This window comes from Hemiscyllium ocellatum, chromosome 18 (assembly GCF_020745735.1).
Source record: "Hemiscyllium ocellatum isolate sHemOce1 chromosome 18, sHemOce1.pat.X.cur, whole genome shotgun sequence".
Classification (NCBI taxonomy): Eukaryota; Metazoa; Chordata; class Chondrichthyes; order Orectolobiformes; family Hemiscylliidae; genus Hemiscyllium; species Hemiscyllium ocellatum.
The window spans coordinates 62,206,655-62,350,833 of NC_083418.1; the positions used below are offsets into that span (position 1 = coordinate 62,206,655).

Consider the following 144,179-nt stretch of genomic DNA (forward strand, 5'->3'; position numbering starts at 1 on the left):
AGGACAGTCAAAGCAACAACTGGGAAGCAGATCTTCCAGCCGTTGCATGCTCTTCGAAATGCAGAAAAAATACTGTTGCCAGGTTATTATTCATTTGAGTGGCAGCCCCCTCTAGCAAATGTCTCGACAAACACTGAAGTGGGAATTATAGATGGTCTGAGTGGATGGACACAGTGTATCGATGATTATCCAATGGAAACCATTTCAAGACGGTTTAGGTATGATGTGGCACTTGCTGCAGCTGTGAAGGAGCTCGAGGATGATATTCTAGAAGGTTTAAAACGCCATAGCGTAGACGAGTTTGTGAGTGGACCGTTTACTGTTGTAATCAAGGAGTCTTGTGATGGAATGGGCGATGTCAGCGAGAAACACGGATGCGGTCCTCCTGTTCCAGAAAAGGCAGTGAGGTTTTCCATTACAATCATGAGCATAAGTGTGATGAATAACAACGATGAGAAAGTGGTCATTTTTGAGGAGTTGAAGCCTAATTCTGAGCTGTGCTGCCGACCACTTTCCCTGATGTTGGCGGACGAATCTGACCACGAAACGTTGACAGCGATCCTGGGCCCAGTAATCGCTGAGCGAGAAGCTATGAAGACTAGCGATTTGATCCTTGAGATTGGGGATTTGCACAGATCCTTCCGGTTTATCTTCAGGGGCACAGGGTATGATGAGAAGCTTGTTCGGGAAATGGAAGGCCTCGAAGCCTCGGGCTCAATGTTCGTCTGTACGCTGTGCGATTCCACACGATATGAGGCTTCCCAGAACCTGGTTTTTCATTCCATAACAAGGAGCCACGAAGAGAACTTGATGCGCTATGAGATTTGGCGCTCCAACCCGTACTGCGAAACCGCGGAGGAGTTGCGTGACCGGGTGAAGGGGGTTTCAGCAAAGCCCTTCATCGAAACTCAGCCGTCCATTGATGCCTTGCACTGCGACATTGGAAATGCCACTGAGTTCTACAAGCTCTTCCAGGACGAGATCGGGGAGCTGTACAAAAATCCAAATACCTCCAAGGAGGAGAGGAAGCGCTGGCAAGCGATGCTTGACAAGCACTTAAGGAAGAAGATGAACCTGAAGCCTGTCATGAGGCTGAATGGAAATTTTGCACGGAAGCTAATGACTAAAGAGACGGTCGACGCTGTGTGTGAACTGATTCCGTCTGAAGAAAGGCGACAAATCCTCAGGGAGCTCATGCATCTTTATCTTCAGATGAAACCAGTGTGGCGTTCCACGTTTCCAGCCAGGGAGTGTCCTGACCTTCTTTGTCAGTACAGCTACAATTCCCAGAGATTTGCAGAACTGCTTCATACAGAGTTCAAGCACAGATACGAAGGGAAAATCACCAACTACCTGCACAAAACACTGGCTCACGTCCCCGAGATCATTGAAAGAGATGGCTCTATAGGTGCTTGGGCGAGTGAAGGCAATGAATCAGGCAACAAACTCTTCCGGCGTTTCAGGAAAATGAATGCAAGGCAGTCCAAAAGCTATGAATTGGAAGACATTTTGAAGCATCACTGGCTGTACACTTCAAAATATTTGCAACGGTTCATGGAAGTGCACAATACGTTAAAGGACATCAAGTGTGCAACTGTAGAACCTGAACTGATCAGTACAGAAGATACAATACCTAATGATAATTCATTTGATTTTTAAGCTGATTTATTGGTGCAGAAGTTGATTCTCTGTATCTTTAACCCACAGGAGACTGTGAACAGTCTGTACAAGGTGGACAGTTGGGCTTAACATGGCCAAGCTTTGAATGCATTATTGGCATTGGTGGAAAAAAGCTCTGGCAGTACTATTGGAAAGGTTATGGTGGAAGCAGTGTTAAACAGGCTCGCTGATAAATCTATGTGACAACTGAAGCCATAATAAGTAATGTACACAAGTGGGTGAATGTTTCTATGCTATTTGGAACCTATGAGTTATTCACAGCAAGCAACAATGTTACTTACATTTGGTGCTTAGATGGAAAGGAAAGATGGGCAAGATGTTAGACAACATGCCATTTTTTTCAGGTGAAAGAGCAGGTAATCTTTTCTGAATATAGAGTTCAGTTCTCAAAATTATAAATGGCAGGCTTGTTATTGGAGAGGAAATGGTGATGTTCAGTTCCCATTGGTTCTGTTCAATCATTTCTGTGTTTTTCTATATTCTTATTCAGCTATTTACTGATTTGTTGTGGAAATAATTTAGTTGTGTCGATAGTTGTTTTGATAATTAGATTAGCCGGTAGGATGATTACGGCTTTACTTCACAGCAGTTGTTTTTCCTTAGAAGGGGTTTTGAATAAGTTACTGCACTCCTGTGCCATCAATTCATTTGATCTGGTTTACTGAATAGGTACTAATTACACTGGGCCTGAAATTGACTCATTTATTAGCGCTGCAGGATGATCCTGTACACTGTAAGGCATGTACTGTTACCTCACCATGATCAGTGGAATAGGATGACTATGAATATCTGCTAAACTGATGAGGTGTAATTTCTGGACTATCCTTAGTCAGTTTATAGGTAATTGTCTTTTAAACAGATCAACTATTCATTAGAACAGCTTCATTTGTGTTTTCAGTAAAGGGTATTTCTATTTCACAGCAGAATTTCTCTGTACGTTGGGAATTGTGAATTTGTTTTCTCTTTATATACATTTTCTCCTCAAAGATTTTACAATTGCCATAAAGAATTTATGTCAATGACTTTTATGACACCTAACATATAACTAACACACCTTTTAGAACTTTTTTGATGTCAAACACTAGCAGATCTACCATGAGTTAGACTTTCTACTCTGCAATAATGGAAGCATTCACAACAAATTTGGCAATTTCCACTTGAAGCAAGGGTTACACTTTGAGGGAGTGTGAACTACGTATAAAACCAATGAGAAATTGCTGCATTGCATAGCTATTAGAGTGTAAATCAGATGTAAAGTACACATTTGTTCAGAGATCAGTCCCACTGCTAACTTTGTATGGCACAGGACATTCTTTTAGGATTTCTACTTGAATGTGTAAGATACGGACCTAAAGTCCGTAAAGGATCTGATTGCAATATTATTGGTTAATCTCTGCCTACTTCAAAACATTTTCATAGCCAGTTTATCTGACAACTGAAAACATGCAGTTAAAAGTTTGTTTTTAAAAATACATCTGGTGGATTCAGCAGAATGCATTCCAACTCCATAGGAGACCATCCTCCTCCCTGTATCTTGATCCAATTGTTTTCCTGGGATTTTGAGGGTCACTGCCAATACAGGTGTCAAGAAATTGATCCCTCTCATCATGTCAGTTGCATATGGATATGACTAATATTGAGCATTTATTGTCATGATTCCAATAAAGCCTGATGGCTAATTTTTTTCCCTTGCTTTAAGGACCTGGATTTGAACCCCAAAATGAGCCAACATGAGCTGTGTTTATAATACATTAATTTTATTGTGTTCATCATTCACTTCTGATAAGCATCTCATGTCATTGTAATCACAGTTTGACACTCCATTGTCATAATTGAGATGTCATGTTTTAACGTGTAAGCAACCTTACGGGAGATCTGCTAGTATTGTTGATTGATAGAAAAGATATTGGATGTACACACGCATTTACTTTTATCATTTTATTGTATGTCTACTAAATCTGTTCAATTGAGAGATTAGTTTGTGGCTATCTTGGAACCAAATTGTGGTTTTAACAAATGACAAATGATATCTATTGCTATAGTTACAAGTCTCTAGTTATTGAGAGCTGAGTTAACTTTGTACTAATAGTTTTCTGCAGGGATTCAAATTGGCTTGGCAACATATAGCACTTGGTTCGAGGACTAAGCAGTCTTTAAATTTTTGGCAGGCTGTTATTTATTTTTCAACTTTAAGATGCAACATGGACAGTTTCAAAATAAGGTGATGCAGGTTAAAAGTTGCTATGCCTGTTGACTGGCAAAGGAAAGTATGATTAACAATGCACCAAATTTATAACAAGGCAAATTTTAATTGGTTAACTCAGCTACACATATTACTGCACGATTGAGTCAAATGCCTGAATTATTTTAATGGATACTGGAAAGGTATACATTTTATCATAGATTTATTCCTTAAATTTATTTCAAAGCATGGGTTGTTGTCTTTTTTTATTAATCATGGAACTCAAGTCATGTTTGCAGAATTGTTTATTTTCCAATTCTGTATTGTAGTGCTTATAATGTTTCACAGGGTTTGGATGCCTATTGGGTTCTAATATTGAAATTTACTGCAATCTGTTATATTTCTGGAATAATTTTCCTTATATGTATAGCAAGTTTTGACATAAAAAAAATTTGTGCTAAATGTTAAGCTGCCAAATTCATTAGGATATATTATGATGATCACGCTCATTGCAAATGTCGACTGTTGCTCAGCTTTTTCGAAAAATAAAGATTTACAGTTTTGAAGAGTTTTGTTGTGTACAATTTGTAATCTACAATGTTTTCTGGTAATGTTCAATAATGTTTGTTCTAATTTACTCGTTGACTAAATTGTCAGGAGATGGTCAACATTTGATTTCTCTGATTGAGAAAGTTGACGTCAACTTAAAACTAGGGTGAAGTCTGTGGGCACATTGGTTCAAATGGATGCCCAGATGAAATTCAGGTTTGGGCCTCATTTAAACATATTGGTGGGAAGCTACTTCTCAGGCACCTCACTGCAGATCACTGGATCCTACACACCAAGGTGACAACACTCTGTGTTTGGGAAAGGAGGTAATGGTGAGGGAGGGGGCTGAAGGATCTTGAATGCTCCAAAGTTTCTTTGTTGATCTATGATGAATTATAATATTCAATATTTGGTGTAACTGGGCCTGGTGTAATTAGTTGGTGCAGGTACAGCACATGTGTGGCACGTGTGTGGTATAAAAAGATTAATTTAAATCATGCTGTAACTGAGCACCTGATCCTGATGTCGTTAAGAGAGAAGTTACCAGTCTAGAATGAGCATGTGAGGAGAGAGGTCTGAGGCATTACACTAGAGAGCTGTAGTTTGTACTATATATAGGTGGAAATAAACAAAGTTTTACGGTTCATAACGAGTTGACAAATCTCGGGGATAATGACCAAGCAGCCTCAGTGATAGTGTATATACAGCCACCCTCAGTCTGAGATACTCCAGACTGACATCACATAGTGCTGGTAGTAGGACTGACTTAAGCATAAGGTAAATTAACATGACCCACTCATTTGCTCCTGAGTTTATAACTGGGGTCCTCACACCAGCATACTCTTTTTTGCCAATTTAAACATCTCATTTATTTCTGTTCTTATCTCACTCCCTCGTATTTCTAGTGCAATTAAATGGGTGCCAGCATTCCTCTCCTCCAGCTTAACCATTCCATGTGTTTCATTGTGAGTGTATAGTGCTTCAGTGGGCTTCATCCACCTTTTCCTGTTTTCCCTCAGGGGCTTATCATAAATTCATGAAATTTTATCCACGTATTTTCACAGTGATTCTTCTGTTAATTTCTCATTTGTTTAACTCATTGTCTGTGGAGATGCACTGTTGTTATTGTTTTCTGAGAATCCTTTTTACTCTTGTTCATACCACTATCATTTCCATAACCATTCTGACTTTTAGATAAGGGCTTAAAGAATTTTGTAAGTCATGGTGAAAAAGAAGGTAGTCCAGTCACCTTGATAAGCCACCTATAGTTAATTTGTTGTAGTTAATGATCCAGGATTTATCAATATATCATTTCAGAGGCATCACACTGTAATCTTTTGCTATAAATTCTGTGTCGTATGATGTTATTCTCCACAACCTCCTGATGAAGGAGCAGCGCTCTGAAAGTTAGTGCTTCTGAATAAACCTGTTGGACAATAACCTGGTGTTGTGTGATTTTCAACATAGTTAATTTGATAAGACTTCAAGACCAGAGGAGAGGCACTCAACAACATAGTAAGGGAAATGTGAGTGGAAAATGCACAGGTACTGTGCATAAGTTTCAAGTCTTCCCAAGACTTGGGGTTATAGCAGCAGACTTGAGAATTGCAAATGTTGTAAAATTGTTCAAAAAAGGGGAAGCCCAGAACCTGCAGATGTGTCAATTTAATGCCATCGGTGGGGAAACTTTTAAAAATGATCATTCAGGACAAGATTAATTTTCCCTTTGACAAATGAGGGATATTCTTGGAAAGCCAGCATCAATCTGTTCAGGACATATCATGGACTTCCAAAAGCAATGAATAATATGCTGCATAACAGACTTCTGCACAGAGTTAGAGCTTATGGAATAGAAGAACAATAGCAACATGAGGCAGAACAATAGTACCCTTCATCCACAGACATTGGCAATCGACTTTTGCAACACCTCAGGATTCACATGACATCTGTCCAATCCACCTGCGAAATTCTTCTGCAGTTCAATGCAGTACCTCAGGCTGTACTCTCATTGCAATGCTGTGTTTACAGTAACACACACTCAGCGTACATATTGGATCAGGCTGTATCTCAGGGCTTCTCACATGCTCTCTTACTGCTCACTGACTGACAGTCTGCATGGATGGTCACAACAGCCCTGCCTTGCCTATCAGTTCAGTCTCACAATCAGGCAGCTTGCCTTGCAAGTCAGCAGTCCTCAGTCAAGGGCTGGGGTTGGGGGAGTGGGATGTTGGGAGGCATCTTGCTGTGTGGTGTAAGGTGGTATACATTGACCTATGTGCCAGCAGCTTACAGAATAAACACAAAGCATGCGCCGCAAGTAAGTGGCCTTGTCTCAGAGTGTAACCCTCACCAAAGCCCACAGGGCCATTGTCAATCAGGAGTCTTGACCAAGTAAGACCCAAAGGTCATTTGAGAACTAACATTCCCACTGGGGTGTGAGTATCTGAGGTTGGTGAGGGTGGAGGGGTTTTCAGGAGGAAGCCTTGTCGAGGCCTCCTCTGAGGCCTTGCAGCTCTCTCCCTCAGAGGTGGAGGAGGTGCCCTTCCGGCAAAGCAGCCTTCTTCACCGCAGGGCCATCCCGCTGGCACCTACAGGTATAACTGAAGGAAGATGTAACAGCCATTGGCTCGGAGTGGTGCATAATCCGATACCAGTTCAGAGGATTAGCCGTAGTCTAGCAAGTGGGCCACAGACAGTCCTGTGGTTCCTGTGTAGATGGTCTGGGGAAAGGGTAGGATTAACACAGCTGGGGAGATGTACAGGCATCAGTTGAGATTCTGGGCACTTCTCATCCATCACTCTCTGCTTGGGTCACTCATGTAGGTAGGCCATGGTCCATCCATTGATCCATCCATAGAAGCTAACAGGTGCTGCTGTTCGCTGCTGTGGCAGGAGGCTCAGGAACCTATTTGCGGGGATCAGTGGTTTCAGACTGTGGAGTAAAGGGGAGGAATTCAGTACAGCATGGATGAGAGCCTGGTTGTGTGGGAGAGGTTTCATCCACCATCCTCACTAACACGTAGAGGAATTATAACTACACAGTGAGAACGAAAACGGTCAGGACCAACACTCCGAGTGTGAGGAGTAAATGTCTCCGCTGTCAGGGAGGGGGTTGCAAGACCAACTGATCTGAGGCTCTGTAGAGAGGTAGAACATTAGACACAGGCACACACATTGTACAGGACCAGACCTGTGTTGTCCCCAGATCCTGACGATCCTAATGCATTGGCTTTCTATCTCCTGTCAAACAGACATGCTCCAGACAATACTGACCACTTCATTTAGCACCAACACTTTTTAACACAGAGGACAGGGAAAGATAGGCATAAGAATCAAGAAAGGCAATAGTGTCAGCAGAATCCATTGCCCTATGCCTTGCTTCCAGATGCTGTAGCATTGACATTGATCCATACAGCATACGAGATGGACATAATGTCCCACATAATGGTGGTACAGTTCCAATCAGTGCTAGACAGAGCCTCAATCAAACAGATATATTCCGAAATGGAAATGTGAGTATTGGTACACAGTGCAATGTCAGCTAGGCCACCAAAGTGCCTTCAAATTTAAGGAGCACTTGTTGCGAGTGTTGAATAACTAGGAGAAAGTGAGGACTGCAGATGCTGGAGATCAGAGTCGAGAGTGTGGTGCTGGAAAAGCGCAGTAGGTCAGGCAGCATCCGAAGAGTAGGAATAACGAAGGGCTGATGAAGGGCTTATGCTCGAAACATCGATTCTCCCAGTTCTCGGATGCTGCCTGACATACTGTGCTTTTCCAGCACCACACTCCCAACTGTTGGATAACTTTGTCCCACTGAGACAGGCAACAAATGGTAAGGTGATGGAGCCTTGGATGACAAGAGAACAGGAGTTTCTCAACAAGAGGAAGAAGGATAGCTTACTTACGGTTGAGGAAGCCAGGATCTGGCACAGCTTTAGAGAATTACAGGATAGCTAGGAAAGAAATAAAAAAATGGACTGAGGAGAGCTGGGGGTGGGGTGGGGAAGGGACACAAAAAAGCCTTAGTGGGAAGGTTTAGAAAAACACAAAGGCATTCTACATTTATGTGAGGAATAAGAGGATGATCAGAGAGAGGGTAGGGCTGGTCAGGGATAGTGGAGGGAACTTGTGCCTGGCGAGTGAAGAGGTGGAGGAGGCCCTAAATTAGTTTCTTTTTCAGCATTCACTAGAGAGAGGGACCTTGTTGACTGTGAGAACACCATGGACCAGGTAAAAAGGCTTGAATAGATTGATATTAAGAAAGTGGATGTCCTGAAAATTCTGGGAAACATCAAGACAGATAAGACCCAGGGCTGGACCAGATATATCCAAGGTAACTATGGGAAGTGAGGATTGAGGTTGCTACGGCTCTGGTGATGGTCTTTGCATCCTCACTCTCCACGGGAGTAGTATTGGATGATTAGAGAGAGGCAAGTGTTGTTCCTCTGTTCAAGAACAGGAATAGGGAAATCCCTGGAAATTACATCTGTGGTAAGCAAGGTATTGGAAAGATTCTGAGAGATAGGATTTATGACATTTTGTAAAAACATAGTTTGATTAAAGATAGTCAGCATGGCTTTGTGAAGGGCAGGCCGTGCCTTTGAGGATGTGACAAGACAAGTTGACAAAGGTTGAACAATGGATGTGGTGTATATAGATTTCAGTAAGGCTTTGATAAGATTCCCCATGGTAGGGTCATTCAGAAAGTTAGGTGGTATGGGATACAGGGAGATTTGGCTGTCTGGATACAGAATTGGCTGGCCGAAAGCAGACAGCGAGTGGTAGTGGATGGAAAGTAATCGCCTTTCAGTCACTGGAGGTCAGTGTCTGGTGGTGTCCCACAGGGATCTGTTCTTGGGCCTCTGCTCTTTGTAGTTTTTATAAATGACTTGGATAAAGAGGTAGAAGGATGGGTTAGTACGTTTGTCAATGACACAAAGGTCGGTGGTGTTGTAGATAGTGTTGAGGGCTGTTGCAGGCTACAACAAGACATTGACAGGATGCAGAGCTGGCCTGAGAAGTGGCAGATGTTCATCCTGGATAAATGTGAAGTGCTTCATTTTGGAAGGTCAAATTTGAATGCTGAATGCAGGGTTAAAGACAGGATTCTTGGCAGTGTGGAGAAACAGGCTTTCATTAACGGGGGATTTGAGTTTAAGAGCCAAGAGGTTTTGCTGCAGCTCTCTAAAACCCTGGTTAGACCTTGGAATATTGTGTCCAGTTCTGGTCGTCTCATTATAGGAAGGATATAGATGCTTGAGAGAGACTGCAGAGGGGGTTTACCAGCATGCTGCTTGGGTTGGAAGGCTTGTCTTATAGAGATTGACTGACCTTGGGCTTTTCACACACTGGAGAGAAGAAGGAAGAGAGGTGGTGTGATAGAGGTGTACAAAGTAATGAGAGTGACAGATAGAGTAGATAACCAGAGACTTTTCCCCAGGTCAGCAATGGCTGTTACAAGGAGTCATAATTTTAAGGTGATTGGAGGGAGGTATAGGAGAGATGTAGGTCGGTTCTTTACACAGAGAGTGGTGGCTGCATGGAATGCACTGCTAGTGGTGGTAGTAGAGTCAGAGACATTAGGAACATTTAAGTGACTGCTGGGCAAGCACATGGACGACAATAAATTGAGGGGTGTGTAGGTTAGGTTGATCTTAATTAAGATAAAGGCTCAGTACAACATCGTGGGCAGAAGGGCCTGTACTGTGCTGCACTGTTCTAAATATTATCTTCTGTCTTTCTCTCCCACTCCATCTCAGTGCAGTCCATACTCTGTAGTTGGGGTGGAGGGCGATTGCTTGGCAATGGAGGTTTGCTCAGGTGACCCTGGGTACCATTGTGTCTAGATTGTCTAGCAATGCCTTTCAGGAGGCAGATGAACTGTCCTTGGCTTGTATTTCCAAGGTGCTGAGCAGGGAAGGTAGAATGCAGGAGTAGGGCCAGGGCATCTCTGGAGTGCCCTGGGAAAAGATTTTCAGGAGCCTTTGCATGGTCCATTCCCCAGCTGTAGGAACTGGGCATGCTCTGAGTGCCAGTGGCCTGGGCTGTTTATTCCTTGGGCAGCTTCAGCGTTGTTGCAAGGAGGTGTTCACCAGCTTGTGCTACCCGATGTTCTGAACCTGACCCTCCCACTGAGGTCAAAGAGTGTGGTGCTGGAAAAGCACAGCAGGTCAGGCAGCATCCGAGGAGCAGGAGAATTGATGTTTCTGGCATAAGCTCTTCATCAGGAATTATCTTCTGCCTTGGGACCCTCCAGCCACACGGGTTGTGCCAGTTTTCTCCTGCGAGCCCTGTATTCTCTCATCCACAGTGGGTGAAGGTCTAATGTTGAGCACTTCCCTATCTGTCCTGACTCTTCCTGCCCTGTTATGGACTGTTTTCTCTGTAATGGGAGAGATTGGGTGAGGTGAACATGGCTGGCACAGATTTTAGGTCTAATGCGGGTCATTGAAAAATGGTGAGGGATCCCGCGTGAGTGAATAGGTAGCACAGATACCATGTGGGGATTAATGTTCTGAGAGGTTGGTAGGGACAACAAAAGGGAAGATGTTGCATGCAATAGTGAGTACGGAAGAGACTTGAGGGGAGGTGTGTGCAAAGGCAAGATAGAGGGAGTGGAGAGAGCAGAGTGTGGTACTTAGCCTGGTGGAGTGGAAAAGGCCATTCACTTTCTTGCAACCATTCCTTCCCTTTACCTTCTCCGCCATTTTTGGTATAGCTGTCCTCAGTCAAACTTCCAAACACCAGTGTTTGTCGAAGTGCACATTGGCTTTTTAAAGGTGGCGCAGGAACGTCAGATTTTCAGCAGGTATTCTGGTGGGTAGTGAGTTGTTCTGGGAATGATGGGTTGGAGAATGATTTGGAGGTGCCAGTGTCAGACTGGAGTGGACAAAGTTAAAAATCTCACAACACCAGGTTATTGTCCAACAGGTTTATTTGGAAGCACTAGCTTTTGAGGCACTGATTCTTCATTGGATGGTTATGGAACATGACCATATGACACAGAATTTATAGCAAAAGGGTTACAGTGTCATGGTGTTGTAATGATACATTAAACAACTTTAGTTAAAATCTCACAACACTAGGTAATAGTTCTTAAGCAAATTTAGATTAAATCTTTCATCTTTTAGAATGGGATATGGTGGTTTAGGTTCTTTAATATGTAAATACCAGAATGATGCTTAAGTCTATTATGAAGGCTGCCAAAGGTTTGGGGTGGGTAGCTATTGAAGGGAGTTTTATAGGATGCGGGGAGAGAAACCGTGTGTGAAACTTGACGGAAATGACACAGTCAAAAAAACACAAGATTTAACCCTTGTCTTCGGAATTGGCTGAGTGTCAGGAAACAGAGGAAATGGCTGATGTTTATTTCTGACTGGATGAATGGGATTTCCCTGGGCTCAGTGTTAGGCCTACTGCTCTTCCTTTTGTTAATCTTTCACAAGATGTGGATGTTGCCGCTAGACTGTCAGTTGTAACCCATCATTAATTGCTTAGAAATCGCCAACATTCATTGCAGTGTATTATGAATGGGGGGAGGAGGCATGTTGCTGAATATTTTAGTGGATGGGGTGTCTCTCAAGCAGAATGCTTTATCCTGGATGACGTTGAGCTCTGCAGGTGTTGTTGGAATCACACCCATCCAGGCAAGTGGAAAATATTCCAGCATACTCCAAACTTATGTCTTGAGGAGTTTGGACAGGCTTTGGAGAGTCAGGAGGTGAGTTACTTACTGTATCATTCCCAGCCTCTGCTCTGCTCTTGTAGTCACAGTATTTGTATGATTGTTCTAGTTCAGTTTCTGGTCAATGGTGACCTGCAGGTCCTGATAGTGGAGCATTCAGTGATCAAATGCTGCTAAATGTCAGGGAGAGATGTTTTGATGCTCTGTTTTGGGTTGGCCATTGTCTGGCACTTGTGTGGCATGAATGTTACTTACCACATATCTGCCCGAGTCTGAATGTCACCCAGGTTTTATTGAATGGGCACCAACTGTTTCAATATCTGAGGAGCTAGGAATGGTGCAGAGTATTATATGATCAGGAAGGAAAGTCCCCACATTGTTGGAGGGAAGGCCATTGATGGAGCAGCTGAACGTGATTGGGCCTAGGACACTACCCTAAGGAACTCCTGCAGAGATGTCCTGGAGCTGGGATGACTGATTTCCAACAACCACAACCATTTGCCCATGTACCAGGTATGACTAACCGATGGAGAGTTTTTCTCCACAGCCTCATGACCTTCAGTATTGTTAGGACTTCTTGATGACATATTCAGTCAGATGCTGCCTCCACACCAAGGGCAGTCATTCCTCACCGCTGGAGGTCAGTTCTTTTGTCCATTTTCAGCCCAAGGTAATTCAGTTGGGGTAGACTGGGGTTGACCTCTGCCAAACTGCCAGGATTTGTTGGCTAAGCCTCCTCGACCAGTCTCTGGGAAGACGACGCCCCTCCGCGGACCAGCCTCTCCACCAGCACCTGGAGGTCCCTGTCAAAGAAATACAGTACCATTAGTCAACATCTTTGGTGGAGCAAGGCAGCTTTGGTAAGGTGGTAATTGGCTCAGGTTGAATTTGTCCTGCTCTCCGTGAACAGTATATCTGTGCAACTTTCCACATTGTCCTCTCCATGTTTTTTCACAGATCTGTAATTAAGCTGTACAGTAACACCCTGGCTCTGCGTCTCAGTAGTTCTGGAGCATCAGAAATATTATATGGATGATCTGGACTTGGTATACTTTGCTGACTCTATTTGGAAGTATTGCGAACTCTGAAGTTAATATAAACTTAGAGTCACAGATATGTACTGCATGGAAACTGACCCTTCGGTCCAACTCATCCATGCCGACCAGCTATCCTAACCTAATTTAGTCCCATTTGCCAGCATTTGGCCCATATCCCTCTAAACTGACCTCTTCATATACCCATCCAGATGTCTTTTAAATGCTGTAATTGTACCAGAATCCACCACATCCTCTGGCAGCTCATTCCATACGTGCACCACCCTCTGCGTAAAAAAGTTGCCCCTAAGTCCCTTTTTATATCTTTCCTCTCTCACCCTAAACCTATGCCCTCTAGTTCTGGACTCCCCCTTCCAGGGACTTTGAAAAGCAAATAAAAACAGGGCAGAATAGACAAACAAATGGCAGATGGAATTTAGTGTCAGAGAAAGTGAAGTATTTCATTTTGATAGCAAGAACTTGGAGAGACAATAGAAACTAAAGGCTCCAATTCTGAAGCAGGAGTAGAGGAATCATCGAAGGCAGCAGAACACTTGCAAGCATCATGAAGAGAACATACAGAATTTAGTACTTCCTCAATGGGAGCTCAGAAAATTAAAAAAATCAAGGAGGTTATCTCGAACCTATATATAAAGAGAAAAAAGCACTAATTTGCCTTTAAATGGAGTTTTGCATTCAGTTCTGGGTGCTACACTAAAGAAAGAGCATTAGAGATAGTTAAGAGAACATACATGACAATTAGGGATTAGAGTGGTGCTGGAAAAGCACAGCAGTTCAGGCAGCATCTGAGGATTTCCGTGCTCCTCGGATGCTGCCTGACCTGCTGTGCTTTTCCGGCACCAATCTAATCCAGAATCTGGTTTCCAGCATCTGCAGTCATTGTTTTTACCACATACATGAGAATTATGCAGGAATGAGGAATTTTCGTTTTACAAGGTAAACTGATCAGTTATTGTCCCAGTCACTAAAATAAATCAAAGGAACTGAGAAACAACTTATCCCAGCCCTATGGTTTAGACTCTTGAACTAGCACTTATTTCCTTTGTTTTTTCTTCCACTATAACATTTGTGTTATACCTGCTGGTTTTGTTTGTCTTAGTTGTGAATGAATCTGTGTGTTTAGGGTTTTAAAGGGTTATACTTTAACTCGCATTGTAGTAATGAGTAACGCACTGTTTGTCAATTGTTAAAGAACACGTTTGTTTACAAGTTTTACTGTCATTGTCCTGTTAAGTGTGAACCCTGGTGTAGATTACATTTTTTCTGAATAGCAGTTGGTCAGACAAATATATCATCTTAATGGTTTGATGGGTAGTTATACATTTGAGATAAGTTGTGGAATATTGGGGTATGATTATTTCCAATTGAATCACAACTACCCTATTATCAATATAACATGATCAATTTTAAAAACATTATTTTCCATAATGCGTGATTTGGAATGTTTCAACAGTACCTGCCGAAAGGAAAGTGTTCAAATACATGAAGGGGAAAAGTTTGCAGAGTTATAGAGAAAGATAAGGGGTGTGCAATTACCTGTATTGCTTTCGAAAAGAGCTGGTACCAATTCGATAGGTGGAATAATCTCTTACTGTGCTGTATAAATCTACAATACCATCATTTTAACTTCCTGACCAATGAAACACTCCCTGGAAAAGTACACTAAGCCTTTCGTGGTGGCTTGTGTAATAACCTTTTATTTACCCTGTTATATCTCATTGTAAGTAATTGGTGGTGAGAAGAACTGCAAAACAACATCTTGACAGACTGTTCCACACTGCTCCTGATTTCCTTTTTTCAATTGAACCATTAGTCAAAAAGCTTGTACGTCTAGTTTGCCAATCCATTATTATTTGTTTTGTGTCACTGTGCAAGATGAATTTCACTCTGACCAGCTTTTGACACAGCTCCTTCTCAATTTCAAACAGAGCATCAGAGTGGGTCACCAAGGGGAAGCTGGAACACCTTCGAAAGTGACGGTGCAGAGCAGCTAGCTGTAGAACTTTCATTTCCACCAACCCGCGACCCTGGAATTATTCTTGGAAAAGGTGATCTATACTCTATTCCAGACAATGGTACAAATGGTTTAAGTGAAGGAAGAAAACAATGTTAAGACAGAGATAACTCTACTTTTATAAAGGACAACAAGTTACAGAGAATCAGATTTATCACTCTTGAAAAAACTATTAATTTATTATTTTCCATTTGTCCAAAGCAGATTAGATCCACAATTTACACTGGGCAAACGTAAATCCCTGAAGCCAAGGGATAGCCTCCTCATTTACTGAGGTTAAGGTGAATACTCTGCCAGTTTCATAACACAAAGGAAATACACATTAAATATTACCTTTCAGATGTAACTGAACTCTCAGTGGTTTAGGGAACTGCTGTTCATCTGCAGTTTAAGTGATTCGCAACTAGCACGTTGCAGTCAATGTTTAACCTAAGCTACAGCTGCCTGCTTGTCGTTACCGTCATACTTCTGTGTGGCTGAGAACCACAATGTTAATGTATTTGGGCAGAGGTTGTGTATGGAGGGGCTGTGTGCTAGTCTGGAATATATTTTTGATGTCTACAGCACGGAGTTTATATCCGTTTGAGAACTGAATCGCAACAATGGCAAGCAGCGGCAACTAAATTGAGTTTCTGCCACGCCTTTCTTATATCTCTCATCAGAAGCAACGGCTTGCCCTGTACCCAGAGTACACAGCCAAACCACAGAGCCAGTGAACATATGGTTCAGAATGATCTTGGTTTGAGCAGCTAAAATGCTGGAAGAGACCCATCTCATGCAATATAATGTGAATTCTTCATTATTTGCCTACTATAAAATTGAGCTTGCCATCCCTCATAAGGCAAAACATTGACAGCAGAGATGAAAACTTCATTCATTGCTAGAGATTGATTTTCTCTCTAAAAATAGGGAATTGTTGAACAATAAAGGATGTTCAGTCCGCATAGCTCATTTTAACTGGAAAGTCTGTCATCTTGATTTGCTTGTGAGCCAGACAACTTTATCACTATCAGTGATAGCTCCATGCCCAGAGACTTCAGAATGTCATTTAGTCTCACACCTCAAATGAATGCAGCAATGTTGGAGGCTTTGTCTTTCAGATGTGATGTTAAACTGAGGCCGGGCTTGTCTTTCTAGATGGATATAGGAATCCTGTGTTAATATTCAAAGAGGAGTATGATGTTCTCCTCACACAACCCATCTGATTGCTACTTGTGGATACTTGCTGTGTATAAATTGCCCGTGATGTTTGCAGCAACAATGATAATGGGGATAACTTTCAACTTTAGTAGTACAGGCGTTGATCGGAGAAGGCTGATTGATTGGATTTGGGACCAGTGGATAACCTGCGCCATCAGATTACCATCCAGGCAGTGATGTTTAAAGTCTGGTTGAAGATTTGTGGCTCGGGTGTTCGTTGTTGTGGTTCTGTTCGCCGAGCTGGAAGTTTTTGCTGCAAACGTTTCGTTCCCTGGCTAGGGAACATCATCAGTGCTATTGGAGCCTCCTGTGAAGCGCTGCTTTGATGTTTCTTCCGGTGTTTATAGTGGTGTTATAAATACCGGAAGAAACCACTATAAATACCAGAAGAAACATCAAAGCAGCGCTTCACAGGAGGCTCCAATAGCACTGATGATGTTCCCTAGCCAGGGAACGAAACGTTTGCAGCAAAAACTTCCAGCTCGGTGAACAGAACCACAACAGGCAGTGATGTCACAAATAGCCTTATTTCACATCGAAGAGACTTCATTGGCTGGGAAGCTTTCTGGGGCACATGAAGGCCATGAAAGATGTTGTAAAATAATTGGGCCCCAAAATTGGATTTGCTAGGGCTGATAGTTTTGGTGGAACAAGTGTCATATTAATACTGCAATGGCTTCTGCAACATTTGTGCACAATACCATAATTACTCAAGTAGAATACTGTCTTGGTGAAGGCATTGGAGTGAGTATTGGGTGTGTGTTCTAGATGAATGGTGAACAATAATGGTTGTAGTGCCGTTTCTATCCTCCCAATTGCCAACATCTGCTCTTAAACACGTGCAGCTGAGTATGTGATTACTGGCAGGAACCACCGCTCTCCTTCCATAGTACTTTATTTTACGGATTCATCAATCACAATGCTTAATTTCTATTGCCTCCTTTTGTGTTGATAGATGTGCTACTGAGTCCCACAATTCTGTAAATTCAGTGAGGTTGACAGGAAGGGATGGCAAAGCTTCTGGTCAGACCACTTAATCCCAGTTCCCATCTCCTTTAAGTTACGTCATGAGAAGGAAATGGAGCAGAGACAGGAGAGATAAGATTCAGTGAACACGATCCCTGAATTGGTGGTACAAGTATTTGACTGATTGAATACCTGGTTCTCATTGAACTGCACACTCTGGCCTCAGGATTTGTAAAGATAGATCCTCACCACAGTCACCTTTGTGAAAGATACATCAGGAGATTTGCTCGCAACATCCACCTCTCCAGGGTTGCGGAAAACGACCTGGTAACTAAAGAGAAGAAACATTTGTCTTGACCAAGACATAGTTTATTGCACGATAGCAAGTCACCTTGATATGATGGACACTGATACTAATATCGTGAGGAAAACCTGGATGGTAGGTCTTCCCCACCCAGAATTGTTCTCCCATTATTAATTCCACATGACATCACCAGCAAATGTTCTTCAATATTAACCTTTTCAAAGCTCAACACCTCAAAAATATCTCCAACACAAGCTTATTTTCCATTATTAATATTTATATAATGGAAAGGTTTACATAATATTTACATCATATACATAATTGCATTTACCACTACCTTAGCTGCCTCAAGTGTAAAGAAGGAGAATGAAGAGACTGGTGTCAATTTAACATAAGGGGGAATCCCGAAGTCTTCTGTCAGCACATTAATAATAAAGCAGTGGCAGAAGGAACAGTAGGGTAATTTGGGAATCAGGAGGCAGGGGTCATGGCTGAGATATTGAATGAACATTTTGCTTCTGCTTTTACCCATGAAGCAGATATTACACAGGCCATGGTGTCGGAGGAGGAAACTGTTGCTGGATTGGTCAAAAATTTACAAAGAAGAGATCTTGGATAAGCTTGTGTACTTAGAGTTGGTGAGGATGAGAGTTGGATGAGATGCATGAAAGGATCGTGAAAGAAGTAGGAATGTAAATTGCAGATGCACTAGGCATACTCTTTCAATTTTCCCTAGATGTAGGGGTGGCACCAAGGACTTGAAAATTGAAAACGTTATTCACTTGCTCAGAAAGGTTGTAAGGAAATGCCTGGCAATTACAGATTAGTTAGTTTAATTCAGCAATGGGGTAACTCCTAGAAATAATAATGCTGGGTAGAATTAATAGTCACAGGGACAAGTATAGGTGAATCAGGGAGCACCAGCAAAGATTTCTTAAGGGAAAATCAAATTTGACTAATTTGTTGGAGATTTTTGAAGTAGCAGTGAAGGTTAATGAGGACTACGCTGTTGATATGGGATACATGGTGGACTTCCAAACACATTCAATTCAGTGATAGTCAGCAGATTTAAAAGTGATGGGTCATGGAATAAAGAGGACAGTAGCAATGTGGATGCTAAATTGGCTGAATGATAGGAAACAGGAAGTAAGTTTTAGACTGGAGAAAATAATTTTCCCAGTGGTCAATTTTGGGACTCTTCCTTTTCCCTGTTACAAATTAATGATTTGATATTGGAATGGAAAGGACAATTTTGAAGTTTGTGAATGATACAATTTAGATGCATTAGAAACTGTGAAAAAGTCAACAAAGAACTTCAAAACAACGTTGACAAATTTGTGGAGCGGACAGATAGGTGGCAGATGAAGGTTAACATAAGAAGTGTGGAGTAATACATTTTGGTAGAAAGAACATGGAGAGACAGTATAAAACTGAGGGTGTTGTTGCAAAGAGTGGGCAGAAAGAGAGAGACCTGGGTGTACATATGCACAACTCATTAAAAATGACAGGACAGGTAGAGAGAGCAGCCAATAAAACATACAGTATCTTAGGAGTTATTATTGGTGATGCAAGAATATTGAGTACAATGTTACACTGAACTTGTATAAGGCACTAATTATACCTCACTGGAGCACTGAGTACCACAATTTTAGAAGGCTTTTCATGCATTGAAGAGAGTGCAGAAGAGGTTTACAAGAATGGTTTCTGGGATGAGAAACGTGAGTTGTGAAGACAGATTCGTGAAGGTGGAATTATTTTTTCTTAGAGATGACAAGGCTAAGAAGATATTTGATTGAGGCTTTCAAAATCATGAGCATTCTGGGCAAAGCAGACAGAGAGAAAACCGTCCTGCGTATAACCAGTCCAAAAAAGAGAGCAGAGACGCATGTTCAATGAACTATGGTAATTAGAAAGGTAGCAATGTGGTGCACAGGTGTTGGGTAATTCTGTGAAGTGTTAAGAAAACAAAAACAAAGTCAAATTCCTTCTGGAATCAGTATTTGTCATAGAATAAGCAAGACTCCTGGAGTGATAATTGAAGACAGAAAGCTTACACTGTGGGGTTTATGTTGGGGCGGCACAGTGGTTAGCACTGTTGCCTCACAGTGCCAAGGTCCCAGGTTCGATTCCAACCTTGGGTGACTGTCTGTGTGGAGTTTGCACATCCGGGTGCTCCAGTTTTGTCCCACAGTCCAAAGACGTGCAGGTCAGATGAATTGGCCATGTTAAATTGCCCATCGTGATAGGCATATTAGTCAGAGGGTAGGTGCATTAGTCAGAGGGAAGTGGGTCTGGGTGGGTTATTCTTCAGAGGGTCAGTGTGGACTGGTTGGGCTGAAGAGCCTGTTTCCACACTCTAGGGAATCTAATCATCAACTTGATTTAAGACAATATTTAAGGATTGATTTTAACTTAGAAGAAAAGCTGATTACAGTCAGCAGCATAGATAGTTTCTTGTCCAGGAAGCAGTATTAGAAATAGATGGAAAGCACAATTATTCTCACATTAAAAGATTAGTTTGTGAAACTTCCAGATATGGAGTGTTTTGTTAGAAATTGATAGTCAGAAAGTCAAAACTTACAGGTTTGTGAGAAGTTATGTATAAAGACTTCAAACAGCATAATTAGGGAGCAGTTAAGTCAAACTTAAAGATTTGGTACAGAAAGATATTTTTCTGGATTTGATTCACTGTAAATTAATATTTTTCAGAAAAAGATGAGACTTTGTTTGGGTGCATTTTTTCAGATCTTTCAAATTCTGCCCTGTGATCTACATTTAGATATCATGGTCTGCCTTATTTTATCTTTCTTTCTTTTGTTTAACAAACTTCTGTTTTATTGTTAAGGAAAGTCAGCAACCTCGTATGTTTATGTGTTAGTGAAGTACCACCATGTTAAATAGGAAAAGACCTATCAAATCAGATGTCATTCTGGGAACTGACTTGGAGAAAGTGAGGACTGCAGATGCTGGAGTACCAGAGTTGAAAAATGTGATGCTGGAAAAACATGGCAGGCCAGGCAGCATCTGAGGAGCAGGAGAAGGGCATAAGCCCTTCTTCAGGAATGACGCTGGTGTGCCAAGCGGGCTGAGATAAAAGGTAAGGGGGAGGGAATTTGGGGGAGGGGCGCTGGGAATACGATAGGTGGAAGGATATGAGGGTGAGGGTGATAGGCTGGAGAGGGGGTGGGGATGGAGAGGTTGGGAAGAAGATTGCAGGTCAAGAGGGCGGTGCTGAATCTGAGGGTTGGGACTGAGATAAGGTGGGGGGAGGGGAAATGAGGAAGCTGGAGAAATCTACATTCATCCCGTGTGGTTGGAGGGTTCCTAGGCGGAAGATGAGGCGCTCTTTCTCCAGGCATCGTGTGGCCAGGGTCTGGCGATGGAGGAGGCTAAGGACCTGCATGTCATTGGCGGAGTGGGAGGGGAGTTAAAGTGTTCAGCCATGGGGCGATTGGGTTGGTTGGTGCGGGTGTCCCAGAGGTGTTCCGTGAAACATTCCACAAGTAGGCGGCCTGTCTCCCCAATGTACAGGAGACCACATCGGGTGCAGCGAATACAGTAAATGATGTGTGTGGAGGTGCAGGTGAATTTGCGATGGATATAGAAGGATCCATTGCGCCTTGGAGGGAGGTGAGGGGGGAGGTGTGGGTGCAAGTTTTGCACTTCTTGCGGTTGCAGGGGAAGATGTCGAGAGTGGTGGTTGGGTTGGGGGGTGTGTGGACCTGACGAGGGAATCGCGGAGGGAGTGGTCTCTCCTGAATGCTGATAAGGGTGGAGAGGGAAATATATCCCTGGTGGTGGGGTCTGTCTGGAGGTGTCAGAAATGATGGTGGATGATACGATGTATCCAGAGGTTGGTGGGGTGGAAGGTGAGGACCAGTGAGGTTCTGTCCTGGTGGTGATTGGAGGGGCGGGGTTCAATGGCGGATTGTGGGAAATGGAGGAGATGCGGTGGAGAGCATCGTTGACCATGTCGGAGGGGAAATTGCGGTCTTTGAAGAAGGAGGCCATTTGAGTTGTTCGGTAGTGAAATTGGTCCTCCTGGGAGCAGATGCGGACGAGGTGGAGGAATTGGGAATATGGGATGGCATTTTTACAGGGGGCAGGGTGGGAGGAGGTGCAATCTAGTTAGCTATGGGAGTCGGTCGGTTTGTAGTAAATGTCTGTGTTGAGTTGCTTGCCTGAGATAGAGATGGAGAGGACTAGGAAGGGGAGGGAGGAGTCTGAGACGGTCCAGGTAAATTTGAGGTCGGGGTGGAAGGTGTTAGTAAAGTGGATGAACTGTTCAACCTTATCGATGTAGCAGAGGTGACTTGTCCAGTAGCATCTTGAGGTGGGATTATTAAAGTTTAATTCAAATTTTGAAGAAAAAGGAGGCCATGAATAAAGGACAAAGAAACAAGACCAAAAAGCTATAACTTGCCATTGGAAACTTTCTGATAGTGGTGATTATGCCCAGTAAAGTCTCATTTCACATATGGCCTGTATTCAGTTTGGAATCATCCAGGATGAACCTTCTTTTAAAAATAGACATTAACGAGTAGTAAATATGACTGCTGAAGGTCAGGAAACTTTGTAATTTCTACCTTGGTGCACAATTACCTCAGCCTCTGGAAAATTCTTAATTTACAACTATAGAATATATGCCTCTCTTCGAATTGATTTAGACAGGAAAAAAAAATCAGATTTATGAGTTTCCAGAAATTTGAAACCTGTAGATTCTGGACATCCAGGGTATTGGGATAATGCAGGTAGGAAGAGCTGAGATGAGGGATGGATCAGCCATGATTTTAATGCATGACGGAGCAGACTTGATGGGCCAAATGGACTACTCCTGCTTCTATTACTATGAAACTATGAAATCTGAGCTCTGTATTTAAATAAACACAAAATAGGTTTGAATGACGATCAGATATCCCCAGCTGCTTGTCAATGATTTCGGATTCGAGAGTGTGGTGCTGGAAAGATACAGCAGGTCAGGCAGCATCTGAGGAGCAGGGGAGTCAAAGTTTCAGGGCATTGGCCCTTCATCAGGAATGAGGCTTGTGGACTGAGATAAATGGGAAGGATGTGGGACTGGGGGGAAGGTAGCTGGGAAAGCAATAAGTAGATGAAGGTGGTGGAAAATGTGACACTTGGAGAGGAGGGTGGAGCAGATCTTTGGGAAAGACAATGGACAGGTCAAGAGGACGGAGCTGAATTGGAGGCTTGGGACTGGGATAAGGTTGGGGGAGGGGAAATGAGGAAACTGATGAAATCAACATTAATCCCGTGTGGTTGAAGGGTCCCAAGGCAGAAGATGAGGCGTTCTTCCTCCAGGCATCGGGTGGTTAGGATTTGGTGGTGGAGGAGGCCCAGGACCTGCATGTCCTTGGTGGAGTGGGAGGGGGCATAAACAACAAAAGATAGACAGAGCTAAGTGATCTCAAAACCAACGGATCTGATCTAAGCTCTGCAGTCCTTCCACATCTAGCCGTGAATGGTGATGGACAATTTAACAACTCACTGGAGGTAGATGCTCCACAAATATCCCCATCTTTAATGGTTGAGATGTCCAGCACCTCAGTGCAAAAGATAAGGCTGATGCATTTGCAACATTTTTTAGTCAGACTTGCTAAGTGGGTGATCCATCTTGGGCTCCTTCAGTGGTTCCCAGCACCACAGATACCAGTCTCCAGCCAATTCAATTCACTCCACATGATATCAAGAAATAGCTGGATACTGCAAAGGCAATGGGCCCAGAAAGCAGTCCGGCAATAGTACTGAAGTTGTGTGCTCCAGAACTTGCCGCTCCCCTAGCTAAGCTCTTCCATTACAGTTACATCACTGGCATCTGCCCGACAATGTGGAAAATTGTCTCGGTATAATCCTGTAACTAAAAACAGGACAAATCCAACCCGGCAAATTACCAACCAATCTCTACAATTCATCATCAGTAAAGTGACAGAAGGGGTCATCAACAGTGTTATCAAGCAGCACCTGTTCAGCAACAACTTGCACAGTAACACCCAGTTTGGGTTTCACCAGGGTCACTCAGCTCCTGACCTCAGTACAGCCTTGGTTCAAACATGGGCAAAAGAGCTGAATTCCAGAGGTGAGGTGAGAGTGATAGCCCTTAACATCAAGGCTGCATTTGATCAAGTATGGCATCGAAGAGCTCTGGCAAAACTGGAATTAATGGGTATCAGGAGCAAGCACTTCGCTGGTTGGAGTCATACCTGGCACAAAGGAAGATGGTTGTGGTTATGGAGGGTCAGTCATCTCAGCTCCAGGACATCTAATAGAGGAGATCTAATAGAAACTTACAAGATAATTCATGGCTTAGAAAGGGTGGATGCTGGGGAGTTGTTAGGCAGGGAGACTAGGACCTGTGGGCACAGCCTTAGAATTAGAGGGGGTCATTTTAGAATGGAAATAAGACATTTCTTCAGCCAGAGAGTATGGGCCTGTGGAATTTATTGCCACCAAGCGCAGTGGAGGCCAGGACATTAAATGTCTTCAAGGCAGAGATTGATAAATTCTTGATCTCACAACAAATTAAGGGCTACAGGGGAGAGTGCAGGTAAGTGGAGTTGAAATACCCATCAGCCATGATTAAATGGCGGAGTGGATCTATGGGCCGAATGGCCTTACTTCCATTCCTATGTCTTACGGTTTTATCTTTGCAGGAATCCCTCAGGGTAGTGTCCGAGGCCCAACAATCTTCAGCTGCTTCATCAACGACCTTCCATCTGTCATAAGGTCAGAAGTGATGATGTTTGCCGATGGTTGCACAGTGTTCAGCACCATTTGCGATTCCTCAGATACTGAAGCAGTCTGTGCTCAAATGCAACAAGATCTGAACAATATCCAGGCTTGGGCCAACAAATGGCATGTAACATTCACGCCACACAAATGCCAGGCAATGACCATCACCAATAAAAGACACTGTAAACATTGCCCCTTGACATTCAATGGTATTACAATCACTGAGTCCCACACTGTCAACATCCTTGGGGTTACCATTGACAAGAAACTCAAATGGACTCTCCACATGAACAGAGTGGCTACAAGAGCAGGTCAGAGGCTAGGAATACTGTGGTGAGTAACTCATCTCCTGACACCCCAAAGTCTATCCACCATCTAGAAGGCACAAGTCAGAAGTGTGATGGAATACTCCCCACTTGCTTGGATGGGTACAGCTCCAACAACACTCAAGAAACTTGACACCATCCAGGACAAAGCAACCCATGTAACTGGCACCACATCTACAAACATCCACTCCCTCCACCACTGGCACTCAGTAGCAGCAGTGTGTACTATATACAAAATGCACTGCAGAAATTCACCAAAGATGAATTTAGACAACACCTTCCAAACTCATGACCACTTCCATCTAGAAGGACAAGGGCAGCAGATACTTGGGAACACAACCACCTGCAAATTCCTCTCCAAGCCACTCACCACCATGACTTGGAAATATACTGCTGTTACTTCACAGTTGCTGGGTCAAAATCCTGGAAGTCCCTCCCTACCAGCATTGTGGGTCAACCCACAGCAAGTGGACTTCAGCAATTCAAGAAGGTAGCTCACCACCACCTTCTCAAGGGCAAATAAGGATGGGCTAAAACTGCTGGTCAAATCCCACATATGAATTTAAAAAAGGCTTACTGCAATGAGAAGTGAGGATCACATTGAGCACTTTCAGTCGGGGGCCGATATTCTCCAGCTGCTGATATAGTCCATCTCTCCTCAAGTGAGCCAATGTCTTGGTGAGATCGATGAATGTAGCATGTGTGGTCTCCTTTCTTTACGACATTTCTGTTGCAGTTCCAGGCTGAGTAGATCCTGCCAAATATAAAGCTTCCGCTTCTGAAGTCACGCTTCAATTCAGAACAAATGTGTTCAGTCAGCATCTAAAATCTGACCCAGACAACACAGACAAATAGCTTTCCCGTGATAGCTTGCAATTACTGCAATCGCCCTTGTTCTTGTGCAGGGTCACAATCTCAGCATTGTACAAAGGCTAAGCAACTGTGCCCTCCCTCCAGTGGAGGCAGAGACATTCAGGCAGATGCAGCAGGAATGCAAGTTTCCCATTGTTGATGAGTGCAGGTAGAATAACTTCAGCTGCTAGCTCTGGGTATTCAATGTCCAGGTCTGCCATGGCAGGCAGGCTTTTTATGAAGTTTACAGCTTCCTTGGTGATAGAATTCTCTTGGAAAATAACTCAAGGTCGTTTTCTGCACATTTCTCCAACTAGTATTGCAGTTGGTGATGACTTCCTCTGATTTGTCTTCTTATGGAGCTGCTTCTTTTGCTGAGGGAACTGTTGTCTCTTTGAAACTTTCATACATGCCTTTGGCTTTCCCTGTGCCCAAGGACACTGGGAAATTCTGACTGAGTTGGAAGCAGATACCCACGGCCTCTCAGTCTGTTGTTACCAAACCACAGAAGGAAGAATCAAAACCGTGATCTAAACTTTGGCCGAAGAGTTTCAGGAGAGAAGTTCAGGGCTCAGGTTATGGAAAAGTAAGCAGAGCTGGCGGGTTGGTGTAATTACAACCAGAAATTAAAGTAAAAAATGGCAGAGAAATTCAGCAGGTCAGACCGCACCTGGGGTGCAGAAACAAGTTGATGTTTCAGGCATGTTAGGAGGTCAGAACTTGAGGTGCACAGAGATTTTTGGGGATAGAGCAGAGGCTGGGAAAGGTGACAGAAATTGAGAGGGCAAAAGCAATACAAATACTTGAAGATGACGGCGATAAAATTAAAATTGAGGTAAGGCTGGATTGGGAGTCAACATAGATTGGGGACCATGGGGTGAATGGTGAATGGAATTAGGTGGCTGTTCACATGTGAGGAGCAGAGTTTCTTGGAATGCCTGAGTGGCTTTTGATGGAAGGGAATGTGAATCCTATCAGCAACTGTGACTGGCAATGCTAACCAGGGAATCATAAATCTCCCAGTTCTGAAATCCCGCTTCAATTTCGGACAGATGCATTCAGTCAGAATCTGCAATCTGACAAAGGCAGCACAGACAAATACTTTTCCCGTGATGGTTGTAATAAGTTATTGCAATTATTGCAGTTGCCCTTGTTCTTGTGTGAGGTTACAATCACACAGTTGTACATCGGCTGAGAAGAGAGGACTAGAGGGTTTGAGTCATAAGGAGAGACTGGCTACGCCATGACTTTTTCCCCCATGAAGCATCACAGGCTAAGGAGTGACTTTAAAGGGGTGTTGATAAGGTGAATGGCCAAGATCTTTTTCCAAGTCTACAGGAATCCAAAACTATAGGTTATAGATTTAAGATGAGAGGAGAAAGATTTAAAAGCCACTGTAGGGTAAGTTATCGCATAGACGGTGGTGCATGTGCGGAATGAGCTGCCAGAGGAAGTGATGAGCCGAGTATAACATATAAAAGACATTTGGACAAGTACATAAATAGGAAAGGTTTAGAGGGATCTGGGTCAAACACAGGCAAATGGTACTAGTTCAGTTTAGGATACCTGGTCGGCATGGATGAGTTGGAAAAAAGGTCTGTTTCTATGCTGTATGATTCTATGACATTAATCTGGTGCAAAGAACAGTAAACTGGAACAACTATTGTAGATGGAAATGATGAAAGAAACCACCATTTAAGTCAGAATAATATCTTCAGGTACTATCAAGGACTAAGCAGAGTAGTTTGGGTATTTTGGGATGGTTATTTGTGCTTAGTTTGGCAAATCATGGTTTCTTTGCATTTTCTTACAAGTTCCTATTACTTGATGATTCTTCATCAAATACTAATTGTTGTATTGAATTAAAGAAAATCATCCAGACTCTGATTATTATTTTTATTTCTGTAAAGAGTTAGCACCACAGAAGTAAACTTAATAATAATTGTTAAGCATAGCACCAGAAGTAAGTTTGCAAACAAAAATTATAACTGCATCAAATGTTACATCCAGAACAGTAACGCCAAAAAGAAAATTAGATATAAAATTACAAAGTAGTACAGGATTATGCAACAAATCTCATGTTCTGGCACATCACCATTTGAGTATTAGCTCTTGTTTAGACCATTTATTGCATTTTAAATGTGTCCTACCAGCTCTTATTGTGTGCTGAGAGTCTAAATTTATAACCCAGGAGAAATAAACACACTCAAGGGTGAACTTTGCAGCCACTTGCTAGTGTTGAAGGCCTGCATCTTTGTCAGTTAGCGTTGCTATCAGGCAGGAAGGAGGCACCTTCTTTGGGATAGTACTCAGTAGCCTTTCCAGCCTTTCTGATTCAACTCTCCTCCCCACCACACTGGGGTCTCCAAGTCATGCCTACCAAATTTCCCAGGATGTATTAGAGGGGTAAGGGAATGGAATCTGCACCCCCCCCACATATAATCCATTCCAGAATATATGCAGTACAGTGACACAGTGGTTAGCACTGCTATCTCTTGCTTTCAGGGACCCAGGTTTGATTCCAGCCTCGGGTGACTGTCTGTGTGCATGTTTTCCCCATTTCTGCTGGGTGCTCTGGTTTCCTCCCACAGGTCAAAGATATGCAGGTCAGTGGATTGGCCATGATAAATTGCCCTGTGGTGTCCAGGGACGTGCAAGCCAGATGGATTAGCTCTGGGAAATGTGGGGTTGTTGGGATAGAGCTTGGGTGGGATGCTATTTGGAGGGTTGCTGCAGACACGATGGGCTAAGTGACTTCTTTCTGTTAGGATTCTATGATTCTAATACAGGGAAAACCTAACAGTTAAGGCAACATCTTTGGGATGGGTACATAACGACATGCAATGTGGACCAATGACTTATTGTCAGAACATTTTGTTTATATCTTCCTGAACTTTTGTTCTGAATGAGACATCTTTGACCCCTCTCTCCAGATGCTGCCCGTCCTGTTTAGCATTTCCAGCTTACTTCTTATCTTAGGTTGCAGCATCTGCAGTATTTTGCTATCGCAGAGCATAATGATATTGTTAGATCATGTGACAAGTCTACTGGACATTTTGTTAAATAAGAAAATGTACATTGTTTCAGTTAACAAGAAAGAATCCTCACCATGTAGACTAGATAATGCTAACAGAAATTGACTTTTGGCTCACTATTTATTGTGTATTGCATATATAGTCCATACATTTATCTTGGATATCTTGAGATAGTAACAAGTTTAGAATAAGCGAGACATCAGAGTGCACGAATATTGCTATGACCCCAAATGTTAAATTGCAAATGATTTCATTGTCAATCAATCCCAAATTGTGTAGCACCGTAAGAACTCTACAGTTTCAATCAAATAGTCTCTTCAGAAAGCTTTTCTTCATTGGTGTCCTTTTCAGAGTGGCTGGCGATTTCTTACGTGGAGATTTAATTGGTGTGCGCTTTATCTGTTTCTTCTTTTGAGGTGTTTGAATTCCTCTATCAATGTAATGCTCATTGCAAAAATACTTTGTGTTTTCTTGGGAAAACTGAATCAGCTGCGATTCTGCAAGATTCATGCACTGGGCATGAACCCAGTGTCCATCATCACCTCCGCTAGAGCAAAAAATCATTGCAGGTTTATTTAATTCTGTGGAATAATAAGGCTCCCAGATATTGACGTTCATATTACACGTAGAGCTGCATTTAATCCAATAACCTTCCTCATCAGCATTATCTCGGTTCTCTGCATCATCAGAGCCATCGGCCTCCACTTCAAAGTTAAATTCTTCTGAATCTTCAAAGGTGCTACATTCTTCTGGATCAGTGAAGGATTCCTGGCTGCAAGAAACGTGACTTTCTTCATCTAATTGCTCAAATTTCACAATATAGAAGAAGTATGCCTCGGCTGCATCTTGTTTACTTTCTCCAGGGATGCCGAGTAACACTATATTACTTTTCATGCTACTACCAAACCAGGTTTTGCTTGCTTTAATATCGCCGGTCCACGCTGGGGGCTCCTTTTCCAAAATCTGAACGTTGTCATTCTCCACTGTGATGGTGTTACAAATCATTCGCTTCTTGCTCTCCGACTCATAGCCACCAACAATGATGAATTCATCTTTTCCTGCTTGGGTCACTATTGCACTCGACACAGAGATGCCACCTTGCAGTATTGTGCACTGGACACTTGGAGAAGTCCCAAATAAATCAACCTTCAGACAAAGTAACCTTTCAGGGCGAAGGTTCGTTTCAATGGAATGGCCACCTAGTATGTACACTCTGTCAATTTTTGCAATGGAGGTATGAAATGAAAACCCATCTTCTATTTCGGGAAGTATGTGGGATGTGCAATGGCCGGTGTTTATATCAATCAGAAAAACCTCTGGTAAACAATCAACAACACTGTTCCAGTTTTCTGTGGTTCGTTGCCCTGGGGGCCGGAAGCATCTACCCCCAAACAAGACTAACAACATTTGACCCTTGTTTTGAACCACATTGAGGCTGTGGCCATATCTTCCTCGGGGAACCTCTCCTTCAAGATGTTTTTCAATGCAACGAAGTGATGTTGTCTTGTTGCCAGTGCTACTGTGAACCATCATTAAATAAAGTGAATTAGTCAAGTCATTATTTGGATCTCTCCCACCGTGAATGAAATATAAAGGGCTCTTGGATTCTGAGGGATCCGAGTAATGGGTTATTGCAGGACAGCGCAGTGGGGGAAGGTAGCATGAGTCAGGTGAAAATGAAACAGCTTTCAGTTTGAGATTATGACCTTTGAGATGAAGAAGAAAAACTCCAGTGCTGCAGGATCTTTTTGGCCACCCTTTCTGACCAAAAAAGAAGACTTCACCATTTAAATTGAATAAAGAAAAGCCTGGGTAGATAAGTCCAGTTTTGCTACACTCTGAAACCATTTGCAGAGACATTGCCACAGTGAAAAGCTGACAGTATCTATGGAAAGAAAAGAAATATAAACTGATGTTAGAATTAAAAATTTATTACAAAATTGATTGTTATGGATTCTGATGATGCAGAACTAACCACTCTGCAGCTTTTAATAAGTGCAAAAATGCTGGTTTTCGCTGTAATTTGTGTGATAAATCAGCAATTAAGAAAGACCATCACTTTATATTTCAAAATTCAATTACCTTAGGTTATGAAATACTTTTACTTTATTAAGTAAGAAAAACATTGTACTGCATTGATTTTTATTCATCATGCACAAAGTGTAATTGCTTCCAACCTTATTACTGAAATTCGGTTTCAATAAAATCTTCATTCAGCAAACTTAGTTTCTTTCCAATTCCAGGTCAGGATATGAAACCTTCAAATACTCAAATCTTTTTATTATTGTTCTATCTTTGGAACATATGTCTGGAGGGACTGAGGTGGAACAGTGTATGATTAAGACTTACAATATATTAGAGTTACAGTTTGGAAATAGGCCTTTCAGCCCAATATGTCCACACTGACCCTCCGAAGAGTAACCCACCCAGACCCATTCCCCTGCCCTACATTTATCACTGAATAATGCACCTAACACTATGGGCAATTTAGCACGGCCAATTTACCTAACCTGCACACCTTTTGGATTGTGGGAGGAAACCAGAGCGCCCAGAGGAAACCCATGCAGACAAGGGGAGAATGTGTAAACTCCACACAGTCACCTGAGGCTGGAATCGAACCTGGATCCCGAGTGCTGTGAGGCAACAGTGCTAACCACTGAGCCACCCCAAATGGAAACTTGGGTTCTAAAGTAGACAAAAATGGGGTTTCATTTTTAGCCCTTTGAAGGTAGCTTTTTTTTTCGTAAGGGTTAGAAACCCATAGTTTTTTGCAGTGGATCAAATAGCTTTGCTAATAAATCATAAGACTTAAGCTGAATGATTAGATAAGTTTCCGGGTGAGATATTTTCTGAAGCGTTTGGTGAATTCAGGTTTTAGAATCTACAGAAAGAGGGGCCAGAAGCAGTTTGTTTGCAAGAAATGCAGTCTCAGAGTAGTCAAAGTCAGACTAAAGTTAGTGTGTTAACCATATCGTGTATCTTGAGGGGAGATGAAGAGAATCATATTTGGTGAATGTGCAGAAAAAGAAATGCACGTGCCTTTGGCAGTTGAAAGAGAAATCATAGAGTGAAGTTAGAACTGATGTTGAGTATCTGTAAGGAATATTACTGGGAGAAAATGAATGAATATTAATGATACTTCACTGGTGTTGAATATCTGTAAGGAATATTATTGGGAGAAAATAAATGAATATTTGTTATTGTTGTTTGTGATAAGGTCTCTAAAATTGTCTTTTCTTTATCTTTGACCAACAATCAAATATTGTTATGTTAAAATTACATTGGCAATCTTGTGTGATTATGTTCAGTGAATGATTGCCACAGGAATCAAATTGCAAAGGTAAAACTTATGGTCTATCAAGCTAAGTTTCACTTCCTGTCTGACCTGTCTAATACAACCATCAGCTAGGATCATAACAGGCACTAGAATTGAAAAGGTTACATAAATTGTGTTTGGGCCATGTTATTCGGAATCCTGAATGCATTTATGGGATATCAGTTAGAGACTAGGACCTAGAAATTGGCCTATGGAGACAGGACAGAGGAAAATGGCTACAGGAAAGAATCACCATGGTAGATAAGGTCGGAATGCTGGAGATCCTTTGCCACATTTGCCCACATGGTATTGAATCCTGGGGAATTCCACTGCAACATGAAAACAGCCTTTCACTGCATCACTCTGCTTTTGTATCCATGCTGATATTGCCCTGTTTATACCCACTGGACTTCAATTTTGTGCATTGTTGTCCTTCATCAGACACCTTTTGGAAATTCATATACATATCGACAAATTTTTTTTTCATTCAGTCTGTCATCTCCACTTCATCAAGACCTCAATTCTGTTAGTCAATAAGGATTTCTCCTTCATGATTCTCTGCCAGCTCCCCTTTAATTGATCTTCACTTATCTAAGATGCTGTTATTTTTACTTGTGGATTTTGTTTTTAAATGCTTCTCTGTTGCTGATATTAAACTGACTGCCAGGTTAATCCTTTCTCTCATTTTGGAAAGTGGGTTGTGATGCTTGGAGTCCTCCATCCTTTGGTGACAGCCATTTATCAAAAGAGGATCTGGTTTTCCTTAACTACTTTGTTTGTATCATTCTCAAAAATCTCATCAGGTCTTTCCCATTTAGTATTTATTCAATGCTATTTTTCAAATTGTTTTCATGACCTTGGCATGCAATGGATTCCAAATTCCAGGATTTTAGGAGGAAGGTACAAAGGAGACGTCAGAGGTAGGTTCTTTACGCATAGAGTTGTTAATCCATGGAATCCTTTGACATTCTGTGGTGGTGGAAGCAGAGTCATTGGGAATATTTAAGTGACAGCTGGACATGCACATGGATAGCAGTGAGTTGAGGGGTGCGGAGGTTAATTTATTACATTTTACATTAGGATTAAACCTTGGCACGACATCGTGGGCCAAAGAGCCTGTACTTTTCTATGTTCAATGTTCAATATTATCTCCTTACATAAACAACGATTCCTCATATTATCACCAAGTTTCGAATTATCATAAATCTACACTTTCTGGCCCTTCTGAGACTTTTGCATCAGTAATGGCATGTATTTTGCAATGAGTATTTAGGTCTATGTGTAAGAGTTGTATGTTAGTATTAAATATGCACAATATAGAGGGAACAGAGGGGTCCAGTGACCATAACTCTATTAGTTTTAAAATAGTGATGGAAAAGGATAGGCCAGACCTAAAAGTTGAAGTTCAAAATTGGACGAAGGCTAATTTTGACAGTATGAGGCAAGAGCTTTCAAAAGCTGGCTGGGGGTAGATATTCACAGGTAAAGGGGTGGCTGGAAAATGGGAAGCCTTCAGAAATGAGATAATGAGAGTCCAGAGACAGTGTATTCCTGTCAGGTGAAAGGAAAGGCAGGTAGGTGCTGGATGAACGAAAGAAGTTGAGGGTTTGGTTCAGAAAAAGAAGGAAGCATATGTCAGGTATAGACAGGATAGATTGAATGAATCCTGAGAAACGTATAAAGGCTGTGGGGGTATACTTAAGAGAGAAATCAGGAGGGCACAAAGGGGACATGAGATAGTTTTGGTAAATAGAGTTAAGGAGAATCCAAAGATTTTTTTTACAAATACATTAAGGACAAAGGGTAACTAGGGAGAGAATAGGGCCCTCAAAGGTCAGCAAGGAAGCCTTTTTGTGGAGCCACAGCATTAGGAGAGATACTAAATGACTATTTTGCATCAGTATTTACTGTGGAAAAGGACATGGAAGATATAGAATGTAGGGAAATAGATGGTGACATCCTGAAAAATGTTCATATTACAGAGGAGAAAGTGCTGGATGTCTTGAAACACATAAAAGTGGATAAATACTCAGGACCTGAACAGGTATACCCAAAAACTCTGTGGGAAGCTAGGGAAGTGATTACTGGGCCTCTTGCTGAGATATTTGTACCATCAATAATCACAGGTGAGGTGCCGGAAGACTGGAGGTTGGTTAACATGGTTAACACTGTTTAAGAAAAGTGGTAAGGACAAGGCAGGGAACTATAGAACACTGAACCTGACATCAGCAGTGGGCAATTTGTTGGAGAGAATCCTGAGGGACAGGATGTAAGTGTATTTGGAAAGGCAAGGAATAATTAGGGATAGTCAACATGGCTTTATGCATGGGAAGTCATGTCTCACAAACTTGACTGAGTTATTTGAAGAAGTAACAAAGAGGATTGATGAGGGCAGAGCAGTAGATGTGATCTATATGGATTTCAGTAAGGTGTTTGACAAGGTTTGCATGGGAGACTGGTTAGCAAGGTTAGGTCTCATGGAGTACAGGGAGAACTAGCTATTTGGATACAGAACTGGCTGAAAAGTAGAAGACAGAGGGTGGTGGTGGAGACTGGAGGCCTGTGACTGGTGGAGTGCCACAAGGATCAGTGCTGGGTCCTCTGCTTTTCATCATTTATATAAATGATTTGTATGTGAGCATAAGAGGTATGGTTAATAAGTTTGAAGATGGCACTGAAATTGGAGGTGTAATGGACAGCAAATAAGGTTGCCTAAGATTACAACAGGATCTTGATCAGATGGGCCAATGGGCTGAGAAGTGGAAGATGGTGTTTAATTCAGATAAATGCGAGGTGCTGCACTTTTCGAAAGCAAATCTTAGCAGGACTTAAACATTTGATGGTAAGGTCCTAGGGAGTGTGCTGAACTAAGAGACCTTGGAGTGCAGGTTCATAGCTCCTTGAAAGTGGAGTCACAGGTAGATAGGATTGTGAAGAAGGCGTTTGGTATGCTTTCCTTTATTGGTCAGAATATTGTGTACAGGGGTTGGGAGGTCATATTGCGGCTATACAGGGCATTGGTTGAGCCACTGTTGGGAATATTGCATGCAATTCTGGTCTCCTTCCTATTGGAAAGATGTTGTGAAACTTGAAAGGGTTCAGAAAAGATTTACAAGAATGTTGCCAGGGTTGGAGGATTTGAACTATAGGGAGAGGTTAAATAGGCTGGCGCTGTTTTCCCTGGAGTGTCGGAGGCTGAGGGGTGACCTTATAGAGGTTTATAAAATCGTGATGGCCATGGATAGGATAACTAGACAAAGTCTTTACCCAGATGAGGGGAAGTCCAGAACTAGAGGGCATAGGTTTAGGGTGAGAGGGGAAAGATATAAAAGAGACCTAAAAGGCCACATTTTCACACAGAGGGTGGTACGTGTATGGAATGAGCTGCCAAAGGAAGTGGTGGAGGGTAGTACAATTGCAACATTTAAAAGGCATCTGGATGGGTATATGAATAATAAGTATTTGGAGGGATATGGGCCAGGTGCTGGCAGATGGGACGAGATTGGGTTAGGATAGCTGGTCGGCATGGACCAGTTAGACCGAAGGGTCTGTTTCCATGCTGTATATCTCTATGACTTTAAAGGTTTGCTCCTGCTCTTAGATCGTATATAGCAGAAGCTGGGTCTTTGTTCAAGATTGATTTGGATAGACTTTTCATAGAGAAGGGACTCAAAGGTATTAAATACAGATATAAAATAAACCTGAGACCACAACCATGTGAGCCATGACATTGTTGAAGGATGGAACAGGCCTGAACGTTGAAATTAGCTCCCACCCCCCCCAAAACTAGTAAAACTTAAAAATGATCCATACTGCTCCAATTGCTTTGTATATTTTCGAACAATGCTCCAATATGACTTAGTACGTTAACTTCTATGTCTTTCTTTTTAAAACACTCTTTCTATTGGACTGCTCCTGTTTCCAACCTCATATTCCAAGCTATTTTGCTGACTGTGCGCTAAAATATTGTAATATTAGTGTGATCAACTATTTGGGAGCGCTGCATCATCTGATTGTTCAATATTCACCGAAATCTTAATCTCACACCCTCCTCTTGATTCCGGAATCAATATTCAGAGGCTCTATTTCCTCGGGGGTGTCATGTCCAGTGGGACCGGCCGACAGGATTTGTGGGATCTGTAGTTCACATTACGCCAACTAAGACTACATGTCCCAGCATTCCCCGTCCCTTCGACGTTGCTTGGCGACATGGGCAAACAGGTAAGAGCCTTGGAAAATGCTGCGAAACCCACTGAAATTATAACAACAAGCTGCATCTAACAACTGCCTGAATCCTCCTCATGAATAAACAACACTCAATACAAATGGTTGTAGTCATGGTGGGGGAGATCATCCACAGTGAGGAGTGGAGGAGCCTGTCTACATTGTATCTGTGGGTATTGGGGGGAAGGGGAGTAGCATTGGGGGAGGGGGTGTGGGTATTGGGGGAGGGGGGAGTGGGGTTAGGTGGGTGGTGTGGGTATTGGGGGAGGGGGGAGTGGGGTTAGGTGGGTGGTGTGGGTATTGGGGGAGGGGGGAGTGGGGTTACGTGGGTGGTGTGGGTATAGGGGAGGGGGAGTGGTGTTAGGTGGGTGGTGTGGGTATTAGGGTGAGGGGGTATGGGGTTAAGTGGGTGGTGTGGGCATTGGGGGAGGGGGGAGTGGGGTTAGGTGGGTGGTGTGGGTATTGGGGGAAGGAGAGTGGGGTTACGTGGGTGGTGTGGGTTTTTGGGGTGAGGAGATGTGTTGTTGGGTGGTTGGGGTGAGTGGGTGTGGGGTTAGGTGGATGGTGTGGGCATTGGGGGAGGGGGGAGGGGGGAGTGGGGTTAGGTGGATGGTGTGGGCATTGGGGGAGGGGGGAGTGGGGTTAGGTGGATGGTGTGGGCATTGGGGGAGGGGGGAGTGGGGTTAGGTGGATGGTGTGGGCATTGGGGGAGGGGGGAGTGGGGTTAGGTGGGTATTGGGGGGAGGGGAGTGGGATTAGGTGGATGTGTGGGTATTGGGGGGAGGGGAGTGGGATTAGGTGGATGTGTGGGTATTGGTGGGAGCGGTAGTGGGGTTAGGTGGGTGGTGTGGGTATTAGGCTGAGGGGGAGTGGGGTTACTTGTTGGTATGTGTTTTTGGGGTGAGGGGGTGTGGTGTTAGGTGCGTGGTGTGGGTATTGGGGGAGGGGGGAGTGTGGTTAGGTGGGTGGTGTGGGTATTGGGGTGAGGGGGTTATGCGGTTAGGTGGGTGGTGTTGGGTTTTGGGGTGAGTGGGTGTGTGGTTAGGTGGGTGGTATGTGTTCTGGGGTGAGGGGGTGTGGTGTTGGGTGGTGTGGGTATTGGGGTGAGGGGGTGTGGGGTTAGGTGGGTGGTGTGGGTATTGGGGTGAGGGGGTGTGGGGTTAGGTGGGTGGTGTGGGTATTGGGGTGAGGGGGTGTGGGGTTAGGTGGGTGGTGTGGGTATTGGGGAGGGGGAGTGGGGTTAGGTGAGTGGTGTGGGTATTTGGGTGATGGGGTGTGGGTTTAGGTGGGTAGTGTAGGTATTGGGGTGAGGGGTGTGGGGTTAGCTGGGTGGTTTGGGGTTTTGGGGTGAGGTGTGTGCGGTTAAGTCAGTGGTGTGGGGTTTTGGGTTGTGGGGGTGTGGGGTTAGGTGGTTGGTATGGGTATTGGGGGAGGGGGTTTGGGGTCAGGTGGATGGTGTGGGTATTGGGGCAGGGGATATGGGGTTAGGTGGGTGTTGTGTGTATTGGGGAGGGGGAGTGGGGTAAGGTGGGTGGTGTGAGGTTTTGGGGGGAGGGAGTGTGCGGTTAGGTGGGTGTTGTGGAGTTAGGTGGGTGGTGTAGGGTTTTGGGGGGAAGGGGGTGTGGGGTTAGGTGGGTGATATGGGTATTGGGGCAGGGGATGTGGGGTTCGGTGGTTGGTGTGGGTATTGGGGCAGAGGATATGGGGTTAGGTGGGTGTTGTGGGTATTGGGGAGGGGGGAGTGGGGTAAGTTGGATGGTGTGGGGTTAGGTGGTTGGTGTGGGTATTGGGGCAGGGGGTGTGTGGTTAGGTGGGTGGTGTGGGTATTAGGATCAGGGATTGTGAGGGGCATAAGATGTGAGGGTTAGGGGAGGGCATGTGGTGGTTCAAAGGAGCTTCGGATGGGAGCGGGTGAGGGTTGGAGGTGAGGGTGTGATATCTCTACACTGGGGAAATGGGGATGGTTTGTCCACACTATCTGCATGTGTGTTTATGTATAAATGGTCTCTGTGTAGAAATGGTGGTGTGGTCTGTCTACAGTATTGGGGGGAATATCAGTCCACTAGTGAGCTTTAAATGGTCACTATCATCTAGGAATCACAGGAGAATTATGATATATACTGAACAGAAGGAAGTTCTATAGAAATTGTGCCTGTTGTGCTTTTCTGAAAGTTCTGTTCAGTTTCAGTTCTTGGTTGTTTATGATTTTATTTCTTTCAACACTCCAACAAACTATATTGCAGATTAATTTCCTGGGAGAGCAGAAGGCTATGAAAAGAAAGGCAATCCTAAATTGTCTTACAGTGACATTAAGGATGAATTGATAACAAGAGAAAGAGTCCGTTAACGACCACAGTAGTATTTTTGTATGTTGTCCCAGAGGGTGTTGTGAATAGATACATTGTGTCAGTGAGAGGGTCAACATGAAATCATGGAGAAGCTCTGTGATACAATTAAATGAATCAACACAGACAGAGAGGAGGTCCTTAGTGATCTGGCAGGCTGAAAAGAAGATAAATCTCTGGAACTAAATGAACTATTTCTGAGTTTATTGAGTGAGGCAACAGTAGAAGTAGCACTGATGTTTGCAAACGTTTTCAAATCGTCTCTGGCAACAGGAGAGGTGCTGGAGGACTGAAGAACTGACGGTGTGGTACTGTTCTTCAGGAAGGAGCAAGGGATCAACTAGGAAACTACAGGCTAATTGGACTAACATTGCTGGTGGGGAAATTATTGGAAACAATACTGAGGATGTTGCTGGAAAAGCTGGGACTTTTTTCCCTGTAGCATAGGAAGTTGAGAATCAATTTGATAGAAGTTTATAAAATAGTGAGAGGTTATAGATAGAGTTAATGGTGGTTGACTTTTCCCTAGGTTGGGGATTTCAAGACTCGGGGACACGGTTTTAAAGTTAGACGTGAAAAGACACATGGCAATTTTTTTTTACACAGGGTGGTTCGCGTGTGGAATTAATGTCCTGAGAAAGTGGTGGAGATGGGTACGATTGCAATGTTTAAAAGACGTTTGGGTAGATACTTGAATAGGAAAGATTTGGAAGGATATGGGCCAGGAGCTGGCAGATGGGATTATGTTTGGTTAGGACTGAATTGGATTGAATGGTCTATTTCTGTGCTGTATGATTCTATGACTCTCTAATGTCTGATTTACTTCCCTTTTAACCATTTAAAATCATTACCTCGTCATTGTTCTGACAGACCCTCCATTTTTCTGGGTTAAATTTCACCAACATTGATTCATTCTGTTTACTAACCTGTCTTTGTCTCCTAAATTCATACAAACCATTCAAAAGCTAACCAGGCTTTCTATTGTAATGTCTGTAAATTGATATTATGTTGCTAAATAATGTCTGTATTACATATTATAGGCCAGTGCAAAGTGTTCTAAAGTCCTCGAACATTAATATGATTTTAATACCATTTACCTTAATCTTATAATCAGAAGCCTCTTGTGTAATGGCATACGAAATTGATTTTGAGAATCCACTTGTCCTGCAATTCCTGTCACTATACACTTCATTATTTCCTCAAGCACTTGATGCAGTTTGTCAGCTATGACTAGATTTCTCTCTCTGTGATGATGTTAATTTGGTCTGGTTTCATGGCAGGTAGAAACCTACCCCATCTACATGTGAATTATGTGGGAAAGAAAGATTTATATTTATCTAATTTGTACATTTACAACATTCTACAAAGAAGTTTTGTTATGAGCATTTTGTTTTCTCTTTGAATTCCAGTGCTCCTGTTTTTCAGTTTGTTTCATGTGGAGGCCCCAGAAAGCAAATTTTATAAAAATAAGTTTCTTATGAAGCGACTGTAAGATTTCTGCTGAATTGCAGATCATTGCAACATGGCCTGAGAGGTAATTGTTGCAAAAAGAAATGGTGTTAACCACTGTGCCACCTGGACTGCTGAGTAATCTAGTTTTCGTCCTTTTGTTCGTGTTGAAACCATTCTGTTTAAGAAACCAACATTGTGGCACCTGTTCTTATAATTTGTGCAATAAATCTGACAATGCTGTGTTATCATTTCTAAAGCTGATTTGAGAATTGCTTTTTAATATGAAATTTAGATCGCAATTTTTCCAGTTTCACACAGTATTTCTACTGAACAATAGTCTGCAGATTAAACTATTGGAATTTGGCCTTCTATAGTAACTAATCACTCTCAAGGTGGTCACTCTTAGCCCTGAGAAGGTCCAATTCACCTCAGATTACCCTGCAGCTCCTCTGCAGTAATAACGGGGGTGTTTGCCATTAAAGCGATGCCGCTGTCAAGCCAAAAAGACGTTTGTCGATCACACAAATGAATAATGTGGTATATGCATTTCCTTGCTTGTGTGTTGCCAGGTATGTGGATTGAAAATCCCAAAGATGAGTGGGTCGAATCAAACAGCGTGTCTCTGGCTGCTCGCAATAAGATACTGATTGTCCACAGCCAGCCTGTACTTGCAAAGCCCACAGCAGTGTCTAAGATTAGATGCAATTCTAAAATTCAATACTTGCTTGGTAATCCTGCATGTGCAACAGATTATGCTGACAGTATAAAATTTATGATAGTACAGTATGGCACACTTGTATGTACTGAAAGGTACATATAATATTACACAAGGTCCTGTTCTTTGCAGATAGAAAGAACATGTATATACACTGTATCTGTTTCAGCCATTTAGAGTCATAGAGATGTACAGCATGGAAACAGACCCTTCAGTCTAACTCATCCATGTCGACCAGATATCTGAAATAAATCTAGTCCCACTTGCCAGCATTTGGCCCATATCTCTCTCAACTCTTCCATTTCATATATTCATCCAGTTGCCTTTTAAATGTTATAATTGTACCATCCTCCATCACTTCCTCTGGCAGCTCATTCCATACGTGCATCACCCTCTCTGTGAAAAAGTTGCCTTTAGGTCCCTTTTAAATCTTTCCCCTCTCACCTTAAATGTGTGCCCTCTAGTTTTGGACTTCTCCACCCTGGGGAAAAGACCTTGTCTATTTACGCTATCCGTGCTACTCGTGATTCTTATAAACATCTATAAGGTCACCCTCCGCCTCTGACGCTCGAGGGAAAACAGCCCCAGCCTATTCCGCCTCTCTATCCAACATCCTTGTAAATCTGTTCTGAACCCTTTCAAGTTTCACAATATCCTTTCCATAGCAGGGAGACCAGAATTACATGCAGTTAGGCCAAAAGTGGCCTAACCAAAGTCCTTTACAGCTGCATCATAACCTCCCAACTCTTATACTCAATGCACTGACCAATAAAGACAAGCATACCAAATGCCGCCTTTGCTATCTTAGCTACCTGTGACTTCACTTTCAAGAAACTACGAACCTGCAATCTAAGATCTCTTTGTTTGGCAGCACTCCCCAGCACCTTACCATTAACTCCTGCCCTGATTTGCCTTTCTAAAATGCAGCACCTCACACGGCACGGTGGCACAGTGGTTAGCACTGCTGCCTCACAGCGCCAGAGACCTGGGTTCAATTCCTGCCTCAGGTGACTGACTGTGTGAAGTTTGCGCATTCTCCCTGTGTCTGCGTGGGTTTCCTCTGGGTGCTCTGCTTTCTTCCCACAGTCCAAAAATGGGCAGGTTAGGTGAATTGGCCATGCTAAATTGTCCATAGTGTTAGGTGAAGGGGTAAATGTAGGGGAATGGGTCTGGGTGGGTTGCGCTTTGGCGGGTCAGTGTGGACTTGTTGGGCCAAAGGGCCTGTTTCCACACTGTATGTAATCTAATCTAAATTCCATCTGCTACACCTTGGTCCAATGGCTCATCTGATTAAGATCCTAGTGTACTGTGAGGTAGCCTTTTTTTGCTGTCCACGAATCTCCAATTTTCGTGTCATTTGCAAACTTATTAACCATACCTCCAAATCATTTATATGAATGATAAAAAGCAGCGGACCCAGCACTGATCCTTGTGGCACACCACTAAACACAGGCCTCCAGTTTGAAAAGTAACCCTCCACCATCACCTTCTGGCCAGTTCTCCCTGTATTCCATATAATCTAGCCTTGCTAACCAGCCTGCTACGATGAACCTTGTCGAATGCCTTACTAAAGTCCATATAAATCATGTCCACTGCTCTACCCTCATCAATCTTCTTTGTTACTCGAAAAAACTAATTTTGTGAGACATGATTTCCCACCCATAAAGCTATGTTGACTATCCCTAAACAGTCCTTGCCTTTCCAAATACATGTGAATCCTGTCCCTCCGGATTCTCTCCAACAACCCTGCCACTATTGATGTCAGGCTTACTGCTCTATAGTTCCCTTGCTTTTCCTTACCACCCTTTTTTAAAATAGTGGCATCATGTAACCAACCTCCAGTCTTCTGGCATCTCACCTGTGGCTATTGATGATATAAGTATCTCAGGAAGGGGCCCAGCAATCACTTTTCTCACTTCCCATGGAGTTCTAGGATACACCTGATGAGGTCCCTGGGATTTATCTACCTTTATGCATTTTAAGCTGTCCAGCACTACCTCCTTTGTGATGTGGACATTTTTCAAGATATCACTATTTATTTCCCACATTCTATATCTTTCATATCCTTCTCCATAGTAAACACTGATGCAAAATACTCATTTAGTATCTTCCCCGTTTCCTGCAGTTTCACACATAAGTGGCCTTGCTGATCTTTATGGGGCCCTATTCTTTCACTAGTTACCCTTTTGTCCTTAATGTATTTGTAGAATCCCTTTGGATTCTCCTTCATCCTATTTGCCAAAGTTATCTCATGTCCCCATTTTGCCTCCCTGATTTCTCTCCTACTGCCTTTATACTGGATTCACTTGATTTTTGTTGACTATACTTGACATCTGCTTCCTTCTTTTTCTCTACCAAAACCTCAATTTTTTGAGTCATTCAGCATTCCCTACAACTCTTAGCATTTCACCCTAACAGGAACATACTCTCTCTGGACTTTATCTTATTTTTGACGGCTAGCCATTTTCCAGCTGTCCCTTTACCTGCAAACAATCATCCCCAATCGACTTTTGAAAGTGCTTGCCTAATACTGTCAAAATTGGCCATCCTCCAGTTTAGAACTTTAATTTTTAGATCCGGCCTAAACTTTTCCATCACTAGAATTATGGTCACTGGTCTGGAAGTGCTTCCCTAATGACATCTCAGTCACCTGCCTCCCTTGTTTTCCCAGAGGAGGTCAAGTTTTGCTCCTTCTCTAATAGGTACAGCCACAAACTGAATCAGAAAACTTTCTTGTACATGCTTAGTAAATTCCTCTTTATCCAAGCTCTTAATACTATTGGCAGTCCCAGTCTACGCCTGGTAAGTTAAACTCTCCCACCATAACTACCCAATTATTCTTACAGATAACAGATCTCTTGACAAATTTGTTTCTCAATTTCGCTCTGACTATTGGGGAGCCTATAGTACAATACCAATAAGGTGATCATCCCGTTCTTATTTCTCAATTACGCCCAAATAACTTCCCTGGACATATTCCCAGGAATTTCCTCTCTACTTAGAGTCATAGAGATGCACAGCATGGAAACAGACCATTCGGTCCAACTTGTCCATGCCAACCGGATATCCCAACCCAATCTAGTCCCACCTGCCATCACTCAGTCCATGTCCCTCAAAACCTATCCTATTTATATCCCCTTCCAGACGCCTTTTAAATCTTGCAATCGTACTAGCCTCTACCACTTCCTTTGGCAGCTCATTACTAATATACATACCACCCTCTGCTCTGACGCTGCAGTTGATTAATTTATCAGGGCATTGTCCTGACCAATCAAAGTCAACCTGCGTGGTTTGAAATTTAACTAAATCTGTCTGTTAACTGTCAATTCGTATCAATGGGTGCACTATCAATGACAGCATCTCTACCAATCAGAGTCCACTAGTCAATCAATTAGCAATTTGCTCTTCTGCAGCATAAATGTTGGTTTTGCCTTTTAATTGGCATTCTTGCAAAATGTCCTGATGACTGTAAGTCCAGAAGCTTTGACCAAATGTGGTCTTTTTCAACAATAGCAAAAATATGCTAATTTTTAATAAGTGCATAAGAAATAGGAGCAGAAATTGGCCTTCTAGCTGTTCAAGCTTGCTTTGTCATTAGATAAGACCTACTTCAACATCATTTTCCTGCACTGTTCCCATATCCTTTCTACGTTGAAATCAATTGATTGGGGTTTTAAATATACTCAGCATCTGATCATCCACAGCCCTCTGGGACTGAGAATTCCAAAGGTTCCTCTGAGTGAAGAAATTCTTCTTTTCAGTCCTGACTGCCCTGTTCCTTATAGAGCGATAGAGTCCTACAGTATGGAGACAGGCTCTTTGGCCCAAACTGGGCCATGCTGACCAAAAGTTCTCAGGCTGTGCCCCTGATTTTAGACTTCCTAGCAAGAGAAACATCCTACTTCATCTACCTTGTCAATCCCTGTAAAATGTTTGAATGAGATCACCTCTCATTCCTCTAATTTCCAGAAAATAAAGTCTGAGAATATTTACTCTTTCCTCCTAAGACAATCTCTGCCTTCAGCAGTTAGTTTGAATCTTTGCTGTACTTGTTTTTCATATTAATGTTGAAGAACAACTGACAAGGTATTCGATAGGGTTTCTTTTTTACAGACATGAAGGGTAAAAAAGGCGCTATGGCATTTATTTTTATTTGCCATATCTTCGTTAGACTAACGGTCTTGGCTCAGCCAGGCTGTAATTCTGGGAACATCGGAGCAGGATGAAACCATTCAACCATCTGAACCTGCACAGCCTCTTAATGAAAAAAATTATTGTGATCTCAACTCTACTTTCATGTCTGACTCCTGTACCTTATATATATGTGATTTGGAGGAGAATGTACATGGCCTGATTAGTACGTTTGTGGATGACATAAGTTGCGGGGTGCTGCAGATAGTGAGGAGGACTGCCAAAGGATACAGCAGGATATAGATAGACTGGAGACTTGGGCGGAGAAATGACAGGTGATGTTTAATCCAGACAAGTGCTGGTGATGCATTTTGGAAGATCTAATGCAGGAGGGAGGTATACAGTAAGTGGCAGAACCTGTAGAAGTGTCAACATAAGAGGATGTAGGCGTATGGATCATAGTTCCCTGAAAATGGCAAGACAAGTGGATAAGGTAGTCAAGAAGGTATATGGCATACTTGCCTTCACCAGTTCGGGTACAGAGTATAACACATTGGCAAGTCATTTTGCAGCTGTTTAGAATTTAATTAGGCGACATTTGAAATATTGTTTACAGTTCTGGCTGCCACATTACTAGAAGAATGTGGAGGGTTTGGTGAGGGTGCAGGAACAGTTTACTATGAGTTTGCCTGGTTTTAAGGGTATTAGCTATGAAGAGAGATTGAACAAACTTAGTTTGTTTTCAATTGAACTTTAGATGATGAGGTTCCACCTGACAGACACTTACAAAATATGAAAGGCATGGAAAGAATGGATAGTTGGAGTCTTTTTTCCTAGGTTAGAAATGCCAATTGTAGGGTAAATAGGTTTATGGTAAAAGGGGGTAAGTTTAAAAGGAGATGAGAGGCAAGTTGTTTTACTCAAAGGGTATTAATTTTCTGGAATGCAACTAAAGGAAGTGGTGGAAATGGATATAATAGAAAGGTTTAAGAGGCATCTTACAGATCCATGAATAGGTAGGGAAGAGGCATATGGACCACATAGAGGCAAAAGGATGTCAGCAAGTCTTGGTGGGCTGAAGGGTCTGTTCCTATGCTTACTGTTCTTATTAGTTTTTTTGATTCAAGCACAAGGACCCTGAAATCCTCCTGACTTACAGTCTTCTGCAGTCTTTCTCCATTTAAGTAATATATGACTTTTTTTTTGCTGCCAAAAGGCATAACTTCATTTTCCCCTCATTATATTCCAACTGCCAATTTTTTGACCACTTGCTCAACCTGCCTATACCCCCCCCCGCAGCAGACTCTTTTTGTTAACCTCACCATGTACATTTCCATCTGCTTTTGTGTGATCTACAAACTTGCTGATTGTACATTTACTTTCCTCATCCATTAATATATTACAAAATAATTGTGGCTCCAACACTGATTCCTGTAAACGTATCTAGTTAAGGGCTGCCATCCTTTGGCTGCAATCTTAACTCTGTCTTCTATTCGTTAGTCAATCCTCTGTTTGTTCTAATCTTACTCTCCCCAACACTATGGATTCTTATCTTGTTAAGTATCCTATGTGAAGTTCCTTTCGAACATCTTTTAGAAATCCAAATATATTTCATCTACAGGTTTCCCTTTAGCTATCTTTCCTGAACCACTTCAAGAAATTCTAAATTTTGTTAGGCTTGAGTTACTTTTCATAAAGCCGTGCTGTCTCTACTTGTTAAAATTATGCATTTTTAAATGCCCGCGATAGCATACTTTATGATAGACGCATAACATTTTCTCAGTGATAGATGCCAAGTCAAGTGGCCTGTAGTTATCTTTTTTTGTCTCCTTCCCAGTTTTCCATTCCTCTGGGACTTTTCTCAAATTTGTGGGAAGGTTATTTCCTGTGCATCTGCTATCTCTGGAGTTATTTTCTTTAATATCCTAGGGTGCAACCCATCAGGCTCAGGGGCCATTAGCCACATCAATTTCCCTGGTACTTTTTCTCCCATTTTTTTGCCTGTTGGTCATTTGGTATTTTGGGAATATTTTTAATATAATTTGCTACGAAGACTGTTGCCAGTCATTTTTAGCTCCTCTGCCATTTCCTGGTTTCTGATTAATATTTCCCAGCTTTATTCTCAAAGGAGCCTTTCTTCATTTTGGCCCCTCTCTTCCTTTTTGTATGTTTGAAGAAGTGCTTACTGTCCATAGAATCATAGAATCAGAATCACAGAAGTGTTACAGCACAGAAGGAGGCCCTGAAGCTCATTAAATGAGCATCATTACCTAGTTCCAGTCTCCATTTCTTCCCCTTACTTTGGCATATTAGTTTTATGGAGAAAGTGAGGTCTGCAGATGCTGGAGATCAGAGCTGAAAATGTGTTGCTGGAAAAGCGCAGCAGGTCAGGTAGCATCCAAGGAACAGGAAATTCGACGTTTCGGGCATAAGCCCTTCATCAGGAATGAGGAAAGTGTGTCCAGCAGGCTAAGATAAAAGGTAGGGAGGAGGGACTTGGGGGAGGGGCGATGGAGATGTGATAGGTGGAAGGAGGTCAAGGTGAGGGTGATAGGCCAGAGTGGGGTGGAGGCGGAGAGGTCAGGAAGAAGATTGCAGGTTAGGAAGGCGGTGCTGAGTTTGAGGGATTCGACTGAGACAAGGTGGGGGGAGGGTAAATGAGGAAACTCATTTGACCAACCAACCCAACCACCCCGTGGCCCAACACTTTAGCTCCCCCTCCCCCTCCCACTCCTTGGACTCCTCCATCGCCAGACCATAACAACACGACGGTTGGAGGAAGAGCGCCTCACCTTCCGCCTGAGAACCCTCCAACCACAAGGGATGAACTCAGATTTCTCCAGTTTCCTCATTTCCCCTCCCCCCACCTTGTCTCAGTCGAATCCCTCGAACTCAGCACTGCCTTCCTAACCTGCAATCTTCTTCCTGACCTGCTGTGCTTTTCCAGCAACACATTTTCAGCATATTAGTTTTATGCAAATAATCATCTTATGCCCTCTTTAGTGCCTCAATTGAATCTGTCTCCAGCACATTGCTAGGCAGGACATTCCATACTTAGTGAGTGAAAAAGTTTTAATTTCCACTTCATCCTTAGTTCTTTTCTGATCACTTTAAATCTCTGCCCTCTTGATCTTGTTCCCTTTAAAAAGCAGGAATATTTTTTCTCTATCTACTCATCCAGCCTGCTCATAATTTTGAAAGCCTCTATCAGATCTTCACCCAACCTTCTGTCCAAGAAGAACAGTCTCAACCATTCTTGTAAATGAAATCCACTTAGCTATAACTTGCTAGTTAACCTTCAAGGTTTGTTTTCTCCCTTTTTTGGTAATCTTTTGTTGGCTTTTCGAACTTCCCAATCCTCTGGCTTACCACCAGTTTTATTTTTCAATTTGACATTACCCTTATCTTTGTTAACTTGCTCTAGTTTATCCTCTTGCTAGACTTCTTCCTTACTGGGATATATCTTCACTGTGAATCATTAACTATTTTCTTCAACATCGTCTTTGTTCATCAACTCTTTCCCAGTCCACTCCAGCCAACTTAATCTTATTCCTTTATAATTAGAGGTCTTTTCATCTAGTGTTTTGGCCAAAACACATTTCCCAACCAAATCCTCCATTTAGCTACAGGAAGGCACTTCCCTGCTCAGTGGTACTTTTTCAATTTTAGTACTGTATTTGGGTTTTACAAATGTAGCAGTCCAAACACACTACAGAGGAATCTCAATTATCTGAAAGACACGGGCGAGCAGTATTTCATTTGGTTAATCAAATTCCAGATAATCAAATGCTGGATAACATAGTTTAGCCAAGCATCGGGACCTTGTGATCTTGCCGGATAATCTGATATTTGGATAATCGAATGCCAGATAATCGAGGTTCCTCTGTATCTGCTTTCAAGTTTCAACTTTTGTTTCCCTTCAAAACCATTTCAATTTTAGCTGTTTGCTGTTAATTCTTCATTATTTTGAAGCGGGGACAGTGGTTGATCTTAGTGGTTTTCTTTTTCTCAGTATGTGCAGTGGATCATGTAGTCTCTATTTCTGCTGTCAGTTTATGTTCAGTGTTTGGATGTAAATGCTCAATGTCTGCTTTTTTATTACCACTTCACAGACAGGATATAAAGCAGCAGTAATTTCCCTAGCATGTAAATTCTTTAATGTTATTCAGATAGTTGCATTATGATGCACAGGCATCCCTTTAATTGTCAGGTAGACCTTTTGCTGTTGACTAACTTTATAGTGAGTTACAGAAGGCTTGGTTCTACATAATTCATATATTTTGGCTGTTAGCAAAATTGATTTAATGCTGTTGCTGTAATGTAATTGTACTAAACTGAGTGAATTTAAAACTTTCTTTTGAATTACCGACCAGTACTGTTGGTTCTGAATGTTGTGATGAACAGACTGGAACATGGAGACACTGTGCAGAGAAATATCTGTTTTTCATTCTTTTCTCATGGTCCCTGATGATCAAGGCAATTCTGGCTTTGAACAATATTTCCCTTTCACATAGGTATGAGTTAAAATTTAACATTTTCACTCAATTTATGCTCATAGTAGTTTTTGCCCTACATTTACGACTAGTTTGGTTTTTGTGTGTAGAGATAATGCTTGGTCATTCTGAGAATGGAAATCATTTAGAATTTTGCACCGTTTTTAAAATAGAAAACTAACCGATGTCTTGGAACATAAGTCATGGAATAGCCATTTGACCGTTTTGGGCCTGGCAATACTATTCAATAAAATCGTGTTTGACCTGATTGTGGTCTCATCTCCAGCTTCCTTCCTTTCTGCCCTGCATAATCCTTGACTCTCCTCTATCAAAAAAATCTGTTATTCAACCTTGGATAAATTCAGTGGCCCAGCCGCCACTGCTCTTTGGAGAAGAGAATTTCACATACTAACAACCGTCTGAATAAGAACATTTTTCCTCCTCTCCATTCAAAAAGTATTAAATAAAAGTATACTGAATGAAGGTAAAACAACAAATAAGCCAGGTGAACGTTCAAATTGTTTCTAACTCAATTACATCTTTTTTCAAATAGAGATCAAAACTCTACACAGTAAACCAGATGTAGTTTCGTCAGTTACTTTATATAATTTGTGCAATTTCTCTCTTTTTATATTCCATTTCTCGTTGCAATAAACAGCAACATTCCACTTGCTTCCTGCTAAACTGCTCACTGCATCTATCTCATTTTTTAAATTGAATTCTTCATGTTTTTTTAATCAGAATGTTGTCTGTGGTCTGTCATTCCCTGATCCTCATCCTTTTTTTTATCCTTCTCGGAGATTGAGACAGTCCAACTGCCCTATGGTACCTCACCCATCTGAGCATTCTTTATGCATGAGGCCAGCCTTGATTATGGGTTGGCTTCACATTTACCTTCACATTTCAAACTTGACAGGGTTCAAACATCTACACGCACTATTTTAATGGGATTTGGATTCAAATTCTGAGACAGTTGCAATTGGAAATGAATTGATCACCAATTTGGAGAGTTAGCTCCAAGACTGTGACCCAGCAGGTTTGAGGGTAACTAAATTTCATGATTCTGTTTTATTAAGTGAACACTTTGGACAAAAATCTATCAGAAAATAAAACATAATCAAATGTAAATAGAGTCAAATTTGTATTATGACAGTCTGGGTTAAAAAAAGTGGTTGCTTGTTACTGTCTGTAATTAATGTAACATTTATCTTTTCTGATGTCTTCTGTGCCAAATGTATTTCCAGTAATTTTAGCTTCATACACTGAAATAGCAGCTATGAAGGTGTAGGTTTTTAATCATTATCTTTTCTGATTCTGGATTTTCTTTAAAATTTGAAATTATTAGCCAATAGCTTTTTCTATCTCTGATCCATTTGCTTATTGGCTCACTATTCTTTGAATACCGACGTTGCACTTGATTGGATATTAATACATCATTTATATGTTAGTTGAAATTAGTGACCTTCACTGCCCTTTTAAATGTAGAGGTAAGATAAATAGAGCACAAATATGACTAACAGCTTTGGTCACTTCCATAATGACATGCCATTTCTCTCTCACTGAGTTTTCTGGACTGTGCCTAAAAACAATGTGGTAATAGTAGATCAAATTTTGTCGACAAAGTTTAATTTATATTTTTCTAGATGAAAGAAACTTTGCAGAGACTGACATGAATTATCGAGGGACATCATTCAACAACTTCTCTACAGTTCAGAATCCTTTGATAAGTTATTCAATTGCAACAACCTTATTTGAAAGCTTCTGTATTATAAGTACAGTAAATAGTTCTATCTTTAAAAATGATTGCTATTAGTTACTATGGCAGCCCTGCATCCTTACCTCTGATCACTTTCTTTAAACAATATTACCGTCAAGTACAAAGGAGGCTGAACTTGCTTGTAGATTTAGAAGGTGGCGAAGACTTGGCAGACATGCAGCATACAAGCAGTGTAGAAGATAATTCAGGGAGTTTACAGCTGGTGCAGATGGTACTAAGCAGAACCCTGATGGGAGTAACTGTCTGATTGCTGGAGTACAACAGATGCAACAATGACGTTCTAAAGGTACAAGATAACCAATATATCAAAATACACTACAATACATCTGCAGCACCTAAACTTCATTAATATTCTAATCCTCTTAAAACTTGATTAAATCCTTCATGTTAAATTCCCTTTGCTAGTTATCATACTGGTTGTAATTTTAGGGAAAGCTCTTCAATTTGTATTTCTTTTCTTAGATGTAGAGATGCTGGTAGGCAACTTTTAGGTTTATTATTAAAGCAAAATGTTACCTGACTTGGGTACATTAATGATACCATGGGTCAGAACCCCGCAGTATAATGTACATTTTTAACTTTGTGCATTGTAACTCTAAAATATGTTATTTTAAATGAGAATTAATACAGTCAAAAAATGGCTGTGGATGTGAATTAAGTGACTTTCTCGACGGAAATACACTCCTGGAATGTCACCTATGGAAATGAAGAGAACTTCAAATAACATCCCTTCACTGTGGAAAAGAGGCAAGTCAAAACAGACTGGACTGTGATCTCTTGTGACAATGAAAATAACAAGATGCTGATGACCCCTACTGAACAGCAAGCCATTTCCCTGCAGATTATGTCCCACGCTGCATTCATGTTTTGTACTTTTCCCTTTGAAGAATACACAAGGACAGTTTAGTGCACTAATGGGACTGAATGCTCTTGTGCGTACCAGCCTGGGTTTGAGTATTACCATACCAGTCAAAGAGCTCTCTCCGAGTCACTCCTGTGTTGCGAGAAAAATGATTCTTTAGCTCGGAGTCATGGAAATTAGGTAGCTAGCAGCCAAGCAAAAGGAAACAGGACAATAAAAGTACTTTCTCTGACACTGAATGCTAGAATACAGTCATGGCCAATAGGAATCAGAATGATAAAATCTCTACTAATCTGACCATAAAATTGACGTTTCAACTAACAATGTTAATTCTACTGACAGCCTTCACTGCAACAGCTACAATGTTCAATTATCCACTCTTCACAAACAATTCAGAATCTGATGTCTTTTAAATCTTTATCTTTTTTGGACTTGCCTCTTATTTCTAATCTCTGTTTGTGTTGTGTTACTAATTCTTCTGTAGTTTGTTAGTTATTGAACTCATGCTTTATTAACTCATAAGCCTGAATAAATTGTCTCCTTTTTTGGGCATAAATTCATTTGAGTCTGGGAAAATACAAGGGAAGGGACCTTTTTAAAATTAATTCTTGTGATCAACTGAGAGGATGGGTGAATAAAGAAGTAGAACAGTTCATCCCTCCTCACCCATGAGTTTAATGATTTGGGGTCTGGTCATCTCGACTGCCAACATGTGATTCATTGAAGTTTTTGCATTTGTGATTAAGAAACTAGTTTTCGCAGAAACTCAAACTGTAACCTAACAAGAGTAATTCCCAAATATATGGTCATCACAATTTACTGATTATTCCTGAATTGAAAACGCTCTTTTAATTTATTGTGATTTCTAGCAAGAACATTTTATGAAAAGAATTTTCCAATTTTGTTGTATTCTATGGAAGGTGATGTCTTTACGAAGCTTTTTGAATTGTAATGCAAAGGAGAGGCTGAATAGACTGGGGCTATTTTTCTCTGGAGCATCGGAGGCTGAGGGGTGACCTTAAAGGTTTATAAAATGAGGGGCATGGATAGGGTAAATAGACAAAGTCTATTTGTGGGAGTCCAAAATTAGAGGGCGTAGGTTTAAGTTGAGAGGGGAAAGATTTAAAAGGGACCTAACAGACAACTTTTTTATGCAGAGAGTGGTACAGGAATGGACTGATCTGCCAGAGGAAGTGATGGAGGTTGGTACAATTACAGCATTTAAAAGGCATCTGGATGGATATATGAATAGGAATGGTTTAGAGGGATGTGGGCCAAATACAGGCAAATGGGACTAGATTTATTTAGGATAACTGGTGGGCATGGACAGGTTGGACTGAAGGGTCTGTTTCCATGCTATATGTCTCTATGATTCTAAATGCACAATAATGTTCATTCAGTAACCAGATAGAATAGCTGTACAATTGACAGTCAACATGATAAGTAGATAGTAAATAGTGCTCAGAATAAGTTCTAGAAAATATTATACTCTTGATTATAGAGAGGTCATGTGATGTAGTGGATGGCATTTCTGCCTCTAAGAAAGAACTTTGGATTCAAGTCCCACTTAGAATTCCTTGGTCATTAAATTCCTATGTGTCATAATGTGGCTGAATAAATTGAGGATCAAGCTGCAAATCCTTCTCATACATGCTAACAGCAGGTAGTAGCAGTGGGCAGGATTCCTGGTCTGCCATGTAATGGAAAGAAAGTTTAAGACCTTTACTATCACTGTCCAGAGCTCCAGGCTGCTTGTTGCCACAGCAACTCAGTCTCCCTGTGTGATATGTAACAGGCCAGTACCACTCTTGATTATGAATTGTATAGACTTTATCAAAAGACACTAGACACAATTCTGGGTTTCTGATGGCAATGTTGTACGGCTGTTTTCAAAGACAAATCCAGAAGATAAATAACATGCCTTCTTTCTTAGACAGATTCTCAAGACTGAAAATTACATTCTTTCATTTGGAATTGTGGCTTCTGAGATGACTAAATAGTCTAGTGCTGAATTTGCATGCCCTGTCACAGATTTATAGGGGATCTTATGGTAAAATGGTATTGTCTCTGCCTCCAAGCAAGAAAATCTGTTTAAGTTCACAACGGATTGATGAAAGTAACTATCCTACCACAGGTGGGGCAGGTGATGTTTAAAGTAATGGTTGGATGCTGAGGTTTTTCTACTTTCCTTTTACTGTTTTGCATCACTAGATCACATGACCTCTTTATAATTAAGAGATGCTCAAGACGGTTAGCAGCTTTGTAGATGTGTCCTCTCCAATTTCGGAAGTTTTGGGGACGGATTCCCATGTGTTGATGGCGATATTGCATTTTTTCAGAGAAGCTTTCAGGTTGTCCTTTGAAGCATTTTCTCTTTCCTTCTAATAAGTGCTTGCCGTGGATAGCTATTATTTGGAGGACTTGTGTGAGACATGTGATGTGGCAACAGTTGATTGACAGTACCTGGTACATGATGCTGGTGTTGTTGGCCTGTGACAGGGCAGTGATTTAGTAGTGCTGAAAATGTGTTGCTGGTTAAAGCACAGCAGGTTAGGCAGCATCCAAGGAACAGGAAATTCAACGTTTCGGGCCAGAGCCCTTCATCAGGAATGAGCTTCAACGTTTCGGGCCAGAACCAACTCGGTGATTTAGTAGTGACTATCCTGCTATTGGATATGCAGGATTTTGCAGTTGCAACGCTGGTGATATTTCTCTAGGGATTTGAGATGTCTGTTGTACATTGTCCATATCTCCAAACTATGCAGAAAGGTTGTTAACACTACTGCCGTCTCAACCAGGAGCTTTGTGCCAGGTTTGGAATATTTGTCATCAAATATTGTGTTCTTCAAATAGCTAAAGGCTGCACTGGCGCAGTGGAGACTCTGTTGTGTTTCATCATCAAAATCTGTCCTTGCTGCGAAAAATCTACCAAGATGTGAGAATTGAAGCATTATTCTGTATCGTGCAGTTTTTCAGTTCTCTGCTTTTTCCTGTCTATCGCTGATTGATGAGGGCAGAGCAGTAGATGTGATCTATATGGACTTCAGTAAGGCGTTCAACAAGGTTCCCCATGGGAGACTGATTAGCAAGGTTAAATCTCATGGAATACAGGGAGAACTAGCCATTCGGATACAGAACTTGCTCAAAGATAGAAGACAGAGGGTGGTGGTGCAGGGTTGTTTTTCAGACTGGAGGCCTGTGACCAGTGGAGTGCAGCAAGGATCAGTGCTGTGTCCTCTACTTTCTGTCATTTACATAAATGATTTGGATGCGAGCATAAGAGGTACAGTTAGTAAGTTTGCAGATGACACCAAAATTGGAGGTGTAATGGATAGCGAAGAGGATTACTTCAGATTACAATAGAATCTGGAGCAGATGGGCCAATGGGCTGAGAAGTGACAGATGGAGTTTAATTCAGATAAATGCGAGGTGCTGCATTTTGGGAAAGCAAATCTTAGCAGGACTTATTCACTAAATGGTAAGGTCCCAGGGAGTGTTGCTGAACAAAGAGACCTTGCAGTGCAGCTTCTTGTAAGTGGAGTCGCGGGTAGATAGGATAGTGAAGAAGGCATTTGGTATGCTTTCCTTTATTGGTCAGAGTATTGTGTACGGAGTTGGGAGGTCATGTTGCGGCTTTACAGGACATTGGTTAGGCCACTGTTGGAATATTGTGTGCAATTCTGGTCTCCTTCCTATCGGAAAGATGTTGTGAAACTTGAAAGGGTTCAGAAAAGATTTACAAGGATGTTGCTAGGGTTGGTTGATTTGAGCTATAGTGAGAGGCTGAACAGGCTGGGGCTGTTTTCCCTAGAGCGTCGGAGGCTGAGGGGTGACCTTTTAGAGGTTTGCAAAATTATGAGGGGCATGGATAGGATAAATAGGCAAAGTCTTTTCCCTGGGGTCGGGGAGTCCAGAACTAGAGAGCATAGGTTTAGGGTGAGAGGGGAAAGATATAAAAGAGACCTAAGGGGCAACTGTTTCATGCAGAGGGTGGTACGTGTATGGAATGAGCTGCCAGAGGATGTGGTGGAAGCTGGTACAATTGCAACATTTTAGAGGCATTTGGATGGGTATATGGATAGGAAAGGTTTGGAGGGATATGGGCCGGGTGCTGGCAGGTGGGACTAGATTGGGTTGGGTAACAGGTTGGCATGGATGGGTTGGACCGAAGGGTCTGTTTCCATGCTGTACATCTGTATGACTCTAAGTAGATTATGAGGTGGAATTCATACTTATTGAATTTATGAACCTTTCATTCCCCTGGGCTCTGTTATTCCTTCAAATAGTTATTGGTTACATCTGTGGAGAGCTGTTTAGAGCAGCTTGGTACAAGGAATTGCTTCAAATCTTTCCTGGAGTGCAAGATTTTTGGATATATTGGGAAAAATCTAAAAATGCTGCAGCAGATGGAAAAAAATCTCCCTCAAATGTTCTCCTCTAAAGACCTCTGAGGTCTTCAAATTCTTTCCTGTTTAGAATTCGATTTTTAGCCGCAAGTTTCAACTTGGGCGGAGAATGCATCTATATCACAAAATTTTATCCTCCTTTGTAATGAAAGATACCAAGGCTATTGTGCCAGCAGTAGAATCCCATTGAGGTCAGTGGTCCCCATTTACTCTGTTTGGAATGTCAGTGATGAGGAATCATGAGTTGAAAACTGCTGTTAATAAAGTGGGACAGAGATTAGCAAAAAATATATTATACAGAAGGTTGTTAGAACATATACGGAATGCTTTGCTACAGGATGCAGTTGTGGCACGATCAGTTATTTAAAAAAAAGGTTAATAAGTAATTGAAATAGAGAATAATACGGAACAGTGGAGAGAGAGTAAGAACAGCAAACAATTAGATTAAACTGTCTCACTGTATCTTTTAGGGGAAAAGAAATCATTTTACTGATTGCCTGTTTTCCTTTCCTGAAATGTCTTAGAATAATTCAGATAATATGAAACTTCAACTTAGAATAAAAATTGTCTCTACTTATAATGATGGGCATGTCTTAATTCTTACCTAATGCAAAATTGGGATGATTTGATGGCTGTAATCCAGTCTTTGGTGTCCAGTCCAGTTCTTTGTGAAGCATTTTCAGAGTTTCATTGTGCTGTAGTAAATGACACTTCTGTGAGCTTGTTACAATAAATCATCACAAAAAAAGCTGATGAACATGAAGAAATGCACACTTGAATCTGATTATTTCTGTGTGCATTATATAGTGAGCTGATCAGTTCCAAAAATTAGTTAAGAACTAGAATTCTCACTATTCTGTAATCTTATGATTTTAATAAACGTCAAATGACTCTCCCTGATTCTTTCATCTACTTTATAATGAACTTTGCCAAGTGTTACATTTATCTGTGGTTGTTGCTGTATAAAGAGCTCTTCTAAGAAAGGGAATTGACAGATGCCTACACTTTGTCAGTTCAACCACAGATAGAAAAGGTCTGTGCCTTATTTAATTCATCACAATTTAACTCTTCTTCAAGATTTTGGTATTTAGATTTGTGCATTTACAGCTTATCTTTTTATGTTTAAATATTAAGATACCATTTTTATTGTGGCTCAGAAAATGATGTCCTAGGTCATTGGCTGTTTTGGGTGCAAGTTGTAGCTTGAGGTCAACTAATGAGAAATATTTAGTGCTCTTATTTCATATTCAATAAGATCATCATGCGATCAGAAGTTCTTAAAAAACAATAGCTCTTAAGAGACAAATAGTCACTTTAAAACAACTGCTGGTAAAAGCGGAAGTGGACAAGGTTGAGTACTGCCTCATTTGGAGGTAGTGCAGGGAAATGTGGCTTATTTTTGCAGATGAGAAGTGTCCTGCAATAAATAGCAATTTCAAAGGAACATGTGTCAATGTTATTTTACCTGAAGCCAAAACATGGGAATAGTGAGGAAGAAATCGTGAATTCTACTTGCGTGCAGCATTTTCCTATAACTGACAGTATTACAACAGTTTAATAAGACATGTAACTTGATTGTTATCTGTGGTGTCTGAAATAGTTGGCTGTGACATATTTGGGACAACATAAGACATGCATTATATAAATCATTATATAGAAAAATAGCTCTAGCTCCTGATAAACAATAAATCAGTTCCATTTGCTCTCACATTCTTTCAGAATTATTTGCACAACACATTGGTACAGTCAGGGAGTTGATCACTTACCTGGTAACAGTTTGTTGTTCAGGATATCATTTGCCACTCTTGGAAGTCAGTTGTCACTTCAACAAAGATATAAATCATGTAATTGATGAAAAAGGTTTTGCAGGTAGTTTTTCATGGAAGTTTTGAAAAAGCTCTACAGCAGTTTGTATGTTGTCAGTAACAGAAGTCAAAACAATCGATGATAAGAATGTTTCCTGTTACAAAACCACTAGGTTTTGCATAAACCATTCAGATTGCCGATGTAAACATTTTATGCTGGTTCATTTGAGATTCCCCAGAGAACAGATTTGCAGAAGTTGGGGTTTTTCTCTATTACAGATTTGAACTGTTATTTTTTAAAATGCTAGACAGCATGCTTTGCGATGCAACATCCTGGTTTTGTTGTTAAAAAGCACTCGGAATTTCAGAAACCCATCAGTGTAGTATTTGATGTTCTACTTTACTTTGGGATTTTCTCAGTTAAAATACTAGAAATGTATTTTAATCAGTTCCATTTCATCATCTTTATGGATAAATCACAAACACATCAATAAATAACAAGGAATTGGGAACCTGTAATTCTCAATATAAGTTCTATTGGAATCAATTTAAGCAGTTCTGTTTAATATTTTTATCCAATCAGTTTTGTTATCTGCATTCACATAACCTAATGCAACACTTACAAAAGCAAACTTCAAGTGAAAGAAAATGCCCAAGAAATTTGATAACATCACAACAATAATTCAGACCCAAAGTAGGTAACTCAGCATCTAATATAGTGGGCAGGGAGTGCCAATCATCAGATACATTGGCTGAGACAGCCCTGGCTATGATACCTACTGGAACGTAGGTATCGATTTAAAATATTCACACTTCAGCTGTGTATTTGTTTTAGAGCCAATCTGTTAGATGGCTTTAAAAAATCTGTCATGGTTGAATAATTGGCATGCAGTGGGTAAAATGTTAAGTGTAGATTGTAATCACGGTGGGAGTGAATATAATTTTAAAAATGAAATGAATTGTGATGAAGTGATTGTAGGAAAGTGAAAGAAAATGGGGAGGAGCGTATTGTGACTAGTGAGTTTGGAGGCATGAGCCGAGAGTTAGATATCAAGACTTTTACCTTGGTAATTGTAGTAATTTAATTGTTTCCTACCCCTCGACCATTGTCATGTCCTGGAAGTTAAGTTGGTAGGCTGAACAACAGACGGTGGTACATGTATGGAATGAGCTGCCTGGGGATGTGGTGGAGGCTGGTACAATTGCAACATTTAAGAGCATTTGGATGGGTATATGAATAAAAAGGGTTTGGAGGGATATGGGCCGGGTGCTGGCAGGTGGGACTAGATTGGGTTAGGTAACAGGTCGGCATGGACGGGTTGGATCGAAGGGTCTGTTTCCATGCTGTACATCTCTATGACTCTAATTCAATTGGCAAAGATTTAACTGAGACTTTCAGTGCCAAGCAGGGAACAGGATCTCCTTTGTTTTGTCCACTTTACCAGGATCTCTAAGTGGCCTGTCTGGACCACTTAGAGCCAGATTAACTGTTTGAAAATGATTCTTTCTAAAGCCAAAATACACCTCTCCTTTAATGTCAAAAATATCCAATTTCCTGACAAAAACTTATGATGCCCATGTATGCAATTTTTGTAGTCCATCTTTCGTTATTCCATCACTGGGTGTGCTTTCGAACTCTCTGCAGACAGAATTCATGATGAACCATAAATTTTTATTTTCTTTTCTTTTGATTTAAAGTTTATTTGTTATATTTCAGTTTTTTAAAAATAAATTTCATTTATATGTTACAATCTTTATTTCCCTGACTGTAAGATGATTAACAAATGAAGGGGAATCTGTGTGTTTAACTTCCTGGTGTACTGTCAGTGAAAATTCTTTAGTGGGATTTGCTGCTTAGCCTGTTAGTTGACAGAATTGTTGCTAGACAATGGAGAACTCCTTTGTTTATGGCAGATTAAAATTAATGTTGAAAGACGTGAAATACTTGTCACAGAGATCTGTAGATCTTTGTGGACTACTTTCTTAGAAATTAGTGATAAATAAGCCCTGGCACCTCACCACTGACCACAAATCCATTTGTTTTATTGTAGCTAACTCTGTGCCTATTTTGTATTCTAGATGAAATACCTACATTAGACATGCCAGCAGTGTTGGGATCACAAATTATGGGGGAAGGAAGAACAGCCTTTGATGCTCTGGAAAAATTTTGCAGCAGTCATGAACAAACATATGCTGAATTCTTAGAATCATTTATGCACCTCAAAAAAGGTAAGCTTTGTCAGGAGGTGAGTTTTAAGTAATGGATAAAGATGAGCAAAGTGTAGAGGAGTCAAGTCCACTTTGTGCACAATTGGCAATTCCAGTGCAAGTTATGTCCAAAGGTTTGCTTGTTTTAGGAAGTGATCCTTATCCTCAATTTCTGCTCGAATCAGTTTGCATACTGCTTACACGGAATCTGCAATGAACCAGCATAATTAGGCAGCAAGTTAAATGGCAATCTACAAGGATGCTATAAATGTTATTCTTTGATTTATTTTTGAAAATGACTTGATACATTTTGAGTATAACTTAAAATGGATTATCATAAAACCAGTATAAATCACAGCATCAATTCACTACTTGTCCCTAACCTGATTTTAAACTAGGAGGAGAAAGTGAGGTCTGCAGATGCTGGAGATCAGAGCTGAAAATGTGTTGCCGGAAAAGCGCAGCAGGTCAGGCAGCATTCAAGGAACAGGAGATTCGACGTTTCGGACATAAGCTCTTCTCATGCTGAGATGAGTTTGATGGGGCAGGAGCAGGCTGAGACAATGGGTCGGCCGGGGCAGTCAGGTTTGTGGATTTTGGGCAGGAGGTAGAAACAGGAGGTGCGGGGTTGTGGGACTGAGGTTGGAGGCGGTGGGTGGAACATCCCCTGAGGTGATGAGGTTATGGATGGTCTGAGAGAGGATGGTTTGATCATCTCCCAGACCATCCATAACCTCATCACCTCAGGGGATCTTCCATCCACCGCTTCCAACCTCATAGTCCCACAACCCTGCACCGCCCGTTTCTACCTCCTGCCCAAAATCCACAAACCTGACTGCCCCGGCCGACCCATTGTCTCAGCCTGCTCCTGCCCCACCGAACTCATCTCTGATTTTAAACTACCTGATAAAGAATCTATCTGACAACCTATTTTCTAAATAAATTGGGTTCCAGTAGTTAGATCCATTATCTCTGGCAGATGAATGGATGACAAAACAGGTCCTTTTCCCAAATGACAGCAAAATCAACATCTTTCAAAATGTAAGTAATTTAACTTTTGAAACTCTAAGGGCTTGAAAATGAGCATAATTAGCAGAAATTCCCAAAGGTGATCCATTCACTTTGTGAACATGGAGTGTTTTTGTGAACAGGACCTGTTTCAAGAATGATGTTTTGAATACTAGTGCAAAAGATTATGGTAACTCAGTGTATCATGTGGACTTTGCACTTAAAATCATTTGCACTGTTTGGACTGTGATATTAGGAGAATTGCAGGGAAGAAGCCAACATAGTGGAGCAGAACCTCTGTTGTATGCCTAACTTCAGCACTAGTAATCTAGAGGCCCAGATTAACGTTCTGGGGGAATGAGTTCAAATCTCATCATGGCATTTGTGGAATTTAAAATGAATTTATGAAAAATATCTAGAATTGAAACTAGTTTCAGTTACACAGTCACCATTACTATCATTGATTTCATTTGTCAAAGGGCTATCGACCGTCTTTGCCTGGTTTAGCCCAGACTTCAGACCCATAGTAATGTGGTTGATTCTTAATTGCCCTCTGAAATGATCTAGCAAGATACTCAGTTCAAGGTGAGCAACCAACTTTACCAGCAATGACTTCATCCCCTCAAAGGATAAATTAAAAAATCTCATCCTGCAGGTGAGGGAAACTTGACTTCATAGATGACAAAACTCATTAGGTATCTAAATAGAATTGCTAATTCCATCCACAAGCAATAGTGGTTACTGTTTTGGGAAAATAATTGATTTCCTGTGATGTCATAAACATAATGTCATGACCAAAATAATCTTTAGGCGAACTGTAGTTCAATTGCAGAGATAATTGAACTGGAAAAAAAAACAGAAATTGCTGGAAATCCTCAGCGATTGCAGCATTTGTTAGTGAGAGATACAGAGATCTGTTCAATGACCTTTCACTCTTGTTTCAGTTTCCCAGTACAGAATTTTACACTGCAGACTTTTGTTCAATTACATGGTGTTAATCCATTTGCTTAAAGCTATAAATTGTCCCTATTTTAATAAAAATATTGAAGTAATATTATAGCAAATAGTAAGTCTGGCTACAACTTGGAAAGTAGTGGTTTGGGTATAGGTCCCAAAAGTAGTTGGGAAGCTCATTACCGACTTGTAAAGTGTTATTATAGCATGATAAATATAAATATAGTTTCCCTTAACCATGGAATTTTTGAAATTTAATTGACAGAAAAATGCATCAAAATGATAAAACAAGAAGGACTGTTTTGTAAAGAGGAAGTGCATGGAAATGTAAGATTTTAAATTTACGTGAATGGTGGTGAGCTTTAATGTGAAAATTAAGCTAATTGAACTTTATTTGGATCACATCAAAGACCACAAAGTCATGTTGTTGTGTTTGTAGACCTCATAAAAAATGAGTTCTCAGACTGGGGCAGTTAACCTGGTCCAATGAGGGAGTCAATGGACATGCTTATAGGCATGTCTGAGGTTTTGCTCACTTTGAGAGCTGGCTCTGAGGAAGCTGGACTAGTGACATGTACTATGCATGTGCAAATAAAGGGTGACTTGGTGACAAGATATCAGCCTCTCTGGAATTATTTCACATGCATTGCTCGAAAGTTTGCAGTTTGACAATCTATTATAAACTTAAAATTCTGTAAGTGGTTTATTTGTGTGACCTTGTACTCTTATGAATAGCAAGAGGGAGTCTCTGGCTAAAATAAAAGGACTTTCTATTCGTGGTTACCTCTAGGGTCTATTTCTAAAAGATTGTAGTGCCTACCCTACATTGTACACCAACCTTCAGCATTCCTCATGCATTTTCTGAAAGTTACTGCTTAAGTTAGGAAGCAACTGCTGTTTGAAATGTGTTTTCTTCATATTGGTTCACATTGCAGATTTGGACATAGTCATACATCATGGAAACAGACCCTTTGGTCCAACCAGTCTATGCCGACCATAATCCCAAACTAAACTCGTCTGGCTTGCCTGCGCTTGGCCCATAGCCCACCAAACTTTTCCTATTTGTTAACTTATTCAAATATCTTTTAAACATTGTAATTGTTCCTACATTCACTACTTCCTCTGGAAGTTCCTCTCACAACTGAACTAGTCTCTGTGTTTAAAAAACAAAATTGCCCCTTGTCTTTTTTTTAAACTTGTTCTCCTCTTACATTAAAAATATGTCCTCTAGTCTTGAAATCCCCTTGTAAAGCGACCTGCCATTCACCTTACCTATAGCCCTCATTATTTTATAAACCTCTGTAAGGTCACTCTCAACCTCCTATGCTCCAGTGAAAAATGTCCCAATTATTCAGCCTCTCCTTATAACTCAAAACCTCCATTTCTGGCAACATACTGGTAAATCTCTTCTGAACCCTCTCTAGCTTAGTAATATTCTTCCTATAACAGGATGATCAGAACTGGACATCGCACTCCAGAAGCTGCCTCACCAATGTCATGTGCAATCTCAACATTATTCCCCAATTCTGTACTCAAAGGTCTGAGCAATGAAGGCAGGCGTGCTGAACTTTTTCTTAACCCCCTTGTCTACTAGTGATGTAAACTTCAAAGAATTATGTACCTGAACCCTTAGGTCTCTCTGTTCTACAATTCTACCCACGGCCCTACTTTTAATTTGTATAAGTCCTGCCCTTGTTTGTTTTACCAAGGGCAGGTAAATACTTTGCATTTTATACAAATTGAACTCCATTTGCCACTCTTTGGCCCAGTGACCCAACTGATTGAGATCTCTTTGTAATCCTAGACAACCTTCTTCACTGTCCACTGTACCACCAGCTTTTGTGTCATCTGAAAATTTACTAACCCTGCCTTCTATATTTTCATCTAAATCAAGAGTGGACCCAGCATTGATCCCTGTTGAACACCATTGATCACAGGCCTCCAGTCTGAAAAACCAACCTACTACCATCACTCTGTCTCCTGTTGTTAAGCCAATTTGTATCCAATTGGAAAGCCCACCCTAAATACCATGTGATCTAACTTTACTAATTAGTATATCTAGCAAAATCTTGTCAAAGGCTTTACTGAAGGCCAAGTAAACAATGTCTACCACTCTGCTCTCATTAATCGTGGTTACTTCCTTAAAAAAACCCAATCCAGTTTATGAGACATGATTTCCCTTGCACAGAACAATGCTGACTATCCATTCCTTGCCTCTCCAAATGCATATAAATCTTCTTTTTCAGAATCACTTCCTACACCTTACCTACCACAGGTGAGTGGTTCTCCTTACATTCCTTAAACAAAGTCAAAACATTAGCCACTCTCCAGTCATTTGGCATCTCACCATAGTTATTGATGATACAAATATTTCTGCACAAGGCCCCACAATTTCCTTCCCAATTTCCCACATCTTTCTGAGATGCACTGGATCATGTCTGGAGATTATTCACTTTTATATTTTCTAAGACCTGCAGCACTTTCACTTTCCATAGCGTGAACTGTTTTCAAAACATCAATACTTGGTTATGAGTTCTCTATCCTCCAATTCTTTTTCCAGGTAAAATGATGCAAAATGTATATTTAATGTCTTTCCCATCTCCTGAGGTTCAACACAAAGACAACCTCTTTGATCTTTAAGCAGCCCTACTTTCTCTCTAGTTGCTCTTTTACTAATAATATCACTCTTCGAACCTCTTTGGATTATCCTTAACCTTACTTGCCAAGGCTATTTCATTTCCTCGCTCTGCAATTCCTGAGCTCCCTCTTAAGAATGCTCTTAACGCTCTTTATACCATTCAAGAGACTCATTTGAATCCAGTTGTTAATATCTAAGCTATGATTCTTAATATCTAAGATATGATTTTTAAAAATTCTTGATTAGAACCTCATTATTATTCATCCATTGTCCTCTAATCCTACCAGTCTTACCTTTCACTCTTACGAATACAATGACTCTGAACTTTTGAAAGCCTCACACTTATCAGATGTCCCTTTACCTGTGAACAATCTAGTCCAATCAGTTTTTGAAAGTTCTTGTCTCAAAGCATTAAAATTTGTCTTACTGCAATTAAAAACTTTTCCATAACACTTTTAAAACAAATAGAATTATGATTACTGGACCCAAAGTGTTCCCTTACTATCACTTCAGTAACTTACCCTGTCTTATTAGCTAAGAGAAGGTCAAGTTTTACTCCTTCTCTATTTGGAATATTTACATGTGTTCAAGAAAATTTTCTTTGACAACATTTGGCAAATTCTTCACCATCTGAACCTTTAACACTATGGTAGTCCCAGTCCATGTTTGAAAAATTAAAATCACATGCAGTTTGCAACCTTATTATTATTACATGTATCTGAGTTTTCTCGACATATTTGTTCCTCAATTTCCCTCTGACTGCTGGAGTTTGGGGGCAGGGGGAGGTGTGGTGTGGTTCTACAGTACAATCATATCAAGGTAATCATTCCTTTTTTATTTCTAATTTTAACTCATTTTTCATTGAGCAATTTTTCAGAAATATCTTCTCTAGTTACAGCAGTAATGTTTTCCTTAATCAAAAATGCTACACCACTCCTCTTTTGCCTTTCTTTCTATCCCTCCTATAGCATCTGAGCAGAACATTCAGCTGCCAGTCCTGTCCATCTCTCAACCAAATTTCTGTAATAGCTATTACATCCCTATCCCATGTTGCAAAACATGCCCTGAGTTCTGCAGTCCTCACTTTCTCCTGAGTTCGTCATCCTTACATATAAGACCCTGGATATCTTCTCCTTTTCTCTTCATGTTATAGCTGGTTCTAGGTTAAAACTAGTACCCAGTTTTATGGAATCAATTTGAAAATGAATAGTATTAAAGACTCCTTTGATATATCTAGTGGGTTTTCACTCTTTTTCAGAGGACCTGAAGAAACAAAAGACATCTCCTGAAGTTGGCAGCATTGCAGATAACAAATATAAACTAACTCGGAGGGTATTGTTGGAAAATTTGGTCCAGGTCGAAGGAGAGATGCCCAAGGATGACAAGAAGGCAAGTTTTAAATTATAAGTAGGTTGAATTTGTTTGCGTTCAATGTAGTTGTAACATGGTAATCTCCGATTTTTTTTAATGTAGAGGGGCATACACAAAACCTGCATGAAGAAATTGAAACTGTCCATGGAGCCTTTTTAAACAGCATTTACTGTTTTTTATTGAAATTTGTTATTGATTTACATTTGCCGAGAAGTTGTTCAGTTGATGATTGTTCAGCATACTCTGAGATAAGTGCGACTGCAGCCATGCAAATTTGAAAAGTTTACAAAGTGCCTGAATTTTGTGCTGTTCATATTTTGTTTTTCTGTCTAACAAAGTTATACCAGTACAACTGCCAATGACTGGGAGTAATTTTAAAAGAGATGTTTGAATACTATTGATTAAGCATAGAACAGCGCAGAATAGGTCCTTTGGCCCTCGATGTTGCGCCAACCTGTGAAACCAATCTGAAGCCCATCTAACCTACAGTGCTCCCTCATAATCCATATGTTTATCCAATGACCATTTAAATGCCTTTAATGTTGGCGATTTCACTACTGCTGCAGGCATGGCATTCCACGCCCTTACTACTCTCTGAGTAAAGAACTTACCTCTGACATCTATCCTAAATCTGTCACTCCTTAATTTAAAGCTATGTCCCTTCCTGCTAGCCATCACCATTTGAGGAGAAAGGACAGACAGTGAGAGCCGTTCTAATCCTCTGATCATCTTGTATGTCTCTATTAAGTCACCTCTTAACCACCTCCTCTCTAATGAAAATCACCTCAGGTCCCTCAGCCTTTCCTCCTAAGACCTTCCCTCCTTGCCAGGCAACATTGTAGCAAATCTCCTCTGCATCCTTTCCAATGCTTTCGCGTCCTTCCTATAATGCAGTGACCAGAACTGTACGATACTCCAAGTGCGACCGCACCAGAGTTTTGTACAGCTGCAACGTGACCTCATGGCTCCGAAACCCAATCCCTCTACCAATAAAAGCTAACACACTGTATGCCTTCTTAACAACCCTATCAATGAGGGATCTATGCACATAGACATCCACACTACCAAGAATCTTACCATTATCCCAGTATTCTGTATTCCTGTTACTCCTTCCAAAGTGAATCACCTCATACTTTTCTGCATTAAACTCCATTTGTCACCTCTCAGCCCAGATCTGCAGCTTATCTATGTCCCTCTGTAACCTGCAACATCCTTCCGCACTGTCTACAACTACACCGACCTTAGGGTTATCCACAAATTTACTTATCCATCCTTCTGCTTCTTAATCCAGGTCATTTATAAAAATGACAAACAGTGCTGAAGACCGTATATCAAAGACTGACTTAAGAGAATTATTGACACCCTGATAGCAGATTTAACTTTAACAAGGAATTATATTGAAATTAAGTAGGTTCATGATTGCATCTGTGCTGACAATTTACCTTCATTATATTGTCTGTTTCTGTAATTACTTAAAGCTAGCATAATAGGGGCTTTTGTGGCATGGTGGTGATGTCTCCACCTCTGAACTAGGAGGTCTGGTGTCAAGTCCTATATGTTCTGGAAGTATGTAAAAACATCCCTGAACAGGTTGGTTAAAAAATATCTGAAGCTAGCTTATTTGTGGCAGTTGTAGTTTGACCAGAAGTATTTTTTTAACCTTTTGCTCCACCTTCCATTCTGAACTACAAAGATTTTTTAAAATGCCAGACTTGCATTTAGATGGTGCCTGTATGATCTCAAGATGCTTCAAAATGCTTCACAGGTAAAGGTAATGACGTTTTCAATTGTGGTTGCTGTAATATCAGCAACAGAATAGTCAACTTGCAGAGTGGCCACTTGAAGCTAATGTGACAATTGTGATATACATTTATGATAGGTGGTTCTGAACCAATCTATTTAAAAATATCACTTAAGTGGGATTCATTTCCCTCTTATTTCATGGTTGCTAATGTTTGTTTTAAGTTGTAAATCTTGTTACTAGTCAAAACTGCTACTTTGAAGGTGGTTAACTAAACCAGATTAATTGTAGATATTGTCTAATCAACCTAGCTCGAGATGTTTTTACGTGCTTCTGGAGCAGGTGGGATTTGAACTCAGACCTCCTGGCCACAAACACCTTTACTACTAGATTAATTGTATTTTTTACCAAAACCTGTTGCATTGGAACAGTATTTGATACAGCTGCAACCCTTTAAGTTTGCCTGGCATATCTTTAATGTGTGGCCTAAAGACCAGATATCAGTGATGTAATTGAAAATATTATATTAAAATAATATATTGGTCTAAACAATAATGTGGAGGAAGTCATTTTTAAGCAAACTCTCAAAGTTTAGAGAGCTTTCAGACAATAGCATCAGCTCCATTGATGCAAGGAAGACCAAGAGGCTCATCACCACCTTTTCCAGGGCAATTAGAGATCGGGAGTAAGCAAAAGAAAGATTTTAAAAGTTATGAAAGGTTGTGAATGGAAAGTATCTTTTTCACTTGGAGAATCAGTAAGGAAATGATACTTTTGAAATGGCACTAGGATATGGGATAAAATGAATAAACACGTATTTATGAAGAGAATTATTACAACTATGAATGCTTTGCTAAAAGGGATTAATTATGGCAGAGGCCTTTGTAAGTAGTCACGGAAGAGTTGACATAATTTGAAGCAGAGGAGAATGCAGCGGGCTTTGGGATTAGTTTCGGTCCCTCTTGCAAGCAACTGTGCAAATGACCATCTCTATGTTGAAAGGGTTTCTGACGTTTTTTTTAGATTTACTGTTGTCTTGTATTTGAACTAATTAATAAAATAAGGAATTTTTTGTTTTACGCAATCTGGATTTCAGAACAGTAAAATAACTATGCGTTGTCAGACAGTGGTTAAGGGCTTAAAGATATTTGCAATAGATATTTGTTGTACATAACAGTTGCTGTGGGGTGAATAATATCGAGTAAAAAATGAGGTCTGCAGATGCTGGAGATCACAACTGCAAATGTGTTGCTGGTCAAAGCACAGCAGGCCAGGCAGCATCTCAGGAATAGAGAATTCGACGTTTCGAAACGTCGAATTCTCTATTCCTGAGATGCTGCCTGGCCTGCTGTGCTTTGACCAGCAACACATTTGCAGCTGTGATCTCCAGCATCTGCAGACCTCATTTTTTACTCGAAGATTTTAACCTACTGCGAATCCTCTTACAAGGATGCCTTCCTTGAAGAAGCTCTCTTTCTCCCTCTACAAGGATTTCAGTGAGTCCCTCTCTCACTGCACCCCCCAGGTCATCTCCTCTGCACAGAAACTCTTCCTAACCTGCAATCCTCTTCCTGACCTCTCCGCCCCCATCCCACTCCGGCCTATCACCCTCACCTTGACATCCTTCCACCTATCCCACCTCCATCGCCCCTCCCCCTAGTCCCTCCTCCCTACCTTTTATCTTAGCCTGCTTGGCTCTCTCTCTCTTATTCAGGGTGAATAATATCATCTAGTAAGGTCTGACAGAGAATCTTGAGACCAAGTGGAGCTTGGAACCAGGTGATGATTGTATGTTAGTTAAGGGATGAACAGCTTCCATGGTGAGAAAGAAAGCTAATGTTTTGAGTCCAGACTCGAAACATTAGCTTGCTTTCTTTCCATGGATACTGCCTGACCTGCTGTAATCTCCAGCGTTTTATGTTTTAAGTACAGATTCCAGCATTTGCAGTAATTTACTTCTCCTTAATTAAGAGTTAGTTGGCAAGCACTTAACTGAATTTATAGCAACAAGTAACCACTGCCATTGGAGTTTGTGTAGAAATGAAACTAACTTGGCAAGTATATGGCTACATTTTGTTAAATATGACAAGTAAAATGCTGGTAAGACAGTGAAATTCAACTTTTAACAAATGGTGCTTGAGGGAGTAACAACAAAAATATTTCAACTGTGTAGGTTTGTGTAATTTTGTTTACTGCCTCTTAGAGCTGGATGTGGTCTTATTTTTACCGCGTTGCAACAGAGTACACTTTGACATTTACAGCAGTCAAATATGAAATATTTTCCAAGTGTCTAATAGTTCCAGTATCAAAACTGAGGACTGAAGTTGATAATACTAAGCGAATATTGAAGAATTAGCAAAGCATTGGTTTCCATTTTAAATAAACCCTGGGCGAGGGCTTTCTTTTTTTTAGATCACAATGGCAGGTGCTATGTCGAATTTTAATGTAAAGCCGTAGCTTTGAATATGACTGAAATTAAATGAATGTTTTTTTTCTTAAAACCAATGATATTTTAAGAATCGATTGCATTCCTGATTAAATAATTTTTTCCATGAGGGTGAAGACTATTACTTGTGTTCAGGTTATTCTCCTTTAACACTTTAGTTTCTGTTAGTTACTGCATTGTGTTCCTTGTAACAAATGTTTCCTGTTTATGTGAACCATACAGAACAGTAATTGTGTTTATGGTAGAGTGATCAGAGTGAATTTCTTCTGCCTTGGACAGATAATATATTTGTTACACTTTGTCTGAGCAATTTTAAAAAGGTATAGTTTAAAAGAAAATAACATTTGGATATTTTATGGAGACTTGAGGGGAAAAACTGTAATGCTCACCAAGTGATTTATCCCTTGGTTGGCACTAATGTTGTAAAACTGAAGAGAGCAAAAATAAAATGCAGTGAAGTGTATCTTGTTGCTGAAAGTTGCAAAGGATGCCAAGTGTCAGAATCCAACCTTCTGGTGAAATGGTCTGTTTTATTGTTTTGTTGCCTACTTAACATTTTCAGCTTCTTTCTTTCAGGCCAAACTGACATTAGACTGACTTGTTCAGGTTTAGTAATGAAAACTAACTTTTAGGTTCATTACAGCAGGTGTGCTTCCTATAGGCTGAGTCTATTACATGCCAACTGTCTAGACCACAGAGTCAAGCAAGTATTTCTGGTAAATCAAGTGATATCAGATAATTCATTCACTTAGTTTTGAACTTACCCAGTTGAATGACCAAATCTTCTAGCAGCAAGTCAAAAGCTTCCTGTAATGAACTATATCGGACCACTTCAGACTAAGTTATAAGTCAGGCCTTTTGAATCTTTGTATACTCGAGGGGATCAATTTCAATTTTTCAAACACAGGCAAAGGGGACTCGTTTAGTTTGGGAAACTTGGACAGTTGGAGCAAAGGGTCTGTTTCCATACTGTATGACTCTGTGTCTACAGCTATCATTAGGGGAGACAGTGAGCAAACATCTGAAAGATAAGGTTGAGGACAACAGTAAAAATGAGTTTCAGTTTTAAAAAAATGCAATTCAAATTGATAAATTGATCATTTAAATGAGTAATTAATAAAAATGGCCCTAAATAGTGAGAAACAGCACAGTTAATGAATTGCTTTTCCATCTTGGTATGAAGCAGAGCTAAAGATAAGACAAAGTCCCAAGTCCTGGTCATCAAGTATGAGGAGAGGTCTGGGGTCAAGCTAAGGAATTGGGTTTAAATAACATTTACCTGTGAGACACAATCTGAGGTGGAGTTAGCAGTATTCATATGAAAATGGGAGCCGGACGAAAGTTGTCTACAGTCTGTGTTTTCTTCCTTTTCCCACCATGCTTTTTTTTTGGGGAGGGAGGAGATGAAAGGAGTACGTGTATTTGATTCAGTCAAAAGGTTCACACCTATGCACACCACCACTTCTATGCTCTTTCACTGTCTCCCCCTCTACATATCATCCATCTCTCTCTTCCTCCCCTCTGTCTTTTCTCTCTCTCTCTCTCTCTCTTTTTCTCTTCCCCTCAGTCTCTCCCCCTTCCTTCCTGTACTCTTGCTTCCTACCCAACATCTCTCTACTCCCCATCTCTCCCTCTCTTCCCCTTCCTCTCTGCCTTTTCCATTCCCCTCCCTCCTTGTTCCCCCCTTCTCTGTCTTGCTGTCTCCACCCTCCTCTCTTCCCCTCAGTCATACAAACACAGAGACACACCTCACAGCCCTGCAGGTTCCAATGCCCACTGCACCTTGGTTGTGGCCCCTCAGAGAGGATAGGGTGTCTGTGTAGGAACTCAAAATCATTTGCCCACTTGGATTGTTGCAACCTGCACTCTCTGGCAACCGAATCTGTTCGTGACTGACCTGATGAAAGGAGAAAGTGAAGTCTGCAGATGTTGGAGATCAGAGTTGAGACTGTGTTGCTGGAAAAGCACAGCAGGTCAGGCAGCATCCAAAGAGCAAGAGAATTGCGTTTCAGGTCAGAGTCCTTCAGCAGGAATCCCTGATTTTGGATGAAGGGCTCCGGTTTCTGGCCCGAAATGTCAATTCCCCTGCTCCTCGGATGCTGCCCGACCTGATGAAAGTCCCATGCCTTGTGTTCTCGCCACCCCCAACCCCCTTCTGATAAGCAGACTTTCCATCACTGATTACTTTGTGCAAGCCTCATTAATTAACTTTTCAGCAGCAAATGTGGGAGAGAAACATTGTTTGGTTGGAAGAGCAATCGCTTGTGAAATATTAATGTTCTCTTTCTAGTATTTGGAAGCCTGGTGACAATCGAGATAGGGTCCATAACACATAGGAGTGGAAGTAAGGCCATTCGGCCCATCGAGTCCACTCCGCCATTCAATCATGGCTGATGGGCATTTCAACTCCACTTACCAGCGTTCTCTCCGTAGCCCTTAATTCCTCGAGACAACAAGAATCTATCAATCTCTGCCTTGAAGACATTTATCGTCCCTGCCTCCACTGCACTCTGCGGCAATGAATTCCACAGGCCCACCACTCTCTGGCTGAAGAAATGTCTTCGCATTTCTGTTCTGAATTTACCCCCTCTAATTCTAAGGCCGTGTCCACGGGTCCTAATCTCCTCGCCTAATGGAAACAATTTCCTAGCGTCCACCCTTTCCAAGCCATGTATTATCTTGTAAGTTTCTATTAAGTCTCCCCTTAATCTTCTAAACTCCAATGAATACAATCCCAGGATCCTCAGCCGTTCCTCATTTGTTAGACCTACTATTCCAGGGATCATCTGTGTGAATCTCCGCTGGACACGTTCCAGTGCCAGTGTGTTCTTTCTGAGGTGTGGGGACCAAAACTGGACACAGTACTCCAAATGGGGCCTAACCAGAGCTTTATAAAGTCTCAGTAGCACATCTCTGCTTTTATATTCCAACCCTCTTGAGATAAGTGACAACATTGCATTCGCTTTCTTAATCACGGACTCAACCTGCATGTTTACCTTTAGAGAATCCTCGACTAGCACTCCCAGATCCCTTTGTGCTTTGGCTTTACGAATTTTCTCACCATTTAGAAAGTAGTCTATGCTTTTATTCTTTTTGCCAAAGTGCAAGACCTTGCATTTGCTCACATTGAATTCCATCAGCCATTTCCTGGACCACTCTCCCAAACTGTCTAGATCCTTCTGTAGCCTCCCCACTTCCTCAGTACTACCTGCCTGTCCACCTAACTTCGTACCATCTGCAAACTTCGTATCATCTGCAAACTTGGCTAGAATGCCCCCAGTCCCTTCATCCAAATCATTAATATATAATGCGAACAGCTGTGGCCCCAACACTGAACCCTGTGGGACACTGCTCGTCACCGGCTGCCATTCCGAAAAAGAACCTTTTATCCCAACTCTCTGCCTTCTGTCAGACAGCCAATCCTCAATCCATACCAGTAGCTCACCTCGAACACCATGTGGCACCTTATCAAATGCCTTTTGAAAATCTAGATAGACCACATCCACTGGGTTTCCCTGGTCTAACCTACTTGTCACCTCTTCAAAGAATTCCAACAGGTTTGTCAGGCATGACCTTCCCTTACAAAATCCATGTTGACTGGTGCTAATCAGACTCTGCTCTTCTAAGAATTTAGAAACCTCATCCTTAATGATGGATTCTAGAATTTTACCAACAACCGAGGTTAGGCTAATTGGCCTATAATTTTCCATCTTTTGTCTTGATCCTTTCTTGAACAAGGGGGTTACAACAGCGATCTTCCAATCATCCGGGACCTTCCCTGACTCCAGTGACTCTTGAAAGATCTCAACCAATGCCTCCGCTATTTCCTCAGCCATCTCTCTCAGAATTCTAGAGTGTATCCCATTGGGGCTAGGAGATTTATCAATTTTAAGACTTTTTAACTTTTCTAGCACTATCTCTTTTGTAATGGCAACCATACTCAACACAGCCCCCCCGACTCCCTTTAATTGTTGGGATATTACTCATGTCTTCCACTGTGAAAACTGACGCAAAGTACTTGTTAAGTTCTCCTGCTATTTCCTTATCTCCCATCACTAGGCTTCCTGAATCAGTTTGAAGTGGCTCAATGTCTACTTTTGCCCGTCATTTGTTTCTTATGTATTGAAAGAAACTTTTACTATCATTTCTAATATTACTGGCTAGCCTACCTTCATATTTGATCCTCTCCTTTCTTATTACTCTGTTTGTTATCCTCTGTTTGTTTTTGTAGCCTTCCCAATCTTCTGATTTCCCACTGTTCTTGGCCACTTTATAGGATCTCTCTTTTTCTTTAATACATTTCCTGACTTCCTTTGTCAGCCATGGTTGTCTAATCCCTCCCTGGATAATCTTTCTTTTCTTGGGGATGAACCTCTGCACAGTGTCCTCAATTATACCCACAAACTCCTGCCATTTTTGCTCTACTGACTTCCCCGCTAGCCTCTGCTTCCAGTCTAATTTTGTCAGTTCCTCTCTCATGCCCTCATAATTACCTTTTATTTAACTATAACACCATTACATCCGATTTTGCCTTCTCTCTTTCAAACTGCCGACTGAACTCTACCATATTATGATCGCTACTTCCTAAGGGTTCCCTTACTTTAATATCTTTTATAGAGTCTGGTTCATTGCAAAGCACTAGGTCCAGAATAGCCTGCTCCCTTGTGGGCTCCATGACAAGCTGTTCCAAAAAGCCATCCTGTAAGCATTCCATGAATTCCCTTTCTTTGGATCCACTAGCAACATTATTTACCCAGTCCACCTGCATATTGAAGTCTCCCATGATCAATGTGACCTTGCCTTTCTGACATGCCTTCTCTATTTCCCGGTACATGTTGCGTCCCTGGTCCTGACCACTGTTAGGAGGTCTGTACACAACTCCAATTATGGTTTTTTTGCCTTTGTGGTTCCTCAATTCCACCCACACAGACTCCACAGGGTCCTTTCTTGAGGGAACATTCTGGCCCACAAGCAAGTAATAGTCTCAAAGAAAACAACAGGATGTGGTTTAAAAAAAAGGCATAATTCCATGTTATTTATGGGAGTTCTCAAAATATTTTTAAAAATTGGACTTGTAAGAAAATTAAGAAGCATCTTCTTTTTGTGGTCACTTTGGGGTTGAGTCCAAGATACAATGATAATTAATTAAAATGTTCACCTATCAGCTGAATAAGTTTATATTACATTCCTGTACATTATTATTATTATTATTATTATTATTATTATTGTCTTTTATTTAAAACTGCCAGATTGTATAATTGGTGTGAACGAGCTAGTCCTGATGTTACTTTGAGTTCCACTCTTTGATGTCACTCACCCAGTCTGCAAGTGGAGACTGAGTTTATGGTAGCTTTCATAGGGAGTAGATCTGTTAATATATTTTGTACAACTGCTGTGATCCCTTGTAATTACACATACTTATTACTATCATGCAATAAACGGTAATAAATATATTGTTGGCAAATGTTAGTGTCTTTTTCTAAAGACTCCACAGTGGGTGTATCTCCAAGATTGATCATTTGACAGACCCTAGACAAAGTATAGGAAAATGGAAGATCAATAGCAGTGAACTACCTTTAACAACCCTTTCTCTGAACCACATCGTGGCAGAGATAACAGATAGCATGACGCTCCAGTAGCATCAATCAGGATAATACCACAGTGCATAACTTATGCACCCAATGACGTGACATAAGCATGCAAAGTATTTATATGCCACTGAAATCCATTGAAATTCTTTCTTCTTATTACAGTTTTAAGGGATTTAATTTTGAAACTCAAACAGCCTAGACAGGCAGGCTTTAAATTTGTCAAAATATATGGACCCCTCAACCTGCTATGAATGTGCCAACTTCTAGATTATACATGGCAATTGGGGGTTTTCTGGGCAACTTTCACAGGAAAGGTAGATCAGTGATTAGGATATTTAAATAAACAGTTCTTTCTTGGAAATTGGAAATTACTTACATTTCATAATTGCAAGCTGAGTTTTTCAGGGTCTGGAAAGAGTTTGTGTTTAATTCGATTTCAAATTATTAATAGGCTCCAATTCAACCTTTTAGTTGGAAGACCATTTAGAAATGGCTGTTTTTTTTTCCAGTTTGCATCTTGTCCTTACATCCTATTCTTCCCTGGGTAAATATATCATGGAATATTGTGGTGTAAGCAGTGGCTACTTTATCAGATTATGTAATCCCATTTCCTTCTTGGACTTCCTCTCAACATGCAGAGGTGACACTGTCTTGTCTATTATATTTTGACACTGTCAGAACAGATATGTAAGACAATAAATAGGTTTCACAATGTTACAATTCAATTTCAATGGTGATAAGTGTTGAAGAATTTTTATTTGTGTTTTGCTTGTCTTTCAACTTATTTAAGGTGGAACATTACGTTGACGTTGAGGAAAAGGGCAATGAAAAACAAACTGAACACCAAAGCAACACTGGTAAGTATTCAATATTTCATATCACTGTTCTTGGTGTAAATGGATTGAATGGACTTAATAAGTTGTGTTGATAATGTTTGTCCAGAAGCTTTCAAGAATGAAAACTTTTCCATCAAGAAAACATAGTTAACACTTATCCTCCTTCCTTCTTACTGTATTCCCATTAGGAAAAGCATATTATTCCAGGTGACACCTCAGTCTCATATTTGTGAAGTATTTTCCAGTGGAACTATTTTCCTAGGATAAACTCACTCATTCTGAAATCCTTAGACACTGATCAGTAATTTCCGTCTTTACATTTCATAACAGTTTATAATATCATTGAACTTTCACTCATTTCTGAGAATTTAAAAGCAAGGGAGCACTTTTCTAAAATGAACGAAATTTTCGGTGTGGATTTGTTGGGCCGAAGGGCCTGTTTCCACACTGTAAGTAATCTAATCTAAATTTGCTAGTCAAAAGTCATAGAAAGGATGACTCACCTAATCGGTTCATTGTGCCAATGCCTTTATAAATTTATCCAGTAAATCCCTCTTCCCTGGTATTTTACCGCATAGTAGCGTAACTTTTTCCCTTAAATTATTTAGCCAGTACCATTTTGAATATTACTTTGAGCCACATTCTAACAGATAACAATGATGTGAGAAAGTGTGAGGTTTTGCGCTTTGGTAGGAAAAATAGAAGGGAAGGCTATTTTCTAAATGGGGAATGGCTTAGGAAAACTGAAATGCAAAGGAACATGGGAGTCTTAGTTCAACATTCTCTTGAGGCTAACATGCAGGTTCAGTTGGCTCTTTGGAAGGCAAATGTGCAATGTTAGCATTCATTTTGAGAGGGTTAGAATACAAGAGGAGGGATCTAAAGCTCTGGTCATAACCCATTTGGAATACCATGAGCAGTTTTGGGCCCCACATCTAAGAAGGATATGCTTTCCTTAGAGAGGGTCCAGAGGAAGTTCATAAGAATGAAATCAGGGATAAAGAGTTTGTCACATGAAAAGCAGCTGAAAACTCTGAGTTTGTACTTGATGGAGTTTAGAAGGATGAGAAGGGGATCTCATTGAAACTTACAGAATACTGAGAGGACATAGAGTGGACAAGGAGAAGATGTTTCCACTAATAGGAGATACTAGGATTTGAGAGTGAAGGGATAACCCTTTAGAACTGAGGTGAGGAAGAATTTCTTTAGCCATAGGGTAGTAAATCTGTGGAACTCATTGCCATAGAAAACTGTGGAGGCTAATTCACTAAGTTTATTTTAGACATGGAATCTTGATGAGTAAGAGGACCAAGGACTACGTGCAGAAGACAGCAGAATGAGATTGTGAAACATAACAATGGTGGAGCAAACTCACTGGGTTGAATGGCCTAATTCAACTAATTATGTTTTGAGATCCTATTGTACTTGCTGTGTGAATAATTGTTGGGGCTGGATATTACAAGGCATTATGATTCCTGTCCCTTGGTAAAGATTTGGGACAAAGGCATCAGAGCAAAGAATGGTTGTGCCTGGCTGTTTGTAGCCTGCAGACAGGATATCCACTCATCAGGAACAAGTAGTCACACTTGTTGCTCAACCAGCTAGTCAGAGGCTGGCAGTTCTCCCGTGTTTGCCCCTTCAGAACTTCAGTACTCTGCTGTTTGGAATTATGCCGAGTACAAAGGAAGGTAGCTGTGACAGTTGGAGGTCAACTATCTCTAGTCTAGGACACCACTGCAGGAGTTCTTCAAGGTAGTGCCCTAGGTCTAACCATCTCTGTCCACTTCAACAATGATCTTCCATCATAAGGTCAAACATGGCAATGTTTTCTGCTGGTTTGAACAGTATTGAACACCATTTGTGATTGTTTAGTTACTGAAGCAGTCCATGCCCAAAGTTAGCAAGACCTATTAAATATGCAGACTTGGGCTGGCAATTCCTGTTGAAGAGCTTATGCTTGAAACGTCGATTCTCCTGCTTCTTGGATGCTGCCTGATTGGCTGTGCTTTTCAAGCACTACACTTCTAACCTTGGGCTGACAAATGATGACAAGTAACAAGTCATGCAAATGTCAGCAATGACCATTTTCAACAAAAGAAAATCTAATTATTACCCCTTGATATTCAGTGGCATTACCATTGCTGAAACTTCCACCACACCCCCTTCTCCCACCCCTCACTATCCATTCTGGGCAGACCTCTAACTATGCTGAGATAAAACATAAACATGTTGAGTTTCCATTGCAGACTTCACAATGCAAAATAAAAACACTTATCCATTTCATATATTTAAATACCCTTAAGTCCTTAGTCCATTCTTACAAACAAACATGTTAATGTGAGGGAATGGAGTACAAGACAGCTACTCCTTTTATAAATGTTTGGAACTGTCAAACAACTTGAGAACACAGTACTCCAGTGTGATAAGTGTTGGTTGTGTTTCTTTTAATTCCCGATTTTTAAGTGCAGGCTACATAACTTAAGGCTTGACAGTTTCATTGCCCTTATGTGCTCTTCAGGATTCACACCTATGCTAAAAAAAAATCCTCACCATACCCTGCAAGATAAAACCTACACTCCATTGAGAAGCTAGTCTTGTCAGCACTGAGTTCACTTTGTGTTTTACCTGTTTCCCTAATGGTAAAAATAGCAGGTTTTTGAAATGATGGTGGGATTTCTGGACCTGGTGCTGTTTTAGATATCCTTGACACACCACAAAAAAACTAGGCTGAAGTCTATAACTTGATATTTTTTGACAAATGTCCAATTATATATAAACAACTCAACCACACAAATGTCAATAAATTTCTCCTTAATTGCAAAAAACTCAACCAAGTTAATGAAATACTATATTCTTTAACAAATTTGTTCTGACGTTTATTTATTAATATATTTAAGAAGTACCAATTAATTCTATCCTGGATTTATGTCTCTGAAATGCTCCAGCACTGATGTTAAGCTGACTGATACTTAATTGCTGATTTTACCCCAGCTCCCCTTTCTAAAATCTAGTCAAATATAGGCAATCCTCTAATACTCTGATAAAAAGTTAAATTTAGTAAAGGTGCATTGTTAAATTATTTTCATTTAACCTTGAATTATGGCTGACATGAGTAGTAAAGTTTAGACATAGTTCAGAATAATTATGAATTGTTTTGTAAACTTGCATATTGTACCCCTTTGGTTGCAGCATGTTGGTGAGAGGCTTCTCAGTTACAGTGATGTGTATTCACATAGTAAATATGTTGATTTTATTCTTTGACCACAGACATTTGATATTTACTGAGCCTGAAATGATTTCTTTTTGTGAATTGCTGAAAGTATCCAGCGCCCTCTATATTTGAAGGCAAGTTATTAATCATGAGATTAATTATGATTCTAACAACTGCTGTCAAGGGGCTGTCCCTTCTGTTCCATGGTTACCCCTGTCTGGACTGTTCTACACCACTGCAGCTCATCAAAACACAGCTGGGCAGATAATTAACAGAACAGCAACCATCATGAATGAGTGTACTCATTGGTTAAACAATTGAACAAAGGTTGCAACTGGGACATGATATAACCAATTGTGTACTGATGTTGTATTTTCTCAAATGGCTTTTGTTTTCTGTTTCCAAGGCCCTTGACAGAGGGATCTCACCATCATGATGAAAATAGCTGACTGTAAATAAGTTCGGCTATCAAACACAGCAATTCTGATCTTTTTGGTACTGGGGTGTGTTTTGCAGTTATGCAGTTTACACAGGCAGCTGGCCATTTAATTCAACAGCTGCCTGCATTAAAGTGGGATTTTGGGAGCAAAGAGTGCAAATTTGATCTTGAAAGTGTAGATCTGAAGTTGATGGATTAATTTGGATAGCCTGGATTGGTGGAGGCAAGTTGGAGTAGTCTGAAGTGCTCTTTGGAATTGTTATGTGCATGAAATGCATATAAGCTCATAACTGTTGAGTGTTATCATCCCAGCTGTGGTACTACTGTATAAATCAGATTCTAGAATGAAATCTGCCTCAGTATCATCTAATATGATCTGAAGGGATGTTTGAGACCTAATGGACTGAAAGAACTGGTGATTTATATATTAATAAATGGTTAATTAGGTATGAATTGGTTGTATGAACATGGGGAGCTACCTATCAGGGATGAAAATATATGGAGTTTGGTTTACTGAAGTAAAACACTCACTAAAATTATGGACTTGGACTCTGTTCAAAGACATTTATCTCCTGGTGAATAATGCTTGTTTTTATTAATGTGATGGTTGGTCACTGAAATAGTCACATGGGGCTCAGATTTTCTTAAACAACAGTAGACAAGTTTATTGTACTAAATGAGAAATTTTAAAAAAATGCATGGTCTAGATATACAAGATAGTTTAGAAAATTCTTAAAATGCATAAAAACGGGGACTTGGCAACACGGCGGAGATTCTGTGGACAGCTCTGCCTAACTGCCAAGGTATACTGGTGTTTTTTGCTATCCCTGGCCAACTTATGTGGTGGAGTTATTAGTTTAAAGCCTTACAGCACACATATTTGTTAATATTTGGGAGGGGGAAGGATGCCAAAGGGAAAAGGAGCGAGCAAACAGCAGCAGGGAGGACACTTCCCTGAGCACCTACCACACCAGAGACTGCAGCAGCAGCCTCTCCTGAACCCCCCAGGGACCTGACATACTCACAGGAATTGGCTGCAAAGATGGAGAGACTTACCTTGAAAGTTGGGGCTGCGATCGAGGAGATCCGTGGGGAGATTTGTGTCCAGGTCCAACCTATCACATCCATGCTACGGAAGCATGAGCAGGAGATCCAGGGCCTTGGGGAGCAGCTGGAGGAGATGGAGGATTGAACTAAGGCCTCGGAAGCTGTGATGGACTCCTCATCCAGTCGGATCCAGGTGCTGGAGCGAGAGGTGCGGGCCTTGCGAGACAATATCGATGACCTTGAAAATAGAGGTTGGAAGGTAAATCTCCGAATTGTCGGGCTTCCTGAAGGTGAGGAAGGTGAGCAGCCAGTCAGCTTCTTTGAAAGCTGGTTGCTGAGGTTTTTGGGCTTTCACATCGAGTCAAGCAGGCTGCAGATTGAAAGGGCTTATCGGGTTGCAGTGCAGTGCCCCCACTCGGTCCTAGTGCACCTCCATTCATATAAGGACAAGCAAAAAGTGATAGAAGCTTCTAGATTACTGGGAAATGATCCGCAGGCACTGCTGTACAAGGGGTCAGAAATCATGTTTTTCCAGGATTTCTCTGCAGCTTTAATTCGAAAGAGAAAGTCCTTCGATGAAGTTAAAAAAGAGGTGAGGAACCTGGGTATCCAGTACTCCATGAGATACTCTGCAGTGCTCCATTTCAGCCACGAGGACTCATTTTATACATTTGACTCTGGATAAAGCTAAAAACTTTGTAGATGCTTTAAAATAGACAGATTGGCCTGAAGAATGCGGTTATTCTCTTTTCCTTCTTTCCCCGTGTTTTCCCTTCCTTTTTTTTATTCTTTTCTTTCTCCCTAATAATTTCTTTTTTTGGAAAGGGGGAAAAAAACCTTGGAATAAGTTCCTTTTTTTTAATAACTGGATTTTCTGGGAAATTGTGTGGATGTTCTTTGTTGTCTGCCCCCTTTTTTTTGTTCTTTTTCTCTTTTAGTCACAAATAGGGGTGGTATGAAGCCAGGGATGGTGGAGTGCTCATCCTGACTTTGTCTTTTTTCTGTTAACATAAGGATCATCTCCTTGTTTTTCTTCTCTCTGGCGTAAGGCTGGGGCACAGTCCAGGTTTGAAGAAACTGTGAAGGAGGAGATGGGTAGGGTGAGTGCCCCCTATGGGCAGGGGGAAGAGCCTTCCATTCAAGGTTTTATAGTTGGTTTTCTTTGTAGTTTTTGATAGAAGTAGTTGTTTATAGTTATGATAAAGTTGTTTTTGTATATATAGTTCTTTGACTCTAAGTCTTTATTTAACTTGTGCTCGGCGCTTTGTAAGCAGGGTTCTCCCTCCGAGGAGTTCAAGGGTCTCTGAAAGGGGATATGATTAAGTGTCTTATTAAATGGTGCACCTAGAATATTAAGAGAAGTCATTTGCCTGTTAAAAGGAAAAAAGTGCTTTCTAGCCTGAAGAGGGACAGGGTCGATATCGCTTTGTTGTAGGAACCCCATCTTAATGATGGGGAATACCTGAAATTACAACAGGGGGGTTATGACCGGGTATTCTTTTCATCTTTTACTACTAAAAGTAGGAGAGTGGTGGTATTTATTCAGAAAAATCTTCTATTCACATTATTAGAGCAGGTGAAAGATGAGCAAGGACAATTTGTGATACTTAAAGTCCTGATACATAGGGAGGTATACGGCATCTGAAACGTCTACTGTCCTCTGGTGTGTTCCCTCAAATTTTTGAATAGTGCTTTCTCTAAGTTGAGTGCTTTTGGAACACGGCACGTTATTATAGGGGGGGATTTTAATTGTCTTTTGGGTCCGATGGTGGACAGCATGCCTTGTGGGTTCCCAACTGTTTCTTTGCAGGCCAAGCAGATGGTTGACTTTTGTGAGGAGTTTGGGCTAGTGGGTATCTGGAGACGTCTTCACCCTACTGGCAGGGACTTCACCTTTTTTTTCAAACCCACGAGGATTGACCTCTTTCTGGCTCCCTCAGCCCTCCTGGGTTCGATTATGGGTTGTAAAATTAGGAATATAGCTATATCCGATCATGCGGCGTATATTTGGAGGTTAAAGCCAAGAGTGAGGGGCTAGGTTTGTGGCCCTGGCATTTGGACCCTTTTCTCCTAAGGATTCCAAATTTGTGGAATACTTTCTGAAGGAGTTTCAGGAATTCTTGACTATCAACTCAGGCATGGCTAGTAGTCTGTCTATGCTATGGAAGACTGCTAAGGCCTTTGCTAGGGGACTAGCTATTTCCTATTTGGCTAGCCGGAAATGACAGAAGGAGGAACAGCAGCGTCTACTTGAGACGCGGTTGAAAGCTGTCGAGGCGGCACATTTTGCGTGGCCTTTGGTGACTAAGCCACAGCGGATCATGGCCCTCCAGGCTGCCTTGTATTCAATACTGACACAAAACACAAAGAAAGAACTTACTTTTGCTAGACAAAGGCTGTTCAAATATGGGGATAGACCAGGGAAGTATTTAGCGTACCTTACTAGGAAAAAATGTGCTCCACAATCCATGACTATAATCAGAGACAGTGCTGGGGTCTTTACATATGATGTTAAAAAGATCAGTGAGTCTTTTCAGAGCTTTTACTCTGAATTGTATTGGTCTGAAGGTTGCGAGGACAGGAGGGCTAAAATGGAGACCTTTTTTTAAGAACCTGGATCTCCCAGGGGTAACCATGGAACTGGCCTGTCTCCTTAATGCCCCCTTGACAGTTCAAGAAATACAGGAGGCAGCTAGGCAACTTCAGAGTGGGAAAGCGCCTGGCCATGATGGTCTCCTGGGTGAGTTTTATAAGGAGTTTATAGGGATTCTGTCAGGATCGATGTTGGAGATGTACAATCACTCCTATATGCATGAATGCCTACCACCATCTTTGAGAGAAGCTTATATTTCCTTAATTCTCAAGAAGGGGAAGTTTCCTGTGGATTGTGCCTCATACAGGCCCATCTCTCTATTAAATTCAGATTTCAAGATTCTGTCCACAATCCTGGCATTGAGATTGGAAAAGGTGTTGCCCCACATTGTTAAGGAAGACCAGACAGGCTTTATAAGAGGGCATAGGTCCTCTAATAATATTAGAAGGTTGCTGAATATGGTCCAAGTTTGTGAGCAACGATAGATTCAGGGGTTGGTGACTTCCTTAGATGCAGAGAAAGCATTTGGTTGGGTGGATTGGCCGTATCTTTTTTATGTCTTAGAACAGTTTGGGTTGGGTGGGGTCTTTGCTTGGTGGGTGGCGTTTTATTGCAACCCTCTGGCCGCAGTCATCACCAATGGGGTGAAGTCTGGGAATTTTAGGATTGGTAGGGGTAGTCGGCAAGGCTGCCCCCTCTCACCATTGTTGTTTACCTTGGTGATAGAGCCGCTGGCCGAGGCCATTCATCAGAACATCCACATAACCGCTCCGGAAGTGGGATTGAGGACACACAAGATTACACTGTATGCAGATGATGTCCTTCTGTTTTTATCGAACCCAATGACCTTCATACCCCATTTGATACAATGTATCAATTAATTTGGGGCTTTTTCAGGATATAAGATTAACTTTGCAAAATCAGAGGCTGTGTCTTTGGGGAACCTTAAGGATGTGCCAGAAGTTGAAGGTGGCCCTAAGTTCCCTTTTAAGTGGTCACAGGCAGGGTTCTGATACATAGGCATTTTTATTACCCCCAAGTTTGATCTGTTATTTTGGACTAACTTCGCTCACTTGCTCGACAATATTAGGTGAGATCATCAGAGATGGGAGGCTCTTCCAATTTCGTGGCTGGGCTGAATATCTCTCATTAAGATAAATGTTCTTCCTCATTTGCTTTATCCCATGCATATGCTCCGTATAATGTTTCCCAGGTCAATGCTACGGAAGCTTAAGGGATGGTTTGTTTCCTTTGTCTGGCATCATGGCGGCCCCTCATCAAACTTACTAAATTGCAGTTGCTTCAATGAGGGGGAGGAGTTGATTTCCCAGACATCAGGCGGTATCAATTGAGTTACCTGCTGTCCTTTGTCTGTGATTGGGTAGGTAAAAATCCAAACTCAATATGGCTGGATATTGAGGTTTCCCAGGCAAAGTGCCCTCTTAATAACCTGTTGTTCATGGATAAGATGAGGACAGTTATGGACCACTGCCGGAACCCCATTGTCAACAATACAGTCGAGGCATGGAGGATGATGCGTCAGGGTGACGGTTGCTTCTCCAAGACTTCGCCACTTATGCCTATAGTTGGCAGGCCAGGGCTTCGACCAGGGATGATGGACTCAGGGTTCAAACTATGGGCAGCGAGAGGAGTTTCTAGTTTGGGGGACTTGTTTGAGGGGGAGGTTATAATGTCAATTGAGCAACTGAGCCGCAATTACGGATCGAGCAACAGAGATCTTTTCCGTTTTTTAGGAATTTCATCCAGAAGAAGTCTATGCTTCTCACTAAGCTCTATAAACCCGATACAGAGAGGTTGTTGCTATGTTCCACAAGCACCCTTTCAGTTAGTGCCCTCTATCGCCTGCTGGGTGGCAGGGCCTGGCAGGATATTAATCGGTTATGTGAGGTCTGGGAGCAAGAGTTAAGAGTGGAGATCTCTTCTGAAACATGGGAGAACATATGGGAGAATGCTCGAAAGACCTCAATCTGTAATAGGACATGCGCTACAGTTAAAAGTTCTTCACAGGGATCATCTGGCACCAGACAGTCTGGTGAAGTTTAAAAAAGGGGCATCTTCAGTGTGCCCCAATGTAAAATAAGTGTGGGTACTGTAACCCATTACTTCTGGACATACCACAGGCTTACTGGAGTGCTGTGGCGGGAGAGATAGGGAGGGTACTGAGGACTGAAGTCAAAGTAACCCAATATCTCTCCTCTTAGGTCTATGGAATTTACCATCTTTAGACGGGCATGGGAAGAAACTTTTTAATATTCTTGCATGTTGTGCACAGAAGAATATTCTGGTGAACTGGGAGTCTGAGAACCCGCTGGGCTTGCTGGGATGGCAGAAATTAATTGCAGAGCACATTCTCTTGGATTTTTTTACAAATGTGGTGCACGACACAACAGACCATTTTACTAAGACATGGCAGCCCAACTTGCGTTACTTGGATATAGATTTGTCAGTTATCTTAACTAGGGCATTTGTCTAACCAGGATGGTTAGATTTGTCATAACCTGAGCCATGGAGTTAATACGGATATTTATACAATGCTCCCATTCCTTTCTTTGGGAGCTCTGCGCCAAGCATATATGTTCTGTATTTTGTGTTTATTTTTGTTGTTTTTGCTTTTCTTCCTTTTATTTTGCTCTATTAATTATTTACTAATTTATTGGTGCTGCTTTGCACAGTATTAAGATTTGCTTTGTTTTATAGGGTAGATTAATAGTTAGCAGACAGTAGTTGTATTGTAATTTGTGTTTTCTTTTTCTTTTTATTATACTGATATTTGTTATTGATTGTATTTTTCAATAATTTTATATGTTTGTAAAGTTAAAAAAATTTCTAATAAATATGTTTACAAAAAAAAGCATAAAAACACACAATTTTCAACCTACTTCTAACATTGTCAACTTAAGAGGAAATTGTCTTCTGTATGAAATTGTTAAGTTTTACTGAACTGATATTCTTCTTGACCCTTTTTCCTGTGAGCTGTGGAGTCTTAAATGAAGACCTAAAATGCTGAGAGCTTAGACTTTCTTAGCTTTTCGTCACCTGCAGATTTCTAGTCAAACTCTACTTTTTTGGAAGGCGCTGCGCAAACTAAACTTTTTTACTGAGGTAATCATTTCCCTGAGTTGTCCTGTAAAGAGAAAATGCACTTGCTCCTGACTTCAGGTCTTCTATAAACTAATCTAAAAATACTCTTTTTAAAAAAAAAATCTTGATTATTCTGAACTGAAAACGGTCTTTCATCTTTACTGTAAATGCCATAAATCCCACAGTATAAACATCTTATCCTATTAATGCTCTCTGGAGTTTTGCTGTCATCTGCTTTCTGACACATACTGGATTAGATCACTGTTTCAGAAGGACTCTGTGACCTTGTTCTTTTAAAGAAAAATACTTTTACAGGAAAAACCAGTACCCATGTCCGACTTTTGAAAACCAAACTCTTAAAAATGCTGTTTGTAAAAATCTAAATCATGCAACTTTCATCTTGCCAGCTCATTGGAACTGTCAAGAGACCTGTCAAAACTGCCAGAAACAGATGTCTCAGGGATCTTCCAAATGTCAAGAGGAACTGTCAAGCTGCGAAAAGCCCTACCCTTCGAATTTCAACAAAAATGTCTGGAGTGCGAGAACAGGTGATTATATTTTCACCTTGTGTGTTGACATAAGCTTGAGGATTTCCGTTACTTGACCAATACTGCATAATTGATTTCACAACCATCATTATCACAGCCTGTCATTTCGCAGGTTGGTTGACAAGTGGTGATGTATTCTTTAAAGATGGATTGTAAAATATAATGCTTGTTGTATTAAGAGATTCAGCATATTAATGACATGTTTACTGTAATGGAGCTTTCTTTAGTTGAAGGAGTGTGAATATAATAAAAAGAATTGCTGGAAAAACTCAACAGATCTTTTGGCATCTATTGACAGAAAGCACTGTGGACCAGTGACCTTTTTTTCAGAACCAGCAGTGCTTTCTCTCCACAGATGCTGCAGATCTGCTGAGATTTTCCAGCATTTTTCTGTTTTTGTTTTATTTATAGCATATACAGTTCTTCTTTTGTTTTGTAAATGTAATAGATGCATTTTTAAGAATAACTAACTTTTTCAATATAGTAAAGTCTGCCTGTAGTCAGTCAGAAGTTTATTTTCTAAACTTTATTTTATCTCATCTCTGCATGGTTCCTGAATTCTAACCACAGTAGATATGGGGTGAGTTGACATAGTAGGTATAAAGTGTAAATCTGATGATTATTAAAAAATTATCACCAGTATATCATTATATCTGCAGCTATGTCTTTTAAAAATTTCAAAGTTTGCGAATGACACTAAAGCACACAGATGCATTGGTGGAAAGGGCAGTTAGGTGGCAGATGGCATCAATGTGGAGAGTTAGAGATGATACATTTTGGTAGTAAGTACAAGGTCAGACAATATGAAACAAGGGATACAGTAGTTAAAGATATGCAGGAGCAGAGAATGTGCATAGATCACTGAGGAGATGTGACTACGGCTTGTTTTTCTGGTGGGGTCTCCCCAGTGCGGCTGCTTGCATAGTTGCCTCTATACACGAGTGAGTTTTAAGAAGATTTGTAGCTCAGGTTGAGGTTCTGGATGTAGTTTGCTCACTGAGCTGGAAAATTCATTTCCAGACGTTACGTCACCCTACTAGGTAATTTCTTCAATGGGCCTCTGGGTGAAGCACAGCTAATGATTCCTACTTTCTATTCATATGTTTGTGTTTCTTTGGGTTGGTGATGTCATTTATATTCCAAAGCATGGCCCTATGAATGAACTGTTAGAACAGGCATCATCTGAATTATTCAAAACCTATTTTATCATCAGACTTTATTGTCACCTTACTGTTGTAGAGGTGCCCCAGAATTTATTAAATAAATTAGATGTTATTATAAGGAGTTTTATAAAAGAAACACTATATCTACTGCCACATATCATGGATGATATTTTATATGTGCGGAATAGGGATGGGAAGATGGGGATCCCTAAATTGGTGACCAGATTCCGATTGCAGTTATGAGAAGCCAAAACATTTAAGCATGTATCGGATAGTATTATGCATGCTTCATTTTATTTTAATGATGAAGACGCTTTAGACAAACTTGTTGAATTAGGGCAATTAAAAAACCTTTGTGAAGTCTGGAATCCAGTGGTGGGTAAGTGGCCTATCTTTGGGAGAATCAACAGATATAGAAGAGAAAGAGGACATCATAGATGGTTAAGTGTGAATTACGGCAATTGGAGAGAACACAAGATGAATAATTGGATGTCCCTTTCCTGTCAAGGATTAGGAGTACATTACTTCAAAAATGACAAAATATCCAATCTGTGGGTGAGGGACACACTATACACAAAGACATCTAAATTAATTAACATTTTCTGCTGAGGACAAATTTGTATCCTACCCGAACAACATTGTCACCTGGTAGGCCACAGATAAACAAGTGTTGTAGAAGATATGATGTCTTGTTGGAGGCTATTTCCCATTTATCTGCTGGTGCCCCATTAGTGAAGCTGGCACATATCGAGAGACACAATAGGATAGTCGAAAAGCTGTCGAAGTTGTTGGATACAATGGTTAGAAAATTTATCTAGAACCTAGGTTGCGAGACGAGATTGGGAATTTATGGGTGCCAGACTTGATTTTTCAGAAGAATAAGGAAGTTGTTGTAGTGAATGTTACCGTTCGTTTTGAAGACGAGAATGATTCTCTTGAAAAGGTATGGGTTGAAAAAGTGAACAAATACAGACATTTGAAGAATGAAATTATTGAATTAACTAGAGGTGAGTGAGTTTCCTTTTTTGGATTTGTTACGGGAGCTACAGGGAAGTGATCAGAAAAGTATAATAAATTGATGGCCTTCCCGGAAATACAAAAATTTAAAATGTTTGCCTGGGATATCTCTAGCCTACAAATATCATTGACATTGGAGTTGCTTCGTACATTTATGAATTTTTAAGATGTAAGAAGGACTTCTGATTTGCTCCAGTTTGACTTTTGATTTTATATTAATATCGTCAAATGTTTGGTTATCTATTTTAGAAGATTTTAATCATTTTAATGGGTTTTAATTACATTTAGTTATAGTTTTAATCACAGTTAATATGGAGGGTAGATAGTGGTGTTAGAACATAGAACATAGAACAATACAGCACAGAACAGGCCCTTCTGCCCACAATGTTGTGCCGAACATTTGTCCTAGCTTAAGCACCTATCCATGTACCTGTCCAATTGCTGCTTAAAGGTTACCAATGATTCTGACTCTGTCACTCCCACAAGCAGCGCATTCCATGCCCCCACCACTCTCTGGGTAAAGAACCTACCCCTGACATCCCCCCATACCTTCCACCCTTCACCTTAAATTTATGTCCCCTTGTAAAACTCTGTTGTATCTGGGGAATAAGTCTCTGACTGTCTACTTTATCTATTCCCCTGATCATTTTATAAACCTCTATCAAGTCACCCCATATCTTTCTCCGTTCCAATGAGAAAAGGCCGAGCACTCTCAATCTATCCTCTTATGACCTTTTCTCCATTCCAGGCAACATCCTGGTAAATCTCCTCTGCCCCCTCTCCAAAGCTTCCACATCTTCCCTAAAGTGAGGCGACCAGAACTGCACACAGAACTCCAAATGTGGCCTTACCAAGGTCCTGTGAAGCTGCAACATCACCTCACGACTCTTGAATTCCATCCCTCTGCTAATGAGCACTAATACAACATAGGCCTTCTTACAAGCTCTATCTACCTGAGTGGCAACTTTCAAAGAGCTATGAACATAGACCCCAAGATCCCTCTGCTCCTCCACCTTACTAAGAACCCTCCTGTTAACCCTGTATTCCGCATTCTTATTTGTCCTTCCAAAATGGACAACCTCACACTTGACAGGGTTGAACACCATCTGCCACTCCTCAGCCCAGCTCTGCATCATATCTAAGTCCCTTTGCAGCTGACAACAGCCCTCCTCACTATCCCCAACTCCACCAATCTTCGTATCGTCTGCAAATTTACTGACCCACCTTCGACTCCCTCTTCCAAGTCATTAATAAAAATTACAAACAGCAGAGGACCCAGAACTGATCCCTGGGAAATTCCACTTGTAACTGGGCTCCAGGCTGAATATTTACCATCTACCACCACTCTCTGACTTCGACCGGTTAGCCAGTTCTCTATCCAACTGGCCAAATTTTCCACTATCCCATGCCTCCTGACTTTCCGCATAAGCCTACTATGGGGAAGCTTATCAAATGCCTTACTAAAATCCATGTACACCACATCCACTGCTCTACCCTCATCCACATGCTTGGTCACCTCCTCAAAGAATTCAATAAGACTTGTATGGCAAGACCTACCCCTCACAAATCTGTGCTGATTGTCCCTAATCAAGCAGTATCTTTCCAGATACTCATCAATCCTATCCCTCAGTACCCTTTCCATTAGTTTGCCTACCACCGAAGTAAGACTAACTGGTCTGTACTTTCCGGGGTTATCCCTATTCCCTTTTTTGAACAGGGGCACAACATTCGCCACTCTCCAGTCCCCTGGTACCACTCCTGTTGATAGTGAAGATGAAAAAAATCATTGCCAACGGCTCTGCATTTTCCTCTCTTGCTTCCCACATAATCCTAGGATATATCCCATCAGGCCAGGGACACTTGTCTACCCTCAAGTTTTTCAAAATGCCCAACACATCTTCCTTCCTAACAAGTATCTCCTCTAGCTTACCAGTCTGTTTCATACTCTCCTCTTCAACAATACGGTCCCTCTCATTTGTAAATACTGAAGAAAAGTACTCATTCAAGACCTCTCCTATCTCTTCCGACTCAATACACAGTATCCCATTACTGTCCTTGATCGGACCTACCCTCGTTCTTGTCATTCTTATGTTTCTCACATACGCATAAAAGGCCTTGGGGTTATCCTTGATCCTACCCGCCAAAGATTTTTCATGCCCCCTCTTAGCTCTCATAATCCCTTTCTTCAGCTCCCTCCTGGCTATCCTGTATCCCTCCAATGCTCTGTTTGAACCTTGTTTCCTCAACCTTATGTAAGCCTCCTGCTTCCTCTTTACTAGACGTTCAACCTCCCTCGTCAACCAAGGTTCCTTCACACGACCATCTCTTTCCTGCCTGACAGGTACATACATATCAAGGACACGTCGTATCTGTTCCTTGAAAAAGTTCCACATTTCAATGACATCTTTCCCAGACAGCCTATGCTCCCAACTTGTGCTCCTCAGATCATTTCTTGTAGCATCGTATTTTCCCTTCCCCCAATTGTAAAACCTATCCTGTTGCACGCACCTATCTCTCTCCATAACCAAGGTGAAAGTCACAGAATTGTGGTCACCATCACCAAAATGCTCACCCACTAACAAGCCCATCACTTGTTCCGGTTCGTTACCGAGTACCAAATCCAATATGGCCTCCCCTCTGGTCGGACAATCTACATACTGAGTTAGAAAAGCTTCCTGGACACACTGCACAAACACCGCCCCGTCCAATCTACTTGATCTAAAGAGCTTCCAATCAATATTTGGGAAGTTGAAGTCGCCCATGACTACTACCCTGTGGCTTCTGCATCTTTCCAAAATCTGTTTCCCAATCTGTTTCTCCACATCTCTGCTGCTATTGGGGGGCCTATAGTAAACACCCAACAAGGTGACTGCTCCTTTCCGATTTCTGACTTCAGCCCATACTACCTCCAAAGGCAGATCCCCCTCGAACTGCCTTTCTGCAGCCGTTATACCATTTCTAATTAGCAACGCCACACCGGCTACTTTTTTACCACCCTCCCTAATCTTACTGAAACATCTGTAACCAGGAACCTCCAATAACCAATTCCTGTCCCTCTTCTATCCACGTTTCCGTGATGGCCACAACATCGTAGTCCCAAGTACCGATCCATGCCTTAAGTTCACCCACCTTATTTCTGATACTCCTTGTGCTGAAGTATACACATCTCTGTGTCTGCAAGTGTTCCCTGTCAGTGCTACCTTCTCTACAGCCTCCCTACATTCTTGGACATCCTGAAAAACAGCTAACCTACTTGCTGGACTACAAGTCCGGATCCCATTCCCCTGCCAAATTAGTTTAAACTCCCCCAAAGAGTGCTAGCAAACTATCTCCCAGGATATTGGTGCCCTTCTGGTTCAGGTGCAACCCGTCCTGCTTGTACAGGTCCCACCTTCCCCAGAATGCAGTCCAATTGTCCAAATACCTGAAGCCCTCCCTCCTACACCATCCTTGCAGGCACGTGTTCAACTGCACTCTCCCCCTATTTCTTGCCTCACTGTCACGTGGCACCGGCAACAACCCAGAGATGACGACTCTGTCCGTCCTAGCTTTTAGCTTCCAGCCTAACTCCCTGAGCTCCTGAATGACCACCCCACCCCTCTTCCTACCTATGTCATTGGTGCCAATGTGCACCACGACTTCTGGCTGCATACCCTCCCCCTTAAGGATTCTGAAGACACGGTCTGAGACATCTCGGACCCTGGCACCTGGGAGGCAACAAACCAACCGAGAGTCTCGCCCATGTCCACAGAACTGCCTGTCTGTCCCTCTAACTATAGAGTCTCCTATAACTAGCACTCTCCTCCTCTCCCCCTTTTCCCTTCTGGGCCTCAGAGCTGGACCTCGTGCCAGAGACCCGGTCACTGCAGCTTACCCCTGCTAAGCCGTCCCCCCCAACAGTATCCAAAGTGGTATACTTATTGTTGAGGGGAACAATCACAGGGGATCCCTGTACTGCCTGCTTCCTCCCCTTCCCACCTCTTACTTTTACCCAGCTATCTCTGTTCTCTGGCATAACTATGTCCCTTTAGCTTCTATCTATCACCCTCTCAGCCTCTCGAATAATCCTCAGTTCATCCATCTCCAGCTCCAGTTCCCTAACGCGGTCTGTGAGGAGCTGGAGCTGGCTGCACTTCCTGCAGGTGAAGTCGGCAGGAGCATCGGTGGTCACCCCTACCTCAAACATCCTGCAGGAGGAACATTCCACTGCCTGCGCTGCCATAACTCCAAAACAAGAACACTAAGTAGCTTACCCTTTTTTTTAGGTTAGAGGAGGAGGGAGGGTGGGAGACACTACATGTGTAGTGTCTCGGGTTCCTTCTCCACTCAAATAACAATCACTTACCTTCCCAACCGGCTTTGTGCTCCGACTTCACTTTCGCCCAGCTCCCGTCGCTGCAAAAAGCGTTAGTTTTAATAAATTTCACAGGGCACATCATGTAATTATTATTGGCGAAATAACTGGCCTACTGGTCATATAACTCCAATTCTTATATTTTCCTGTAGTGGATTGCTTGTTAATGAAGGATATACCATCCCTTTAATACCTAGCTGTGATTTCCAGCTGTATAGTGGCATTACTTTATGTCGACGTGCAACAAGAAAAATCTCGGATAGTACACTAAATTTTAATATTGGACAGTACAATTCTAATATTGTTTTAATGATTTAAATAGCAGGACAGCTAGAGAAAGCAGTTAATAAAGTGCACAATATTTTAAATTATATTAAGAAGGGCACAGAGCAAGAAGGTTATGCAGAACTTATATTAAGATGCCTGGTGTTTTGGGCCCTACAGTATAGGATGGATGAGAATGCATTGGAGCAAGTGCAGAAGAGGTTGACAAAAATGGGTCCAGGGATAAGAGATATTGATTATGAGGCTATATTGGAGATGTTGGGATTGCTCTCCTTGGTAAGAAGAGGGTTCAGAGTTTTCAAAGTCCTGAAGGGGCTTGATAGATTGTGGGGAGAAACTGTTCCCTCTCATTGAGTCAGAGAGATGTACAGCATGGAAACAGACCCTTCGGTCCAATCCGTCCATGCCGACCAGATATCCCAACCCAATCTAGTGCCACCTGCCAGCACCCGGCCCATATACCTCCAAATCCTTCCTATTCATATACCCATCCAAATACCTCAAATGTTGCAATTGTACAACCCTCCACCACTTCCTCTGGCAGCTCATTCCATACACATACCACCCTGTGTGAAAAAGTTGCCCCATAAGTCTCTTTTACATATTTACCCCTCTCACCCTAAACCTATGCCCGCTAGTTCTATACTCCTCAACCCCAGGGAAAAGACTTTGCTTATTTACCCTATCCATGCCCCTCATAATTTTGTAAACCTCTATAATGCCACCCCTCAGCCCCCGAAGTTCCAGGGAAAACAGCCCCAGCCTGTTCAGCCTCTCCCTATAGCTCAAATCCTCCAACCCTGGCAACATCCTTGTAAATCTTTTCTGAACCCTTTCAGGTTTCACAACATCTGTCCGATAGGAAGGAGACCAGAATTGCATGCAATATTCCAACAGTGGCTTAACCAATATTCTATACAGCCACAGCATGACCTCCCAACTCTTGTACTCAATACTTTGACCGATAAAGGAAAGCATATCAAACGCCTTCTTCACTATCCTGTCTACCTGCGACTCCACTTTCAAGGAGCTATGAACCTGCACTCCAAAGTCTCTTTGTTCAGCAACACTCCCTAGGACCTTACCATTAAGTGTATAAGTCCTGCCAAGATTTGCTTTCTCAAAATGCAGCACCTCGCATTTATCTGAATTAAACTCCATCTGCCACTTCTCAGCCCATTGGCCCATCTGGTCAAGATCCTGTTGTAATCTGAGGTAACCCTCTTTGCTGTCCATTACACCTCCAATTTTGGTGTCATCTGCAAACTTACTAACTCTCTCATGAAACGCTTCAAAGTAATTTTTAAACATAGTAAATATGACGTGAGACAAAAAGTGTTTTGAGTGGTTAGAGTCTGGATGCCTTGCCTGAAATTGTAGTGGAAGCACATGAGGCATTCAAGAAAATATTGGATGATTATTTAATTAGAAAACAGAGTGAAAGAGTATGAGGAAAATTTTGGGAAACTTTGTTTTTCCCGCAATAAATTCTGCCAGACCTGCGTTTCTCCAGCACATCCTGTTTTTATTTATGATTTTCAGCATCACAGTACTTTCTTCTATTAACAGTAAATATTTGATTTGAAATTTAATTTCATGATTTGATTCTAATTTAAATGTCTTTTTATTTTTAAATGGCATTTTAATGTTTTTAAATAACAAAAAATTCAAAACCATGAATTGTTTCCCAGTAGGAAGGACAGTTGGACAGCCACGTAAATTTCAACATTGTCTCAGTGAAAAAACTGTTGTTTCTGTCTCAGAAAATCATGAGCTGAAGTCCATATGCCAGAAATTGGAGCATGACAGGGGTTCACATGACATTTAGATGCATTGCTAGGAGAGTATTATTCATGGAGATGCTGTATTAAGATCAGTGATTATGTCTCGATATACAAGATCCTGTCATCTTATTTCAGGGAGAGTACTAAGCGACATTGCTAAAATAGAAAATCTGCTTTTTTCATCTCATTGCATAAAGTAGCTGATATATTTCCTTACATTATAATATGACTGTGTAGTCAAATTCCATACGAACACCACCTACAAGTTTGCTGACGACGACACCACTGAGGTAGGATGGATATCAAACAACAATGAATCAGAATACAGGAATATGACAGAGTGCTTGGTGTTTTGGTGCAATGATAACAACCCCTCTCTGTCTCAATGTTGGTAAAGTAAAAGACCTGATCATTCCCTTCAGGAGGAAAGGAATAGGACATGCCCCTATCTACATCAATGGAGTTGAGGTGGAGAGACTTGAGAGCGTTAAGTTCCCATGAGTGACGATAACCAACAATCTGTCCTGGACTTCCCATGTAGATGCAATGGTTAAGAAGGCACAACAATGCCTCCTCTTCCTCAGGCAGCTTAGGAAATTCAACATATCCGTAAGGATCCTTGCCAACTTCTACAGATGCACCATGCATTCTATCTGGGTGCATAACTGCCTGGTACAGCAACTGCTCTGCCCAGGACCATTAAAAAAAATGACAAAATTGTGTGCACAGCCCAGACCATCATAGAAGCCAACTTCCCATCCATTAATATTGCTCATGGCTGTGGAATGGTTGCCAACATCAAAGACCCCTCCCACCCTGCTCATGTTCTCTTCCAAATTAAGCAGAAGATACAGAAGCTTGAACACCTGCACTAACAGGTTCAAGAACAGTTCCTTCCTTGTTGTTATTAGACTGATGAATCGACCTCTCTAACTTCAAATAACGTTGATCTTTCTAATGTTCATTTTGTTTTGCACATCCTTGTGTAGCTGTAACCTTTTATGTCTTGCTCTGTCTAAACACCCTCTGATCTATGTGCCCTTGTTTCCTAGAATCTGTGTACTGCTTGCAAAACAAAGCATTTCACTGATCTTGGGTACATGTGACTACAATAAATCAAAATTAATATTTTCAGAAATATTAATTGGCAGTAATTTATTTTGGGATGACCTTTGGTCCAATTAATCCATACTGACCAGATGTTCTAAATTAATCTAGTCCCATTTTCCAGCACTTGGCACATAACCCTCTAAATCCTTCCTATTCAAATATATATCCAGATGACTTTTAAATATTGTAATTATACCAGCCTCCACCACTTCCTCTGGCAGCTCATTCCATACATGCGCCACCCTTTGCGTGAAACAGTTGCCCCTTAGGTCCCTTTTAAAATCTTTCCAGTCTCACCTTGAACCAATGTCCCCTATTCAGTCTGTTCCAATAGCTCAAACCCTCCAACCTTGGCAACGTTCTTGTAAATATTTTCTGAACCATTTCAACTTTCACAATATCCTTCACAATAACAGGGAGACCAGAATTGCACACAGTATTCCATAAGTAGCCTAAACAATGTCTTGTACAACAGCAACATCACCTCCCAATTCCTTATACTCAATGCTCTGATCAATAAAAGAAAGAATACCAAACTCTGCCTTCACTATCCTATCTACCTGCAACGCTACTTTCAAGAACTATGAACCTGCACTCCAAGGTCTCTTTGTTCGCAACACTCCTCAGGACCTTCCCATTTAATGTATTAGTCCCACCTTGATTTGCCTTTCCAAAACGCGGTAGTCATAGAGTCATAGTGATGTACAGCATGGAATCAGACCCTTTGGTCCAACCCGTCCATGTCGACTAGATATCTCAACCCAATCTAGACCCACCTGCCAGCACCCAGCCCATATCCCTCCAAATCCTTCCTATTCATAAACCCATCTAAATGCCTCAAAAATGTTGCAATTGTACCAGTCTCCACCACTTCCTCTGACAGCTCATTTCATACACATACCACTCTCTGTGTGACAACGTTGCCCCATAAGTCTCTTTTATATCTTTCCCCTCTCACCCTAAACCTATGCTCTCTAGTTCTGGACTCCCTGACCCCAGGGAAAAGACTTTGCCTATTTACCCTATCCATGCCCCTCATTTTGTAAACCTCTATATGGTCACCCCTCAGTCTCCGACGCTGCAGGGAAAACAGCCCCAGCTTGTTCAGCCTCTCCCTATAGCTCAAATCCTCCAACCCTGGCAACATCCTTGTAAATCTTTTCTGAACCCTTTCAGGTTTCACAACATCTATCCGATAAGAAGGAGACCAGAATTGCATGCAATATTCCAGCAGTGGCTTAACCAATATTCTGTACAGCCACAGCATGACCTCCCAACTCCTGTACTCAATACTCTGACAAATAAAGGAAAGCATACCAAACACCTTCACTATCCTGTCTACCTGCGACTCCACTTTCAAGGAGCTATGAAGCTGCACTCCAAGGTCTCATTGTTCAGCAACACTGCCTAGGACCTTACCATGAAGTGTGTAAGTCTTGCTGTGATTTGCTTTCCCAAAATGCAGCACATCGCATTTATCTGAATTAAACTCCATCTGTCACTTCTCAGCCCATTGGCCCATCTGATCAAGATCCTGTTGTGCTCTGAGGTAACCTTCTTCACTGTCCATCACACTGATTCTGGTGTCATCTGCAAACTTACTAACCATATCTCCTACATTCAAATCCAAATCATTTATATAAATGACGAAAAACAATGGACCCAGCACTGATCCTTGTGGTACACTGTTGGTCACAGGCTTCCAATCTGAAAAGCAACTCTTCACCACCACCCTCTGTCTTCTACCTTTGAGCCAGGTCTGTATCCAAATGGCTAGTACTCCCTGTAGTTCATATGATCTAACCTTGCTCGCCAGTCTCCCACCTTTTTGAAGGCCGTACTGGAGTCTACTTAGATGACTTTCACCACTCAGTCCTCATCAGTCCTCTTAGTTATTTCTTCACAAAACTCAATTAAGTTAGTGAGACACTGTTACCCATGCACAAAGTCATGTTGACTTGTTTACATAATTCTCCTCAGCCATTGTGGGAATATCTTTCTCTTTCTATCTCTCTTTCTCTCTCTCGGTCTCTGTCTCTCTCTCTGTCTCTGTCTCTGTCTCTGTCTCTCTCTCTCTCTCTGTCTCTCTCTGTCTCTGTCTCTCTCTGTCTGTCGCTGTCTGTCTGTCTTTCTCTCTCTCTCTCTCTCTCTCTCTCTCACAAAATGGCTCCTATTGAGAACTTCCTTTATGAAGAATTGAGTGGTGAGCAAAGTATTGATATTTCAACACATAGGTTAACAACAGGCTCATGCCCGAAATGTCGATTGTCCTGCTCCTTGGATGCTGCCTGACATGCTGCGCTTTTCCAGCAACACATTTTTAGCTCTGATCTCCAGCATCTGCAGTCCTCACTTTCTCCTTAACAACATACTGTGACATGCACAGCTTGCCTCTCTGAAAGTACTTTAATCAAACTTCAATTTTTGAACAGGTTGTAAGAGTATTTGGAATAAAAAAGATATTTGGTAGTTCAGTGTTGAAAGCTTAAACAGAAATGTTTTTCATTTCTGTGGTATGAAGTTATTTAATACTCAAAATAGTCAAATCCAATTTCAGAAATTGATCTCTAATTGAGGTCACACTGCCAAGATCACATTTATTGTCTTTAGAACCTGGGATTGGGGTTTGCTTATTCATTACTCTTTGTCCCTTCATAGTGATACCCCACGATGTGTTGGATTTCTTCAAATTGGTACACTTTTCACATTAATATTAATTTATGTTGTGAGTAATTGTCTTTCTTGAGAGAAAATAGTTTTCACAGTATAAAGAAAATATCACTCCTTTAACCTAGTGAAATTTTAATTGGATTTGTTTAGTAGATGTTCTAATACCTGTTATATATTAGACAAAGGTAGGCCTTGCTTAAGTATTTACAGTTTATATTTACAGTATGTTTCTAGCTTGTGTTATTATCTGGCACTGTCCTTTGAATTTAGGCCTAGAAGTACTCCCTGGTGAAATAGTCGATGAAACTGCTGCAAATTATTCTCATTATGAAAGTAAACATACATCACTTAACTTCACAGTGAATCCAAATGTTGAAAAGGTTAATGTTCAAACATATGACCAGGTATGTCAATTATTTAAGACTTCTTGAAAATACTTTATAATGTGGAAAGAAGCTTGTTACTTTTGCATCGCTGTTGCCCACAATAATATTTTCTGTGACCTACTGATTAAATCAAATTCAAACTGCATCTGTTTCTGCCTATCTGAACACTTCAAATACTTCGTAGATGATTATCACAAACTTTAATTCTAAACTCCATCTATGCTTGTGTTGCAACTTTCTTCAAAGGAAACCTGTTAAAAGGAATATTATATAAACCACTTCTGAAGACCTTAATTTGTTGTACTTTGAAGTCTTGCAGATAAACCATTATGAATTATTTCTTGATAATGACTGTATTTGCAACTTACTGAAGTCAAATGCTTAAAAATTAAGAATTTAGATGCAGAATAAACTTTCCAGTATTTGTTATAGACACTACAATCAATCTGTTCTGTTAAAGTAGTTTGAGCACTTTAAAAATGTAGTATTAAAAATGTACAATTTCTAATGTCACTTTAGCTCTACTTGTTATAATATTATGCAGTAATGTCATTTTCTCTCCCTGCCTGAGTTTACTTTTCAAAAGGAATGATTTCCTCTAATTAGTAACTGAGAGAATAATGCACATTTTCATCAGTAGTGTTTTGTAGGCAATCATATTTTTCCTAATATAAAAATTGTTAAAAAGTAAAATTATATTTTGGCCTGGATTTACTTTAGTTTTTTGTTGAAAGGTTTTTAGATGCTATCTTAATCCAATCAGTTATTTATTTCACTGTCCAAAATTCCAAATTAAAATGATACCTTTAAAACACCTGGTTTATCGTCTGTGAGTATACTTGAGTGAGATGGCTGCTTGCTTGCTTGTGACATCACTCTCGTTTGATGCCCTTGACTTGCTACCAGATTTGAAACTGCCATTGGAAAAGGAGAAATCCACACCACATTGTTAGATCTTTGTGAGCAGCTTTGTTTCAGGTCAGAAGTGAGTACTGTTGTTTCATCACTGACTGTGAAATTCGCCTTATTATTCCTAAATATTCTGGTGACCGGCAAAAAGTGCACAGAGATCTTATACAGCTTGCAATTTCTGAAGACTTTCATTCTCCTGTAGGCACTCAGTCTTATTTTATGTTGATTCAGGGAAGAACAGATGTTAATTCTCCCATCCATATTTTGACATCTTGTGATGTAACTTGAAACCCTGAAACGTATATCATTAGAAGGTCACGTCCCCACTTCAGACGCTATAAGTAAAATTTGCTTCTTATTTTTCATCAGGTATTGTCAGATGAAATCCAGCCTTTCACATTGGATGAAGATTTTGACTATGACCATGTCAATCTCAAGCCTAAATACACTGAGGCTGAACTTAAAATGATTTCTACCTTGTCAAAGCAGAGGTTAGAAAGGGAGGACTTAATGTAGAAAAACCAAAGGATTCGACTATTTCCTGTTGTATCAACCAGATTGTCTGACTTTTGGGTGAAAACAGTGCTTTACATCAAGCATTATCTGGAAGGGAGACATTTTCAGCACACAAAAGACCAGTATGAGTTGAAATAATGCTATGAAATATGAGTAAATTTCATTCCTTATTACTTTTAAAGCATTAAAATAGAAATATTTCATATGAACCTATGATATGCTTGCTATTAGTATTTGCATGATACAGCTTTCTATTTTTCAAGTATTTACAATAAAAAGCTTATACATTTCTTTCCTTTTTCACATTTCTATTCAGAAGCTGATTCTATTTCTTTTAAAATAAAACATAGGAATGAGAGAAAAGAAATAACAATACATTCTAATGTCAGGGTAAACTATATCAGTTTTTTCATGTATATACAAATGAAATGGAAATATTCTTTTAATCTTTCAGTGTAACAGCTGAGACTCAATGGCATATGTCCAGATAGTCTCTAAAGAGAGAAAGCTGACAAACCAGTTGCCAATTTTATGCATATAGAGAAAAAAATACATTTCTGTGTGGGTTTTCCATTATTGTGCTAATATAAAATGATTGTAAACATGCTGGCTGATTTCTGATACTCCATTTTCTTGATACCTGAGTAATATTAATTCATCATTGTGGTAGTATTAGTGCTGGTGATGTAGTTGACTCTCTGTAGATAATTGTTTCCTTGGAGATCATGCCTTTTAATCTGATCTAAAAGAATTATAGAACTTAGGTGAGGTCATGTTAGCACTTTGATGAAAATGCATATTTAATTATTATTTGGTAGTTTAAGGAAAGATAGATTTTGGTTTTCTTCATAGAATTCTTTCATAGAACCCATACAGTGTGGAAACAGGCCCTTGGGCCCAACAAGTCCACACTGACCCTCTGAAGAGTGACCCACCCAGACCCATTGCCCTATCCCATATTTACCCCTGACTAATGCACTTAACCTACACATTCCTAAATATCATGGGCATTCAGGGATTAAAAGGTATGTAACAGCAGAGGTGCTGTCAGTTTAGAAGGTGGAAGAGTAGAAGTCCTAAGTTGCTCTGAAGAAATCTCCAGAAACAGAGCACTGGTGGTATCAGAAGAAAGGTTTTTGAAGACATATGTTCAAGATGGTAATAGTGAGCTGAGTTAGCCACCTGTTTTCAAGGTCATGGACATTAATTGAAGAGAACAGCATCAGTTGACTACATAGAACGTTGCTGAAAAGGAAACTGATTGCAGCCATGTGAGCCACACCATGGGGAAGATCGAGCCAGTACGAGAAGAGGTAACTCATTGTGGTAGAGGGGTCCAACATGGAGGAGATCGAGCCCTTACAGGGATTGTGAGGTCAGCATTGCTAAGCACTTAAGAAGAATTGTAATGTTGAACTTTTAACTTTATTTCTTTTTTCATCTATATTATACCTAGGTACCTGTGTACCTAACATGATGCTGGTGAGGTTGTACACTTTTCACTGTACTCTTGTATTCCTGCACTTGAGTATGTGTGACAATAAATCCTAATTCTAATTCTAAACAAGGAGCTCTAGCATGGAGATAGGGGAGACCCTTCAAGGAAACTTGACTGTCTGTAAGGTTATTGTTGGAGTAAAAATGTTGAATCTTTCTGATATTTGCTTTAATTGGCATGTATGGTGCAATAAAGTTTGGGACATTTGTTTTATATAATAAACTTTAATTTCTTTTGTTAAATTTATGTTGTTACCTTGCGAATATGTATAGTGGCAGACCTCAATGGTAAATAAAAAAAGTAAAACTTGCGTTGTAGCAAGCTAGGTTTCATTGCAGTTTCTGACTTGCCAAGTATTACCATTAGTCACAATCATAACAATGTTAATGTAGTTTATTTTGCATTATATTTTGGAATGCAGTGCTTCTTATTGATCTGAATGGCTTATAAGCTGCATGAATGGAGCCAGTTTTGTTGCTCACAATTACTTTAGCTGAAAATTCTTCTTTGATGGAAGTTAATTTTGCAGGTGATTTGTCTGGATTCTTATGTAATTGGCTTCTATGTATTCCTCTCGTCAAAACCTGTCTGAGCTTGTGAGGTGTATCAGATGCACCATTGTAACATAAGACACTGCACCCTTCCAAAATGGTAAAGATCCCTGTAAAGGCCCAAATAGGTAGCGTATTGTTCTGCATTATTCAGTTTTCACTGAATTCACTCTAACAAGCCCTCTAACAAGTAAAGTGGGGTAGCATGGTGGCTCAGTGGTTAGCACTGCTGCCTCAGAATGCCAGGGACCCAGGCTCAATTCCAGCCTTGGACAACTGTCTGTGTGGAGTTTGCACATTCTCCCTGTGTGTAGATGGGTCTCCTCCGGGTGCTCTGGTTTCCTCCCGCAGTCCAAAGATGTGCAGGTCAAGTGAATTGGCTGTGCTAAATTGCCCATACTATTAGGTGCATTAGGCAGAGGGAAATAGTTCTGGGTGGGTTACTCTTTGGAGGGTCGGTATGGACTTGTTGGGCCAAAGGGCCTGTTTCCACACTGTAGGGGAATCTAATCTAATCCTGATCTCTGCTAAGTTTTGTTACAATTGCTCCTGCGTCAATCCTTATTACCCAACCTTTAGAACAAATGCAGAAATAATGTGTTTTGCTTACCTTAGTTCATCAGCAATAGTTTGGTAAATAGATGAGTCGCACAGGGGAGAAAAAGGCATTATTTTATCAGTAAAAGTCATCCTAGATTGACATCATTTATAGTTATTTTAAAATGTAGCTGATAATAGAATCCTCTTAAACAATCCAGGTAGAATTGGCAAGCAAGGGTTAACTCCAAATGAATGATTTTTTTCTCGAATATAAGGAAAATTTGTTTCAGCAATCGCTGACCAAATTGAAAGTGTAGGAGTTTTATTCTAGAGCTTTAATAAGCAAAATTGCACAAGCAAATAACACAAACATTTGAGATATAGGTTACATAGCACAGCAAAAGTAGGCATTCTTGTGCTCATACAGGTAATGCTTTTTGTGGTTACTTTTCAAACACTGAAAAATTTCTGGTCGCTCTGAATGTTTGCTTGCTAAATGGAAGAGCTTTCGAACAATGGAGGACCTAAGCATGTCACTACTTTATCCTTCAACAGGCTCCTTGTAACATGCTTATGCATCCCATTCTCTCCAACAGTTTGTGAAAGAGAAATTCTTGTTTATAATTAATTTTCTGGTACTGTATGCTTTTATGACCTTTTATATCCCAGACCGTTTTGTCACATCTGATTCCAGATTCCAACAAAGAGGCTGGCATAATTTATCCAGTGAAAGTTACCATAAAACAAGATTAGATTAGATTAGATTAGACTTACAGTGTGGAAACAGGCCCTTCGGCCCAACAAGTCCACACCGACCCGCCGAAGCGCAACCCACCCATACCCCTACATTTACCCCTTACCTAACACTACGGGCAATTTAACATGGCCAATTCACCTGACCCGCACATCTTTGGTCTGTGGGAGGAAACCGGAGCACCCGGAGGAAACCCACGCAGACACGGGGAGAACGTGCAAACTCCACACAGTCAGTCGCCTGAGGCGGGAATTGAACCCAGGTCCCTGGCGCTGTGAGGCAGCAGTGCTAACCACTGTGCCACCGTGCTGCCCCAACCACTGTGCCACCGTGCTGCCTGTAGGCCATTCAGCCCATCATTCTATGAAATCATAGCTGATCTGACTATCCTTAACTTCCCTTTCCCACCTTTAGCCTATAATCATTGATTCCTTTACTGGTTAAAAATCTGTTTCTCTCAGCCTTGAATATATTTTACCACCCAGTCTTGACAGCCTTCATAATTATAGAATTCTTCATCTCTGACTTAATTGGATGAGCCCTTACTCTGAGATTATGCTTGCAGATCCTGGGTATCCCCCTTGTGGGACGCAACTTTTCAGCATCTAATCTGTCAAGGCCCCTAAGGATGCTTATGTTTCAATGAGGTCACCTCTAGTTTTTCTAAAAACTAATGAGTACAAGCCCATCCTACTCAACTTCTCTCAGGAAAATTCTTCCATACCTAGAATCAACCCAGTCAATCTTCTGCGAACTGCCTCAACTGCCACTATATCTTATTTAAGGAAGCCAGAACTGTTCATAGTATTCTAGGTTTGGTCTGACAAGTGACTTGAATAGTTTTAACAAGGCCTCCATGTGTTTTTGTACTTCATTCCCTTTGAAACAATGGCCAAGAGTCAATTTTCCTTCTCTTTTTAGCTGCTGAATGTGGATGCAACCTCTTGAGATTCATGTACTGGGACCCTCAAATCTGTGTCCTGCAATATTTTGCAGTTTTTCTCCATTTAAATAATATTATACTTTTCTATTCTTCCTGCCAAAAATGCTTAACCTTGCATTCTCCCACATTATATTCCACCTGCTAAGTTTTTGTTTCTCACTCACTCAACATGTGCACATACATCCGCAGAAGCATCATGTAGTCTTCACTGCTTTCGTTCCTATCTATTTTTGTGTCATCCTCAAACTTGGCAATAGTACATCCACTTCCGTTGTCTGAGTCATTAAGATATACCAAAGATAACTAGCCCCAGCACTGATCCCTGTGATACTTCACTTGTTAGCCATCCTGAAAAAGGCCCCTTTACCCTAACTCTGTCTTTAATTAATTAGCTAATCCTCTATCCATGCTAACACACTACTCCAGTACCATTGGCTATTATCATATCAAGCAGCCTAACATGTAACAGTTTATTGAATGTCTTTTAGAAATCCAAATATATCCTGCCTATTGATTATTAATAATTATTTAGGGAGAAGCAGTTCATTTTTGGGAATGAGTGCCGAATCATTCACCTAGAAAAAAAATGATTCATTGTCTGATCTAGCACAATCTCTGGAATTGATTTGTGAAAGCATTTGGCCAGTTTGCAAGTTTTGAATGCTGCTGCCTGTCATTGACACTCTCATTGATTCACTGGACGCTTGCTAAAATCGCAAAGACATGGCTGTGGGGACTGGATGCCTGTATCTACGTTTATCAATGACACAGTGGGTTAGAACATAAATTCTCAAGATGAATTGGAGAGTTCAGCAAAGGCATATAGATAGATTGAATAAATGGCCAAAAAGTTGGCAAGTGGAGTACAATGTGAGAAACCTGTTCACTTTGGCAGCAAGAATAGAAAAGTATTTTGTTTAAAAGAGAGACAGAATAAATTTGTGTATCCTGGTAGAATAGCCACAAAAGTCAGTGTGCAGGTACAGTAAGTGATTAGGAAGGCAGATGGAAGGTTGGTGTTTACTGCAAGGGAAATGGTATAATATTTAAAAAAAAAAGATTTTACTGCAGCTATACAAGTCCTTGAGGAGACCACATCTGGAATACTGAATGTATATTTGGCCTCCATATTTGAATAAAAATGTGTTATTGTGTTAGAAATAGTTTGGAGAATGTCAACTCAATTTATTCCTTGGATGAAGAGGCCACCTTATGAAAAAAGGTTGAAGGATCTGGGCCTGTGTTGTTGGAGTTTAGGAGAATGAGGCGTGATTGTATTGAAGCATACAAAATGTTGAAGGGACTTGATTAGGATGGGTGCTGGAAGAATGTTTTGTCTTGTAGGGGAATTACAGCTAGGGGATACAATTAAAAGTTGCACTTCTTATTCTTAAAGAAAGAGATTAGGTTTTTTTTCTGTCTTGGAGAATCCTTAGTTTGTGGAATTCTCTGCCCCAGAAACCAATTGAGACTGTCATTGTTTAATTCAATGTGGACTTAGATTTTTGATTGATAAGAGTCCAGAGCTTTGAGAAGCAGGTAGGTAAGTGAAGCTGATGCCATGCCAAAGTGAGCCAGGATTTTATTGAATTGTGGAGCAGTCTTGAATGGCCAAAGGATTTAGCAACAGAATTAGGCTCGGAGTGCCTAAACTCTAAAGTTTTGGATATGTGCGAGTAAACCATCATTTAAGTCACGTACTTCATTGGTTTCCAGATATGAGCAGTTTACCAATAAGTAATTGGGCTTCTAAAGTTTGTGGTGTTTCTTTAAACCAGTGCGCAATGTGTAAGGTAATTGTATCACTCCAGTTTGTAGTATTTCTTTACACAAAGTGTAAGGTAATTGCAGATGGTTCAAGCTTGCATTTGTAACGATGAAGCCTCAAGCCAAAGAGAAGACCACATGAGTTTCAGTTATGTACACCACAAAGATGTGTGTATGTGATTGTGGGCTTTCCCACTGCAAACAGTTTAGATGTGGGTTAAAATGACAGTTGCCACAGGTGGGCGAAGGTACAGCACATGTGGTAAGAATTACCTCAAGTTGAGGGAACGCTAATGCAATTGGATCATTTCTAGGCCATTAAAAGGAACTGCATTCAACAATCTGTCAGGTGCTTAAAGTGTCAAGGTTTAAGTATTATCTTTTCTCAAAGGTATTTGTTGAGTTAAACAAAACTAAAATATGAATGCAGATCAATGTCATCAGTACAGTTTGGGTTTATATAGCTGTACCTGTGATAGAATAATGTAACTGGTTAATCTGACCACACACAGGTGAGAGGTGGCTGAAACATCTGTTACAGACTAAAATGTACAATAATTTAATTGAATTCATTTTATATGAGCTGGAAGCAATAATTCTCATTTGGTTAAATAAATGGTTTGACACACCAATAATTAGTTAATTGTTCAATCTATAAGGACTCAAGTTATATTTTTATATCCAAATAAAATAATGGGTGTTTTACACAAACATATGATGACCAAATGTGGAAGGGTGAATAGATGTCTTCTGCCCCTCTTGAGTTTGGTGTTATAAGCTTTGAACTTTTAAACAGATGTATTTATTTTTCCAATTCAATGCACACTAGAACATGCATGAAAACCAGGATGAACACAGCAGACATCTTTGCGTCAGTCAAAATTAAGGAGTTAAAATAGAAAACTTCTTAAAGATGAAAAGAAACCTCTTGCGTTTTGAACCATACATGTATGTGCACACACGAGCATGCAAACAACACAGCAATGTACAGGATGAGGAGAGACAGAATCGAAAAAGAATTATAGGATGAAAGCTTATTTTTCAGTGACATGGGCTACAGCAAGCTTTGGGGTAGAATGGGATGCGAAGGACAGCAAGGCCCGTCTTGACATTGAATGCATTTCATTTCATTTTTTAGACATTTTATTCAACCTGTTCTGATGTGTAATGTCATGCCTCTGGAGCAGGTGAAATCCAAGCCACCCTCTCAGAGGTAGGGACAAGAAATCTATCTTTTATTCTTTCAACAAGTGACCTGCTTTGGTTCTCATTAGGGAGTAGTGAGATGCTAGTTGACAGGGATTAACTTTTGTTAAATGCCCTGTTAATGCCATAACTTGCCTGAATAATATTCAGCCTCCCATCATTCCACATGTATCAAACAAGCTAGACAATTGGGAAAATGCAGCCATGAAACCTTACCACGTATCTGGTAGATTCAACTTGCTTCGAACGACCTCCGTGTTGCACACTGAGCAACAGCATCTCGGGGCATGATCCATGGGCACCAGCTGCATACACTCTTATAGGGGCATCTGCCTATTCAACACGACTATTATCGCATCTGTCTGATACATTGGCAGGCTGCTCACAGGGCACAGAATTGCACTGCAGGGTGCATCGGCAATTGGCTTTGATAAGGCTGCAGCAGGGACATTTTACATGGTCAGGAACCCAGTTCAAAGATTAGACCAGGCTTCATCTCAGGGCTAAAAAATGAGGTCTGCAGATGCTGGAGATCACAGTTGAAAATGTGTTGCTGGTTAAAGCACAGCAGGTCAGGCAGCATCCAAGGAATAGGAATTTCGACGTTTCGGGCACAAGCCCTTCATCAGCCCTTCATCTCAGGGCTGTTTGCTTGTGCTATTAGCACTCAGTCATTTTTTGCCTACCTGCATGTTCGTGCCATCTGTTGCCGAGTTGCCTTGCCATACTGTGTAATATCTGTTGGAACATCAATGCTTCATTCAGAACCAAAGGCTTTCACTACTTCAGTTTTAAGGGGTTGATTATCCCAGACAGGCTGTTTGTCAGTCTTTAACATTCTAGGAGGGGAAGCACTTTGCTATCTCAGTATGCCATCCATCAATGTTACACCAGCCCATCCCACCTCCCTGCGTGGCAAACACAGTGCATATTCATTCAAACAAATGACAATGTCTGAAACTGGTGGGGGATAGTTCTCAGTCCAGTCAAAGTAAGGGGGAAGATGAGATGATGTTTCAGCACCATTCTTGGTCACAAATCCTGGTTCCTTTATCAGGGCTTTAACAGAATTAGTTATCTACCTGTGAGGCTCACAGTGATGGGATCTATCCCAGTGTAGTCCAGGAGAGTGGTCCAGTCACCATTTAAGTCTTGTAGGGCTTACATGTGGAGTCAGAGGAATTGTGGAATTGTTAGTCTGGGAGCTGCAAACCTTGCAGTCAAGAGTCTGGTCAGTCATGTCTAGGGCCTGTTTGTCAAAGTTGGTAAAACCAAATCTTATTGACACTTGCTTGCAAAAAAAGAGATTTGGGTGCAGCATCTAGTCATTCATGGTAACAGTGTGATCATGTTGCCCAAGTCTGGTTGGCATTGTCAGGGTGTTGTTGAGCCTCTGTTGGTTTCATTTCTGCTCCCTTTTCCTCTCTAAGTGGAAACTCATGTTTATGTTTGCATTTGACTAATTGCTTGCCTGAATATGATGTTCTTCTACTAAACAATGACAGCAATGAGGACAGGGTAGCATTGATTCGAGGATATTTAGAAGGAATGTAGCTAGGGGCAGGTAAAGTCTGAGGTGTTTAAACAGTAACCAGGGTGCGAGTATGTATGAGGTGGTGTCAGCCATGTGCCGTGACCAGTGTGATTTTGTGGTTGTGTCACTGCATTGTTGGTGAGGGACAATGCCACATTGCCAATGCTTGTCCGGGTACAAGAGAATCTTTTAAAGATGGCATAGTCCTTGGGTAGAAATCAGGTGTGAGTGACACTACGAGGGAAGGATGACTAATGCAGCAAATTTGGTAAAATAGAACAAGTAAACTGTCCAAAAAGCTTGTGCGTCTTGGACTCAGCCAAAAAAAATAAGATTAAAACCAACTAGACGGAAGTGAGGAGTGCAGATGCTGGAGATCAAGGCACGCCAGATGGCGTCCTTCTTTCAAGACTGCAATTTTGAGGTTGAAGATGCCCTTCAATGCATCTCATCCATGTCCCGCATCTCCCTGCCCACAAACCCCACTCCTCCAACCGTCCGCCTTGGAATACTTCAACCCCAGGGCATCAATGTGGACTTCACCTTTTCCTCATTTCCCCTCTCCCCACCTTACCCAGTTCCAACCTTCCAGCTCAGCACCATCCTTATGACCTGTCCTACCTGCCAATCTTCCTTCTCACCTATCCACTTCATCCTCCTCTCTGATCTATCACTTTCATCCCCACCTCCATCCGCCGATTGCACTCTTAGCTACCTTCTCCCCAGCCCCACCCCCCTCCCATTTATCTCTCCACCCTGGAGGATCCTAGCCTCATTCCTGATGAAGAGCTCCGGCCCAAAATGTCGATTTTCCGGACCTGCTGTGCTTTTGCAGCATCCTAATCTTGACAAAAAAAACAAGATTCAGCCCACAGTTGTTAGAAGAAGGAATTACACATTCTGATGTTGATCTTGAAGTTCTGATGGAAAGTTGCAATTGAACTAGTTCAGTTGTTTTTCTAGCTATTGTTGTACAGGACAGATTTCCATGTTTTAAAACAGCTCTGTTTGCATTTGGTCTGTCTCTGTGATAATCACTGTTATGGAAATGCACACAACAGAGTCAGAGGTTACAATCTATGAGGAGTACTTCTTCATGATGTTACATTCTGCAACAGAAATATGGGTTGAAAATTATGGGTTTGCACAGGAAGAAGAATGTTTTCACGTGTGAATGCTGTCTGTTGACCAACAATCCTCCCCTTTGCATAATGAGTTTTGGAGGATAGTTTTTCTTGTGGCAATACCTACCTCCACCAAGTCTCAAAGCAGAGACATTTGAAAGTCTCAGCTTGAGCTGTACAATCCAGATGATGGATTTTAATTACTTCTTGGATTGGCTTTCCAGAGCCTAGTGGACAATTTCAGCCATGTTATTGAGATATTCCTTTTAAATTCTTGTTGAGCTTGGCTACCAAGGGTGATTTTGACAATGTTAAAGTATCCTCTGTTCTATCTGTATTTTTTTTCTGAAACCAATGTTCAATGCTCTTAAATTGATGAAATTCAACGATTTATAGTTTGTTTTTTTTATTCATTCACAAGATGTGGGCATCGCTAACTAGGCTAACATTTATTACCCATCTCAGAGGGTAGTTAAGAGTCAACCACATCATTGTGGTCTGGAGTCACATGTAATTCAGATGAGTAAAGGATGGCAGTTTCCTTCCCTAGAGGGCATTAGTGAACCAGATAGGTTTTTCCCGAAAACCGGTAATGGATTCATGGTCATCACAAGATTCTTGATTCCAGACCTTTGTTGAATTCAAATTTCACCATTTACCATTATTGGATTTGAATCCAGATGCCCACAACATTAGCTGGTTCTCTAGATTAACGATCCAGCAATAATATCAGTCGACCATAGCCACCCCTCATTGTGCAGTGACTGTACAAATTCAGAGCAGGAGTAGGTCCTTCAAACCTTCAAGCATTAAGCTTTGCATTTTGTTATGAATTTGGATGATTTTACATGTTGAGGAAAAATGTAATTGATTCCATAACTTTATCAATAAAGTAACATGGTTTTTATTCTCTTTTCACTTGTGGACCCGCACCCAGAAGTAATTCAGTATTGGTGTTTGTACAATGATTTATTGCCTTTGCCAGTTTATAACTTCAGGCCTTTTGTTGGTCTGCAGTGGAACCCACACTTGCCTTCAGCAAGAATGGAACATGCTGAATTGAAAAGAGCTGCAATGAGTATAATTATCCTGGGGATCATAGCACATACCTATACATGCTGCAGATAATTCCCAGGATGTATGTCGTGTGTGTGAGGCTGAAGATCCTCCCCTTTGCACACCCATGCACAAGTTAAAATTTTGTGAGTAACTGTACAAATCCATTTTAAAAGCATAAAAATAAAAATACATGGTATTTACACATAAACGTAAACCAAAGGTACAGTTTTAGCCAGGTCATAAAGATCATGTAGGAAATGGAAATAAAATTTTTGTGTCTTGAGATATTTTTAAAACAGTCATTGGGGATTTGATTGGGAAGTGTTTTACATGGAGTCTTGTGGTTTTACCTGTGCCATAGCTGACCTACGAGTTCATGAAACAAATAATGATGACACTGTGGTCCTAAATAGATCCTGGCAGCAGGCAACTATTACAAAGAGCACAATAGAGAAGGGTGTGAGTGTTCAGGTGAGTCACCTGGACTTATTGAGAGGGGATCAAGCAGGGTGGATGTGGGGGCACAGCAATGATGTTTGGGACTACTGTTTGTACTGTATCAGTCTTGAATCTACCTGTATCCTTTTCAAGACCAGTATATCCTTCCTGAGGTTTGGTACCCAAAACTAAAGCCAGGATTCCTGATAGGATCAGGTTGTTGAAGCTGCTGTGATGAGTGGAAAGAGCCTATGGTGTTCCAGGAATAAGGCTGCATTTGGTAACCACAGGTTATTGTCTCAAAAGATTTAAATGTTCAGTACTTATTAATTTTCATGTTTTAAATAATGTAGTGTAGATTAGATAATATAACATAGATTTAGAATCGCAGTTAATGAAGCATAGAGAAAGGTTTTCTGCCCATCAACTCCACACCAATCATCAAGCATCTTATCTATTCTAATCCCATTTTCCAGCGCTTCCACCCTTTTTAGGAATATATTCTGGATACCCATCAACCACTGGATGAAAACATTTTCCTCAAATCTTTTACCTTTCTGCTCCTTACTTTTAAACCCATGCCCTTGATTATTGACCCCTCTACTAAAGGAGAAACTTTCTCCCTATCTACACTATCTATGCTCCTCATAACTTTGTACACCTCAATCAGGGCTCCCTCGGCCTTCACTGCTCTGAGGAAAGCAGCCTCAGCCTATCTAGTCCATCTTCATCACTGAAATACTCCAGCCCAGGCAACATTCCAAACACCTCTGCATCCTCTCTGGTGCAATCACCTCCCTCCAGAACTGCACACACTTACTCCAGCTGTGAGCTAACTAATGTAATGTATAACTCCATCATATTCTCGACATAAACACCCTTGCTTTTGTACTCAATACCTTAACTAATAAACTCAAATATCCCGTCTGTCTTCTTAACCACTTTATCTCTTGTTACTTTCAAGGGTCTTTAGACATGCACACCAAGATTTCTCTGATGCTCTGTAATTCCTAGTGTCCTGCCATTCAATGTGTACTCTCCTGCCTTGTTCGTTCTCCACAATACATCACCTCCCATTTTCAGGATCAAACTCCATTTGTCACTGTTCAGCCCATCTAACCAGCTTGTCTATATTATCCTTTCTTCCTCATTATTTATACCATGAATTTTTGAGTCAATTGCGAACTTGCTAACCATACCTTCAAATTTCAAGACTAGATCATGAAGGTATGCACAAAACAGCAATCAAACCAACATCAAACCCTGCAGAATCCTATAGTTTAGAAAATATCTAAAACTCAATGAAGACAGCACAGATGTTTGAATGCAGCATTGAAACTTGAGAAGGGTGGAATATGTAAAATCCAGTTGCATTACTTGAATTCGTAGCATTTTGCATTTCAATATTGACAATAATCTATGAAGGCAAAAATGACAATGAAAGTATTTTGGGCTTGATTTAAAATCACAGCATAAGCTGGGATGCTTACATATCTGTGGCTTGCAGCAAATTAAAATTACCCCTTTCATATAGGGAAGTATAAACATTTTGACACTGGATAATCCATATGAGGGGGAACAAACCAAACAAAAAACATTTTCAGACTAAAGCAAAAATATCTGAATTGTCCTGAATTTGGCTGGAATGATATATTGTGGAAGAAGAACATTTGGTCTTGTGTGTTTCTGGTGACCTTTCTGAATGTGAATATTTTCTAATAGCGATAATTTTCTAGAACTATATTAGATATCTAAACGTGTTATCAATGATTCTGTTATATGCACGTTCTTATATTCACCTCATGTAATATTAATATAACCTTGAAGTAAATGTGCTTGGTAATCAGCTGCAGATTACTTCGCCACGAAGCTTGCAGTAATGTTGTCACAAAGGTTAATATTTCATTATGAATCTCATCATGATGCAGAACACTGCCACTGTCTCGGTTACTGTGTACATTATCAAAAAAATTATTCAGAAGTGAATACCATTTCCTTGAAAGGCTTATCATTTATGTACTCATTGGAATGCTGTTATAACCAGAGTAAAAATGGACTATTGATATTCAGCTTCCATCTTCTGAGTCTAATACTGGAGACCTTTGTGGTTTTTAATGGTTTAACCAAAATGGCCTTAAAAAGGGCAAATACGGACCTCAAATGGCTGCTGTGAATACCTGACTAGATTGAGTCAGCAAACCGTGATCAGCCCTGAGCTGAAATTAACATTGTTCTAAAATGGCCCTGTAACTCAGACCAATATCTCCTGCTTGAACCAAACTTCACCGCAAGTTTCACATTGGGATGAAGGGTTTTCTGCAGCTTGGAAAAGCAACAAGCAGACGCAGGAATTTACAAATGGACCTTTAACAGCTGCTTCCAGGACGTAGAGCAAAGATAAAGGAAGAATGTGTTGCTAAGTAGGAACTTGATATTGCCTTTGAATGTATCGCTCTCGTCAAAGTCAAAGGTCAGATCCGGGTGGAAAGGCAACTTGGAACAATAACTGTTCACTGTGAAAACGAGTGGTGCACTTCGCAATAGCAACAGGTATAATATAACATCAATTAGTTAGGCATGATTTCACCTATCGGGAGCCAGAGGTGACATGTCCATCTTCATGGGACCTTGTAACAATCAGCAATTAAACTGTGGGGTCTCAGGCCATTCTAACAGTTTGAGAATGAGGCACTTAAACTGCAATTGCCTATATCTACCTGAGTGTAAAGGTGCCTTTTGCCCTTCTTTGTAAATTCCTCTCTGTGTGTGTGCGTGTTTGATATTGTGCTTTCATCGTTTTTTCAAGGTAATAGATCATAAGATTTCTCTTTCTTTCACTGAAGCATTATAAAGCTTGTGATTGACTCCGTAGTTTTGATACCGTTAATTACATTGTAATTAAACTGTGACAGCTGCATGCTCAAAAGGAAAACAGAAAAGGGCTGAGGGCAAGGACACTAGAAAGGGAAGAGCTGATCCCACCTCACCTAGAATCTTGTAATCACTTAATGTATTCATTATTCTACTTCTAAACCATCTAATTAATCTATAGTTCTAAGGCAAGGTTGTAACATAAACAAATAACGAAAAGACAATTTACATTTTACAACAGGATTCCTATTGATGTTCATTAGAAACTATAGATTGCCTGCTCTAATCTATAACCTACAGAGATTAACCTTGCTACACGAGTTTATTGTTAGGGTTGGGATAATTCCTGAAATTGAGGAATGTAATTATTTCCTACATACTGATCCTTTGATGTGGTGTTCTGCTATTTCAGTTGGAAATTTGAGATTATTAAGCATTTAATTCATTTTTTCCTGACCAGTTTGTATAATCGTAATGGTTGCAAACATCATTGTATGGAGGTCATGTCTGACCCTTCTCCCTGTCGTATTGGCCTTTGGGGACCAACGACCTGTGGCTTGTGATAGGGCAGTTCACAATAGCATCAGGTACAACATAACATGAATTAGTTAGGCATGATTTCAACCATCAGGAGCCAGAGGTGACATGTCCATCTCCATGGGACCTTGTATAATTGGGACCATTCTTCTACTCAAAGACCATGTTACATCATCAGATTGAATGGAACTAATGCAACTTCAAGGAGGAGAAAGTGAGGACTGTAGATGCTGGGTGTTTTTTCGGGCGTAAGCCTTCTTCCTGCCCGAAAAGTCGATTCTCCTGCTCCTTGGATGCTGCCTGACCAACTTTGCTTTTCCAGTGCCACATTCTAATGCAACTTCACCATTAAACCCTTCAGAATCCATTACTTAATACACTAGTTCCCTCGACATTAATACTGGATTTATTGATATTTTCTAAACTAAAAGTAAAATCGTTTTACAACCAGGGGTTTCTACATCTGGAGAAACAATGTTACTATGTAATGAGACACATCTGGAAAAAATACTAACCTTTTATATTTGGAAAATATTCACCTATACAGTTGAGATGCAATGTGGATGTAACTCTGAGAAATATTTCTCAAAGAATATTCAATTTTATAACAGGAAAGATATAATAATTGTCAACTTTTGTGATGCTACTTTTTCAAAATGCCAAAGCCAATACAGTATCAAAAGGTTCTTGTATCCTGTAGTTAGATGTCAGCTGAATGCATTAGGGGTAATTGCAATAATGTTTCCGTTGTTAGGTTATATTATTTTAGTTGCCATTAGGCACACTCCATTTTTCTTTTCTTCAAGTCTTTTAGGCTTCAAGTCACTAAAATTGCTGACGTTTTTAACAATTCGTTTTAAAAGAAAATGTTAGGGCTGAGATGTGCAAATCTGGATGTATATCTCTTTTGAAAAGACAATAAGCACTTTATGATAAAAGGTTTATGTATTTTTTTCCAATATTCTTCATGTGGTTTTAAGTTTTAGCAATTCAAACTGAACTTTACAATGAATTGTGTATTTGTAAACCTGCTAATGCAACACTAGCTTGTCTCTATTTCTTGAAGTTGAAAGAATATTTTGAAACAATTCAACTTCAAACGCGATTGCATTATCACCTTTTATTACACATATAGTTTCAGATGAGTGTTCCACCTTGTTCCCCCATCCCCCAGAGCTCTGCTTTTTCTCTCAACAAAGCCTGCTTATGAATGACCAGCAGTGAAGGCTTTGCATTGACCCAGTTGGTTGGATGGATTGTGTGTGTTGCAGACTGATGCCAACAGTGTGGGTTCAGTTCCTGCACTGCGTGACTTTGCAATAAAGGCTCTATCTCCTCAACCTTGCCCAACACGTGAGGAGTAGTGATTAGATTAGATTAGATTAGATTAGATTAGATTACTTACAGTGTAGAAACAGGCCCTTCGGCCCAACAAGTCCACACCGACCTGCTGAAGCGAAACCCACCCATACCCCTACATTTGCCCCTTACCTAACACTACGAGCAATTTAGCGTAGCCAATTCACCTGACCCGCACATTTTTGGACTATGGGAGGAAACCAGAGCACCCGGAGGAAACCCTGATCCTCAGGTTAAACTGTTGTTTTTCTGTAATGAAAGAGCAGCCTAGTGGGACTGTGATGACTTTACTATTCGATTCCCTCCAGTATGAAAATAGGCCCTTCGGCCCAACAAGTCCACCCCAACTCTCCAAAGAGTAATCCATCCAGACCCATTCCCCTATATTTATGCCTGACTAATGCACCTAACACTAGGGGCAATTTAGCATGGCCAATTCACCTAACCTGCACATCTTTGGATGTGGGAGGAAACCAGAGCACCCAGAGGAAACCCACCCAGACACGGGGGAGAATGTGCAAACTCCACACAGACAGTCAGCTGACTCTGGAATCGAACCTGGGTCCCTGGTACTGTGAGGCAACAGTGCTAACCACCGAGCCAATGTGCTGCCCCACTTTACTCGGACATTGAGTAAGATAAACTAAATTCCCTACTTCTGATCAGTTGTGCTCCCCACAGTGGCTCAGATGAGAACTGAGAGCGCCTGAAGACGTGAACAGAAGGTGGTGGTAATACTCAGCAGGTCTCTCTGTAACTGAGGAGAGAGAAAAACAGTGTCAGGTTGATGACCTTTAAGTAAAACTGAAAAAAAATGTGTTAGGCTTTAAACAATTAAAAGGTGGATTGGGGCTAAATAAGTAAGTAAATAAAGGTACAGTACATGCCTTCAACTTCAAACAACTTCCAAGTTTGTTTGAATTTGCAGGGAATATGCCATCCTGCATCCAGCCCAAAGTTTGAGCGATTTGACTGATCATCAGACACAAAGACCACTCATAACCAATCAGAAATGGCAGAGCTATAAAATCAAATGTTGAATTATAGCTCTGGAGTTTCATTTAAAAGACCTTTAAGAAGAAATGTTTCTTCCCTACCCAGAAAACATTCCATGATGTCAATTCCTTGATTGATCCGTCATCTAGTTTACACTTGCTCAGCCTCTCTCCTGGCTCTTATAACTTGGCTGATAGGGTGATGGGGGCAATTGCAACATGCAATATTATCCCTAAAATATTCAATCATCCACTCAGTCAGTCTCCATAATCGATTGAATGTGACAGCAAACTTTGCAAAAATTCAACGCATCTTTAATATGCCTTTTTTCATTGAAAATAAAACCCCTAATATTGCTGCATGATGCAATAAAATGCTATTAATTCCGAGCTAAACATCACTTGCATTTCTGCAGCAATCCCCAGCTCACAAACACAGATGCTTTTAGGTAACACCACGTGGTGGCAGTGTTGTATCATTCAGAGAGATGATGCCATTATTAATCCATCATATCTTTGTGAAGCCCTGAACTAAATCACAAGCTTCTTACCAAGTCAGATGGCTTTCATTCAAAATGGATCCAGGGAAATCACAACTTTGCTATCCCAAGTAACTATTGATGTCACAATGGAGCCTAACGTTAATCTTGTCACAAATATGTAGTTGTCTTGATGTTGAAATTGGATTTAGCAGTGCCTCTCTCTTGGGATCTCGGAGGCCCCTTAGGGTTGGAAAATGCTGTCAGCAATGCTTTGGATGCAATTTGCACCGGGTGCTATATTGTGTACGCACCTAGTTTGCACCGCAGGAGACATATCGTGACATTAATCACTGTGCAATGCAATGACTTATCACAAACACTGCTCCAGCTAAGGCTTTCTTTTACGTGTCATGTGGTGACAGTGGCATATTGCTCATGGTATTGTCACTGGACTAATAAACCAAAAAACCCAGGTTAATATTCTGGGGACATGGGTTCAAATCTCACCCTGGCAGATGGTGAAATTTGAACTTAATTTAGATCAAGAATACAACATTAATATGTATTTACCAGCAAGGTGAAGGGAACAAATGATGACTACTGGGAAACTCCACTATAAACTGTCCATCGATTAATGTATACTCTCAGTTCTAAATCAATGTTGTTACTGTTCCTCTTATTACTTGATGTCCTACTAGAAGTTTATAAAATTCTAAGAGGAGTAGATAGAATTGACAGTCAGAGTCTTTTTCCCAGAGTTGAAATGTCTAACACTAGGGATATGCTTTTAAGTTAAGAGGGAGAAAGTTCAAAAGAGATGTGAGGAGCAAATTTTTTACACAGAGAGCGGTAGGAGTCTGGAATGTGTTGCCACTGGTGGTGGAGGCAAATACGATAGGGGTGTTTAAGGGACTTTTAGATAAGCACATGAATATGCAAAGAATGGAAGAATGTGGACCAAGGTCAGGCAGAAGGGATTAGTTCAACTTGGTGTCATGTTCAGCACAACATCGTGGGCCAAAGGGCTTGTTCCTGTGCTGTACTATTCTATGTTCTATGTTCCAAGTTTGTTTTGTGGATCTTCATCAAATGTTTTTTGGATGTTCATATGTGCGCCATCTACAGATCAGCCTGTTACCTTATAAAAAAAATCTTTGGCAAGTTAATTAAATACTATCTTCCACTGACAAATCCATATTAGTTTTCTTTAGTTAAATCTCATTTGTCAAAATGAATATTACTTTTGTGGATTCAGGATTTATTTTGGAAACAATCCCATCATTAAGACTAAATCTGTCATTGGTGGGTTTATCTTCACATCCTTTATTGATTATTTTCCATTCTCCAATACCACCCTCAAAGACTGGAAAATTATGACCAGTGCTTCCATGACTTCCAATCCCACTTCCCTGACTATCCTTTGTTATGATCCCAGACCTGACTGCCAAAATTATGTTAGGATTTGGCAAGGGACCATTAACCTTCATTTATAAAATAGACAAAGGGTGAGGTCTGGAGAACTCAGTAAGAGATTCCACAGTTCTGATCACTCAACAGTGGACTTTGCCAGACAATGTTATACTGTAGTACAACTGATAATACATTTCTGATGCCTACATTTAACACACATGGGTAATGGACTGTGATCAGACATACCACAGCACCCATCTTAATGCAATCAAGACATGGGTTTTTCAGCTACTTACCCAAGATACTAAAGACATGGTGGTTCATAAAATCTCATTAAACTTCACAAGGATTACAATTCTTCACCACATATTCTCAAGAGGTGTCCTGTCTTCAACTACCACAGCAACTGGTCCATCCTGGTTAATCACTCTCCTTTCCATAACTACACTCCCTGATGTCTGGAGACTGTATTCCCTCTTCCCTGTTCTGCACAATTCCAGCTTTTCACAGTGAGCAATTATTACTTCCTGAATTTCTCTAAGGTCTAGATTGGTTCAGGTGCATTTGGTAAATGCTGTTTGTAGTCTGTTGACTCCCTTCTCCTCCCAGCTGTCCTGAAATATTAATTGTATACAGGCTTCTTTGTGAGCTTCATAGCTCCTAGGACTTCCTGAGGCCTGACACCAACACTTAGTGACCTGCTAATTCCTAGAACTTCTTCTTGAGTTCTATAGTACAGAGCCATCTAACTGCTCTTGATTCCTCAGTGGGTCTCCTATAGAGACCCTGTGTAATTCAGTCACTTTCTCCGTAGTAATACTAAAATAAGAATGAAGACTACTCTTTGCAGGGATCCTCATTTATCCTCCCAACTGAGTGTAGCCTCTGAACTCCTCTTCAGTGATACCTGAACTATCAAAATACTTGCAGTAAGACCCTCTCCTATGCAGGGAACAATTGAATATTGCCACCAAACAATCTTGTGGATTGCTTGTTTTATAAATGTAGCCTGTCACAGATCGCTGGCTTGCTCCGTTCAAAAAAATGCATACAAACAGATCATACGTCGGATGCAATTTATTTGACCTTGTGGCCTTATCTACTTTTAAGTACTGACAGCTATCCAATGCCTCCTCCTAAACAATGTTGAACTCATCAAGTGTCTGAAGTTTCTATTTTACCACTTTCTCTAAGACCTAGACAACACCTTGCTCCTTGGTAAAGATGGATACACAGTACCGTGTATTTATTTAGCACCTCAGCTGTACCCGCTCTCCCTGTTACAGGGTTCTACCTCGATTCAACCATCTTCAGCTGTTCTACAAATGACCTGCTGTCCACTGTAAGATCAAAATGGGAACATTTGCAGATAATGTCACAATGTTCAGCAGAATGTATGACTCCTCAGATACAGAGGCAGTCCATGCTCAAATTCAGTGAGATCTGGATGCCATCTAGTCTTTGCTGGAAGTGCCCCATATAAGTGCCAGACAATGGTCATCTCCAACAAGAGAGAATTTAACCATTACCTCTAGACATTCAATGGAACTACCATTGCTAAATCCCCACAATCAAAAATCTTCAGGTTGCCATTGCTTAGAAGGGAGGTGATGGACTAGTGGTATTATTGCTAGGCTATGACTGTAGAGACCCAGATAATGTTCTGAGGACTTGGATTCAAATCCTGTTATAGTAGATGATGACATTTTAATTCAATAAAAATCTGAAGTTAAGAGTCCAGTAATGATCGCCCCACTATAGCATAAATTTTGCCTCCTTCACTTTTCACTTCAGCTCTGATGAAGAATCATCTGAACTCGAAATGTTAACTTGCTGTCTCTCCATGGATGCTATTTGACCCACTGTGAACTCCAGCATTTGTTGTTTTCAGTACAGATTCTAGCATCTGCAGTAATTTGCTCCTCCTGAATCTCTACTGACTGTCTACCATCTAGAAAGTACAAATCAGTATTGTGATGGAATACTCTCCCTTTGCCTGGATGAGTGCAACTCCTACAACAATCAAGCTTCTGTTTTCTTGTGTTTATTCCAGGTCCTACAGTGCTTTCTTTCTCAATGGACTGGAGACATTCTGCTGGAGAAACTCCTCCTGAACATATTCCAGGAACCCTTTCCCCTCTCTACCCTTAATACACTACTTTCCCAGTCTGTATTTAAACTATTAAAATTAACATTATAACGATATAATTCTTACACCTTCCTTGTAACTTTGTTGTTCCACATCTTTTGCCCTTGACAGCCTTTAAACTGCACTGAACACAATTACATTTTTTTAATTCCTTAGCTGCAGCGAAATAGTTTCTGCGCTTGACCCCTCTGGAACACCCCTCTCTTCAACACTGCAATTATCTCCTTTATTAATGCTGCCACGTTAGCCCCTTTCCTATCTGTCCTGCATAGTTTGTATCCAGGAATGTTTACTTTTGATTCTGCCCTTTCATTTGTTGTCACACAACATTATATTTCCTCATGGCAGTCTGTGCCTGTAACTCGCCAGCCTTACTTATCACAATTCATGCATTCACCTGTATGTACAGTAACTCTGAATAAGAATTTATTACTTTCTCCTCAACTCTGACCACAGTGCTAACTGACTATTCTCCACTCTAGTGCCATTGATCCCTTCCAGCATTTATGCTCCTTGGTATTCTCTCCCAATATTACCACCTCCACCACACCCCAGTGCTAACATGGTTAACTTCACGCTGATGACCTTTGAGATCCGGCTTCTTAATGTCCTCCATGGCCCCTGAATTTCTGATTGTACGAACGCTATATTTATCTTTCCTGTATCGATTCCCACATGGACCAACCCCGTTCCCCTCCCCCCCCCCCGGGAATGTTCTCCTTGTCTCATTGTTGTCCCTTATTTTGACATGAAGGAGGCAGCTGGACCAAAGTCTCTTTCTTGTTTTCTCTACCTGATGGATATTCGAGTTGAGTAGATTATCTTCATACTTTTTCCTACGATTTTGATTTCAACAATTCCAGTGAGGTGAATTTTATAGAGATGATTTAAATTGCACTGACAATTTGACACTCAAGCAGTGAATATAGAATTCTATACCTCAGTGACATTCATTATTCTGTTTAGTTAAACTCTTGCCACTGCATTTGTGGATACTATTAGAGTGTAGGTTTTGAGCAACATTGTTCTGGCGGGGATTGTCCTGTTGAGAACCTTCTACCTTGGTTGGGTTTGAAGCCCCATGGTGGAAAATGAACATCACTCATGGTACATGTCCTTTGAGCAGTGCTTAATGCAAGAATTGTGTGGCCTTATCATAGCCATTTGCTATAGAGAGCCTTGCCTGACAAAAGCATCATTGGAAAGTGCAATAGTGTTTGGAAAGACATTACACTGTTATCTTGCCCACTTTTGGAGTAAATCTGCCTGAAAGGCAACATGACTATCTATTTTACTCTGCTTTCTTGATACCATGCACCTTGATGCTTCACTTGAATATTGTAATTTCAAAATAGGATGCCTTGAAATAAATTCACATTCCAGTTTCAAAGTTGCAATCCTACATCATTTCAAATTTATAGCTTTCTGCTGTGCTGTCAGTACCATTCTATGAGAGAGCACACACATCTCCTCCCTCAATTAGATTACAGTTCAAGATGGATTCACGTTCCATTTTCAATATTAGTTTTGTCTTCACGCGAATGTTGAACTTGTGCACAGGGGGAGTGGCTCCCTGTCAGCACAAACTCCCATGTCAAATTAATCTACTCACTACAAGAAAATGATGTTCTTCGAAATATGTCCTCGTATGAGTGTTTTTAGCTTGGTGTGAGTAAAGCAAATCAGTGTTCTGCAGTTTTGTGACTTAATATTTAAGATGTTCATTATGTGCACTGAGCATGCAACAATGAAACTCCCCTACACAATATCTTCAATATAATGGGAACCCCTGTCACAATATATTTCATAGACAATGAACCCCTTCCACAATATATTGTATATAAAAATAACCCATTCCACACTATACTCGACAGTATGAAAACTATTACAGAACATATTGTATAGAATGAAACCCCTTACACAATATATTCTATGGAATAAAATTCCTTATACAATATATTTTATATAATGAGAACCTTCTACTAAATGTATTCTGTCAAATGAGAATTCATTATGTAATATATTCTGTATGGTGAGATCTATTTACACAATGCATTCTGTGTAATGAAAACTCCTATTCAATATATCCTATACAGGACAGATGTGACTTGCTAATGGTATTTTGTTGTTAGTATTTCGACATATAGGATAATTACAGATTATATTTTCATCCCATTAGATCTCTGACTCTTAGTAAAATGATGTATTGTAATCACAGTTGATGGCACTTCAGGACAAGTCAGATCTGAGACTGAAACCTGGCTTGATTGATCATAACTTTTTATTATTTTCATTAATATGGTGATCATCACTGAAACAGAATTACACAATGCTTCAGAGTTTCTTTAACAACAAAAGCAAAGTTTATTGTACAAAACAACATGTTCAGCTGCTGCTTCATCAATGACCTTCCCTTCATCATAAGGTCAGAAGTGGCGATGTGAAATCATCAGCAAACAATGTTCACCACTAATGACTTCTCAGATACTGAAGCAGTCCATGTTCAAATGCCACAAGATCTGGACAATATCTAGGCTAGGGCTGATAAATGGCAACTGACATCCATGCCGCACAAATGCCAGGCAAAGACCATCTCCAATAAGAGACAATCTAACCATAGCCTGTTGACATTCAATGGTGTTACCATCAGTGAATCCCCCACTGAATTCTTGCAGTTATCATTGTCCAGAAACTCAACTAGACTCGCCACATAAACACAAGGCTGCAAGAACAGGTCAGAAGCTAAGAATACTGTGGTGTGTATCTCATCTCCTGACTCCCCAAAGCTTGTCCACTATTTACAATGCACATGTCAGGAGAGTGATGGAAAACGTCCCACTTGCCTGGATGGATGCAGCTCAAACAACAGTCAAGAAGCTTGACACCACCCAGGACAAAGCAGCTTGCTTGATTGGCACCACATCCACAAGCATCCGTTCCCTCACCACTGAAACTCAGTTGCAGCAGTGTGTACTATCCATAAGATGCACTGGAGAAATTCAGCAAAGATCTTTATTGGTACCTTCCAAACCCATGCCTACTCCCATCTAGAAGGACATGGGCAGTGGATATTTGGGAACACCATCATCTGCAAGTTCTCCTCCAAGTCCCTCACCATCCTAACTTGTGGTGATAAAAACAGAGTTAATGTTCCTTCACAGTTGCTGGGTCAAAAATTTCAATTCCCTCCGGGAGGTCATTGCAATTCAACATACAGCCTGTGGACTGCAACAGTTCAAGAAAGCAGCTCACCACCGTCTTTTCAAGAGACACTAGGTTCAGGCAATAAATGCTGGTAAGGCAGTGACACCCACATCCCATGAATGAATAAGAAAAAAGTTATCTAAAAGCCACAGTTAAATAAGATCTTTAAACACATAGCAAAACAAAACAGTCTGTTTTCAACACTGTTCACAACAGAGACTTAAATACTGAGAAATTACCTCTCTATATCAAATTTTTAGGTTCTACTAAACTTATTTTTCCAGTTTTAGCACTAATGAACTGTGAGTCTTCTTACACGAGTATTCACAAACCGAAAGACTTTCTCAGCTAAGATTTCTCACCAAGTATTGGATGGGAAATTTCACTGACAAAATCTTTCCACTGAGGTAATTGATTTTTCCCTGACTTTCATTCCTTCCTAGGACAGAAACAATTTTGCTTCTGTCTCCAGTTAGACCTCTCCCAAACTGTGTAACATACCACAAACAAAAATCGGAAATTATTGAGTTTCTCCAGCAATTTCTGTTTATGTGTTAAAAAAATTCAGTCTTTGCATTTTCTCAGCTAAAAGAAATCAATGATTATTCTAAATTGAAAATAAGCTAATGGTCTTCATTGCTTATCATAAATCCCACAGTACAAATATCTTATTCCATTAACACTCCAGGAGTTACCATCACCTGCTGTCTAACACATGCCAATTTAGGACTTTACTCTAAATGACCTTTTTTAAACTTTTAAAATGTCCTATAGAAAAGGAAAATTCTGCAGATGCTAAAAATCTAAAACCAAAATAGAAAGTGCTGGAGAAAGTCAGCATCTGTGGTATTAATGTTTCACTATTATTCTTCAAAACTCTTCACACTCATATGCCACTATTTTGAAACCTAAACTCTTAGAGTGATATTAATATATATAAATCACGAATCTTTCATCACAGATAGAACTACAAGTTATTTTAAAGGGCTAAAAAGATTCAACATTTTGTACAATCTTGTTCTCTGACATTACTTTAGGACACTTTTTTCCTCTTTAATTCACTCAGCAGTCTTGGCCGGAACTGATTTTGAACGTCGGAAAAGGTTTGCAGAACAATAGGGAATGTTTGCAGTGACACGAGCAACATGATTTTCAGAATGATTGGTTGTAAGTTTCCTCTTCCAGCACACAGCAGAACTCTAATTTGGTAATATTATTTCCTGACTCTATTCCTTTCTTTTAATTGGGAAGAAAATCTTCCCTCCTCATTTTTGTAGGACATGTGTCTTCCAGCAAGGAGATGTTAACCATTTCTTGCAGCTTGCTGTTAATTATGCATGAAAGATAGAATAGCTATATTTTAAGAAAAATAATCAATTAGTTGTGATCTTGGTGGATTAGTTTGAGACCTTTGTAATTCAATTGCCTGTAAGGTAGCAATTTGAAAGTTTGAAGTTCACTCACTTGAATGTGAGTGTTAATTTATAAATCTGCAGCTTCATCAGAATGCCTATCAGCAACAACAGCTTTGCTTCCAAGTATCATTTCTGAAGTCCATGGTTTATAACTAACCCAAAGTAACAAGACATCCACAAATGTAGAGAATCCTTCAAATTCTGGGAAAATACTTTCTAACCGAGCTGCAAACATTTGTGAATTGACGTTTTAGACTTGGACCTTAGTTTTTTTTAATAGAAAAAGCAAAATTTAGCCCATTTAGTCTAATTTCTGGATATCATTCACTTGCTGAAACTTGCATTCCATTTTAACAAATGGAATTTAAATTGACAAAAAATATAATCAAATAAAATGAAAAATAATCTCTCAAAAATAAATTTTAATCACGGATGCATTTTGTAGGTTAAATTCTGGCTGTTTAAAGAGATGACCAGCAATTCCTTTTGTACCTCAGTAGGTCTGCGTGCAGCAGTCGAGTCAGTTTGGCAGGATGATGTACTTGTTACTTCAGGAGTAAAGGGGGAGACAGGCTCAGCTGGGGCTATTCCCATTGGAGGATGGAGGACGGAACACAGCCAGGTCAGTAAGGTGGGGGTGCGGAGCCTGGAGAATTATGAATCACATGGCTGTACCTGGGGAGCCAGAGTGAGATGTGTAGTTTGGTCAGACTGACTGGAAGTACTGCAGTCAGGTGGAAATGGAGGATTCCGCTCATCTTTTGTTCCCACGATGAATTAATGTTATGAACAAGTGATGCGCTCAATGCTTTCTATGCTTGGTTTGAGCAGAATGCCAGTGGCATGGAGTCAACTATCCTGACAGCCCCTGATGCACATATTCCCTCAGTCACTGCTGCAGACATCAGATTGGCCTTCTCAAGAGTGAACCCAAGGACAGTGACTGGCCCAGACAGAGTGCTTGGCCATGCCATCAGATCCTCTGTGTGCACCATCTGGTGGAAGTATTCTCTGACACCTTTAACCTCTCTTTGCTACAGTCTGAGTCCCCACCTGCTTCAAGAAGACCACCATTATTCAGGTACCAAAGAAAACACATGCAACGTGCCTCAGTGTCTACTGCCTGGTGGCTTTGACCTCCGTAATCGTGAAGTGTTTCGAGAGGTTAGTCATGTTCGCATCAACTCTAGCCTCCTAGCCTGCCTCACTCCCTTGCAAGTTGCCTACCATCACAACAGGTCCGCTGCAGAAATCATTCCCCTAGTCCTACAGTCACCCCGGAACATCTGGATTATAAGTATACTTATGTCAGGCTCCTATTTATCGACCGTAGCTCTACCTTCAACACTATAATCCCAACCAAACTACCCTCAAAACTCCGAGACCTAGATCTCAGCTCTGCCCTCTGCAACTGGATCTTCAGCTTCCTGACTGGCAGACCACAGTCAGTGAAGATAGACAACTGCACCTCCTCCACAATAATCCTCAACCTGGTGCCCTGCAATGGTGCATACTCAACTCCCTACTGTACTCCCTGTACACTCATGTCTGTGTGGCCAAACTTCATATAAACGCCATCTGCTAGTCTGTCGATGACACCATCATTGTCAGCCAGATGTCAAACAATAACGAGTCAGAACTCAGTAAGAAGATACAGTGCTTGATGTTGTGGTGCAAAGATAACAATCTCTCCCTCAATGTCAGCACAACTAAAGAACTGATCATTGACTTCAGAAAGTAAGGAGGGGAACACACCCCTATGGACATCAGTGGAGTTGAGGTGGAAAGGATAGACAGCAAGAAATTCCTAGGAGTGACAGTAACCACAATTTGTCCTGGACTTGCTACGTAGATGCGATGGTCAAGAAGTCAGGATGTTCCTCCGGATGCTAAGGAAATTCAGCATGCCCATAAGGACCTTCACCAATTTTTACAAATGCACCATAGAAAGCATTCTATCTGGATGCAAAACGATTTGGTATGGCAACTACTCTGCCCAGGACTGGAACAGAAGGTTGTGAACATAGCCTAGACCCTCATGGAAGCCAACCTCCCATCAATAGACTCCGTCTACACTTCTCGTTGCTGCAGAAAGGCTGCCAACATCATCAAAGACCCCTCCCACCCTGGGTAATGTTCTTCTCCAACTTCTTCTGTCAGGCAGAAGATGCAGAAGCTTAAACACACACACCAACAGGTTCAAGAACAGCTCCTTCCCCAATGTTATTGAATTGTTGAATGGACCTCTCTAATTTCTGATCTAATGTCAATCTTGCTTTTGTACACTTCTTGTGCACCCATAACTCTGTCTAAACACCTTATGATCTGTGCGTCCTTGTTGGCTATGATCTGCCTGTACTGCAAGGGAAAGGAAACTGTTCACTGTATTCGGGTACATGTGACAATAATAAATCAAATCAAACAAGTGACATCCTTCATCAATAGAGCACCAATCTGGAGGGAAGTGTAAGTATAGCAATCAATGCAAACAATCTAATATCCAGTCCATGAGGACAGTATTCATACCCCCATCACTGCCACTTAGTCAGTCATCTTGCTGTAGACTATCAGCAGCTATTCCAACCGTTGCATCACCCCACTCTCCCCTTGTCTAGCTGGTGTAGTCTAAAGATGGATCTTCTAGGGACAATGTTGCTTGAAGGTGATCAATAAGGCCTTCTGAGGTCACCAAAATGGAACAACAACAGCTTTCCATCAGCCACACTGCAGCCACTGGGTTAGAACTGCACAGGAATGTTAGGTTAGGCCAAGGCACCTACAAGACAGGTACTAAGGGAATGCATCATTGTTGTCAGCAATCACTCACTTACAAATCTGATTGTCCACTTTGGAAATCCCATGTCACTGGTCATGGGTTCTGTGGGTTCTTGCCTTGTGGATGAAACCAATCCTCGAGCTGCATCTCTGACCAAACATTCTGGGAGGTGGAATGGTCCTTGAACTTGAGATTGCTGACATTCCTTTCTCCGGTTCCTTTCCCGTACTTCCTCTTGCTGACAGATGTTCTGAAAGAATTCTGTCCCTTCATACAGAAGTATCCTCCAAATTGGTTTCTTTTGAACGAGGATCATTGTTGCATACCTTCAGAGAGCCTTTGAAACATTTCCTTTGTCCTCATCTCATTCTAGTGTCTTCCTTGAGGCGGGCAAAGATTTGCTTGGTAGTTGGAACTCAGGCACCCTAAGCACATGGTTGGCGCAGTGGAGTTGGTTTCAGATGATCATGGCTTCAAGGCCGTTGATGTTACTATGCCTGTCCTCTCAGATGTTGTGGACTCACACTCACACACATACACACACTCACAGACATTCATAATACCCCCCCTCCCCCAAACACACACCCACATGCACACATACACATATAAGTTTGTGGGGTGAATTTGTACTTGCAGAATTACATTTTACTTTACTCAAAAACTGCATGAATCCATGTAAGATTCTGTAAATCCATTTTTTAGATTAGAATCAGTCTGACCATTGTGGCACAGACAGCCTCACACAGGGAGCTAACACCTTCAATATATTATCTGGGCCGACATGACACCAATTGTTAAAGTTCACTTGGGAATGCAACTTTTAAAAAAAATTTTGCAATTTACATATGAAAGAACTCAAACCAATATGTTCATTCTGGAAGATGAGAGACTTAACAAACAATCCAGGTTTTTTTCAATGTATAATTTCGTTACATCACATTGTAAACGTTTGCTATAAATTTTACAATCTTATTCTCCTGATGAAGGAGCAGTGCTCCGAAAGCTAGTGCTTCTAAACAAACCTATTGGACGATAACCTGGTGTTGTGTGATTTTTAACTTTGTACACCCCAGTACAACACCGGTGTCTCCAAATCATGATTCCCAGGAAAGGGAAATGTTCCACATTGGGAGGATTTCTCTATCACTCTTAACGAAGGAATGGACCTGAACTTGACGTATAGTGGGTTATTAAATGAGTTCAGTCTGCTTGCGCTTGAGGCTGAGATCAGTTCTTTGGTGTACTTCCATGTTGATGAGTTCTCATCTTCGCCTCACTGGGAATGTTGTCTCTCCAGACACGGAGAGCTTTCCTCTCCTTGTCAGTTGGATGATGTGATCATTCTGTTTGAACCAGTCTTGGCATTTTCTTGTCTTGTCAAAACATGAAACAATGTGTTTTTCAGCTCTTTCCAGATTTTAACTGTTTCATTAAAATGAAATTTATGTTGATGTTGTTGGAAATTTGCTAGTCTGCTAAACGTTTGAACCTGCTCACCATTCAGTTCTTTTCAGAAGGGTTTCTTCATTTCCAGCTGCTTCTGGTGGTGCATTGTGATGGATGTTGAGGAGCAGACTAGCTGGTGATCTGTCTAACAGTTGTCTGCACTGATTATTGCTTTGGTAATGAAGATATCCTTCAGATTTCGGGATTGAATGATGATGTGATAATCGTGTGTCAGTACTTTGACCATGGATGTCTCCAAGCATTGTAAACCTGTATTTTTGGTGGAACCGTGATGACTAACTGGTGTTCCACATATTCTGTGAGTAGGAGAATCTCGTTGGAGTTACAATATCTGAGTCCTTCCTTTCTGATGGTTCCTTTCCAGAGTTATCCTTTCCAAACCTGGCATTGAAGGCTCCAAGGATAATAATTTTATCTTTCTTCAGGATATTGGTGATGCAGTTGTCCAAGATATAGATTGCGTGGAATATATGCCTTCTTTGGATTCTTCAATGGCATGGGGAATTGGAGCATAGTCACTCATGAACTTTACCTGCTGGTTCTTGGCAAGTTATAGGCGAAGAGTCATGACGCAATCATTGATGCTCTGAGATTTGTTGATGAGTTTATTTGTGATGACCAATCCAATTCTATGCATCTTTGATTGCTGCTTGGATTTTCCTCTCTAGAGAAAGGTGTAAGCACCATTTTCTTCCCTCAGCTGTCCTTCGGCTATTCCCCTGCAGGGCAACGATATTAATGGTGAAGAGCTCGAGTTTCTGGGCAACAAAGATGGTTCTTTGTTCTGAACGATTATCTTGCACCTTATCCAGGGGTGTTCAAACTGCAGGTTTTCAGGCTGCAGGTAGATGTGCTCACTCTGCCAAAAAGATAAGTTCAAGAGTTCATGCATAAAGAAAGCTGCCGAAATGCTATCCTGTTCCTATTCTAAGAGTGAAATGACTGAGTCAACCTCCACCACCTAAGGCCAGTTAGAAGTTGGGGATTTCCAAATCTCACAATCTTGTCCCTAAAATCTCTCACCAATCACCACAAGGCTTGTGTTGAGTGTGTGGGGTTTGAAATCTTCGAAGTAGACATCTTGTGGGGGACATCTTTTAATGAGGGAATGCTGTTGCCTGTAAGCAAAAATATTGTCTTTGATAGAGTGTAGATCCAGTGGCGAGGACCACTTCCATGGCAAGGAGAGCTCGATGACTGGGGATCTAACTCTTCTGCAACCTTCAGCTGTAGTCACTATCATTGATATCATCTTCTGTCTGGATGACCATTGAGGACTGGTTTTGGATTGTGCCTTGTCTGGTTCCTCCCTTCTGACCTCAAGTCATAGACAGCCAGTGAGAATTCCTGATGGTACTGCTTTTGGGAATGTAGAAGTGTGTTAGTTGACTTTTGTGTTGAAAATTGAGTTGCTCGATTTATAAAAATGGCTTGGAATGTTGTACTCAATGTCTTTGTAGCCTTCACAGTTAGTGTCAGTGAAAAGGTAAGCTGTAAGACTTATAGTTTGAGGAATTGTGTTCACTGATACATGAGGAACGGCTGAGGATCCTGGGATTGTGTTCATTGGAGTTTAGAAGATTAAGGGGAGACTTAATAGAAACTTACAAGATAATACATGGCTTGGAAAGGGTGGACGCTAGGAAATTTTTTCCGTTAGGCGAGGAGAGTAGGACCCGTGGACACAGCCTTAAAATTAGAGGGGGTCAATTCAGAACAGAAATGCGGAGACATTTCTTCAGCCAGAGAGTGGTGGGCCTGTGGAATTCATTGCCGCAGAGTGCAGTGGAGGCCGGGATGCTAAATGTCTTCAAGGCAGAGATTGATAGATTCTTGATGTCTCGAGGAATTAAGGGCTACGGGGAGAATGCGGGTCAGTGGAGTTGAAATGCCCATCAGCCATGATTGAATGGCGGAGTGGACTCAATGGGCCGAATGGCCTTACTTCCACTCCTATGTCTTATGGTTTTATGGTCTTATGATACCCCAGTTAAAGCTGAGCATGGACAATCCTGCTTACACAAGGGTGTTTTGGTGTCATCCTGTTCCTCAGCTGTTCACCATGTCTGGATCGTTCCACAAAGCAATTACTATCAAATATAACTGCTCAGATATCATGGCTAGACTTGTGCTGTTATCTGTTCATTGCAAAATTGTAAGAATACATTTGAAACAAAGTGCAGCAAAATTACGTTTTATCATTTTGAGAATGCTTCACATATAATTAAATTTTCTTTTCATGCTTAACACAAATGTACTTAGAGTAATAGTTTTAGCGATTATCAGGCAATAAAGAAGACGTTACTTGTTTTAGTAGTTTCAAGGGAAATTCAGTATTCACAGAATTTAATATTGGCTGTCCCAGTCCTGCCTCCAGACCAGATGTTGAGAGATTCGAGTCTCGCAGCTGTCTGTCATTGAATTGATCTGATGATATAATGGCTGAGATCAGTTTGCTGTTGGTTCTCTTTGAAGATTCAGTACACTGTTAAGACAGGACCCTCCATGAGATGAAGGTTAAGAAAATGGAGGAATTGTATTGATCCTAAATGGGCATTGCGATCAATGAAGAAAAAAAACAGATTGAGACAAGTCGATGTGAAAAAGGCAAGCGATGGCAAATGGCTCCTTCAGGAGGAGAAAGGTAAATGTGAGAGAACATGAATAAACATTTTGTGAACCTGTAAACTGAACTTTTATTCACCATCCCACAAAATGAACAATATTTGTTTTTAAATGAATATCTTGATTGATGAACTAACATTGTTATTTATAAACTGATAATGCTGTGTTTGCAATAGAAAACTGAATATTTTGTTAGGGTGAAGCAATATTATATAATATTTTGAAAAGGTTTATTCAAATATCTTACTTACTTTTAAAAACTGTCCATTAAATCATGTTGAATATTTTTTAAAATCAGAATTATTTAATTATAAGTAGTCTATATGTGCGTACACGAGATACGTTTTAGCAAGAGTTTGCTGGAGTTTGTTAGGAACGATTACAGCTAATCTGAGATAAATGAAATGTGTACTATCCACAGAACCCAACAACTCTGCAGCTGTATCTTTCAAACCCAAAATAACACAAATGTGGTATCTCATGTCTTTGTTCAGTGAGATTGAGTCCTTAAATCTGGATATTTGGTGAGGAAATTTTAAGGGTTGCTCTTTCATTAAAATTTTGGTTAGCCTAACTGGAATAGATAACTGAAGTTTCTTTTCAGTATTAGCTGATATTGAAAAGCTCATTGAATTGAACTGAATTGAATTGAATTGAATGTATTGTTACATGTACCGAGGCACAGTGAAAAGCTTTGTCTTGTGAGCAATACAGGCAGGTCACATAGTTAAGTAACATCGATAGTAAATAACAGCAGCCAAAACAAAAATATAGGTACAGACAAATGAGTACAGAATTTGTGAGTCCATTGAGTATTCTAACAACAGTAGGGTAGAGTAGAGTAGATTAGAGTGGTGCTGGAAAAGCACAGCAGGTCAGGCAGCATCCGAGGAGCAGACTGACCTGCTGTGCTTTTCCAGCACCACTCTAATCTAGACTCTGATCTCCAGCATCTGCAGTTGTCACTTTCGTCAAGAGTAGAGTAGAGTAACAGCAGTTAATTAATTTTTTTCTGGTTCCTTCAAAAGGGAGTACAGCTTGTGGCAAGAGCCTGGAAGTAGAAGCTTTTAACATGGACAGTCAGTTGTGCTGCAGCTACCACATGACCTGACAGTCGAGAAAACACAGTCACTTTATCACCTCTCATAGACCTGGTGGATTTGGAACTTGATAATCAACCTGCTTGGCTTTGCCAGAAACATACCTTTGGTGGCTGTCAAATCCTGGACTTGTACATGGAGTTTCTGCTTTAGAGGCAGGGACCCTACACACAGCATCATCGAACCTCAAATTAAGTAATCAGTTAGAACCATTTCCCTAACCAATAGTTGCTGACTCTGCTCACTGAAAACTGAGGTAAAAACAGTGACTGCAGATGATGGAAACCAGATTCTGGATCAGTGGTGCTGGAAGAGCACAGCAGTTCAGGCAGCATCCAACAAGCAGCGAAATCGATGTTTCGGGCAAAAGCCCTTCACTGAAAACTGAGCTAGTATTAATACAGGAAGGTTAACAGATGCAGAAAGTAAGTTTGATGAAGGTGGCTGTTGGAGACTGAATGTAATGAGAATGATCATTTTTAAATCCAGGAATTTGGTAACAGGCAATTTGGTGAAGTGGGAGAGGAGATGCTTTTCTGTTGTTAAAAAAAATGAAGTGATCCAAAAAAAGGGAGCTCAACTCAGGGGCACCTAAGAGCTGGAGACATTCAGTACGAAAGTAGGTAATTGATGAGCTTTGTTTTTATCTTCCTCTAACCTGTAGCAGTACTTTAAACCAGTACTGGGGAGACATAAATTCATATATATCATATAACTAGAGATAATTATCAGTCTCCATTTGAGGACTATTTAATTCAATTTAAATAAAATTAGGATTTCAGGGAAGATGATGTGTTGCTGCTGTAGTTTGTTTGTGCTAGTAGACACCACACTGCAGTAAGTGTCTACAGCTTGAGGAACCTCAACAGAGAGTTGATGATCTGGAGTCCGAGTCTAACCCTATTGCAGCTCCAATCCATTAGAGAGAGGGGGCATGTTACATAGACAATCTGTTTCAGCAGGCAGTCATAGCCCTTAGGCTACATACTTTGTGTTTGGTCCATGGACAAGGACAAGATATATGTCTGTGGGAGATTCAGGAATAGAGATCCAGAACAAAGTGATGGAGGAGACTTGGTCTTCATAACTGCCAACAGTTTTGTCTTTCCAGCTTGTATAGACATTAGCATGGTGAACCTGCAAACTGACCATAACACTATGATGTTGAAAGCCATTTAAGTGGTGTCACAAGACAATGTAGTTATAGTAGGGAACAACATAGTTATGAACTAAAAATCTATCTTTGTATGTGTGACAATGAGTTCCAACTGGTTTCTTGCCTGCCCAGTAGAGTAGATTAGAGTGGTGCTGGAAAAACACAGCAGGTCAGGCAGCATCCGAGGAGAAGGCTGACCTGCTGTGCTTTTCCAGCACCACTCTAATCTAGACTCTGATCTCCAGCATCTGCAGTTGTCACTTTCAGATTTACAGCTGAGAATACAAATCCAATAAGTCCTCTTTGTACTTGTATTCTGTACCTTACCAGTAAAGCATTGAATACAGTATACATTATTGGCCATGCTTTTAACCAAGCTCTTAGTTATGTCATTCCAGCTATCTTTGTGTTCCATACCATTTAATAGAATTAGAGATGAGCACATATATCTTCACCAAGAAAATAATAAACAAGGTAGGATTGTCTGCCTTAAGAAATATGGACCCATAATAAAATAGGAGTTTTAGTTCAGTATGGAACTCATGTACAGAATAGTGGGAAAAGCATTGTTTTTTTTTGTTTGGAAAGGCATAAATGATTCTAAGTGATCTTAACCTGTGCTGTCATCTTCAATGGTTTCTCTGATCTTGCAACTGTTATAGATTTGTACCCAATACCTCATATTGTTTCCTCTTCCAGCCAAAATTAGCCGCTTCAAATGTCTCTGCATTGAACTTTATCTGCCACCAGTCTGCCAATCTGTTTGTAACCTTTTGAAGTCTTCCTTTCTCCTCCTCACATTTCGCAATGCTTCCAAGTTTCATATCCACAAATTTAGAAATTGTGCTCTGTATACCAATGTCTAGATCATTAATAACTGGGGAAAAGCAGAATCCCAACACATATCCCTAGGAAACTTCATTATAATCCTCCCTCCATCCCGACAAAAATGTATTACCTGCAACTCTGTTTCCTGTCACTCAGCCAAATTAGAATCTGCATTGCTGTTGTCCCTTTTATTCCATTAGTTTTACTTCACTCACATTTAGTTGCATTAACAAAACTACATCAGCTTATCAATCTTGAGTATATCAAAAACACTTTAAAATATAAAATCTCTTTTTCAAAAATGCACATTTCAAAATACTGTAAAAGCCAGTACCTCAGGGGACATTTTACATGCAGATATGGAAATAAATTGAGCAGAAATTCAGGGCTGGGAGGATGGGGAAATATTTAAAGATAATGCTATCTTGAGTGTTGAATGTGGCCAAAGTGGAATTTATTAGTCATTAAATATAAAATGTTGTCTCATTTTCCCACAGCCTAACACTTGTTCCCAGCTTTAGAAGTGCGTGAAATGCATATTGTTATAATTTTGTGAAAAAAGCCCTCGCCACATTTATGAATATTGATCAGGAAAGAAGAATAATTATGTCATTGTAACTATCTTTGTGTTCTATACCATTTAATCCAACTTGAGATGAGAATATACAAGGAAATAATAAACAAGGTAGGATTGTCTGTTGTAAGAAATATGGATCCTTAATAAAATAATATTTTTCAGTTCAATATAGAATTCATATATGGAATATTGGGAAAAGCATTGTTTTTTTTGCCTGGAAAGGTATTAGTGACCAAGACAAGATCAAGCTAAAAATCACAATGTTTGCATCCCCAATACTGAGGTCACTATCTTCAGGGAAACTTCTGGCATCCTCTTTGTCCCCTTTTCTATTTGTAGTGTTTATAAAGAGACAGGAAGTGTCCCTCCACATCAAGCAACTTTAAAAGCTAACCTCAGGATGAACGGGGTACAGAGCGGGATGTGACCTCTCTGACGTCTTCGGTGCTTGTACTGCACATACTGGTTCAAAAGGTTCAAAGTAGTGATTGGCATTGAGTAGGATGAGCACCCTCGAGATATAATGCATTCCATGTGTGCTCACTGGAGGCAGCCCTTGTCAGGTGAAAATTCTTTGATAGAAAATGGACCAGGGAAGATGGACAAAGACCAAGGGAAGAGATCCCTAACACTTTCAGTGGAAGATCAGGATGTTGCGATCACACTATGATCTCTCCTTTAAAGAAAGCTTCCCTCAACTGCGATGGATTATACATTCACCCTGGCTATTTAACTAGTGATCGTCTCTGAACTGTTGCCTCTGATTAATAAATTATAATCCAATTACATGCAACTGCCTATGTTAGCTGTATCTCTGAACTCCACAATCTGATACTGTCAATGTTGTACATAAATAGCTCCTCCCACTACAATATGTAAATGAACATTGGGAATATATTCTCTCTTTGAATTTTAAGATTTGAGCTTGCAGTTTTACTGTGGTTTGAATTGGAACTACAAGTTTTTGATGGTTGGAGGTGGATATCATGTTTCCTGGACAACGAGAGAAGGTGATGTTGAACAATGGAAAGTAGAAGCCTGGATTTTCCAAGGCCAGAGAATTGTTTCTGCAGGGTGGGTGGGAGTTGGGCATGGGCTGCCTGCAGAATCCTCATTGTAGCACACTCTGAAGGAATTGCCTAATAAAGATCTTCCCTGGTCAAACCAAAATTATCAACATCAAGTGTTACATCAACTTGTGGGCGGCACGGTGGCACAGTGGTTAGCACTGCTGCCTCACAGCGCCTGAGACCCAGGTTCAATTCCCGACTCAGGCGACTGACTGTGTCGAGTTTGCACGTTCTCCCCGTGTCTGCGTGGGTTTCCTCCGGGTGCTCCGGTTTCCTCCCACAGTCCAAAGATGTGCGGGTCAGGTGAATTGGCCATGCTAAATTGCCCGTAGTGTTAGGTAAGGGGTAAATGTAGGGGTATGGGTGGGTTGCGCTTCGGCGGGTCGGTGTGGACTTGTTGGGCCGAAGGGCCTGTTTCCACACTGTAAGTAATCTAATCTAATCTAATCTAAAGCTTGTAAAGTGAAGATTCCACTGGGGAATTTCCCTACCACTGGAACCCTGTGAGAGTATCCATTTAAAAATCAAAGAATTCAGACTGTAGTGAAGTAAGCAGTTACTCAGAAAACATTAGTCTATTATGCATCTAGTGTAACTACTATTCAGCTGCTCTCACCCCTCCCAATATACCATCTCTCTCCCAATTATCCCTCCCCCACACTCCTTGAAACCCCCAGATCGTGTCCCCTCTACCTCAGGGACACAACCACTCTGTCCCCAGACCCAACTACACTCTCCCCTTTCAGACCTGACAATTCTAGCCCTGCCCTGACTTCCCCTCCACCTGTCACTGGATCAGACCTCTACTCCTCTGCTGCCAGATCTGGCAAACCTGGCAGCTTCTTGTAATCTACTCCCCTGACCTGAAGTCCCTTCCCCTGATGCTGGGGCTGATCCATCTGTACCCTCCTGGGACCTGAGACCCTCCTGCAACTCACAGACTGATGCCTCCCCTTACACTGTCTTACTCTCCTGTAGCTGAACCTGATGTGTCCCTTCATTCAGCCACGACCTGACATGACACCCAGACTCCACACCCTCACCCTTGCTGTCGCCAATATTTTTTAGGCGAAAATGAGTTCTGCAGATGTTGGAGATTAGAGTGGTACTGGAAAAGCATAGCAGGTCAGGCAGTATCTGAGGAGCAGGAAAATCGACAAAAGCCCTTCATCAGGAATGAGGCTGGGAGCCTCAGACGTGGAGAATCTTCCTTCCCACCTGTCCACTCCACCCTCCTCTCTGACCTATCACCTTCATCCCCACCTCTAGCCATCTATTGCAATCTCAGCTACCATACCAGCCCCACTCCCCTCCCATTTATCTCTCCACCCCTGAGACTCCCAGCCTCATTCCTCATGAAGGGCTTTTGCCTAAAACGTTGATTTTCCTGCTCCTCGGCTACTGCCTGACCTGCTGTGCTTTTCCAGCATCACTCTAATCTTGTAGCCAATACCTTTGCCCACCCAACCCACCCTAAACATGCCATCACTTGCCTGTCTATTGCCGCCTTGTGGCCTAGCACCCAACCCACATCGCACCTTGACATCTTACCCCTTACCCACCTGGCACCCTACCACCTCCCACCTAATCCTCACACTTACCGTATTCTGTTGCAGAAAATGTCAAAGTGGCTGTCTGAGCTACTGGACCTTGAAATCATAGAATACTCCAACTGACTGCTGTGTCAAAGGAATATTGTTCGCCTTCCTCAATTGTTCTGCACTGCAAAAGGACCTGACAGAACTAAACCTCAGCTCTACAATTGTGAAGGAGCCCTGATCAGATTCCCCTGTCAAAATGCAGAACTCTTTCTTTACATAGGAAGGAGCAGAATGGCAAATCTGAGTGTGATTACCACTCCTTGGAAAATCTGTCCCTTTGTGTATTCCATTTTTAACTTTCTGAATGACTATAGACAAAGAGGAAGACCCAGTATTCTCAACTTATTTTAAACATTACCTGGAATGCAGGCTTCATGGTTGTTGCATTAATGAAGATGCCAGTAATATTTGTGAATTTTGAGGCGACAATTCAGGTTAATTGTTTGTGTAGACTTGGTTGCATCACCATTCTCAGAGGATAGTTGCCTGGATTTTCAAAGCGGGCTCAGAGCTCTGACACCCAGATGAATTCTAGGTGCCAACCCTTCTCACGATTTCTAAAACAATAGCCCTCATTAAGTAGGAGGCAAAATGGTATCCAGTTATTGGCACCAAGCATGTCCAGGAGATAGGTGCTGCCATATTGCTCCCAGTGGCAACCATATTGCGTATCTGAGAAACTCCTTGTAGGACTAGGAGGTCATGTGCAAATGCAATGGTTATGGATGATATCTGAGATACAGTTTGCATCTCAGAGTGCATTGTTTTCTCATGCTTTATTTTGAAACAATCACAAACAAACTTACTTCGGCCCCACAGCAAACTAGACAATTGTGTACCAATGTCCCAAAGCTGTTCAGGCTCATATGAGATGATACTAAAAAATTGAAGATGTGATTGCATATATCCCTCAATAAGTTCTGCAGGGATCTCAATAGGCCATAACTTGCTATTGAATGGGTTCTCTATTCCTCCCTCTAACCTCACCCCAAGGTTGCTCCTCTGAAAATTCAGAACTCTCCTGGACAGTGTTGTGTGCCACACTAACCTCTAGGACTGTGACCTTAAGCTCCAGCCCATGCTGCACTCCAACTGCATTCCTCCTCATGGCCTTATGTTTTCGTGTTTGGAAAAACTTTGTCTGTGTGAGTCTTTGTGAAGGATGGCAAAAGTGAGGACTGCAGATGCTGGAAATCAGAGTGTAGATTAGAGTGGTTCTGGAAAAAGCACGGCAGGTCAGGCAGCATCCGAGGAGCAGGAAAATCAACATTTCGGTGATTCCTGATGAAGGGCTTTTGCCCAAAATGTCAATTTTCCTGCTCCTGGGATGCTGGCTGACCTGCTGTGCTTTTCTAGCAACACTCTAATCTAGACTCTTTGGGACGGATATTAGTATGTAGAGATTTTCCTACTTAATGTTATAGAAAGTAAAATAATTCCTGAAGATGATGGTTCTTTCTCTTATCTCTTTGATGTCGGTGTGATGATTTGTCTACAAGTTTTCCTTTCTCCAATTGGAAAACTTAGCATTCTTAGCCACATTCAACATCCTGTGAGGTTGTTTTTGTTTTAAATAATTATCATCATTGGGACCAAGAACTTACTTTGATCTATTTATTCATAATTCCCACAAGGGAAAGAGAAAAGCAGGCATAACAAGCTTGACTTAATGAATAAAGGAACTGCAGTGATTGTAATGAGGATAGCTAGGTAGATCTCTTAGAATATGATTTTCCCGATTGGGGTTGTTAATCTGGTCCAATCAGGGAGTCCTGGCTGACAGATATAAATAGGAATGCCAGGGGTTCTGCTGACTCTGAGAGCTGGTTGTAAGGGAGCTGGATTAATGTTGAGGACTTGCCACATATAAATAGAGGGTGATTTGGGGATGGGACACTGGCCTCTGTGGATTGAGTTTGTGAATGCAATGGATTCTGATTAGAGGAGGAATTGGGAACTGATCATACAACTTACATGGATTAAAGGGAATGAAATTAGTGTTGATTTGGTCATTTCCTTTTAACAGTGAATCTTCATTAAAAGGATCTCACTGTTTACAATACGATATTACTGCTTTACTGGGGCCGTAGCAGTGCAACCAACCAAGCAATTAGCTTGTGTTATAATCGTGAAATTTTGATATTGCTGATGTTTTAAGAAAGAAATGCTAGAAGAACATTTCTGTTTTAAAATCCATAACTTGTAAAACTAGAACTTTAAATTAAATTTTGTGAAGTTATTTCAAGGTGCAAGTGTTATGGACAAGGCCAAACCCCCTCAAAACATGTCAAGGAAATAGACTAGACTCTAATGTTTTCTTATTTTAAAGGCAAGTGCCTGGCATTGTGCTCTGATGCAATTCGATTGGTCAAACTACCAGATCTAAGGCAAAGTACACTTTATTCATACAATATAGTTAAACTACAGCAAAAGAAAGAAGTATTGGAATAACTTAACTCTATTTGATAACTGAACAGAATAACAGATTATTATGACTAAACAGCAATTGTTCCAATGTGCTAACATCCCATAAACACACCCTTGGCAAAGGCAAATTCAGTAAAATAGATTGTCTCACATGCAAGTCTCGCAGCAGAAGGAGAAACCAAGCTTTTAGCTGTGACAGAGAGAGAGAGAGAGAGAGAGAGGGATATAGCATCTTTCACAACCACAACAGCTAAAAACTATTCAGTAAAGCTAAAATCCTGGTTCTGTGGGAATTTTACCCCACTCATTCAGATTGCTACTATTGTTCCAACTTGAAAAAAAATGGCCTCACAAGCTGTTTACTTTATTGGCTTGAAGCAGACTGCTCAACATCTCTGACTCAGCCTTTCTTCTTTAAGTATCCAGGACAAAATACACCTCTTAAACTATAGTATCATCACCGAGGTCAGAGCAAACAATCTATTACTTAACCCTGATTCAAGGTGGATCAACCTGTTTTATCTCAGCGTCAGTCACAGCGTAGAGATCTGGTATTCTTTTAATGCTTGGATAATGCAATGAGTCCTTTTAAAGGTGTGAGAATTCCGATTTTCTGGGTGAACATTAAACAGAAAAAGATTAACTCACAATGATGAACTTTTTTGC

The 144,179-nt window shown here is 40.8% G+C and overlaps 3 protein-coding genes across 3 annotated transcripts in view; 2 read left to right on the forward strand and 1 right to left on the reverse strand.

Moving 5' to 3' along the window:
- The window catches only part of rag1 (recombination activating 1), a 2,987-nt gene extending 1,328 nt beyond the window's left edge, over positions 1-1,659 (forward strand). Inside the window, exon 1 of the mRNA XM_060838664.1 lies at positions 1-1,659. This exon is cut by the window's left edge and continues 1,328 nt beyond it. Coding sequence (XP_060694647.1) covers positions 1-1,659 — 1,659 coding nt within the window.
- A 13,481-nt stretch (positions 1,660-15,140) lies between these two features.
- Positions 15,141-102,282, forward strand: iftap (intraflagellar transport associated protein). Its single transcript, XM_060838586.1, has 7 exons — positions 15,141-15,198; positions 60,200-60,349; positions 66,187-66,317; positions 76,868-76,934; positions 87,713-87,853; positions 100,507-100,640; positions 101,904-102,282. Exons 2-7 carry the CDS (start codon positions 60,220-60,222, stop codon positions 102,048-102,050), a joined length of 750 nt encoding a protein of 249 aa, XP_060694569.1. The 5' UTR covers positions 15,141-15,198; positions 60,200-60,219; the 3' UTR covers positions 102,051-102,282.
- On the reverse strand, positions 28,895-30,454 carry rag2 (recombination activating gene 2). Its single transcript, XM_060838585.1, has one exon. The coding sequence runs from the start codon at positions 30,452-30,454 to the stop codon at positions 28,895-28,897; it is 1,560 nt and encodes a 519-aa protein (XP_060694568.1).
- Positions 102,283-144,179: the final 41,897 nt, after the last annotated feature.

What these genes read in the sequence shown, in the direction of transcription:
- rag2 (XM_060838585.1), bottom strand. Translation starts at nt 30,454, where the DNA reads ATGTCTCTGCAAATGGTTTCAGAGTGTAGCAAAACTGGACTTATCTAC.
- iftap (XM_060838586.1), top strand. Translation starts at nt 60,220, where the DNA reads ATGCCAGCAGTGTTGGGATCACAAATTATGGGGGAAGGAAGAACAGCC. An exon ending in ATTTATGCACCTCAAAAAAG is followed by an intron (nt 60,350 to 66,186) that starts GTAAGCTTTGTC and finishes ACTCTTTTTCAG; the next exon opens with AGGACCTGAAGAAACAAAAG. An exon ending in TGTCTGGAGTGCGAGAACAG is followed by an intron (nt 87,854 to 100,506) that starts GTGATTATATTT and finishes CTTTGAATTTAG; the next exon opens with GCCTAGAAGTACTCCCTGGT.